Raw genomic sequence first — 144,179 nt, 5'->3', positions numbered from 1 at the left:
ACATACTATAAAAAAAGTTATAATCCCACTTACCTGAACGAGATCTCCGCTTCCGTCCTATCTTGACCGCGACGCTCCTCCGACTGAACACAGAAGACGTCAAACAACGTAAACATGGAAGAGCACTAAAAATAGAAAATGGACTATTTCACTCATAGACTATAATTGAGAAATTAAGAAAATAACACTAAAAATAGATAAAGAAATATAAATAAATAATTAAAAAATTTCTATAAATATGTAAATATCAAATAATACTTTAAAAAATGTTTTTGCATTTTTTAAACTTGCTTATGTTCCAGATAAAAAATATTTTTAAAAAAAGAATGTCATTATTTTTTTAAAAAAAATGTAATTTGCATGCAAAGAAACATTATTGCAAATGCAAAAATTTTTAACACCTAAAAAAAATAAAACAATTCTATATATAATCTACAAATAATTATTTAACTAATTAATTTTTAGAAATAATATTAACACAAATTATATATATAAAAAATTATACATCCTAAAAAATAATTAACAAATATGAAGAATATTAATTACATCACATCCCAAAAAATATAATCAAAATAAAAAATAAAAAACATTTTAACAAATTTTACAAATCACAAAAAACATTTAAATGTACTAAATATTAAAAATAAAAAAAAATCAAATTATTATATTCCAAAACCTACTATACCAACTACTATACTATTAAAAAATCAATTATAAATTTGTAAACATAACTATTTTAAAACTAATTTATTTTTACACCTTCAATAACAAAAAAAAAATACAAAACCTAAAAATTAAACACAAAAAAATAATTCACCCATAATAAAAAATTATAAACTATCAATACAGATCCAAATCATAATCCACCAATAAAGCAAATTGCATCCCCCCAAAAAAAAATAACATAAATAAAAAACAACTCAAACATAGAAAAAAATACGTATTCATCAAAACAATACCCCAACCATAAACCCTAAATCCTCTATATCCCACCCCTAATTCTAAATATACTTTCAATAAAAAAAATAAACAATTAATTAAATACAATAAATAATACCAAAATACTAATATACTGCCAACCCATAACTCCTAGATCCCATGTATCCCACCCCTAAACCCACAACATAAATGGCAAATTTTAATAAAATACAACTACTTAAATTAATACCCGAATATTAATACACTTCCCCACCCATAACCCCTACATCCCATATCCCACACCAAAATCCACAACAAAAATTACAACAAATAAAAAAACACAAGTACTTAAATTAATACCTGACTATTAATACACTTCCCCACCCATAACCCCTACAGCCCACATATCCCACCCCTGAACCCACAACATAAATTACAACATATAAAAAAACACAAGTACTTAAATTAATACCTGAGTATAAATACACTTCCCCACCCATTACTCCTACAACCCACATATCCCGCCCCTAAACCCACAACATATAAAAAAACACAAATACTTAAATTAAAACCTGAAAATTTATACACTTCCCCACCCATAACCCCTACATCCCATACATCCTGCCCCTAAACCCACAACATATATTATAACATATAAAAAAACACAAATACTTAAATTAATACCTAAATATTAAAACAGTCGCCCACCCATAAACCCAACATCCCATATATCCCGCCCCTAAACCCACAACATAAATTACAACATATAAAAAAACACAAGTACTTAAATGAATACCTGAATATTAAAACACTCACCCACCCATAAACCCAACATCCCATATATCCCACCCTAAACCCACAACATAAATTACAACATATAAAAAAACACAAGTACTTAAATTAATACCTGAGTATTAATACACTTACCCACCCATTACCCCAACCTCCCATATATCCAACCCCCAAACCCACAACATAAATTACAACATATAAAAAAACACAAGTACTTAAATTAATTCCTGAGTATTAATACACTTCCCCACCCATAACCCCTACATCCCACATATCCCCCCCCTAAACCCACAATATAAATTACAACATATAAAAAAACACAAGTACATAAATTAATACCTGAGTATTAATACACTTCCCCACCCATAACCCCTACATCCCCTATATCCCGCCCCTAAACCCACAACATAAATTACAACATAGAAAAAAACACAAATAGTTAAATTAATACCTGAGTACTAATACACTTCCCCACCCATAACCCCTACATCCCCTATATCCCGCCCCTAAACCCACAACATAAATTACAACATATAAAAAAACACAAGTACTTAAATTAATACCTGAGTATTAATACACTGCCACACCCATAACCCCTACATCCCCTATATCCCACCCCTAAACCCACAACATAAATTACAACATATAAAAAAACACAAGTACTTAAATTAATACCTGAGTATTAATACACTTCCCCACCCATAACCCCTACATCCCATATATCCCACACCTAAACCCAAAACATAAATTACAACATATAAAAAAACACAAGCACTTAAATTAATACCTGAGTATTAATACACTGCCCCACGCATAACCCCTACATCCCAAATATCCCATCCCTAAACCCACAACATAAATTACAATATATAAAAAAACACAAGTACTTAAATTAATACCTGAGTATTAATACACTTCCCCACCCATAACCCCTACATCCCATACATCCCGCCCCTAAACCTACAACATAAATTATAACATATAAAAAACACAAGTACTTAAATTAATACCTGAGTATTAATACACTTCCCCACCCATAACCCCTACATCCCATATATCCCACACCTAAACCCAAAACATAAATTACAACATATAAAAAAACACAAGCACTTAAATTAATACCTGAGTATTAATACACTGCCCCACCCATAACCCCTACATCCCAAATATCCCATCCCTAAACCCACAACATAAATTACAACATATAAAAAAATACAAGTACTTAAATTAATACCTTAGTATTAATATACTTCCCCACCCATAACCCCTACATCCCATATATCCCACCCCTAAACCCACAACATAAATTACAACATATAAAAAAACACCTGAGTATTAATAAAATACCCCACCCATAACATCCACAACCCATAGAATCCATTACTTAATCCACACAATATACTTAAAAAAATTAAACATATAATAATTAAACCCTAAACAAATAAAAAACAAAACACAAAACTCACTTTAAAATTCATCAAAAAATAATTCACTTACCTTAAAATTAGTTGTTCTGACATTAGTTGTTAAGGTAAAATCGTTGTTAAAACAGTAGTTGTTCAAAACTTCGTTGTTAAGACCCAGTAGTTCTTCAAGATTCGTTGTTAAAGCAAGTAGTAACTCAAACTTAGTTGTTCAGGTTGTTTCCCCTTTTCCACCGCTATCTACCACTTCCTGTGGTGCAATTATATCAAGGCCATCTACTTCTGCGGCAGACACAGAAAGGGAGGCCCTGCTAGAGGAAGAAACACTGACAGACACCCCTGCCTCTGCAGTAGCTTAACATCCCCCCTCCCTCACAAGCAGGGGCGTCCATGCAAATATCCAGGACGTACAGATAGCAGGACGTCCACCACTGCAAGCAAGAAACATTAACCTTTATGCCCTCCTTTGTCTGTCACATATTCACTGTGTGAACTAATTCAGGTCACCTTTCCATTCATGATGGAAGGAGTAATTTGGACTTTGGAATTCAGATGATTTGACATTTACATCTATGGTTTTATTCACCATGAATGACTCCTTCACTTTTAATTTATGTTTGTTTTGCGCCAAGTATGTCCATCTTTAACACTTAAATAAATTTGCAAGTCACAAACTCATTGTCTGCTGTAGTAAATCTAATATTTAGCAATGTTGATATGTAAGACCATGTGAACTATACAATGACAAAAGAAGCTACTTGTGTTAGCATGTCTATGTTGCATTTACATATTGTTTAGCTCAGGATCACAAACATGCCACACCAACACATATATACAAGTGTCTTGTCTAAGAAGATTGTTATGACATTGGATAAATCATAGGCTGGCAAGATGTCAGATACACAGAAAAACAAATATGATTGAATTGTACTGTGTAAATGATCTACTTAAAGGTACACACCCCAAGAATAGTAGTAGGAATGGATATATCAGAGATTGCCCTGTAGAATAGGCTAAAATAAATTTGGTTGTTTTCTTCAGCTGGAGCCATATCGCCTACCTCAGAAAAGTTTTCCAACTTCACAAAATGCAACATTCAGACAGATGGCAGTACAACAGTTCCTGGTCACAAGGTCATTACAATCCAGTGCTTCTGCATCTGGTGGTATGACACAAACAAATGTCAGTGACGTGCCACAGGCACTTTGGCCTACAATGATGAAACACAATTCAAACAAAAAGAGTGTTTAGCCAATGTGAAGTAAAACTAACATCGGTTTGGCCTACAACTACATAAGTACTGACCACATGATGGCACACATCATGCTCCATGGCCACCACACAACAATGAACAAGTCCATTGCTGTCTCCTGAACTTCCATCCATTCACTGTGCAAGCTTTCTTGGCATAGTTCTTATATACTCAAAGTCTGTGACATACATTCCCAGGAACAATCCATGTCCACTTTGTTTGTCCCGACAACACCAAATACCTGCCAATGTCACAATTCTGAAATGTCCAAATGAAGATGCCATGGTGAAGGTAACTAAACAAACATAAAAACAAAGACTATAGTTAGGAAACCATGCACATGACAGAATTCACATGGCAAACGTCTGGAGAACGCAGTCCATGACATAACTCTGACATATATAGAAAGCAACATTTACTAAAAGTGACTGTGTCAAAATCTTCCAAACCAAACACCCTTTGCCAGATTTTTCCAGAGCTTAAGCCTCCTGACAAGTTTCTAAATGCATACTCCTCCCATCATCACAACAAGACTTCATTGTACAGTCAAACTCAGGACATTTCATGACATACTTACACTTGTGAGAAGAAACCTCTTCACCACTTTCATCATCATTTGGAATTCCAGGATCCTCACCCGTTGGAACCTCAGGCTGTCGGTGATCTAACACACCTTCCTGGTTGAGTACAGGAGGGCTCCCCAGTCTTGTCAAGCCCAACAGCCTGCTCAACTACCCACCATGTTCTTCCATGGGCCTCATTGAAGCGGACTTCCCATGGCATAGTTGGATTCCTCAGCAGTGTTAACAACTAAGGATGGTTGAGATATGCTGAGTCTCCTGTTTTGTAATGAGACATAAAAGCTACACTGAGTCACACATTTCCTGATCATAGCATCTGACATTGAACACAAAGTTAGGACAGATGTTACTTACCAACAAGCCAGGCCCTCTCGGGTTGTGACATCAGCTGCGGTATGGTGCTGTTCCGCATTACAAAGGAATCATGGGATGAACTTGGGAACCGGGCACAAATGCTTGAACTGTACAGGTCTGGCAAGCAGACAGCTTGCACATTGATATAATGGAAGTGCTTCCTGTTCCGATATACTTGGTAACTTGCATGCCGTGGTACTAATGCATTATGGGTGCCATCAATGGCTCCCACCACATGTGGGAGGCTACCCAATCCATAAAAGCTGACTTACACATTGGCTAGATCCTCACAGCTAGAGAACCTGATGAAGCTATCAATGTATTTAATCATTGCTGATAGCACACCTTTTAAAGCACCACTAAACATAGGTTGTGAAATACCACCAGCTATGGCTACTGTGTACTGAAAGGACTCTGTGGCCAGAAAGTGAAATACTGCCATGAGTCTCACAATCGGTGGTATACATGTTGAATTTGTGTTTTGAGGCATGAGATCTGGCTCCAACTGACAACATAGATCTTGTATAGTTTGCCTATTCAGACACAATTGTTTTATCACATTCCTTTCTTCCATGGTCTGAAGGTCACATTGGAGGTTGTTGTCTCCTCCCTCTCCCAGGGTACCCGTGTGTGGAATCAAATAAATAGGTGTATCAGTCACAGTGTCCAGAGCTACTTATATGATGAGTAAGACAAAAGTGGTGTAACAAAACATTGCTGGCTGAAAAACCAATACACACATTTCACAGTTGAATTGTGTACTCCCCAAGATCCAGCTATAATTCCCATTGTTGTCTCCACATGTGTCTAGAGTGGGGTGGGCAGTTATATCCACGGCAGTCCCAGCCATAGGCTAACATTGATGTTGATGGTCATGGCCTATTGGCTTTGCCTGTCAATGGTGATGACTGTGTACATGGCATACATGTATGCCGTGGTTTGAAAAATAATTCACTTGCCTCCTGGCACAGCTGCCATCAACACCTCCACCACTTTAGCTGCTGTATGCCTCCTCTGGGAGCAATCATACCAGGCCAACCAGGAGAAAGGGCCCCTGTATTCTCTCCAGAGGAGCTGGAAAAATGTATTGATGAGGTCCTTCCCCTGTATGGTCAGCTCTATGGCTCACGAGAGGAACAGGTAACTATCTCACATATATTTTTGACTCTGTTCAACACCATCGTTTCCTTTCCCACAGGCTATAATGTGCCTTTGAGTTCCAAATATTGGTTTGGATCACTGCAGTTACATTTTGTGGTCCATACATAGGATGCAAATGTCATGGATTGTGGAGCCCTGCACTCTGATTTTCAAATGCCCACTGTGTTGTGTAAAAAGGCGTAGATCCTCCTTCTGTAGCATTCAAATGTCTATGCAAGTAACTTGTCAGGGTAACAATGATGTATATGATGAATAGATGATGGTAAATGAGAAAAAGAATGTATTTGCATTACAGCATGATCTGTGTATGTATGCTGTTAGAAGCAGTTGAATAGAACGTTAGCAATGTGAACAGTCCCACATATCACTCAGCCAAGATCAGGCCTTGGCAAACTGTTGTCTGAGAGTTAGTTAAGCCTCAATAACCCCTTCAGAGTGCCACAAAACCTTATGTCCACAGATAGGATGGCCACAAGATATACTGTTATGCATTGAAGTGATGGAAATGTGATATTCATGTAGGTTCAGTATGCTCAGGCGGCAGAGACCAAGGCCAGTCAAAGCTTTTCCCATTAGGGGTCATAGCCCAGGCAGGGGCAGAGGTACTGTGACTGTGCAACTGATGCAGAGATTAAACTCCCTGTAGACCTGCATATCCTTGGATGTTCCCAAAAGTAGTCTTCAGAACAAATAGTAGACCTGAATGCTTTTACATAGACTATGGCCCTCATTACAACCCTGGTGGTCGGTGTTAAAGAGGCGGTAAGCCCGCCAACAGGCCGTCGGTAAAAAAAAAGTGGAATCACGACCATGGCGGAAACCGCCAACATAGACAGCCATTTTAACAGTCCGACCACCACGGTGGCAGAAACAAACACTGCGGCGGTCACCGCCCACAGACAGGCGGAAGACAATGTACCGCCCACACTATTATGAGAGGCCAATCCGCCACCTTTTCCGGGGCAGAACCAACGCAAACAAAAACATGGCAGAAACAGGACTTGGAAGGGAAAACACTCACCTCACACACCCCACCAGGAACCAGAACTCCAAATACTCCCTGCAATGGTGTTCCTGCTCCTCCACCTGGAGCACAAAAGACGGCAATGACGACCACGGTGAGTACTGCACCTACAACACAGGGGATGGGGTGGGAAAAGAGAGTGACACACACACATGCAACACGCAACACCCCCACCCACACCATACACACAAATACATGCTGCAACATTACATTTACACCTCCCCACCCCCCCCTGGAAGAACGCAAGGACAAAACGAAATGAGTTGAACGATTGTAATAAATAAAAATCCATTAGTCAAAAATTGAAATACAGTATAAACAATTATGTACGCCAACTACACAAGTCCGGATAGTGCACCATTCATAGTCCGTGGACCACTGGGCCCAAAATGCATGGGTGAGGCCGTCACTCAATACCAGACTCCAAACGGAGAGAAAACTGCAGGAACATCAGATCGAAATGAAATAGGCACCTCAGCCGGATGAGTGCACGACGCCAGCTCCACGAGGGGGGCCCATGCCCACTGCTGTATCCTGGGGAGTGCAAAGCCACAGTCTCTCAAGTCTCTCAAGTGGGTGGGTTGCCCACTGCTTTATCCTGGGGAGTGCAACGCCACAGTCTCTCAAGTCTCTCAAGTGGGTGGGTTGCCCACTGCTCTATTCTGGGGAGTGCAAAGCCACAGTCTCTCAAATCTCTCAAGTGGGTGGGCTGGCCACTGCTTTATCCTGGGGAGTGCAAAGCCACAGTCTCTCAAGTGCGTGGGTTGCCCACTGCTCCATCCTGGGGAGTGCAAAGCCACAGTTTCTCAAGTGGATAACAGTCTCCACTGGTTCTGGAGGGGGTTTGGTGCCCAGAGTGCTTCATCCTGCCAAGGACTGAGGTAGTGGATGTGATATTCCACTGGTTCTGGAGGGGGCTTTGTGCCCAGAGTGTTTCATCCTGCCAAGGACTGAGGTAGTGGATGCCTTTCTCCACTGGTTCTGGAGGGGGCTTGGTGCCCAGAGTGCTTCATCCTGCCAAGGACTGAGGTAGTGGATGTGATACTCCACTGGTTCTGGTGGGGGCTTGGTGCCTCGAGTGCTTCATCCTGCCAAGGACTAAGATAGTGGATGTGTTACTCCAATGGTTCTGGAGGGGGCTTTGTGCCCAGAGTGCTTCATCCTGCCAAGGTCTGAGGTAGTGGATGCCTTTCTCGACTGGTTCTGGAGGGGGCTCTGTGCCCAGAGTGCTTCATCCTGCCAAGGACTGAGGTAGTGGATACCTTTCTCCACTGGTTTTGGAGGGGGCTTGGTGCCCAGAGTGCTTCATCCTGCCAAGGACTGAGGTAGTGGATGTGATACTCCACTGGTTCTGGTGGGGGCTTTGTGTCTAGAGTGCTTCATCCTGCCAAGGACTAAGATAGTGGATGTGATACTCCAATGGTTCTGGAGGGGGCTTTGTGCCCAGAGTGCTTCATCCTGCCAAGGACTGAGGTAGTGGATGCCTTTCTCCACTGGTTCTGGAGGGGGCTCTGTCCCCAGAGTGCTTCATCCTGCCAAGGTCTGAGGTAGTGGATGCCTTTCTCCACTGGTTCTGGAGTGGGCTTGGTGCCCAGAGTGCTTCATTCCGCAAAGGACTGAGGTAGAGGATGCCTTTCTCCACTGGTTCTGGAGGGGGCTCTGTGCCCAGAGTGCTTCATCCTGCCAAGGACTGAGGTAGTGGATGCCTTTCTCCAGTGGTTCTGGATGGGGCTTGGTGCCCAGAGTGCTTCATCCTGCCAAGGACTGAGGTAGTGGATGTGATACTCCACTGGTTCTGGAGGGGGCTTTGTGCCCAGAGTGCTTCATCCTGCCAAAGACTGAGGTAGTGGATGTGATACTCCACTGGTTCTGTAGGGGGCTTTGTGCCCAGAGTGCCTCATCCTGCCAAGAACCGAGGTAGTGGATGCCTTTCTCCACTAGTTCTGGAGGGGTCTCTGTGCCCAGAGTGCTTCATCCTGCCAAGGACTGAGGTAGGGGATGCCTTTCTCCACTGATTCTGGATGGGGCTTGGTGCCCAGAGTGCTTCATCCTTCCAAGGACTGAGGTAGTGGATGCCTTTCTCCACTGGTTCTGGAGGGGGCTCTGTGCCCAGAGTGCTTCATCCTGCCAAGGACTGAGGTGGTGGATGCCTTTCTCCACTGGTTCTGGAGGGGGCTTGGTGCCCAGAGTGCTTCATCCTGCCAAGGACTGAGGTAGTGGATGCCTTTCTCCACTGGTTCTGGAGGGGGCTCTGTGCCCAGAGTGTTTCATCCTGCCAAGTACAGAGGTAGTGGATGTGATACTCCACTGACGGTGGTGCAACATGCAAGCTCCTGGAACTGACCACCAGCCTCGTACAACTGACCACTGGGGATGACAGCCATGTCTGCGGTGGTGCCACTGGCTCAGGATGTCGCGGGGCCGCTGGCGGTGCTGGCGGCGGTGTCAGTGGCATCAGTGCTTGCGACGGACTCTGTGGCATCGGTGCTGGTGGCGGGCTCTGTGGCATCGGTGCTGGCGGCGGGCTCTGTGGCGGTGGTGCTGGCGGCGGTCTTTGTGGCGGTGGTGCTGGTGGTGGGCTCAGTGACTGCGGTGCTGGTGGCGGGCTCAGTAACTGCGGTGCTGGTGGCTGCCTCAGTGACTGCGGTGCTGGTGGCGGTGTAGGTGGCGGTGCTGGTGGCAGTGCTGGTGGCGGTCTTGTCCACAGTGCAGGTTGGCGTCGACGTGGACCTGCCCTTGATTTTCTGGCCCTTCCCCACCTAGGATGGTGGCGCAGCTGTCTTGCCACTATCTACTTTTGTTTTCCCTGAGCCCTTGGTGGCAGGTGTTTTCGCCTTCTCCCTCTGGGATGTGGGCAACTTTTTTACTTTTGGAGGTGGCGGAATGTCCTTGCCCTCGCTCCGTGGAACACTGGCAGCCCTGTTGCTTCGCGCACTACAAAAGCCTGCAGTTGCTGGCACCACTGTGCCCAGTGATGTGGTGGCTGAGGTGCTGGGTTGGGACCTGGAAACACGGGCCCTAGGGGAAGGATGGGGGGGAGGTGTAGGGAAGAGGTCAATATTAGACAGGAAAAGCTTTTTAGACACACTGGGACGGGTAGATTGAGGGGGTTTGGGAGTGGAGGAAGAGGTAGTGGTTGTAGGAGGTGTACGTTTGCTGACTTTGGGTAAAGGTGCATGGGCTGGTGGCTGTTGTGAGGTGGATTGCTGTTGGGTGGGTGTGTGGCTGCATTTGTGTAGTTTGGGACGAGGGCTCACAGACACACTGGTAGAGGACACAGGGGATGTGTGAATGGTAGTGGGGGTGGTGAGTGCACATGAGCGGTGTGTGGTGATGGGCGTGCTGGTGATGGAGGGAGTGGCTGAAGATGTAGTGCATGCAGGTGTGAGTGGAGACAAGACAGGGAGGGAGGAGGGAAACGTGGAGGAGGGGGACACAGTGGAGGCAGTGGATGTTGGTATGTGTGCATGGGTATGATGCTTGTGTGAGTGCCTGTGGGATGTGTGGTGCTTATGTTTGCCAGAGCCACCCTTGTGTGTTGAGGTGTGTGCATGCTGGTCTGACGGTGTGCTTGGGATAGGCTGAGGTACAGGGGATTGGGTCTGGGTGGAGGAAGTTGGAGGGGGGAGGCTGGACACAGGGACAATGGCAGCCATCAGTGCTGAGGCCAGAGCGCCTGAAATGCTCTCTGTTGGGCTGCCTGGCTAGAATGAATGGCTCCAGGTATGCATTTGTTTGTTGCAACTGCCTCTCTACACCCTGGATGGCATTCAGAATGGTAGACTGTCCAACAGTGAGGGATCTCAGGTCAATAGCCTTCTCACTGAGGGCAGCAGGGCTGACTTGGGCAGGGCCTGAGGTGCCTGGGGCGAAGGAGATGCCCACCCTCCTGGGTGAGCGGCCACGGGACACATGCTGAGGGGCTGCTGGGAGGGCGGTGCTGGTAGGGGGGTGGCGGTTGTACCTGTTGATGCGGGGGGAACCGAGGGGCCCTCCACCGCAAGGGAGCTCCCATCAGAGGAAGAGTCGCTGTCGCTGATGTCACCTCCTGTTCCCACCGTGGAGCTCTCCTCATCCTCCGTCCCACTGGTGACTTCAGACTCCGTTGTCTCGCCCTCCAGGGCCACATGGGATGCAGCTCCCTCCTGCTCCGGTGCCACTGCTCCTCCGCCTGTTGATGCTAATGCACACAAGAACAGGGAGACCACATAAAGAGGGTGGGGAAGACTGAAGAAAGACATGTTCAGTGCAAGCAATACCACTACCGTTGGCGGACACTACAGACACAACAGCCCTCTGCACTACGCCATACACTTAGAGTTCCCTAATCAATCACAGGGACATGGGGTACAAGGCCTATGCCCGATTGCTGCACACATGGAAGTTACAGGAGCCTGACTAGGTGTAGTTGGCTCTTACCACTGGTGGGTTTGGGGTGCCACATAGCCTGCCTCACAAAGGGTCCTTGCCTACAAAACTCGCCCTGGCCTAGGGGAACCCACAGCCCACCTCCCCACCCAGACACCTCATAATGCGCGCGTCAGATGGATGTGAATGTACTCACCCCCTTGTGACTGCTGTGATGCCCTCAAGCGCCCATCCAACTCCGGATAGGCCACCGCCAGGATCTGGAACATCGGGGGGTCATGGTGCGACGGGCACCCCTCCCACGTTGGGAGGCTATCCCCAGCTGGGCCTCCGCCATCTTCTTGCTCCAGCGGCAAATGTCCTCCCATCTTTTCCGGCAGTGGCTCCTCCATCTGTGGTGGACCCTCAGGGTCCAGACGTCCTTGACGACGAGACGCCAAATAGCCTTCTTCTGGTGGGCGCTGACCTAGAGGAATAGTACAGGGGAAAAAGAAAAACTTTAACCGTCCAGACCGTCACAGTCATTGACCACGTTCCCACCCTTGCCCTGACGCACATACACTCACTGTCCACTCATGCAGGCCTCAGTCCCCCCGTATCTTCCATCCACACCACTCCAAACAGGCATTGCCCATACAACATGCTCACAGTGTACTCACCTGTTTGTCTGGAGGACCGTAGAGTAGCATGTACTGGGGGAGGACCCCATCCACTAACTTCTCCAACTCCTCCGAATTGAAGGCAGGGGCCCTTTCCTCAGACACATGAGCCATCGTCGCTTCCAGACTGAGGTCACAGCAGCACTTGCAGTGTAGGTCCTCTCCTGTCGAAGGTCAGGTATCAAGTGAGTGAACAGACAGAAAATGGCGGTCACGTCCGCGGTGGTGCGTAACTTCACCGCTGGCATACATCGTCATTGGCTCCTGGGACCCATAGGGTCCAATGTTAACCAATGCAGGATTGCGGCGCGGTCTTTGACCGCCTACCGCTACGGTATAGAACACCAGTGCAGTTACCTCATATCCCCTTGCCCCACCTTACAGGTTAGGCAGCCGCCATTTCAGGGGGCCACATAGTTTAAATTATTTTAAATGCGTCACACCTATCTAGGCCTTGCATACACACAGTGACAGGCACATTGCGGATTGACAAATGTGTGCAATAATACATTTTTTAGTACCTCAGTGTTGCCTAACTCTCTGCTCGCTGTTCTCGTCCATAGGGCACGTCTGCTGGGGCAAGTGAGGAGATGGCGGCATCCTCCGGTGTACAGACCGCTGGTGAACCTGTCGATAATGGAAGAGAGACACGTAATAGTCACCTACAGACTTGATCGTGCAATAATCCATGAACTGTGTGCCCAGTTGGAGCCAGACCTGATGTCAGCTATCCAGCATCCCACAGGAATCCCCCCTCTAGTGCAGGTCTTGTAAGTACTCCATTTCCTGGCAAGTGGGTCTTTTCAAACTAAAGTGGCCATTGCATGAGGGATGTCCCAGCCTATGTTCTCAAGCGTGTTGTCCAGAGTGTTGTCTTCCCGGCTGAAACACATGCGCAGCTACATCGTTTTCCCTCAGGTGGAGGATTTGCCCACAATGAAAGGTGACCTCTATGCCCTGGGACATATCCCCATCATCATAGGTCCCATTGATGGGACACATGTGGCATTGGTACCCCCCGCAGGAGTGAACAGGTGTACAGAAACCGGAAGAGCTACCATTCAATGAATGTGCAGATGGTGTGTTTGGCCGACTAGTACATCTCCCATGTGAATGCCAAGTTTCCTGTCTCTGTGCATGACGCTTACATTCTGAGGAATAGCAGCATCCCTTATGTGATGGGGCAACTCCAGAGACACAGTGTGCGGCTATTAGGTGAGGACAAGGACCCTATACCGTGTGAATAGTTGTCTGGGGTTGTCCCTAAGGGTTAGTGTGTTTCTAACAGTTGTCCCTCGACATTTGCAGGTGACTCTGGGTACCCCAACCTGTGATGGCTACTGACCCCAGTGAGAAATCCCAGGACAAGGGCAGAGGAACGCTACAAGGAGGCACATGGGTGAAGTAGGAGAGTGATAGAAAGGACCTTCGGCCTCCTGAAGGCCAGTTTCCGGTGCCTCCATATGACAGGTGGTTCTCTCTACTACTCACCAAAGAAGGTGTGCCAGATCATTGTGGCCTGCTGTATGCTGCACAACCTATCTTTGCGACGACAGGTACCTTTTCTGCAGGGGGATGGTCCAGAAGGAGGTCTTGTGGCAGCTTTGGAGCCTGTGGACAGTGAAGAAGAGGAGGCAGAAGAAGAGGATATCGACAACAGAAACGTTATCCAGCAATACTTCCAGTGAGACACAGGTAAGAAGATGTCACTGGCTCACACATCTCATACAATTGTTAGACCTATCATATGTCTGTCACTTTCACCCAGTGTATGGACCCTGACTTGTCACTTTGCCTTTCCATTTCACAGATGTGGGTCCCACTGTGTGACCTCTGCTATATTACCTCATGGACTAGAGCTGTGTGATGTAGGTATGTTGACAATACAATCGACATTGCTATTTTCCGTTGTTATCGCAAACACACATTTGTGAAAGCACAGACTGACTCCAGATTGTTTTGTGATTCAAGGGTGTTTATTTCAGTGCAAATTAGTGAAGGAGGTTGTAAAATGGGCAGGGGTGATGGTGGAGGATTGTCCATGGCAGAGTCCAGTTATTTGTTTCACAGGTGCATTGTCCAAAGGAGCATAGGAAGTGGAGCTAGGGCAGTTGATGGATGGACAGGGTGACGAAGTGGGACAGAAGGATGACATTCAGGGTGGTCTCATTTCCTGGAGGGGGTCTTGGCATTGTTTTCTGTCTTTGTCCTGGATCTCAGGGACCGTTTGCGGGGTGGTTCTCCATCTGCAGGGGGTGGGGTGCTGGTGTCGTGGTCCTGTGGCGGTGCCTCCTGTCCACTAGCACCGGCGGAGGTGGTGGGCTGTTCATCATCCAGGCTAGTGTCAGGGGCCCCTTGTTGTGCCACAGTGTTCCTCCTGGTGTTCACAAGGTCCTTCAGCACCCCTACAATGGTGACCAGGTTGGTGTTGATGGACTTGAGTTCCTCCTTGATCCCCAAATACTGTTTCTCCTGCAGCCGATGGGCCTCCTGAAATTTGGCCAGTACTGTTGCCATAGCCTCCTGGGAATGATGGTACGCTCCCATGATGTTGGAGAGGGCCTTGTGGAGAGTGGGTTCCCTGGGCCTGTCCTCCCCCTGTCCCACAGCTGTCCTCCCAGTTCCCCTGTTTTCCTGTGCCTCTGTCCCCTGAACCGCATGCCCACTGCCACTGCCCCCGGTCCCTAATTTTCTTGGGGTGGGGGGTTTGCCTGGGTTCCCTGTAGTGGTGGACACACTGCTGCTTGACGTGTCCTGGGGACAGAGGGATGGGCCCGCTGGGTGGGTGCTGTGCTGGTGTTTCCAGAGGGGGGAGGCTCTGTGGTGGCATGTGCCAGTGTGAGGGGAACTGACTGTCCCGAGGTCCCAGATGGGCCGGGCTGGTCAGCTTGATCCAGTTGGACAGAGCTGCTGTCATCACTGTGGGCCTCTTCTGTGGGGGGAGTGGACATGTCTGGAACCTCCTGTCCGGTGACGTTGGGTAGGGGTCCTGCAGGGGTGTAAAGGCATGATTATTGCATCTGTGTGTGCCATCGTGCACAATGGGTGGGTGACCCTCTACTCCAATGCTTGCATCCTTGTGTAGGACCTTGTGTGATAGTTGGTTTGGGTATCTGTTTGGGTATCTGTAATGGACATGCTTTGGTGATGGGTGTCCATGCTTTGTTGTTGCATGCAGGGCTTGGTATTGGGATGTGTGAGATGTCATAGTGGGGCATATGTGAGGTGTTGGAGTGATAGGGGTGAGGGTGAGGTATGTGATAGCATGCAGGTAGGGTGGGAGATGTAATAGTTAGGATTTGACTTACCAGAGTCCATTCCTCCTGCTACTCCTGCAAGGCCCTCAGGATGCAGTACAGCCAAGACCTGCTCCTCCCATGTTGTTTGTTGTGGGGGAGGAGGTGAGGGTCCACCGCCAGTCCTCTGAACTGCACTCTGGTGTCTTGAGACCACTGAACACACCTTCCCCCGTAGGTCGTTCCACCTCTTCCTCATGTCATCCCGTGTTCTTGGATGCTGTCCCACTGCGTTGACCCTGTCTACAATTCTGCACCATAGCTCCATCTTCCTAGCTATGGAGGTGTGCTGCACCTGTGATCCGAATAGCTGTGGCTCTACCCGGACGATTTCCTCCACCATGACCCTGAGCTCCTCCTCGGAGAACCTGGGGTGTCTTTGCGGTGCCATGGTGTGGTGTGGGTGATATGTGGGGTGGTGTGTGTTGTGATGTGTGAGGGGATGTGTTTGTGTGTGTTGTCTGATGTGTGTGGATGTTGTGTGAGTGATGGTGTTGTGTGCCTGTGGATGTTAGCATTGTTGATGGTGGTGTCTCTCTGTGTGCTTCTTTCTCAATTTTTGTCGTAGGGGTTTGTGGGTGATGTTGGTGTGTGTTTTATATTGTATTGACTGTGTGGGAGTGGTGTGCGTATGTGTATCAGCTGTGTGTATTTCGATTTGTCCAATGTGGTTGTGTTTTTTAAAAATGTGTGTATTTTGAGCGCGGCGGTGTGTACCGCCAATGGAATACCGCGGTTGAAGACCGCCGCGTGGATTCGTGGGTCGTGATAGTGTGGGCGTGACAGTGGAGGTTTTGTTATCGCCAGTTTATCACTGACCTTTGGTGTTGCGGACTTGTGTGGGTGTCTGGATTTTGGTGGATTCCGACCTGTGGGTCCTAATAGCTGTAGCGGAATTCCGCCACTGCAGCGGTGTGTTGGTGGTCTTCTGCACGGCGGTAAGCGGGATTTACTGCCAATGTTGTAATGAGGGCCTATATTTGGAATGGTGACTGAGGTAAGCCCCTGACCTGCTACATCTTTCCATTGACCCACATTGTCAATGTGTCATATTTACTACTGACAGGCCTCTTACTCCCACAGGTCTGTTGGCACTTTTCCCTAATTTATGTTTGCACTGTACTGGCCTCTTACACGAGTGACAAACATACAGTGCAGATAGTTGGTTAATTCTGTAGAGATCTTTACTTGTGAATCACTTGCATTGTTAAATTGAACCACTCAGACTGAACATACCTTGGTATGTTGAATGTCATCTCTGTAAGAGTGCCACATATGGTAAAAGGTGTGTCCTGGGATACCAGTACATACCACACAAACTCACTTAGATGTAGCATTAGATTCCATTATATAGTCCACATGTTCACACATGCACACAGATGAAGCTCTCGGTGACATCCATGGTAGCCGTTTCATTGTGACCTAAGTCTTAGGGCCAGATGTATCAAACGTTTTTGCATTCGCAAACGGTGTGAATTGCAAAAATCGTCCGTTTGCGAGTGCAAAAACGTGGTTTGCGATGCTTGAAAGGCATTCGCAGACCAAAAATAAGAAATCGCAAAATTTGCGATTTTTTGGATTGCGACCTGGTTTTGCGAGTTGCATTTTGCGATTCGGTATTTCCAGTAGGAAATTGCGAAATGTAAAATGCGATTCGCAAAATCCAAGTCGCAAATAGATGCATAAAAAAATCGCAATTTGCGATTTTTCGCAGAATGGCATTTTGCACATGCAAAATACCACTAAGTGAAACCAGGTGGTAACCAGGTGCAACCTATATAAAGAGGCCCAGAATGCCTCAAGCTCTTTTCCACAATGGCTGCACTCTACGTCATGGCGAGGAGGATGAGGATCTTGGCAGGTTTGAGGAGAGGGAGGAGGAGACAGGAGCGCATTTTCAGAGTGCGCATTACACTTTTTGAGCTGACAGAGGAGGAAGTATATGAGAGGTATAGGTTGATCTCAGCCATGATACTTGATCTGATTGCTGAACTACAACCCATACTGCAGCGCAGAACACTAAGGACTCACAGCATACCCACCCATGTGCAGGTATTAAGCTCCCTACACCTACTTGCCTCAGGGAGCTATCAAGGGGTCATAGCAGCAGCTGGAGGGGTTTCACAGAGTACCCTCTCCGGATTTTTCAATGCATTTATCAACGCCATGCTAAGCAAACTCCAACAGTACATCAGATTCCCCCACGCCCCACAGAAAATACAGCAGACAAAAATAGAGTTTTACCAGATAGCACAGTTCCCCCACGTCCTAGGTGCCATAGATGGCACACATGTGGCAATCTGTCCACCATCAGCCACAGAGTATGTGTACCGAAACCGTACACCAACATTCCATGAATATTCAGGTGATATGCAATGCCTCCTATATCATAACTGATCTCGTGGCCAGGTACCCAGGGAGCACACATGATTCGTACATCTTTTGCCACAGCGGCATTCACACAAGACTGCTAGCTGGGGAGTTTGGTGAAGGATATCTACTAGGTAATGTCACTCTGTACACTGGTGCATAGATGGCGAACCCAGGTCAGATGGCTCAGTTACTCATCACACCCGCTGTCCCTTCCAGGAGACAGTGCCTACGCAGTGCGCACCTACATGATGACACCCTACCTCAAATCCACAACACCAGCAGAACGGCGATACAATGCAGCACACAGGGCAACCCACAACGTGGTGGAGCGCACATTTGGACTGCTGAAGAGTCGCTTCCGTTGCCTCCACAAAAGTGGAGGGGCACTACAGTACAGTCCAGAGACCACATGTATAATAGTGGCAACTTGTGCAATCTTGCACAATATAGCTACAACCAGGGGCATACCTATAGAAATCACTGACACTGAATCAGATGAGGATGACGATCCCATACCACCTCTACAGCCAGCAGACAGGGCCAGTGCAGCAGAGGGAAGGCAAAGGTGTGCCAACATCACACACAACCATTTCAGACGTGAGTATGAAAGACAAAAATCCACTGACAACGGTACCTGTAGTGATATAAATGTATTACCTTACGTCAGGTAACGAATGATTGAGAAATAAATGAAACAGGTGATGTCAAAAACGCAAAAAAACTAATGAACACAGTCACGCACTATTCCCTCATAGTGGCAACAGTAGTGTAATGGCATCAAGAGTTACTTTCTTCTCCCACGCACACCACTCGGGTGCCCAGTTAAGTCACTGGCACCTCGATTGTCACCTTCAGTGGCAGTGCTGTGCCTGGCACTGCGCCGTCTGGTGTCTGCTGCTGGTACGGCAACACTACTGAGGCTTGAACTGTCCTCAGTGTCCCCCAAGGCTACCTCACTGGGAGTGGCAGAACTCTGTCCCATTATGTGCTGAATCACATTTGTGATGTGAACTAGTCCCTGGACAACGTCCCTGCTGCTATGTGCAGCCTCCACTTGTGCCGCCACTGCGCGATGGGTGATTAGTGCAGTGGAATTCGCCATCCTGTTGGAGGACCTGCAGAAGCTGCCAAACATTGTCCGGAATCTGTGTTCCTGTCTGCGCTGGCTAACCCTTTCATGGCGCAGCTCCTGGCAGAGGTCACGGACAGCACTAGTTAGGTCCCTGGTGTCCTCTGAAGCCTGCATCTGTCCCTCACGCAGCTGTAAAATATTGCCATTTAGTGCATCCAGTTGGCGATGCAGGCCCATCATGTATTGGTTGTGTACTCACAGGTTCTGGTCTAAACTGGGAATCCGCTTATTTTGCAGACGCTGCTGCTGCAACATAGCAGCCTCAAGGCCGCCGCATAAGGACGGACCCTCACCTGCCTCATGATGTTGTTGCTTGGACTCTGTAGAATCTGGCTGCGCCTGCTGGTGCTGACGGTGTGCTTGGCCCTTCCAAGTGCTCATCAGAGTCGCCGCTGAACTCTGGCAGTGGTAGTGCCCTGGGCCTGCGGCGGACAGTGGACATGTGGAGGGACCCACTGGTGTTGGTATCCGAGGGCTGATGGGTGTCCGTCTCTCCTACACATGTACTTTGTGTGGCTGCTGGGCCTGGCCCACCTGCAACAACAATATGCAGCATGTCAGTTCTGTATGTTACATTATCTGTCAGAAAATGGCAATAAAGGTACAGGTACTGCTCTACACGGTGTTGTGTGTGTTGTGTTACCTTGGGTGTCACTATACTTCATTACATTGTTATGCTACTGTCTGTACTAGTTTGTGGACTGCCACTCCCATAATGCATTGTTGTGCTGCTTCTAAGATGTGGACTGGACTACTTCACACACTGCTTCACATTACATGCTAATTCCTAAGGGGCTTTTGTGCATACACATATAGGGTTCCCCAACATCATTGCACTTACCTTGGCTGGTACTCGGTGTGCCGGAGGTGTCGATGTCTGTGACCCCAGTCACAGCTTCAGGGAGGAGTGTGGATTCCACCAGGTCCTCCAATGGTGTGGATGGTGCTTCTGTTGGTGGTCCGCCACCTGTACCCCTGGCCTCCGCAAGTCTCCTTGCCACCCTCTCCTTTGCACGGGAGCGCAGGTCGTACCACCTTTTCTTTATTTCCTCGATGGAGCGCTGTGCCACTCCAATGGTGCAGATTTTGGATTGGATGTCCAGCCATAATCTTCTCTTTTCACTCTCAGGAACCTGGAGTGAACTTTTCCCGAACAGGCGGTCATGGCTCCTCAACACCTCCTCAGTCAGGACCTCAAGCTCCTGTTCACTAAATTTAAGCTTGCGCTTCCTTTCTGCCTTCTCCTGTGCTGGTCCTGGGGTCTCCATCCTGGCTCAGGTGTTTCTGCTCCTGCTGAGTGCTGTTCTGTGTGGCTGGGCTGCTCTCTCTCAGGATGCTGGTTTGGGTGTGGCACCTGAAACTGCCTGGGATGACTCATTTCCTGCTGGTGATGTCATCAGGCTCCTCCAGGTGTGCATGCTCGAACTTTCTCGCATTTTTCAATTTTTTACCGAATCGCCAAAAAATCGCAAATTGAGAGAATGCAAATTTTGTTACATGGCCAATTGCGACTCGGAAATAGCGATTTCTTAAAAATCGCTATTTGCGATTCGCAAGCTCATGTTTTCATACATATGGCCCTTAGTTCCTCCTTACGAGTTTGGCAGTCCCTGGACCGCCATGGTGGCAGCGATGGTGTGACTGCTAACAGGATGGCGGTCGGACCACCATAATATGAGTTATGCAGTATTACGCCGTATTATGCCGTACTACGAGTTATGCAGACCTGTAGAGCAAAGACTGCTATGGTCCTGCCAGCACCGCCAGGCAGCACAGATCTCCATGGACATGAGGTAGCACAAACAGGCCAAAGGAGAGTGTTTTCACTGGACACATTACGAGGTTGCACACCGCCAATGGACAGTATAAAAGGAGACACTCACGTGCAGGCAGCCTTACACGTTCCAGATCAGCCCTGGAATCCATCATCCACCTATTTCCGCTCCTGCTGCTCATCAAAGGACCACCAAATCAATGCTGTGGGGATGCTACCAACTGTAAGTACACACACCTACCTGTGTGTACTAAAAACAGATGGTAGTGATGTCATTCATATCATATGGGGGCACACCACAGGCATCAAGTACATGTTACATCCGGTACACAGTCTGAAACATACATTAATACGGACACATCCACAGTCACAATACACCCCCTTTGGTTTGTCTGCCCACACTGCATTGCAACACTACACAAAAACACATGACCACAAATCTCAGGCAAAGGGACAGTGAAGCCTACACAACTTTGTTTCACACATCACCAACAACACAAAAGCATCACATATACAAATACAACTCACACACTCACATTCCACTCTGGCCAGGGAGTGTCCTCACATACAACACACATATGTATCAATTTGGCATGAAACACAAACAACACTACAATTAAACAACCCTGTAATACGCACACACATCACAGCACAATGGAAGGACAATGGCATGCAAACACACAGAGGCAAATAGACAAGGAGCACTATGCTAACAATACCTGAACAATAGGGATGAAGCCATCAGGAACACACAGGGAAAGAAGCCGCACTGGGACACATATCACTTTGCACAGGTCCCACAAAGAACATGTGCATAGGAACTGGCCCTACATGTATCACAGGGACAAACAGTACTAGACCAAAATATCATGCCCGTCTGCACAATGTGGAAGTGCACGTCAATAAAGCATATACAGCTCCAACTGCATGGGACATACATCTACATAAGGTTGCTGCAAGGTACACACACCTGAGTGGACACATACACAGTCTATAGCAAACACGGATAGCACAACTGAACATACTCCATGTCTGCAGAAACAAAACTCAAGCTGACACACAAGATGAATACATAAGCCATATAAGGGGGACAAGTCTAACACCATACATGCTCACATTGGACAACACAGATGAAATACTAACCATAACAAACAGTACACAGTGCCATGACACCACCATTGCATTTACACCCACATATCCATACACTCAATGTATACCTTTCTCTTGGGGGACAACAGCACTGCCCACAAAGTCAGATACTGCAAGCAACAGCAAATGGATCAGCAAGCAGGCTGAAACACACATGGTTGTTGGCATGCAACACAAGTCACTAAGGAACAACATTAACGTAGAAAAGGAATTGCCCGAGAAATGTGTACACAAAACAAGACATCCCTTTGGATTTATTTCAAAACCAGAGGGGAAATGTCCAAGGCCATTGGCCAGTCCATAATAAATTGTCCATGCACATTCATGTGCTCACACTTGACTCCCAATACTGCCAAGGAACCAGGACAAGAAGGGGCATCAAGGGGGCAGGCAGGCACATCAAGGATTATCCGGGGGAGGTGGGTTAGATTTGGGAGGCGGGTTGGCCTTGGGAGAGGTGATCCTCGTTTTGGGAGGGGTAGGCTTCTTCTTTGGGTGGGGGAGCGGTATAGGTGTTTACAGGGGAGAAGGTGAGCCCTTGGAGGTGGAAAGGACAAGCTGGGGCCTGGGTGTGCGCCTCTTGGGTTTGGGACGAGGGATAGAGGCAACAGGGCAAAGGTCCAGGTCAAACAAAAAAACTTTCTTGGGTGGATGAGTGAGTGTGTTTGTGTGTCTTGTGGGTTCAGGAGGTGGAGGTGCCGGGGGGATGGAGTGGTGGATGTGTGTGTGTCTGTTGGGGTGGTGACTGCGGGTATGCTGGATATGGGGGATGTCTGTGTGTCTGTTGTTGTGGTGTCCGTGGGTTTGGTGCTTCTGGTGGATGTCTAGCGGTCTGCTGGGGTGGTGTCTGTGGGTATGATGAGTGTGGGGGGGGGTGTCACTGTTGGTGTGGTGCCTGTGGGTATGCTAGATGTTGTTTGTATTACGGTGGGGGTGTTGAGGGAAGTTGTGACTGTTGTGTATGTGGGTGGCTATTGTTTGTGTGCATGCTGGTGTGTTTTATGGTGCTTGTGTTTGTGTGTGCTCCTTTTGGCTGTGGATGTGGATGCCTGAGGATCTGTCAGTGTGCTTTGCATGGTAGGGAAGGGGGATCTGGATTGGGAAGAGGGAGTTAGAGGGGGGATGAAAGGTGGGGGTGACTAGCTGCCATGAGTGAGGAAGCTAGAGCCTGAAAATATCTCTGTAGGCCAGACATTGCACCATGAATGCCTTCCAGGAATACATTGGTTTGGTGTATTTTGGTAGCCAATCCCCAGATGGCATTTACAATGACACAAAGAGCTATTTCTCTGGAGGTCAATAGCCTCCTCACTGAGGCCAACAGGGGTAACGGGGGCTGGGGTGGAGGTACCTGCGCGAAGGAGATGCCCTCCCTCTTCAGTGAGTGGACACAGCCAACTGGGTGGGCAGCAACAGAGAGGGTGGTGATAGAACGGGGGTGGTGGACAAGAATGGTACAGGGGCTGCCCGATGGGGAAACAGCCTTTACTCCAAAGTTTTGACAACCTGGTTGTATGCATTTTTTACAACGGAATGACTGTTACCATGCTAATTTTTACATTGCAGTTCTTTACCGTGCAATTCTTTACCGTAGCTGGCGATGTTAACTGGTGGGTGAAACTGCAGTATTCCGATCATATTATTTTTTTAAATATGAGTGTTAATTTAATAATAATTATTTTTTTCACATTACAAATGTGACATATTGGTGATTGGATTACAAAAAATGTAAAATATAACATTTAAAGCATAAATTTCACTTTTAGTAATATATATAAAATAGAACATTACTATATTAATTATTATCATTATAATGCAATTATGATAAATATTACAATAATAATTATATATTATATATATATATATATATATAAAAATTATGCTAGACCTGACAGCCTTAGGGTGGTCACCCCTAACTTTTTTCCTGCCTCCCTCCACTTTTTAGATACTGTTTTTGCTGGTATTTAGACTCGGAGCACTTTACCACTGAGAACCAGTGCTAAAGGGCATATGCTCTCTCCTTTTAAACATGGTAACATTGGATCATACCCAATTGGACTATTTAATTTACTTATAAGTCCCTAGTAGAGTGCACTATATGTGCCCAGGGCCTGTAGATTGAATGCTACTAGTAGGCCTGCAACACTGGTTGTGCCACCCACTTAAGTAGCCCCTTCACCTTGTCTCAGGCCTGCCATTGCAAGGCCTGTGTGTGCAATTTCACTACCAATTTAACTTGCCATTTAAACGTACTTGCCAGGCCTAAAACTCCCCTTTTTCTACATATAGGTCTCCCGTAAGGTATGCCCTGGATAGCCCATAGGGCAGGGTGCTGTGTAGGCAAAAGGCAGAACATGTACCTGTGTAGTTTACATGTCCTGGTGGTGTAAAACTCCTAAATTCATTTTTGCACTGCTGGGAGGCCTGCTCCCTTCATAGGCTAACATTGGGGCTGCCCTCATACATTGTTTGAGTGGTAGCTGCTGATCTGAAAGGAGTAGGAAGGTCACATTTAGTATGGCCAGAATGGTGATACAAAATCCTGCTGCATGCTGAAGTTGGATTTAATATTACTATTTTAGAAATGCCACTTTCAGAAAGTGAGCATTTCTCTGCACTTAAATCCTTCTGTGCCTTACAGTCCACGTCTGGCTGGATTTAGTTGACAGCTCCCTTGTGCATTCACTCAGACACACCCGAAACACAGGATACTCAACCTCACTTGCATACATCTGCATTTTGAATGAGTCTTCCTGGGCTGGGAGGGTGGAGGGCCTGACACTTCCATGTCAGAGGGCAGTAGCCTGCCCTCACACAAGGTACTGCCGCACCCACTACTGGACCCTGGCAGACAGGTTTGAACGGAAAGGGGACCTTGTGCACTTCTAAGCCACTCTTTGAAGTCTCCCCCACTTCAAAGGCACATTTGGGTATTTAAACAGGGCCTCTGCCCCTACCAACTCAGACACTTCCTGGAGAAGTGAACCTGAAGCAGAACCTGCATCCTGCCGAGCAGACCTGCCTATCTGCCCAAAGGACTCACCTGTTTGCTTTCTGTGAAGGACTGCTGCCTTGCTGTTGCCCTGCTGCCTTGTTGCTCTCTGGCTGTGGTGAAGAAGGGCTCTCCGAGGGCTTGGATAGAGCTTGCCTCCTTTTCCCTGGTCTCAGGACCAAAAAGACTTCATCTCTACAAGAAGGACTCCCTGTGCGGCCAAATTTGATGCACAGCCTGCCAGAAACAACGCACAGCCGAATCGGAAAGACGCAGCCCGACTTCGCATTGAGAAGATCGACGCAGCACCAGCGAAGCAACTGGAAATTCGATGCACGACCCACCGGATCAATGCACAGCCGAGCCGGAATGACGTAGCCCGACTTCCAGAGAGGAATCGATGCAGTGCCTGCCGTGCGGTAGAAAATTTGACGCAACGCCCAGCAAATTGACGCAGTTCCTGTGACTTCATCCAGCCAGAGCAGGAAATCCACTCATCATCCCCAAGGCATCCGAAAGCCCCGCAACCCAAAGAGGATCCACGACCAAGCACCTGAAATCAACCCCTTTGTTTCCACGCATCTCCTCCTGTGCGGTTCTTTGCGGAGATTTGGCATGCGAACCAGGTACTTTGTGCTTGAAATAGACTTTGATTGCCTTTAAAAGACTTAAGACACTTTACATCACTTTTAGGCCCATATTTAAACTTTTTTAGTGCCGCATTTGATCATTTTTTGATGCAAAAGTGGCGCAAACTTACAAAATACAGTTGTATTTTGTAAGTTTGCGCCACTTTTGCATCAAAAAGCGGTGCAAATGCGGCACTAAAAAGTATAAATATGTGCCTTACAGTGATATCTCAACATATACTTATTGCACTTTCATTGTTTTGACCTGCATCTTATCAGATAAATATTATATATTTTTCTAAACACTGGGGGTGTATTTTTGTTATGCTATATGGTGTTATGTATGATTTATTGCACAGATACTTTACACATTGCCTTCTAAGTTAAGCCTGACTGCTCAGTGCCAGGGTGGGCACAGGATAATTTGGATTGTGTGTGACTTACCCTGACTAGAGGGAGGGTCCTTCCTTGGACAGGGGGTAACCTGACTGCCAACCAAAGACCCAATTTCTAACAAATTGTTATAATTTATCTATATATATATATATATATATATATATATATATATATATATAGAGAGAGAGAGAGAGAGAGAGAGAGAGACACACATTTAAGTGTTTAGAGGTGGATAGGTGTATTGGGTAGTAATGGTGGTTTTAAGGTTTATAGGTGGGAAAGGAAATTTGGTTGTAAGGGTGATTTTAATGGTTAAGGGTGGAAAGGGCTACATGGTGGTAAAGGTATTTTTAGGGTTTTGGGGCGGGTAGGGGTATTGAGTTGTAGAATTATTTTTAGGGTTGATGGGTAGGTAAGGGATGTGTGTAGTAAGGGTGATTTTGAGGTTTAGGGGTGGGTAACAGAACTGGGTAGCAAGGGAGCAAGGGAGTTTTTGGAGTATTAGGGAAGAATAAGGGTATTGGGTTGTAAGGGTGCTTTTAGGGTTTATTGGTTGGAAATGGCTATAGGGTGTAAAGTTTAATTTTAGGGTTTAGGAGTGGTATGGGGTGCAAATGGTGTTTTTAGGATTTGGGGCAATGGGTGAGTAAGTTTGGTAATACTTAAGTATTATTTGTAATACCTGAGTATCAATTTAATAGCAATTTATATGTTGCAGTAAACTATATTCCTGGGACGAGATGCAAAACCCCAGACTTTAGATTTCTTCAAGATTTGCTTCTGGAACCAAAAGGAACCTCTGCCGAGGAGAAGAGCTGAGGAGAAGTGCTGGCCCTGCCTGTGGCTGTGCTTTGTTGGGCTATCATGCAGTTGCTGCTTCTGCCTGTGAACGGGGATAAACACTGACTTTGTGGCATATTCCTGCTTGAGGAAAATCTCCAAGGGCTTGGACTGAGCTTGCCCCCTATTCTCAAGTCTCAGGACCATCTCTGCCAGCACCGGGACTCTCTGCTGAGACTCCTACCCTGCCACGTGGTGCCTAATCCAGGCCCTGGGTCATTGAAAGGAGAAGCTGGTGAAAAATCAAGAAGATCCAAGGAAACCGGCTTCGGAAGACTCCGGACTGACACCACTGCTGAATTCTGTGACACTGCCTGCAAACCAGCAGTAGAGTCAAGGAGGGAGTATTAATGCTACTCACAAAGGTCACATATGTGGCATTGAAATGAACCGTGTAGATATCAAGTCCAATATGCCAGGGAGAGATGTCCCCAAAATACAAAACACAATGAATCAGCAAGCCGCCGGGTAATCACCACTAATGTCTGGAACCCCTCACAATGACTTTCTCTGTGTGCTTCAGTAGTAGTCATCAGTCCTTTGCATGTTGGAGAGACACAGAAGTTACGAGGACATGAGGTCATGTAGAAGGCCCTCAACAGGCTGCCCAAAGGAAAGCTACATCGCTGTCCCCATCTTGGTCATGCAAACCCAGATGTCTGTCTGTGGATGGATGCCTGTACCCAAACATAACTGCAAGTCACTCCATGATGCATGCCAACAGTCGGGGCACATACCTCAACCATTACACACATGCAGTGTATTTTTCCAACTAATGCCACATCAAGGTCATAGCTATTCACATTTTACCTCCAAACTCTAGGCCTATGGGTCATGTCGCTCATTGCTCATGCAGTTGTACATGCCAAATAACATACTATGAGGCATGAGCGAATGTGTCAGACAATACACAATGGTGACACACTCCTGTGTGTGGCACAACCTGGAATGTAACCCCATTATAAATGTACTATTCCACAAACAGTGTGCCATGCACATATTTGTGAGGGAATACAGACATCATCCCATCTGCAGAGGCAGACCATGCATGAAACTGCAGCTTACAAATGTTTTCTAAAGAGAAAGGGACACATCCTGGTATGTAGGCACAAGGAATGTTGGCAACAGTGTTGGCACATAATTAATGTCAATGGACATTCCCCACTTACCAAGGGAAAGTAGTGATCTATAGCTGCATCCAAAGAAAAAGGTACGTCCTGTCACATGCATGTTGGACACCTTCACATTATAGACTGCAGTGAGACACCAGCACACATTATACACTGAAGAAAACAAGCTTCTGGTTGGCAGATGCCAACGTACACCTTTGTACAGACACATGGCTGAGGACAGTGATTCGTCACCTACTTACTTTGGCCTGGAGCACTGAGGAGTAGTGGTCTGTTGCATACAAAATTTACACACTACAACCACAAACAGTACATGATTGATAAATGTACACAGCCATATGTGGTCCTTTCAGAGCAAGTGGTTTGAGGATTCCACCCAGTTTTGTCCTAGGTCCCTGGTACAATAGGCAAGGCACATCAGTATAAAACACATGACATGTCAACACAAACAATTTGTCATCTACTTAGTGACACATGGCTTATTCCTAATTGTCAAGGGAAGCAGTCTGAACCTCATTCAATCACTTGGCAATCTGACAGGCAGGAATTTGCCCTGTACTCACCCACCTGTGGCTGCTGTGCTGCCCTCAAAAAACCATAAAGTTTTGGATAGGCCACCATAAGAATGTGGGCCATTGGAGCGGACATGGTCCGACAAGCACCCCGCCGACGTTGGGAGAACAGCCCCAGCTGGGCCTCTGCAATCTTCCGGGCCCAGTGTCTCAGGTCCTCCCACCTCTTTCTGCAGTGGGGGCTCTGCCGGCTGTACACCCCAAGGTCCACTCCTTCTTGGTGATTGCTCTCCATATCTCTTTCTTTTGATGGGCAATGATCGGCATGGATGCAAAAGACAAATCAAGAGATCATGATCCCAAGTTTCAACACAAATGGTTGAGTCACATAAATGTCAGTCACATCAAGCATGAACTTTCGAAATGTGCCAATATTCCCCACGTGTGACACATACAAGCCAATAAGTTCAGGGCCATGACTACAAACTCACATATCCTAATCTGCAGACCAACCCACCACCCTGCTGAAGCCCTACAATGACCAGGCATGCTTACTGACATCTTGTGGGACATGCTCCAGAAACCTGACTGAGATGTGGGCCACTATAAGACACATCACCCCTCTGTGGCTTCTGAAGGGTTGACTCCTTAGGCATGAATGGACCAACACATCAACACTCTGTGATAATGACTCCCTGCATACAATCCCTACAGGCTACTGTCAGAGTACAATCTCAAACATGAGTGACAATTAAGGGACTGGCATGGTGGGTATAGAAAGTGCCTACCCTGTCCATGTGTAGACATTTGCAATTACAAATGCAGACTCATGCCACTTCAGGGGGTGGGGTCCTGTGTTATGTATTTGTACCACAGAAGATGCTTTTGCACATATGTGTCCATCCTACAGAGATAGCATCAAACAACCAAAGGCACCCATTGTCCAGTTTCTGCTATGTGACCAAGCTACGGAGTCACAAATCATGGTCTCCCTGTAATCAACACACTGTCTGCATTGTAGAAATGTCAGTTATTCAGTGAGCCTGCGCAGGACAAATATGACCTGTATGAAGTTGACTACAGGGCTGTGGGAGTAAGGGTCCTGTCACGAGTCAGAGATATACATATTGACAATGATGCTTATTACTCATCTGTCACGGATCAGTAACCCACCCATGTACTCATTCCCAATCTGATCAAAGGCATTCTGGGCAGCATTTTACAACAGATACTCATATTAGCCACATGACAGGACCTGCAGGGGTACAGGGGGTGGGCCCAGTGCCACAGGTGCATAGCCACAGTGACTCCCCCCAGCCTAGACCAGGATCTATACTGGGAGATACATGTGACAGGCCCTGGCCTCTGCAGGCTGGGCAGACATATCCTACATGACCCCACATTCCCATCACTTCCATGTATTACAGTACATCATGTAGCCAAAAGCAAATTGGCATGTGGTTTGTGGTGTGTGTGCCAACCTGAAGAGCAGAGAGAGTGATGATATGCCTTACAACAATCTAGCAAGGGCAGATGTGTGAAGAAATCTCTGTGGCAAAATACACATAGCTTACATTACTCACAAAGGACATGCATACTCACCTCATGCTGTCTTGTACATACATGTTGTCTCACATATACAACATTCATGAGAAAGAGATGTCAGTGGAGGGCTGTAATGTTACTTCACCTAGTTCTGTGCATCAAACACAAGGTGGATCAGGGAACACAGAAAACATACACACACACCAGGATGTAAATGAACTCAACATAAGCCACTAGATACCAATACCTGCACATTGACTCTCCCATTGATGCCACTAAGAGTGCACGTACAGGCACATGCGTATTCAATCTGGCACAGATTAGCATAATCTAGCCTGTGTTGAGGGAAACGATGGGGAAGTACAGAAAAACTGTGCACATGAGGTACTTTCCTGCTCCTCTGCTGCACCATAGAGCTATTCATACAGGGGTAAGACCTCAGTCACGTCACTGGCGTCTTCAACTCTTCTGGTGAGAAGGCAGGGATCCTATCACCTGCTAGACGTGGCATGATTGCTCCCAGAGGTGGTACACAGCAGCTTGGTAGTGGAGGTGTTGCTTGCAGCAGTGTCAGAAGTCAAGTGAGGGATTTTGCAGAACATGGCAGTCAAGTCCCCCATGTATGCGCTCATGACTGCAGATGGACACAGACATTGGCCCACAACCGCCACTGGAAACACGGTTCACCGGTGGCTGTGTCCGCAGTGGTTGCAACCACCTATCGCCATGACGACTTCCGCCGGCGGTCGAGGACAGTTCCCAATGTCTAGTGGAGTAGGTCAGGCAGCCGCCATTTTAGAGGCCTGAAATGCAAAACTGGGCTTTAAAAACTGTGTCACACCTCAGAAAATGTTACTTTGGGCACAAAAACCTGCTTATCCTGTCTTGCCATTTTATTCCTACTACTCAAACCCAATTGTAACATGTTGTAGGGCACAGTTGACAATCTGCAGTGGGGCACAGTCCACCCACATCACATGTCATTGATACGCTCGGGACATCCAGGCACATTCCAAGTGGCATTTGTGATGCACAATTTTGATTTAGGTCCAGATACATGATGTGTACACAAGTGTAGAAATCCAAGGGGGTAGCATGTGACCCATGTGTCATTAGCAGCTGCGATGTGTACTGTTTGCCATGTCCATCCATTCTAAACTGTCTTGTCACATGTTATCATTGGCATGCATCATGTATGTTGCTGTGGCCACAATGACTAATGTCAGAACTCATTTCTTGTTATATACAGGTACCCAGGGAGAGGGAGGATGCGACAACCACCTGTCTACCGTCCACTGCCAGACCTTCAGACCATGAAAGAACGCTACATCATACTCTTTTATCGTCTGAATTGGTAAACAATAGTGGACTTATGTCATCAGTTGGAGGCAGATCTGATGCCAGCTAGAAGTTATCCAACCAGCATACCACCCATTGTACAAGTCATGTCAGTGTTGTACTTCCTAGCCACAGGGTCCTTCCAACATACAGTGGCCCAAACATGTGGTATGTCCCAACCTATGTGTAGTCTGGTGTTGAAGGATGTCCTCTCAGTGATGTTGAAACACCTGGACAGCTGTATCCAGTTTCTCCGATGTGAGGATTTACCCATGTGAAGGCTGACTTTTATGGTTTTACACGCATCCCACATATGGTGGGTGCTATTGATGGCACACAAGTTGGCTTGGTCCCACCGCATGCCAATGAACAAGTATACTGCAACAGAAAGAACTTTCATTCCACCAACATCAAACTTGTATGTTTGGTAGACCTATACATTTAACAGGTCTGAGCCTGTTATCCAGGTTCAGTCCATGTTACCTTCATTATGCGGAACAGCACTATCCCCCAGCTGATGACACAACTGTACCCAGAGAGGGCATGGCTGGTTGGTAAGTAACATCAGTATTGTTTGTGTGTGTGAAATGTCTGGTGCAACAATTCTGATAAGATGGACTCATAGATGCACATATGTCCAGGTTACCCTCTGTCCAAGCAAGGACCCTCACTCTAGTCAGGGCAAAAGAGAAACATGACTGGTTAACCCCCGCTCACCCCCTTGGTGGCTTCGCATGAGCAGAAAGGCTTAACACAGAAGCAGTGTGTAAAGTATTTGTACCATCTCACACAGTAGTATAGTGAAGACACCACAAACTGGACACCACACCAGTTTAGAAAAATAGGAAACATTTATCTAAATCAAACCAAAACAACAAAAATCCAACAAGTCAGAATATGAATTTCAAAAGACTAAGAATGAGTATTACTCCATAAAAAACAATGGAAAGTACCTGGTGTGCTTCAAAAATAAAGCTGCATGGGCGAGCATGCATCAGAAAAGTCAGCGATGCATCGATTCCTTACCCACAAGTGAGGCTGTGTGTCGTTTCTTCTCAGGTCGGATCGGCAATGCACACACAAGAGAGCAATGTTTTGATTTCAGGGTGGGCAACTCGGATCCGCACAGGTTCACAATGACTTTGACGCCCAGCGACAATGCGTGTGAAATCCGGTTAGAAAACCATGCTGCGTGGTGTTTGTGTCATTATCAGCAGCTGCAAGCGGGTGTTGCTTCGTTTCTCCAGCCGTGATGTGTTGTTCTCCCAGCCACGATACAGGTGGAGCATCAATTTCAGCCGTGAAGGAGGTGGCTTGTTGTTTATCAGCTGCGTTGCAGATGGTGCCTCAAAAACTTCCCTGCACGGCATTCTGTGCATGGATTTCAATCCTTGTTCTGCCAACTTCACCTTTCAAGGGCCCAGGGACTGGATAGGGCATCACTTGGCAGGGTAGGAGTCTCAGCAGAGAGTCCAGGTGCTGGCATAGAAAGTCTTTGATGGCCCTGAGACTTCAAAACAGGAGGCAAGCTCAGTTCAAGCCCTTGGAGGTCCTTCTCAAACAGGAAGGTACAACAAAATCCAGTCTTTGTCCCCTTTCACAGGCACTCACACTTTAGCACTGGTCAGCAGTGGTAAAGTGCCTAGAGTAACAAAAACAGCAAAAACAGAGTCCCCCACACAGTCAACAACCTGGGAAGCAGAGGGAAAAAGTTAGGGAAGACCACACCAAGGATGCCAGGTATAACGTGTCCCATTCCTTAACAGGAGACTCTGCATATCCAAACCATCATTGGTTGTTGACGCCAGTGTGAAATCCAACTATGCCAGGGAAAGTCCGTTTCAATGAGGCCCATGTAAGAACAAGTCAGGTCATGGACCGGGCTTTTGGGCTCCGGAAGGCCATTTTTAGGTGTCTGGTCCACACTGGTGGAGTCCTTCTCTACTTACCTGGTAAAGTGTGTCAGGTCATTGTGGCCTGCTGCATGCTCCACAATACTGCCCAGAGGAAGGGTAGCCTGCAGTGCCACCGGGTGAACTCCTGAAATGCCAAGTGATGATGACACAGGTGAAGAGGATGGAGCTGACTTGCAGGAAGATCTCATAAACAACTACTTTGTGTAAGTATATCGTGTGATGCAATGACTGTTACTGTACAAAGAACTGTAGTTGCCAGAATTTGTGGAGTAGAGTGTTTTGGCAATACTCAGCCAATACTTAGCCAAAGGGTGCTTGAAGAATTACTCTTTGACATATGACCTTGATGTACCTGGTTTGTTTGTGTCAGTCTCATTGCAATGCAACCACATTTCCAGATTCTTGCTATGTGATTTGTGTAATAGGAATGTTTTCAAATCTATACTCCTTGTTTTGTCGTTGTACAGGTACCTTCACCATGACATCCTCATGTGGGCATTCCAGAGTTGTAACATTGGCAGGTGTCAGATGCTGTTCTAATATAAGAAGTGGACATTGATTGCCCCAGCTAATGTAGGTCACAGATTTGGGGTGTATTAGACCTGTGCCAAGGCAGCTTGAACAGTGTTTGGGTGGAAGGTCTGAAGTGCACAATATACTTGTTTTTTGTGCTGGGTAGGACCAATTGCATCATGTGTCTGATTATGTGGGCATGAAATACGTTGTCATCAAGTGCAAGCCAGCCCGTCACCCTTCCCATAGGCTAAACACTCTTCTTGTCTGACCTGTATGTAGCTGTAGATATGTTTCATCATTGCAGGCCACAGTGCTTGTGCCACAACACTGACATATGTTTGTGTCATACCACCAGATGCACGGTCATTGGATTATAATGGACCTGTGATCAGGGACTGTTGTACTGCCCTCTCTCTGTATCTTGGTTTATGTGGTGATGGATAATTTGGTTTTGGTATGTGATAAGGCTCAAGCTGGTGACTCCATTCACTTCTCTGTTCATCTGTTCTACAGGACAATGTCTGACAAGGTCCTTCCTTCTGTGGTCTGGGGGACAGTATCTCCAAATATCTACCTTGACACAATATGAGTCAGCCATTCTTGGCTATGACAGTCCAGACATATGGACAGCGTATGTGCTGTACAGTGAAATAAAATGCTTGGTGTGACCAGACACTTGTACCAATATGTTTGTGTGTGTTGGTTGTAATCCTGAGCGGGTCACCGTACCTGTAACACATCCCTCCTTGCCCTAGTATCTTGTGTCTTCATCATTTGCTTCCCACGGCCTTTCATCTCTACATAGCAACAATTGAAACAGAAGCAGGCAGACACAAACTTTGTGATAGATGGTATGTATTGTGAATTTGTGCATAGAATTAAAATAAGGGACATCACAGAACAGATAAAGAAAAGGGTTCAGTCATGGTGGATGAAATCATTGTAGTAGATGCCACAGCATTGGAAGTCCAAAGTCCAGTGTACTATTCCCATAGGCAATGGAAGGTAGTTGAAGAACAGTCAACAGAGTGAATAAGTGGCACACAATTGAATTCCTACAAGAAGTGGTCAGTTGCTGGCAGTGGTCGGTGTCTGGCCATCTGCACCTCCTTGATTCTCAGCTGGACGTCCCTGCTTGCGTGGTGGGGGAGATGCTGCTACAAAGGCAGGGGTGTCTGGTGCTGGCTTTTCCCCTGACAGGGCCTCCCTTTGTAGTAAATCATATGTTGTTTTAAAAGGGAAGCAGGAGTTAGCTTAGCCTTCTGGCTTGCAGACCTGTGCCCCCGTCACCCAGTGACTTTTAACCTACTTGTATGTTTCCAAGATGGCTGCATTGTTTTAGTTAGGACAATTTTTTAGTTTCCTGCTATCAGTGGCATTCTGCAAAGGCGTCACTATCAGCACCAGAAGATAGATAAGATGTAGGTATTCATATTAGGTACTTTCCCACTTTGTGCTTTCGAGGAATTGTTTATGTAATTGCCATCCCAAGCATGTCTTGTTATCTATTGTTTGGGAACGGACCTACGTCAGGAGTCCAAGTAGATCTGTATAAATGCACCTCACATAGACATATAGTCAGAGGGATTCCTACCAGATGCAATCAACGCTATCCATACTGCACAACGCCTTGACGCTGAGCCGGTCTTCATGCCTCTATGGAGTCTGAGCTAGAGACTTCATTCCACGGTAACAAGGATTGTGGGGATCTTCTCGTGGACATGGCATTGGCAGATTAGGTTTAACACACTTAGCTCTCTCTAGGTTAGAGATTAGGTTCATCATGCTAGGCTATTAGGATGTATTTCATATCTTATGTAATTTTATGTTATTGCAAGATGGTGGGGGTCTTTGTATTCATGACTCTCGTGTTCGCAATTCTGTTTCTTGCATTGTTCATTATCCTTATCATTGCAGCCCATGCCTATCGTAGATTGCAGTTTTGTTAATAAAACCTATCACAAACATTACTGCATCTCCTTCATTGCCTGTGTTTGACTGAGACATGTTCATGTGAGAAAGGGGTAATCTCTGTTTAACCATGACAGTCCCTGAGATGTCGCACTCTTGAGACCATGCGTACAGGCTGCCACAAATCACCTTTTACTGTTTGGGTTTTTGGTGAGGTACTGCGTGTGAGCCAGAAGGGTTGGGACGACAGTTGTGACTTGTTGTAGGACTGGCATAGTCACCTACAAACATAAGTACTGCCATCCTTAAACCAGCAGTCTTGCCTAGAGCAAGCATCAAACCTTCCAGTGGCTGGCACCGATGAACAAGGGCTTGGTGTTGTTGTGCCAAAGGAAGGGATAGAGTGTTGCTGACAATGCCTGATCAGGGTACTGCTAATGTCCCACCACACCCCTGTTAGGGAAGCCAGGTAGTATTGGTGGCCTCCCATTTGTGAAGCATATTACTATGGATGTCCCTCTGCAGCTGCTTCATATCCTGGAGTTCAGCAAGCACCTGGCCCATCACACCTTGGAACTTCTGATAGACCCCCAAGACTTGCTGATGGTGATGTGGCCAGGAGCATGCCCAGTGACCTCACCCCGGTGCCTACAACATGCCTCCCACACACCCTACACCAGCCTGTGCCCTTTCCACAGGGTGCCTCATACTACTTGTTCCAGGACCATCATTGTCCAAAGTGTTGAGCTGTGACTCAGGATCCTGTTCTGGGGGGGCACAAGATGGTTGCCACTGCTTTAGGGACATAGGTTTGGGGGGGGGGGGGCGAATAGCTTCCTGTGAAGTGAAGGAAACTGGGCTGGGAGGTCTTGACGTGGCCACAGTGAGACTCACTGTAGGGGTCTGACCAGGTTGTCCAGATGGACCTGAACCTTCCTCCATGTCCATACATCCAGGAGTGTCATCATCACTGAAGGTTTCATTCACAGGGGTAGTGGCAGTCTCTTCTGTGGGCTATGGGTGGCCAGTAGCAGCTCAACCTGTTGATGTGAAAGATACATGTTACTGGTTTTATTGTGACATCTATCTCCTAAAGTTTAGAGTGACATTTTGCAAAGTCCTTGTACATAGTTGATTTGCGTCAAGCAGCCGCTGAATTTAGCAGTTCAGTAGCACTTGGGAGGATGGGCAGAAAAAAAAATCTTGCTACCAGATACCATTCTGGTAATGCATCTTGAGACCTTGTTGTTCATTTATATTGCACAATGGGTGAGCTGTCCTTCCTGTCCTCAATAGTTTTATCTTGGCTTAGCAGTTCAAGATTGAGCTAGGTGGCCAGCCACATTTCTGAGTTGAGCATGGTCTGTATCTTGGTCTCTCCCAGGACGGTAAATATCATTTAAAAGTGATTGGGCAAGGTTTTTGGACAAGTGACCACTGTTCTGTTATTTGGAGTCACTTGAACTGTGCCTAATGGGACTGCATTCAGGTCACTCCCCTAGTTCCCAACACCAACCAAATGTTATCCTTCCAGGTGAGTGAACTTCCTTTGTGAGTTCACCAACAGGTGCACTGTGGCAAGTGGAAGCTGGGCTGGTTATTGGAGTTAGCCAAACAGGGCCAATTGGGCTTTACAGTCAGGCTTCTCCCATTAGTTCCCAATACTAGACAAATGTGATGCTCCCAGGAGAGTTAGCTTCCATTGTGAGTTAATGAACAAGGGTAGTTGGACAAGTGAGCACTGGGCTTGTGTTTGGAATTGTCAAGACAGAGCTTCGTGGACTTAGCAGTCATGTCACTCCCTCTACTTCATACTCTTTGAAATGCCACCCCACCGGTGAGTACACTTCTTGTGTGATTTCCCAAACAGGAGTTTTTGGAGAAGAGGAGACGGGTTGGAGTGACAGTAAGGGACCCAACTGTGAATTACAGTCATGTAATTCCCTGTACTACACACACTGTACAAATGGTATCCTCACAGGTCAGCACATTTCAATTGAGGGCTAAGACACATGGGTCCTTGGACACTGTTGGTGTTTTGTATTCCAGGAACAGGGCATCCTGACATTAGCAGTCATATCACTCCTTCTACTACACACACATTAGAAATGATGTCCTCCCAGGTGAGTACACTTCAATAGAGAGTTAAGACACAGGGGTCTTTTGAGGAGAGAACACTGGTCTGGTGTTTGGAGTTGAAAGAACAGTGCCTGCTGGGAGTTACAGTCCTGTCACTCTCACTACTCCCCATTACTTGACAAATGTTATCCCCCCTGGTGAGTTAACTTCATTTTGTAATTAACAAACAGTGGTCTTTAAAGAAGAGGATACTGTGCTGGTGGTTTGAGTTCGAGATACAAGGCCTGCTGTGAGTTGCAGTCATGTCATTCACTCTTGTACACACACTTGTACAATGTTCTCCCCCTAGTGAGAGTTCACTAACAGATGTTTTTGAGCAAGTGACCACTGGTCTGGTGCTTGGAGTTACAGAAACAGTTCCTGCTGGGAGTTGTAGTCATGTCAGTCCCTGTACTGAACCCACTATACAAATGTTATCCTCCCAGGTGAGCACACTTCAATTGGAAGTTGACAAACATGGGTCTTTAGAGGACAATGGGGCTGGCTGGGTAGAGTAATAGTGACAGTGCATCCTCGCCGTAGCAGTCATGCCAGTCCCTGTACTACACTCACTATACAAATGTTATCCTCCCAGGTAAGTATACTTCAATTGGGAGTTGACAAACAGGGGTCTTTGGAGCAGTGGACACTGAGCTGGCTGAGTGGAGTAACAGTAACAGGAAAGGATTAACTTCAAACTCCTCGTATATATGCATACAAGGCCCTCCACAACCTAGGACCCACCGACCTCAACTACTGCATTACCTTCTACTCCCCCACCAAACATCTTCATTTCTCTCAACAAGCACTAGCCACCGTACCCCGCATACCAAAGACCTCGGCTGGGGGAAGATCCTTCGCCATCCTCACAGCACAAATCTGGAAAACCCTGCACCTGAACCTCAGGTAGTCTCCATCGCTGCATCAGTTCGGAAAGGACCTTATAACCTGGCTCTTCAAATGAAGCTCAGGGGACAAACCCCCTCAGCACCTTGAGACTCTTACGGGTGAGTAGCTGCACTTTATAAACATTGATTTGATTTGATTTGAATGTTATCCTCCCAGATGAGTACACTTCAATTAGGAGTTGACGAACAAGGGTCTTTGGAGCAGAGGACACTTGGCTGGCTGAGTGGAGTAACAGTAACAGTGCCTCCTGGCCTTAGCAGTCATGTCCGTCCTTGTACTGCACTCATTATACAAATGTTACGCTCCCACATGAGTACACTTCAATTGGAAGTTGACAAACAGGGGTCTTTGGAGCAGCGGACACAGGTCTGCTTTTTTGTAGTTATAGGCACAGTGCCTGCTGAGAGTTGTAGAAATGTCAGTTTCTGTACTACACACACTGTACACAGATGTTGTTTCCCCAAGTGAGTCTACTTCAATTGTGAAATGCCAGGCAGGGGTCTTTGGACAGGTGGACACTGGGCTGGTGAGTGGAGTGACAGTGAAGGTGGAAAAAGGAGTGCAGCGAGCATTCATGACATAACATTTTTGTGACATATTTTTGTGTTGTGTCTTAACAGACTCCACTCCCCCAGGTACTCCTGTCAAGCCCTCAGGATTAAGGATGTCCAAGACCTTCTCCTCCCAGGGATGGAGTTGTAAGGGAGGAGTGGGAGTGCCACCACCAGTCTTCTTGGCCTGAAGCGGGTGCCTGGGAACCAAGGAACAGGCCTGTCCCCTGAGGTCCTTTCATCTCTTCCTGATGTCCTCCGTTGTGCAGAAGGTACAGCCTACAGCATTCACTCTGTCGACTATCCTATCCCACATTTCAGTTTTCCTACTGAGAGTAGTATGCTGGACTTGGGATCTGAACAATCGTGACTCTACTCTTAAGATTTCATCCACCATGACTCAACTCTTCATCAGTGAAATGTGGATTTTTAATACGTGCAATGGTTGTAAAGAGACAAAAGTATATTAAAGGTGGCAGTGACTTACTAAAGAGGGGAAGTGCAAAAGGCTGTGACTGGACAAAAGTATGTGTAAGATGTGGTATGGGATGTTTAAAAAATATTGAAGGGGTGTCTATTTTACGGAGTTTAATTTTTTAAGCGCTCTGTCTTGCTGGCTCTTGCTGTGGAAATGCAGATAATTGTGATCTGTGAAGGGCTGTTTTTTATAGTGTCCTTTGCAGGTGTGTGCAGTTTGTCAATGTGTGTCAACTGTGTTGTTTTCAAATCCATCCACTGTGCAGTTGTGTATTACTTTGGTGACCACAGACCACCGTGGTTCAGACCGTCATTAGCTGACTGCGAAGGGTGCCCGCCACTGGGACTTTGGACTTGTAATATAGTCAGTGGTTGGTCATGGGGCTGTCAGGGCTGGAGTTTGAACCAACTATTTTCAGGCCTCCACTCCACTGCCGGTCTGCATTTTTGGTTGGTGGGCCTGCCTCTGTAACTCATAATAGGTCCGACTGGAGGACTGCCAACATGGCAGTCTTTTTGGGACCACCAACATGGCCAAACTTATGATGAGGCCCTTAGGGTGTTGTCTTGACCATGGTAGTAACTTGTATGGACCATATGTCAATGTGCCTCGATGTAAAGTTGTCAGTACAGTCATGTGCAAGTAATTTACCCTCCAGAAGGTCACAATGGTGTGACCTGTTTCATAGTGGCTCACATCACAGTAGATGTTGGTTAGCCCCGGGCTACATGATGCTGGTGGGCTTGTGGCAGGTTAGCAGATGACTACAAAAGCGTGTATGTATGTCCCTGTACTTGTCAGCATGTGCAATTTCCATATGTAGGGTGTTAACAAATCTGAGATGCTTGTGCTAGGTGTCTACACCAACCAGATATCCTAACCAACCAGATATATTAACCAACCAGATATCCTAAATTATTGAATTATGATGTCTTCATTTGTCTATTGTATCCATGCAGTCAATGCCCAACAGAAGCAAGCCATATGGAGAGCCATCGGCCAGAAGAGGAGGACCCTGGGAGTCTATAGCCGACATGGTGTCCATTGTCGAAAGAGGTGGGAGGACCCGAGACACTGGGCCCAGAAGATCATGGAGGTCCAGCTGGGGCTGTCCTCCCAATGTGGACATGGTGGACACTGCCCCCCAATGGCCTGCATACTGGTGGTGGCTTACCCAGAACTTGATGGGTGTTTGAGTGAATCACAGCCAGTACAAGGGGGTGAGTCCTGGACAGATTCATACATGTTACATTGTCACCTATATGTGTTAGAAACAGCCATCTCCCCCTGGATATTGGAAGTGGCCTACGTACAACTCATAAGAACAGTTGATGTTTGTGTAGGTTTGGTAGTAGGTGCATTCTGATTTGCCTTGCCTATTGTCCAAATGGCCAGGTACACAACAGAGTCCATGCCACTACCAATATGCTATATTGAGCAGATACATGACTGAGTACAGTCATCAATCAGCTCATGTTTGATGTTGTGGGTGACATTTGTACCCAACATGCCACTTGTCTTCGGTGTGTCATGAGTGTTGATACCTCACTACTGTGTCTCATGTGATGGCCCTCATTCATGTGACATGGCATATAGTACACTTTGGGTACAGTCACTAAGCAATAATTTCCATTAGTAAGTGGAAATGTACAGTTACATGAGGTGGCTAGTATCACTATTGCTGACAGTATTTGTGCATACATATTGGCATGTGCACCTTTCACTTTAGTAGTATCGTTTACACCACTGTTCATTGATCAACTTGTCTTCAGGGGATGATGTCTGATTCCATCAGATATGTGTTCACGCAAGATTTGATTTGAAAATAGTTGTATGTGCATGGTATACAGTACATGTTTTACCCAAGGCAGAAATATGTAAACATTGGTTTGAGGGTCACACATACCCTAATCCATTATTCAGTGAATTTTGTCATGTCAAATTGCTGAAGCGATGAAGGACATGACAGGTAGAACTACAGTACTAATTCACAATGTACATGTCCATGCCACTGATGTGGAATTGTTAGGCTTAGTGATTTGCACATGTTTATTAGTGAAGGATCATTACCTGACTGTTGACATGCATCAGGGAGTGACATGCAGAAATGTGTCAATCATATGTGAATGTGTACACTCAGTAATACATTTGAATTTGTTTTTGCATAATAATTAGGTACTCTGATGTGCCTTTCCATTGTGAAACAGGTTAACACACTTCTTCAGGTAATGATGTTTCTCTGAGCCTCAAAAACATTCAATGGACTATTGGCTTTTAGCAATGCAATGGAGTTCATACCAGTACTAATTGCACATGTTGATTTGCCCAGGCCTAACTGATTCATTGTGCTGTGGATATGTGTAGGCAAATCTCCCAGACATTTTTAGCAGATTGTCACCAGTGTATTTCCAGTGTGACGTGTTATGTTGCAAAGCTACATTTGTACTTCATTCATTACACTATTTAAACAATGGACATATTAGGGAGTTACCACTGGGAAGTTTCTACAGTGTGGCAAAACATTTTTCATGTCACCTTCTTCCAGCTACTGTACATCTTGCTGCAACATAGCTATATTAGTTAACTGTCATTGCATCATGACATGGTATATGAACATTTGCAGATTATAGGGCTCTGTGTGGAATCAGTAGGAGTAAATGTTGCCTTGACAACAGGTTATTGAAGTATGCTACAAGACCCAAACTATTCAAGGTGGCAATGTGTCCTATTTGATACATGGGTATTGTGATTGCACAACTTCACTATTGCAATTGGAGTTGTCTGTGATTTTGACTTTACAGTGGGCAACTCTTTACAGTTCATGTAGCATGCATGCATGTGGCCTGGCAAATGTTGAAGCCACTTTTGTGGACCTTGTAGCTGTGATCTTTACTGTTGGTCAAGTGTGTTCTGCCATATGCAATACACCTGACCTGACAGCTTTAGGGTGGTCACCCCCAACATTTTGCCTTTTTGACACTATTTGTGCTGGTTTTAGGGCTCTGTGCACCTTACCACTGCTAACCAGTGCTAAAGTGCATATGCTCTCTCCCTTAAAACATGGTGGCATTGGCTCATACCCAATTGGCATATTTGATTCACTTGTAAGCCCCTAGTAAAGTGCACTGCATGTGCCCAGGGCCTGTAAATTAAATGCTACTATTGGGCCTGCAGAACTGATGGTGCTACCCACATAAGTAGCCCCTTAGCCATGTCTCAGGCCTGCCATTGCAAGGCCTGTGGGTGCAGTTTCGCTGCTACTTCAACTTGGCATTTAAAAGTACTTGCCAAGCCTGCAACTCCCCTTTTTCTACATAGAAGTCACCCCTAAGGTAGGCCCTGGATAACCCACAGGCAGGGTGTTAAGTAAGTAAAAGAAGGACAAATACCTGTGTGTTTTATATGTCCTGTGAGTGGAATAACCCCTAAATTTGTTTTCCACTGCTGTGAGGTCTGCTCCTTTCATAGGCTAGCATTAGGGCTACCCTCATTTACTGTTTGAGTGGTAAGTTCTGATCAGAAAGGGGTAGTCAGGTCATATTTAGTATGGCCAGAATGGTAATATGAAATCCTCATGACCGGAGAGGTTGGATTTTTATATTACTACTTTAGAAGTGCCACTTTTAAAAAAGTGAGCATTTCTCTGCACTTAAAATCCCTCTGTGCCTTACAGCCTATCTCCAATCCACGTCTGGGCTGGGCTGGTTGACAGCTCCCTTATGAATTTCACCCAGACAACCAAAAACACAGGATGCTCAGTCAGACCTGCACACATCTTCATACTGAATGGGTCATCTAGGGCTGGAAGGGTGGAGGGCCTGACACCTACATTTCAAAGGACAGTGGCCAGCCCTCACACAATGGACTACCAAAACCCCTACTGGGACCCTGACAGACAGGGTTTTACTGACAAGGGACCTTGTGCACTTCAAAACCACTCTTTGAAGTCTCCCCCACCTCAAAGGCACTTTTAGGTACGTAAATTGGGTCCCTGACGCTACCAACTTAGACACTTCCTGGGACAGATACTCTGAACCAGATTCTGCAACCTGCCAAGAGGAGCTGCCAGGCTCCCCAAAGGACTCACCTGGACTGCTTTGCTGTGAAGGACTGCTGCCTTGCTGTTGCCCTGCTGCCTTGCTGACCTCTGGCTCGGCTGAGAAGTGCTCTCTAGGGGCTTGGATTGAGTTTGCCTCCTGTTCCTAAAGTCTTAGGGCCAAAAAGACTTAATCTTTCCAAAGGAACTCCTTGTGCAGCAAAAATTGGTGCACAGCCTGCCGGAATCAACAGACAGCCTGCCTAGCGGTGAAAGAATCATCACATTGCCAAACCTGAATGCCGTGCGACATAAACTCTGATGCATTGCCCACCGATCGATGCAGCACCTGTGACTTCATCCTGCACACCCAGGATTTCCATGCATCGTTCCTTGTTCTTGCAAGAGACAATTGTTGCTTTTTAAATACTTAAGACTCTTCTTATCATTACAAAAGTGATATTTCAACTTGTATTTATCAAATCTTGATCGTTTTTTACCTTAATTCATTCAGATAAATATCTTATATTTTTATAAACCTGTGTGGTGTAGTTTGGTAGTGGTTTCACTGGGTTATTGCATGATTTATTGCACAAATACTTTACACATTGCCTTCTAAGTTAAGCCTGACTGCTCAGTGCCAAGCCACCAGAGGGTGGGCACAGGATACTTTGGATTGTGTGTGACTTACCCTGACTAGGTTTGTGGTCCCTACTTGGACAAGGGTGTATACCTGTGCTAACTAGAGACCCCATTTCTAACAAAACCTATTTCTATTTGTTTTTTCAGCATCAACCCAGGCAAGCGGAGGAGACAGGGTCAACATCAGTGGGGAAGTAGCTGGCCATAGTACCTCCAGTCAGGACACCACAGACATGGAGGGATCCAGTGGTCCAGAGGGTGGGAGGAGTGCCATGGAGGAGACCGACTCAACATCATCATCATCTGACTCCAGCTCCAGTGTACACTACCTAGTGGTGTAGGGACATTCAGGAACAGTTCCTGAACCATCCCTATCTGCCACCCCCACTACCATCTTCACCCTCCTTGTTGCTCCCCACTCACCTGCCCACGCCCGGTCACCCAAGAGGGGAGCCATCGCCTTTGCTCCAGGCACCTCACCTCCTAACCCTGTTCCCCGCTGCTCTGAGTGAGGAGACTATTGACCTCTTGAGGAACATCTCTGTGGGTCACACAGAACTACTGAATGCCATCTAGGGGAAGGGCAGCAATCTTCAACAGATGGTGGCCTACCTGGAAGGCATCCACAGTTCCATGTCTGCCCAACAGAGATCTTTTCAGGTTCTGGCCTCTTCCCTCACTGCAGCCGACCACCCATCCGATACTTCCACCCACCATCCACCCACCATCTTCCTCTTCCTAATCCAATTTCCCTATTTCCATACCCGTCCCAAGCACACTCACGCATATGCATGCACACACCTCAACAGTTCCAAACAGCACATGTAAACAAAAACACCATGAAACACATAAGCACACAACCACTCAATAAACACTCACCCTACTCACAACCACTACCACTCCACCATACCCCCAGATACCACAGCCACACCCACAGACCCATCCATCACCCTACCATTCCCCCAGACACTACACCCACACCAAAAGACACATTCACAACTCCAACCATACCCCTAGACACCACATCCATATGAACAGACCCAGGCACTACTCTCACCACACCCGCAGACACCACACCCACAGACACATCCACCACTTTCACCATACCCCCAGACACCACACCCACACCAACAGATGCATCCCCAACTCCCATCATACCCAATACATCCACATCACACACCACAAAGAAACACAAATGCCCACACAACAGACACCTACAAAACACAAACATCAGACATAAGACACACAGACATCAGCACCAACAACACACACACTCCCAAGCCCTGATCCCTCCTGGACACCCTACCCATTTCCCTAAAGAAAGTCTATTACATGTCCTTGCCTTTACCCCTGTCAAAACCACCTCCCTCCCAAAGCCAAAGGGACCGTGTCCACCCCAACCCATCCCTTCCTCTTCCAAGCCCTCCCCTGTGACCCATGATTCCCCACCACTGAACCCAGCCATGCCCCTAAGAAAGCCAAAAAAGATCCCCCTCTTAACCCAGGCCAACCCCTCTTAAAACCAAACTCGCCCATCCCAAAACCACCCCCCCAAGAACATCATTGAGGTGCCTGGACTATCCAACAGATGCCCCTTCCTGGTGAAATTCCCCTGGAAGTGTTCTAGGAGGCCTGTTAAGTGGCGGCACAGTAGTGTGCTGGACAGCCAAAATTGCTGTTGGACTAGCTATTGGCCTCACATACATTTGCTTATTTGTCAATATGAAAAAAAATGGTTGCTAGTTTTCTTACGCATTAGTCCTGCCATTACTTTGTGAGCATTTTGATGTTCCTAGATACTTTGGGATGTGTGACTACAGTTGTGTTTGTTTCACCCTGATTGGTGATCCATTTGATGTGGTTTTGTATGATCTGACCATGGAAACAGTTCTGGCATCACCCAGGACAAGGGGAAATGTACAATAAATGTTTATGTGGGATGTAATCTTATTGGGGATGACATTGCATTGGGTGATATTTCATATGGTAAGTATTTCATCTTGGCTTGGTCAATGTCAACATCAATTGGGTTCCCTTTCTCCCCATGATGTAGGTTGGACATTTGTTTAATGTGTGCAAGCTAGAGATTTGTTTTTTACACACTTGAAGGGTGTTCAAGTGCCATACCTTTGGATGCATTTTAATAGACATGTCCATTTATATGTGTGTACCTTACACCTACTTTAACTACATGTGTGACCCATGCTGTTACTGCTGTATTTGCTTTTATGACTGGCACTTATACATTTCTCACATATGCATGGCACGTAGTTATACATCAAGCCAGAATTACAATGCAGATAGTGGTTTTGAGGGATGTGTAAAGTGGTATGTGGCCCAGGGCACCAGTCTTCCAGGTATGCCCCTGGTAGAGGTATTCCTATTCTGAATGGATTCTTTACATTGTGACCTTTGAATGTTTCTCACACTGAGTATTTGGCATCCCGTTGTCCTTTCATTATCATGACATGTAAGTGATATGTGGAAGTCCATAACAGAGGTTTAGCAGAGAAGGTGGGATTCAGTTTCATGACACATCCATACAAATGCATTTTTGATATCACAACAGGCAATGACATGTGAACAATGTGAGGGTGTCACTTAGATTTATAGGTGTGATACTGATGATGAGTTGCTGTTGTGTGTCACAATGTTATGAACACATCACTTTCCCAGAATATTGGTTGTGCACATATTTAAAATTTGGAAGAGTGTGCCTGTGCAGTGTAAGTGACCTGGCCAAAGGGGGCATCATAGGGCAGTGATGGGGTCATAAGTTGTGAAGTACTTCAAACAGGGGCACACAAAATATGTTTGGCCCAGGGATCACAGACACAATGGCAGGTCCATAGTGGGGCATCGATTTGCTGTACAGTAGTTGGTGATGGGTAAGTGCCTACTGTCTGTTGCGTCCACGATGGTGGCGGTTTTGGGCATCATCTAGCAGCAAAAGCAGCGAAAGTGCTTGTATTATTGGCTTCCTGGTGACACTGGATGTATGAAGCTGAGTACAGGTGAGTTTCTGCCTTATATGCCTCCCTTTCCGCCTGCTCAGATATGGTGGTTGGATTGCCACAATCACTTCAGTGGAACTCCACATCATAATTGGACTGACAGTTGCCCTGGCAGTCTGCCCACCGACAGGCACATTGGCCAATCTCGCCACGGTCTGGATTTGCTGGCAGTGTCAGCCTGACCACAGTGGTTTTTGATCTATGTAACCACATGCAACATATGACAGTCCGACCACCAACACTGCTGCAGGGGGACTTTCTCTGCCACCATGGTAGTCCCAGGACCGCCAAAGACGTAGTCACATGCTTTATCTTGGAGTGGAAATAGTACATTTAACCCTTTAAGTGTCCAAAACGTTCCCTGAGATAAGTTGTATTGCAGTGGGAATAGTTGATGTTGCCTCTTTAGTGTCTAACACCATCCCTGAGTTATTTTATCATGGAGTGGGAATAGTATATTTAATCCCTTTAGGCCCATATTTATACTTCTTGACACAAACCTGCGTTATCGCAGGTTGGCGTCAAAAAGTATAGCGCCGGCTATCGTCATTCCTGGATGCCAGCCTGGCGTCATCTTTAAGCTATGATGCTTGCTGGCTCTAAGGCCCCAATGGCATCAAAAGTGTTTACGCTAACCTGATAGGGGAGGCTTAGGGAAAACTGGAGGTTGTGCAGGAAAGAATGGTGCTAGTCAGATTAGAGTCAAAAAAATTACTCTAACCTGACTAGCGTCATTTTTTTGACGCACAACCCCCATGGACATGACTCCTGTCTGATGTCCCCCAGCCCAGTGGCCATGCCCAGGGGACCTGTGTCACCTGGGCATTGGGCACAGTGCCATGTAGGGGGGCCCAAGTTAGGCACCCCTTTGGCACTTAAAAAAAAAAAATACTTACCTGGACTTACCTGGGATGGGTCCCCCTATCCTTAGGTGTCCTCCAGGTGTGGTGTGGCGGGGGTGGGGGTGTCCTTGGGGACAGGGATGGACACCTGTGTCTCTGACCATTGAAATGAGCCCACAGGTCCCCTAACGTTGGCCCTGTCCCAGGCGTTAAGTAATGGTGCTAAGCAGGCTTAGCGCCATTATTTAAGGCCCTCCTCCTCCCGTGTGTGATTTTTGCACGGGAGGATAAATAAGGCGCTAGGGCCTTTGAGTCATTTTTTGCCCGGGAACGCCTACCTTGCATCTCATTGACGCAGGGTAGGTTTTTACTATAAAACAATGACACTAACTCCATAACTTTGACGATAGACAGGTCTAGCCCCAAAGTATATTTATGGAGTTAGGTTTGTGTCGAATAAATGATGCTAATTCGACACAAACAAAGTATAAATATGGGCCTTAGTGTCCAAAGTATAACCGGGGGTGAGTTATATTGTAGTGGAAATAGTTGATTTTGCCTCTTTTGTCCACTACCTTTCCCTGTGTAAGTTAGATTGGAATAGGAATAGTAATTGTGGCCCTTTTAGTGTCCAACACGTTCCCTGAGTTATTTTATCTTGGAATAAGAATATTATACTTAACCCTTTTAGTTTCTAAAACCTTCCCTGACATAAGTTTTACTTAAGTGGGACTGGACAATTTTGTTGTTTTAGTGTACAGCATCTTTCATGAGCTAAGTTAGACTGGAGTGGGAATAGTAATTGTTGCCCCTTTAGTGTCCAAAAACTTCCCTGACTTATTTTATCTTGGAGTGGGAATACTATAAACTTTTTAAGGCCATTTACAAGCCCCTAGCTCCACCGGAGCGTCACTTTTTGTGATGCTCCTGTGGAGATGTGTACTGCGCCATAATTACTTTTTGCGGCTTAACGCCACCATGTAAATATGGCCCCTTCACACGCAGGACTTTGTGTGGAAGGGACGTGCAATGGGTATTGTTGTGTGCGATCCACAGCAACATCCATTGCATTTTGACGTTACCACAGATTTATGATATTTCATAAATCTGAGGCACGCCAAAAACTAACGCCACCCCAGTGGTCATGTTAGTATGTCGCAATGAGGAGAAATGCTTTCATTTCTCCTATTTTTTTGCTCTTTTAATGTGCGCTACAATCTGCAGCATACATAGAAATAGCAAATCAACAATAAGGATTGTTTTTGTGGAGGAAGGTGTAACTTCCTGCACAAAAACAATCTACCCCGCAACGCAGCCATCTTTGCACCATGACGCAAGGGTGGCTGTGTTGGCGCTAGGCAGCAAATTTAGTGCAGGGACAGGGATAAACACAGGGGTGCGCAGTATTCTTGATAATACTGTGCATCCATGCGTTTCCAAACTGGTGCAGCACTGCTCATTTTTGCACAGCATTGTGCTGCGCCAGTTAATTGTAAATCTGGCCCTTAGTGTCTGAAACCTTCTTCAAGATAAGTTGTATTGCAATGGTAATGGAGATTTTAATTTATTTATTGGTATAGCTATGTGTTTATTTTTTTGTAGTGTGAGTAGTATGTGTTATGCTTGAGTGTTTAATAATTCTTACGAATATTTTTTGCATTTTATGGTAAAAAAAGCTTAACTATTGCAATTTATTATTTTATTAACATTAATAGGGATTAAAAGAACACAATACACATATAATATTTTATTCTTTTTATTTTGAAGAAAAACGCTTATTTTAACTTTTGCATTTTTTAATATATTTATTAGAAAGTAAATGTGTCACTTTTTCAATCAAATATTTGACATATTTATAGATAGTATTTAAAGAAAAACAAAAGGAATGTTTTTGTATACATTTTCAGTAATATGCATTTTCATATTTTCTTGTATATTTTGAAATGTTTTGAAGCATATGTTACATACATCTTTATAGTGTTATTTAACATAAATATTTTTTAATATATATTAAATATTTGTAGAGGTTATAAAGTTATTTAGCATACAATACATTTTTCATACTTGTTAAACAAATATAGAACAAATGTTTCTGAATATATTTTCAGTAAAATAGATTTTAATTTTTTTACAATGTATAGTTTTAGAAACATATTTTACATATATTTTTATACTGCATTTAACATACATATTTTAATATATTTAAATAATATTATATATGTTGCAAAATTGTTGTACCTGGCTTATATTTGTAAACAATCTTAAACATTTTAATAACATTTTATTAATATTTCTGCTATTTTTCCCTTTGATTCCTACTGGGAGATATATTTTTAAAATCTTTTACTAGGCAGCCATTTTGTTTTACTTCTAACTACATTTTGTAAAATAGATGAAAACAAAGTGAGATCATATACATACTAAACATCATTTAAAATGTATACAATTTACCATGTTGAATATTTACATCAGAAAATCGAGCCAGGATTGAAGTCTAGCCAGAACCTGCCTCCAATAGATCTTCTGTGTAGTGGTAAATAGGCTTATGGGCCTATAATTAGCCGGCTCATATCTCTCTCTCCGTTTTTATACAGTGGGATTATGACCGCCCCTTGCCACGAAGAAGGAATGCCCTCACCCCTCAAGATAGCATTACTGAGGGAGTTGAGATAAGGAATCCATACATCAGGTTGAGAATGGTACATATCACACGGGATACCATCAAGACGTGGGGCCTTTTCTCTTTTCATTTGGTTTAGGGCAATGGCTGTTTCATTGAGGGTAAACCTCATAGCCTCTCTCGCTCTGTCTCCTATGTAAACTATGCATGAAGGATCACTGCACTTATTTACTAAACACCAGTCATTTCAGGGGAAATTACTGTCTGTAGATGGCTATCCGCAGTATGTGCTCCATCTGAAATGCATTTCCAGAAGGTTTTCACTTCACCTTGTTTAAGGGCATCTGCTAGTTCATCCCACTGTGCAATTTTCCATTGTTTCTTTGCCTCCATCAGCGTAACTTTGTAGGCCTTCCTGGCTATAACTATCTGCACCTGGCAGTCTGTCTTGACAGCTTCCAGGAGACTATGCTTAGCAGTCCGCCACTTTCTAGTAAACCAACAAGGTGGCAATTTAGGACAAATACCTCTCTTCACTGTATTCATAAATAGTTTACTTATTTCTCTCATCAATTGAGTATGCAGGTCGGGAAGATTTGTGCTTCCTTTATTTCCATACACTAGTGGGGAAGGCTTTGCCTGGAAGAGGCTATAAATTTGCGTCAGAATCTTACTATTATTCATAACAGCTGGACACTCTAAATTCCTCCAGTCCATAGTAACCTGGACTATGTCAATGTTGCTAGTTGATTTCAAATTTGCGCATTTAAAAATAAAAAAATCCATCATATCGCTTAATGCATGGTGGTCACTATCTGCTCTTACAATTATCTCCATATCCATTACAAAAGGCCACAGGTTTTTATCCAGGTATTGCCCCTCTTCTGAAGGTTGGGCGCAGGGGGAAATCAGATCTTGTATTTCCATTTACTATTTTCATGCCATATGCTATAGCCAAATCCATTAATTGTATAGCAACAGTTGATGTCTTTTTCCCAGAAACATTTGAAAGCCCAAGTCTGGACATTGAATTATTAGACTCGGTCTTGGCCATCCACAAAGCTATTTGTGTGTTACAGTCCCCTGCTATAATTTTTGCCACTCCCCTATGTAGTTTGCCAAGCATGTCAGAAAGTTGGTCAAATGTTGTGGAAGAGCAACTTGATGGAACAGATCTTACATATATGTTTATTATAGCCACATATTTAGGCCCATATTTATACTTTTTTAGCGCCGCATTTGAGTCATTTTTGACAATTGTATTCTGTAAGTTTGCGTCACTTTTGCGTCAAAAAGCGGCACAAATGAGGTGCTAAAAAAGTATAAATATGGGCCTTAATGCCTTGTTTAGTGGGTATGCTGTTTTCGATGCCCATGTGATCGCTACTCTCCAAGCGGACAACATTTACTCTGGGAGAAAGGTCCAACCGATGCCAGATCAGGAGACCCCCTGAGGCCCTTCCTGCAGTTGAGGGGATGGCATTTTTAGTTAAAGTCATAAAACCCGGCCTATGAACTTGTACAGTGGCCCTTGTGTCCTGCAGGAGTATTATATGATGAGAATCTATGTAGCTTCCCCATTCAGGATCTGCAAGCTAAGCCTTTCTCCCAGCAACGTTCCATGGCAGGAGTCTTAAGCAATTAGCTTCTGCCATGGATGTTCCCATTATGTCAGCAGCTTTGACTTTGTTCTGATTTTCCAAGTGTATTTGACAATGCCAATCTGCTCGAAGATTGTGGATAACCTCTGTGGGGATTTCATCCTGGCTTATGGTCTTCATACTTGCCGTACTTTCCCGCTCTCTTTCCAGGATCATCCTAAGCGTGGGCCCGCATTACTTATATTTACCTCTTGCCAATCAACTTCCTGTTGTCCATCAATCCAGCCTTGTGCAAGATTGGTGGCATCTAGGGGCACTAAGTTTTAATCTTATGTGTGACATTTTAGGGGGGCAAAATCTCAGTTTGAGCGCTGTTAGTCCCTCCACCAAGAACTGGAATCTTAGTTTTAGCCCTACTGTATCATGGGCACTATTAGTATTATTAAGGCACCTTACGTAAAGAATATCTTCTCGGATAACAGACCTGCAGCCTCAAGTATGTCTTATCCAATCAAGTACTTTATTGGTAAGCGCTTCTTGTGATTCCCTCCCATCCAGTGACAATTTGGTAACATTAATCATATGGATAACGTATTGGTCTTTAAGTTTGTTATTCTTCCTCAAGCCTCTGTTGTCTATGCAGATGTTTTCCGGGTGAGTTTTCCTCTGATCATACTGTGGGTTACCTTTTCTCATTTCACTGTATGTATTATCTTGCCGCTTAGATAATTTGCCCCTTATAGTCCTAGTTTCCATCAAATCTTCTTTAACTATGTTACTGTAGTCAACACGAAAGGCCAGATTCTCATGTTGGTAAGATTTAGTGTGTGGGGTTGGTTTATAGATATTGATCCAGTCTTATCACATAAATCTTCCCTTGTCTTGTTCAAGTCCATGACCAATGTTGTTAATTTATTCAATTTCCAGTTTAAATTATCAGCCAAACGACTTATGTAGCCCCGTAACTGCATGATTTCTCCCTTTAGGGATTGGATCTGTTCAATTAGTGGGATATTCTCTCTACTGGGGGTATGAGTAAGCATGGTAGCATCTACCTCGATGGGCTCTGCGGTATTCTATACCGCGTATCTATTGGAGCATTCAACAGTGTTAATTATAAATGTTAAAGTTGTATGATGCTCAGACACGTAATCAGATGCTAACATTTCATGGAATGTCAAGTTGGGCTGTAGGCGGGACATGTTCCTGCTTGGTGGGAACTTGCTGCTAGAGTTAGGGGACACCACCTTTTTGGTTTGTTGAAGAAAGGGCCTAATGCCCTTATTGGGTAGCCCCTTAATTTCAGCCTTAGAAGCAGTCCCATTACCTAGCTTCCCATAGTGTTTATCTTTATTAACAAATAGCCTCTCCACATCCTCAAATAACTCATCAACCTCAGCCAAAGTACAATTATCTGCCGCATGTCTAGGGATTTTCTTCACTCTACCACGTCCCGAGGGACCATCCACCTCTTTCCTCTTTACCATGGTAATTCCTTTTCCTTTTAGTCACTACACTCTGGTTAACAATGTAGCATACGTGATTGGGTACAGATAGACTCTTAGTTTTATCTATATAAACTTATACAATAATATTCTAAATATTAGTGCAAATTCTAAATGAGCGCACCGGACTATAGTATTATCTTGTTTTGGTTGTACTGGACACTCCAGGCCAGTGGTAGGGACTTTAAGTCATATGTCAGGCCGGATATATACTTCAGTTATGGAAAAGACAATAGGATTGGTTAGCATGTGAATAGGCACCCTAGGTCATAAGGCTCCTGATACCCCAGGTATAGCCTTCGGTCAGGGGGCCCAACTAACGAAGGGGGGGTGGCCCTGCCCTGGCTCTTCCTGGCACAGACAGGTGCAGGACAGGCCCGCCCTTGGCCTGGGTTTTACCCGGGCACGCCCACGATCGTCCCATGCTGCGGGAGTGAAGAGCATGCTATGTAGCTCAAGAACACGGCACAGGTGAGTTGAAGCTTTGGGCCGCCTCTAGGGACAAAAGCAGAATGCTGGGACCTGTAGTCACCCTGCTGCCTCCGGATGTCTCGCTGTCCCATGTTGTGGGAGTGAAGAGTGCGCTATGTAATGCCAGCAACACAGCACAGGTGAATTGAAGCCTTGGGCCGCATCTAGGGACCCAAGAAGAAAGCTGGGACCTGTAGTCCCCCTCCTGCCTCCCGATGTCTGGCTGTCCCACGCTGCAGGAGTGAAGAGAGCACTATGTAGCACCATCAACATTGCACAGTTGAGTTGAAGGCTTGGGCTACCTCCAGGGACCTAAGAAGAGTGCTGATACCTGTAGTCCCCCTGCTGCCTCCCAATGTCTCGCTGTATATGTTGTTGTAATTAAAGTGTTTTTTTTTGTGTTAGTTATGTGTAGTGTATGTATTCCTGACTAGTTTTGTGTACAGTAATATTGTGTATGCACATATGTGGGTCTGTAGTGTTTTGCGCAGGAGGATGTTTTATCTCTTTGTTTCAGGTTTATTTTCCCGGTTATTTCTAAGGGCAGTCGGGGTTCCCATGTTTTTTTAAGGAAATCTGAATTAGTTTTTTATAAACTAAGGGCCATATTTATACTTTTTGACACAAAACTGCGCTAACGCAGTTTTGCGTCAAAAAAATTAGCGCCGGCTAACGGCATTCTGAAGCGCCATGCGGGCGCCGTATTTATTCAATGACGTTAGCCGCCGGCGCTGCCTGGTGTGCGTGAAAAAAAATGACGTACACCAGGCAGCGCCGCCGTAGGGGAATATGGAGCTTGGGCGCCAAAAAATGGGGCAAGTCAGGCTGAGGCAAATTTTTCACCTCAACCCGATTTGCGCCATTTTTTTCGACTCCCAACCCCCATTGAAATGACTCCTGTCTTAGCAAAGACAGGAGTCATGCCCCCTTGCCCAATGGCCATGCCCAGGGGACTTCTGTCCCCTGGGCATGGTCATTGGGCATAGTGGCATGTAGGGGGGCACAAATCAGGCCCCCCATGCCACAATTTATTTTTAAAAAAAATACTTACCTGAACTTACCTTAATGTCCCTGGGATGGGTCCCTCCAGCCTTGGGTGTCCTCCTGGGGTGGGCAAGGGTGGCAGGGGGTGTCCCTGGGGGCATGGGAGGGCACCTCTGGGCTCCTTCCGAGCCCACAGGTCCCTCAACGCCTGCCCTGACCAGGCGCTAAAAAACGGCACAAAAGCATCTGGACGTCATTTTTTTTTACCCGCCCACTCCCGGGCATGAATTTTGCCCGGGAGTGTAAATACGGCGCACATGCCTCGGAGTTGATTTTTTTAGACGGGAACGCCTACCTTGCATATCATTAACGCAAAGTAGGTGTCCACGCTAAAAAATGAAGCAAACTCCATGGACTTTGGCGCTAGACGCGTCTAACGCCAAAGTATAAATATGGAGTTAGTTTGCGTCGGAATTGCTTTAAAAAAAACGACGCAATTCCGGCGCAAACAGAGTATAAATATGCCCCTAATTTTTTTTAAATAGATTTCCTTGTTTTTCGGGTTTCCTGGAGTGGTTCTTTTTTCATAACAATTTTTTGTATTTTTTTGTATAGAAGCCACAGACAGTGGATTGCATCAAGGGTTTGGATTTTTTTAAACTGCATATTTGTGGGCATTTTAATATGTTTTTTACAACTTTTTGGTGGATTACTTTTTGGAAGTATGCAGTTTGAAGAGAGATCTGCTGCAACAAAATTGTACGTTAATTTTATTAATTTAATGTGGGTGGGAAATGTTAAATATTGATAGTTATGTTCTGTTGATATAGTTTTTATCTAATATATTTACTATGTGATGTATTTTTAAAATTACTTGTAGGTAGGCTGTTAGATTGCTTTATATATTAAATAATTTAAAGTATTTTTTAAATAATAGTATTCATATTTTGTATTTCTCAGTGAGGAATGCTAATTCTAGTGTTTTGTTTACTGATATAATAATAATATTTTACTAGTTTTTACAAAATATGTTTAAATTATTATGGTGTGTTATGTAGTAGTTTGGTAGATGCCTGGTTGATTTTATATGTGGTTTAGAGGATAGATTTGGATAATATTCTAGGTAGTCTAGTCCTTTGTTGTTAACAAATACTCTTACTTTGAATTGTAGCATTTCATAAATGTTTCTTGTTTGTTTGGTTAGTTTAGGACAGATATCTGTAACAGATTGTTCTAAGTTCTTGGTAGCTTTGATTTTTTGGTATGGGCTCTAGACGTGTGTAGTGTAGGTTTAATTCTGCCTAATGTGGCTTGGAAGGCATAATGCCATGCTTCCACTGCTTTGTTTGTTTTTGTCTCCTATGCCAAGGTGCTGTTGTAGACATTCCACCATGGTATATGGAATTTTGGCTGGCATCTATGTCTTGACCTATGTAGTATCCCAATCCAGGTGTCCCCGAAATAGTCTGTTAAGGGAGCTAGTTTGTCTTCATTATTATGGTAATAGGGACGTTTTATCAGCATGTTGTAATAGTTGGCTACGTCTGCCACAGGGACATAGGCTTGTGCAATTAGTTTTTTGATTTCAATGGCAAGTTGTTTTTGTGATAGTGTATTTCACACTTAGGGGGTCATTACGAGTTTGATGGTCAGAATCATTTGACTGGCAAACTCCCAATGAGGAGACTGCCACAGTGCTGGCGGTCTCCTCACCGGCCCCATTACAACTTTTCCACTGGCCTGACAGGCGGAACCAAGGTTCCTGCCCATCAGCCCAGCGTGAAAGGTGCGGCAGCATTTGTCCCAGTGCATAATTGTGCCGGCGATGATGCCGCCGCATGCAGATTGCATAAGCACCCTTGAAACGTGCACTGTCTGCACAGCAGACAGTGCGCATTTCAAGGGTGCTGGGCAGAGGGATCCCTGCACTGCCCATGCCATGGTCATGGGCAGTGCATGGGGCCTCTTGTAGCCCCTGTGCTTGCTCTCCGACAAATTTTTCATGGCGGTCAGATGCCTTGAAAAGGCTAGCTGACTTCAGCGCCACCCTGGCTGATTACAACCAAGATTACTGTCAGCCCGTCTGGATCTTGGTCTCGTAGGTGGGTCCGCTCCCTAACCTCGTCATGTGGCGTTTGGATGGCCACAGCCATGATGGTCCGACTGCCACCGCAAGGCTGGCGGTCTTCAGACCACTAGACCTGTAATCTGGGCCTTAGAGCAGATCTTTGTAGGTAACACCATATACTTTGATTAACATGATAGTAACGTCCCTATACGGCTGTGTGGGGGTATATTCTAAGTATAGATTGTATCATGGCTTGCTGAAAATCAATAATGCTTTTTGGGGATAGTAGTTGTTTGTCTGTTGTTTAATGTGTTTAGCAGTTCTACATAGGTACTGCCTTGTTTGTTTGGGAGTAATACATACATGAAACGTATATTAGTTTTTTTAAATTCATCATGTATCGTGTATAGTTGATGGAATGGCTTGGGACACATTTTAAATGTGCCATCTGTCATCCATCTATCATCCATCTATCATCCATGTTTGACATTAGATTAGTTTTAGTAAGTTTGTAGGGGTAGCAAATATACATATATGCTTGTCAGGGCTTTTATTGTCATATAATAGGAATTCTTCCTCTCTGTGCATTATTGTAAGCTGTGGGGGGTGTCTATTTTTCTGAATGTTTTAGACACAGGTGGGGTTTCGCTGGTGGCTCTTTTAGTTTGTGTTATAAGGCATTGTAAGGTGGGTATTGATGGTAACTGTCCTGTTATATGTTCTGGTACATGAGGTAGTACGTCTTTAAGTATTGGTGCTGTGTGTTATTAGGAACTGGTATTTGTGTCCCTTATGTTTTCTAATACTTTTTTCATTTCTATTTCGGTTACTTTGGGAGGGTGGTTATGCTCTTTAATATTAATTACTACAGTTTCTTTAGTAGTTGCCCTTCCATAACATGTTTTACAATCATATTTGGTACATTTCTAATAAATATGTTGCGAAGAAACATGTATCCCATGTCACAGAGTAAAACCTTCCCTTTCTGTGATGTAAATATTTCACCTTCTGTCTTTATGTTCCAATGTACTGAAATAATATAAATATAAACAATTTTTTATTAATAAATGTTTTAATTAATATGTATTTAAGTAGAATTATTGTAGTTTTTTTAAACTTACTTATATCTTGTTTAGGCATGTTTCTTCTTGAAACAGGTGTTTTTTTCTGTGGAAAGAGAAAAGGTAGTTTTATTTTTTAAACATATTATACTTTTGGTGTTTAAGGACATGTAGTTATTCAGAATTTTAAATGTTGTTGTTTTAGATACTTATTTTTTTGTGGTATTTTAGGTATACTCGCCAACGGAGTGTAGTTTAGGTTGAGTAATCTGTAGAAAGGATAAAACAGTGTTACTAATTGCCTATTAATAAGTGATTTTTAAAGGTAAAAATAATTCATTTGTTATTTTATCTATAACAGTTACTTACTTCAACAAGTGGATGTATGGTTCTATATGTTATAGGCTTCTCTTTTGCAGGGAAAAGTTTCCTCCTCTTCAAAGGTTTTGTGTTTTTGGAGCTATTTATTGGTTAAATTATTGTGGCTTTTATGTTCTTTGTTTGATTGGTTAAGTAACTTTATTGGTTGTATTATTTATGCTTTTATATTATTTGTTGTTTTAGCTTCCTTTTAATGATGTTTTCAGCCATATCCTTATTTGGAAAATGCCAATTCAAATTTTTTTATGTTCGTATTCGAGATAATTTATTTAATATTATATGAATTTATTTTCAGTAAATACATTTTGTTTATAAAAATAAATATGGGTTGTATGTAAGTGGGATGTAAATATGTGTAATATATATTTCAGAGGAGTTTTATGCTCATATATTTGTGTAATGTTTTATTTTGGTTAAGTAAAATATTAGTTTTGTTGAGTTGTTATTGTGGGATCTATTTTTGTTTGTTTGTTTAAATATTGGGATTTCCAGCTCCCAGTAATGACTCAGTGGAGGGTCTCTGGATTCTAATAATGATTCAATGGTTCCAGTGATGATGAAGTGGGAGTCCACAGAAGTCATAAGGTTAGGAACTACTGATCCAGCTTCATTGAATGTGTATGTTTTTTAGTAGAGTGCTGTGGAATGGAGTGGTTTCGAGTGGAGTGGCGTAGAGTAGAGTGGCGTAGAGTACAGTGCCAAAGCATGGAATGGTGTAGAGCGCAGTGGTGTAGAGAGGAGTGGCGTAGAGCAGAAAGACCTACAGTGCAGTGGAGTTCCATGGAGCGGTGTACAATGGAATAGCGTGTAGGTGCATATAGTGGGGTGATATACAGTGTAGTGGCGTTGAGTGATGTTGAGTGGGGTAGAGTCAAGTGGTGTACAGAGGAGTGGCGCAGAGTGGAGTGGTATTGCATGGAGTGGCATAGAGTTCAGTGGCGAAGCATGGAATGACGTTCAGTGTAGTAGAGTTACATGGAGTGGCGTGGAGTAACATCCAATGGAGTAGTCTACAATAGAGTGGTGTAGAATGCAGTGACGTTGAATGGAATAGCATCAAGTGGAGTGGCATAGATTGCTGTGGTATAGAGTGGAGTGGCATACAGTGGAGTGCTGCAGAGTCAAGTGGCATAGGGTTGAGTGAGATAGAGACGAGTGGCATGTAAAGTAGTGGCATAAAGTGGAGTGGCAGAGTGCAGGTGCATGTAGTGGCTTAGACTGGAGCGTAGTACAGTGTAATAGTGTACAGTAGAGTGGCATGGAGTGGCATAGACTGGAGTGGAGTATAGTGTCAGGGCATACAATGATGTGACAGAGTTGAGTGGCATAGAGTGGAATGGAGTAGAGAGTGTTGTTGTGTATAGTGTTGTTGCATAGAGTGGAGAGATGTAGAATGGAGTGGCAGGAGTGAAGTGGTGTTGAGTTGTGTGGTGTGGAGTAGAGTGGCATACAGTAGAGTAGCGTACAATAGAGTGGCACAGAGTAGAGTTGCATACAGTAAATTGGCATTGAGTAGAGGGGCATAGAGTGGGGTAGAGCGTTGTTGCATAGAGTGGAGAGATGTAGAATGGAGTGGCAGGAGTGGAGTGGTGTTGAGTGGTGTGGTGTGGAGTAGAGTGGCATACAGTAGAGTAGCGTACAATAGAGTGGCACAGAGTAGAGTTGCATACAGTACATTGGCATTGAGTAGAGTGGCATAGAGTGGGGTAGAGTGGCGTACAGTGAAGTGGATTAGAGTGGAGAGGCATAGTATGAAGTGGCATAGAGTGCAGTGGTGTAGAGTGGAATGAGGTAGAGAGGAGTGGTGTAGAGTGGAAAGTGGAGTGGCTCAGGATGGAGTTTCATAGAGTGGAGGAGTGTAGAGTGGGGTGGTGTACAGCAGTGTGCCATAGAATGGAATGGTATTGAGTAAAATAGCATAGTGTGGAGTGGTGTAGAGTAGAGTTGCAAAGATTAGAGTAATGTAGACTGGAGTGGCATGTTTTAGAATAGAATGGTGTGGCATGGAGTGGTGTGGAGTTGCATGTTGCACCGGAAAGTGGAATATCATGTCAAAGAGTGGCGTGTTTGGCAGAGTGTTACAGTGGAGGGGCATAAACTGGAGTGCAGTAATGTGGAGTGGTGTAGAGTAGAACAATGAAGAGTGCAGTGGCTTGGATTGGTTTAAAGTGGAGTGGCATAGAATCAAATAGATTGGAGTGGAATAGCCTAGGATGGAGTACAGTGGCATAGAGCAGAGTGGCATAAAGTGGACTGACATAGAGTTCAGTGGCATAGAGTGGTGTGGTATAGAGTGGATTGGCATAGAGTTGAGTGGTACATAGTCAAGTGAGGGAGGGTGGAATGTACATGGAGTGGCGTAGAGCAGTGTGTGTTGGAGGAGTGTACAGTAGAGAGTTGTACAGTGCAGTGGCATAAAGTGCCATGGCATAGAGTGGAGTAGCATTGTATGGAATAGCGTCAAGTGGAGTGGCGTGGAGTAGCATACAGTGGAGTTCTGTAGAGTGGAGTGGCATGGAGTGAGGTAGAGACGAGTGGCATATAATGTAGTGATATACAGTGCAGCTGCATGGAGTCACGTAGAGTTGAGTGGAGTACAGTGGAATAGTGTAGAGTAGAGTGGCATAGGCTGGAGTGATGTACAGTTTCATGGCATACAGTGATGTGGCCTTGAGTGGAGCGACTCACTGCAGAGTGCCGTAGAGTGAAATAGTGTAGAGTGGAGTGGTGTGGAATGGAGGGGCGTGAAGTGGGGTAGGGTGCATCGGCAGAGAGTACATTAGCATAGAGCGGAGTGGCATAGAGTGAAATAGCATAGAGTGTGTGAGAGAACGGTTCTGATTATCTGGTCTGCACTGATTTTTCATGTTTGGATCACCTGGTTTTTGGCCTTTTACCATGAGGTAGCCTCATAATTTGGACATGCCCGCAGTAAACTTATGGTAAAATGTACTGCACTTGTTTGCCTCCAGTGCCACCTTGCTAAGTAAAGGATGTTGTGAGGTAGCAAGGTTAGGAGGCCCAAGGCTGGTTACACCTGATCACGTGTGCACATGCCTGTGCACCCGTGTGAGCCTCAATCAGTCAGCTGTCATTCCGTGCCAGGAACCAGGCCTCAAAGGCCCTGGAAGGAATGTCAGGGAGGAGGGGCTGAGTCTTTCAGAGCACATGTGGCAACTAACTCGTGGACCATTTTGTGCTATTCCAGAAGACTGTTCAGGAAGGGTGGGGCAGGGGCTGAGAAGTGATGTGGCACATCTTGATAGGCCAGAGGTGCAGCCCTACTGGACACTTTTGCCCCCACTTAAAATGTCTTGCACAGGGGAGGGCTCTCCCTCTAGGAATGTGCTTTAGCTGAAAGACCCTGGGACTGGAGGCTGATGCCATGGACATTTGGAGGGAGGAGCCCCCTGACTGCCCTCAGGACCAAGGTCTCTGACTTTGCTTGCCCCCAGGACCGGTGGGGAGAGACTGGGCTCTGCGCCAAGAGGTGAGTGGCCCAGGGGAAGAGCAGGGTGGAATGTGGCGCAGGGAACTTGCTAAATTAGCTCCTTGCCAAATGCATCATCCTTCCAGGCTAGCAGGCCTGATGAAAGTGCTCCTGGTGGCTAGGCCTCATTGAAAGTGGCCCAACAGGGCCTGAGATATTCTCATTTAAAGTTTGACGAACTTTGACCTTTGTTCGGACGGCGACAAAGCACATGTGGCTCTGCCGTTGACCAACAACTTGCCCCCAGGGTGGGTCAGGGCCCCGGTGCTGCACCCAAGGAAAGTGGGGCAGTGGAGCACATCCACGTGAAAATGACTGGCATGAGGGAGCCCCGTAGCACTCCCTCAAAGGTGTGTACGGGGGCCCAGACCCCATCCCTGGCCCCCACAATTAAATGACGCTGGAGGACATTCGGATGTCTTCCCGGTTTCTGGGATGCTGTCCCACAGCGTTGACCCTGTTGACGATCCTTTGCCATAGCTCCGCCTTCCTGGCTATTGTGGTGTGTTGCACCTGTGTGCCGAAGAGCTGGGGCTCTACCCTTATTATTTCCTCCACCATGACCCTGAGTTCTTGGTCCGAAAACCTGGGGTGTCTTTGGGGTGCCATTGGGTGGTGTGGATGAGGTGTGGAGTGGTGTTTGTGGTGATGTGAGTGGTGGTGTGTGGTGATGTGTGCGTAGATGTGGTGTGGTTGATGATGTTGGGTTCCTGTGTGTGTTGTGGTTTGCGTTCCCTGTGCTCTCTATCTGTGTATTGCGCCTTCTCTCAGAATTTCGATATGTGGGGCTTTGTGGGTGATGTGGGTGTGTGTTTTATATTGTAATGGGTGTGTGGGAGTGGTGTGTGTATGTGTATCAGGTGTGTGTATTTCGAATTGTCCAATGTGGCTGTGTTTTGGAGATGTGTGTGTATTTTGAGCGCGGCGGTGTGTACCGCCAATGGAATACCGCGGTTGAAAGACCGCCGCGTGGATTCGTGGGTCGTAATGGCATGGGCGTGTTTGTGTTGGCGTGGCGGTGGAGGTTTAGTCATCTCCAGTTTTTCGCTGCCCGCTGATGAGGCGGCCTTCCTTGGATGTCGGGTTTTCGGCGGTTTGGCAGTTGGAGGTCAGAATGACCGTGGCGGTTTACCGCGGCCGCGGCGGTATGATGGCGGTCTTCTGACTGGCGGTAAGGGCCTTTTACCGCCGAGGTCAGAATGACCCCCAATGTGTTTGTGACTTGTGAATGTATTAAAGTGTTAAAGGTGAAGACAAACATAAATAAAATGTGAATGTCAGTCATGGTGAATGTGACCATAAATTCCAATGCCAAATCATCTGACTTCCAAAGGCCAAATTACTCCTCCCATCTGGAATAGAAAAGTGTCCAAATTAGTCCACAGAGTGAATGTGTGACACACAAAGAAGGACATCAAGGTTGATGTTTCTTTCTGGCAGTGGTGGGTGGGTGTCTTGGTGTGTGTCTTGCAATCTGCACATTCTGGATATTTCCATGAACATCTGTGCTTGCTCGGGAGGAAAGGTTGAGCTGCTGCACAGGGAGGGTTGTATGACAGTGTTTTTTCCTCTGGCAGGGTCTCCCTTCCTGTGTCTGCTGCAGATGTAGATGACCTTGATGTACTTGCACCACAGGAAGGGGGTAGATGGTGGTGGAAAAGTCCTGCTCAGGGGTAAATGGGTGCCCATCAGCAACCCTGTTAGGGTGCCCATGTTGGAATTGTGGGCCTCCATCTGTTGGTACATGTCTCTCTGCAACTGCTTGATTTTCCAAAGTTCAGTAACTACTAACCCATCACACCTTGGGACTCCTGATAGACCCTCAAGACTTGGTTCATAGTGTCCTGGTCACGAGTGGCCCCAGTGGCCTTACTCTGCCGGCCCGCAGCACCCCTCCCACAGACCCTACCCCCACGAGCCTATGCCCAGAACCAGGGTGCCCTCTCCAATTAGGTCCTGTGCTAGGTACACAGGAGGGGGGGTATGTTGCTATCTGAGTCATTGTAGCAGCGGGGGTGGGAGGAGTTGATGTGAACACATACCACCTAGCACACCCATACATTCTCCGATACATCCAGAGAACTACTCATACACTCACTCACAGAGCCACACAGGCACACACATGCCCACTCAAACACCTTTACAGTCACTGATGCATCCACTGAGAGACCCAGAGAACCACTCACACACCCACTCACAGGCCCACACAGGTACTCACACACCTACTCACACACTCAGACACCCACTTATACATCCACACAACCACTCACACATCTACTCACACACCCATACAGACACACTCACTCAGCGACCCAGTAAACACTCCCACACCATACAGTCACTAACACACCCATTGAGAGAGCCAGAAAACCACTGTATTGCTACATACACTACGTGCATGCGGCAGCACTACGTGCAAGGTAAACAGTGGTGCAGAGTGTGGACCATTGGCCTCTGCTTTCATTGGCCTTCGCTTCCATTTTGGTTCACGACTCCATTTTGTCGAGTCTGGTTCGGTGCGTAAGGCACTGTTCTGTGTTTTTCCACAAGCTTCGGCAAGCTGAAGGGTGGGGTGTTTTTCTGCTCAACTTCGCTCCATCTGCCTGGTACGAAGGGAGCTATTTACATTCCACGAGCTATCAGTTAGAACAACAGGGGGATGCGCCTGTACACAAGGAGGAATGCAAGCTTCACCTTGGAGTCCTCTCCTGGGAACTTGGCCCGTTCTGAGGAGACGTCTCGAAGGGTGAACAAGGTACCGCCGATTGCACAATTTGTAAAGGAGGGGGTCTTTTTCTAGAAAAGACTCCTGGGCGTTAGTAAATACTATAAAAGTTGGGGGCCTGGATGGGCTGGTTTAGGAACTCTCTTCTGGGTTGGACGCAGCGCCAGGAGGACTGATTGTCCCGAACAGAGGCTCCCTGTGTCAGCTGATTTGGGTTCCCCAGCTTTGTGTACGGCGAAGGGATGCAGACGCTCTTTTCGGTGAAGCTTTTCAATTTATTAAGTGTATTGTGTGTGCGCGCGTAATGTGTACTTATTCTTGCAGTCATTTTCATGCTATTGAGCATTGAAGTATATTGTATGTGCGCGCGTAATATGCACTTATTCTTGCAGTCATTTTCATGCTATTGAGCATTGATGTATATTGTGTGTGCTTGTATTATATGCACTTACTCTTGCAATTATTCACAGAGTGCTTATATCTTTATCATTATTCTCATGTTATTCTCCTGATGTATATATATATATATATTAGTGTGGTTTAGTTTTGCTAGCTGAGAACTTGCCCCTTAAATAAACTTGATTATTCTACTTACGAAGGTGTTTGAGAGTGATTGCTTTACATTGTGCCTTAAAATATCCTGAAGTGCATACTTTTGATATTCTGAAGAGTAAAGCAGCACAAATTGGCGTAGTCGTTTGCAGGATTCGAAAAAAAAAAGGGGAAAATGCTTAATAAGATCAAAGCGAGCTCAAAAGCAGGTTCTCATGTAGCAAATCCAGACATAGAAATACTGGGGTGGGAAACCGCTCCATATAAACTTTTAGCTCAGGAATGGTCACGTTGTGCTGGTTTGTGTGAAAATTGGAATGCGTGTATGTTAAATGTGGAACCTGAAGATCTTCTCATATGTTTACGGAAAGTTTCAATTGACAAGGGAAGGGAAGTTTGTGCATTGGGGAGGCGAGGCTGGATCTTGCTTTCTGTGTACCGAAAGTTGTATGAAAAATGTTTACAGTTACAAAAAGACCACGAGCAGCTGGAGAAGGAGTTAGTGGAAGCCCGAAATTCCTCTACCATGCTAGCTTGTCAAAATAAATTATTAAGTGATAAGTTGGAAATGTACCAACTGGTTGCGGAGAGAACGGCTGTTAGCGTAGCTAAATATAAACACAAGAAACGAAGAGGGAAAGTTAATAAAAAGAAGGTGCATTTAGCTATCTCTCAGGCAGGATTAGCCTTTGACCCTGAATTTTGGGATGGAAACATCTGGGATACATCTGATTTTTCAGATGGGTCCGGGGGCGATGACTGCCAAGATGTTAGACAGGAGAAGACAGAGCGCAGGAATGTTGTCCGTGCGCAGCCCATATATCGGCGAAAGTTACAGCATAGCCCAGCTAATCCTGGAGGGGTGATGTTGGATGCCCTGGAGGATTATACACAGCAAGAACTAAGTGATGTGATAGACAGATTTCGACAGAGGTCTGGGGAAACATTGCTTACGTGGTTGGTGCGGGTGCACGATATGGGGGGGCAGGGGGTCCAATTGGATCACGGCGACGCCCCGAGGCTTTGTATGTTAAGTACAGACCCGGTTATTCAAAATGAGTTTAGAACCTATCCAGGGAATGGTCCCATGACCAATTTGTTAGAGCTAGCGGCGCAAGGGTGTGCTCAGAAGTATCCGACAGAGTCAGACTGGCCGCCTAATGATAAACCTTGGTATACTTTGAGAGATGCAGTACAGAGATTGAAGGAAGAAGGGATGAAAACAGCTATCTTTATGGGTAATGCCCATGATTTGATGAATGGAATTTTAAGTGTGTCTGTGCGAAACCGGCTGATTAGGGCCGCTCCTCCTGCATATAAGCATGTCATCATGACTTTGTTAATTAATCAGACAGGTAACCCATTGTCTCAGGTGGTAGAAGCGGTGCGTGAGTTAAGTGATTTAGGAGAATGGGCTAAGCCAGAGCGGAATTCACGGTCTGAGAATCGTACTGATAACAACAGGGTGACAAGGCGAGACATGTTTCAGGCCTTGATGCGAGATGGGGTGACCAGGAATGAAATTGATGGGATAAGCACCAAGGACATGTGGGAAATGTACCGCAAACGCGGTTTGGATAAAAAGGAGGGGAGTAGGAAAGGGAACAAGAAGGATAACAAAGTGGTGAACCAGAGAAAGGCAGGAGGGGAGGAGCGTGAGGGTGAAAAGGGAGAGAGAGGGAGAAAACCCCACAGTAGAGAGAGATCCCCAGAGGACGGAAATTGGGAGGAAGAGCACCGAAGCGCAGAGGGAACCCGGAGCAGGGAGAGAGACCGGGAACTGACAGGTTCTGGGAAAACTCGAGGAAGAGAGTGGGAGAGGGAGCTGGTAAGCTCAGAAAGGTTGCGAAGCAGAGACAGGGAGGAGGAGTTCCCTGAGAATTACCGCAAACTGTATCCAGATTTGACTTGGGCAGACTCTGATGTGCGCAGAGTGAAAATAGATTAGGAAACAGGCCAAACTCCGGTGCAGGGATGGGCTCGCAAAGATAACAGACCTCATGTCAAAGTAGAAATTTATTGGAAACGTGGAAATGTTCAAAAAGTTCGAGCCCTCGTTGACACCGGAGCGGAGGCCACTTTGATTCATGGCAATCCAAGAAAATTCAGGGGACAGTACTTTACCATTACGGGATTGGGCGGAAAAGAAACCCCGGCAGTGCAGATAGTGGTTCCCATGAAAATAGGGGCACTTCCAAAGAGAGAATACACTGTCCTGATTGTGCCCATTCCCGAATACATTATTGGAATTGACATTTTGAAAGGGATGACCCTACATTTGGAAGATGGATGTTATCAATTTGGTTCCAAAAGATTTATATCAATAGCCGCCGCAAGGGTGGGGCTGTTGAAGATTCCTCCGGTAACACTTCCCCAAGCTACTAAGGTGATTCAAATGAAACAGTACAGAATACCGGGAGGACATGAGGAGATTAGCCAGACTATACATGATTTACTAGAGGCCGGGGTAATAGTTCCCATCACCACTGCGTGGAATAATGCCCTCTGGCCTGTTCGTAAAAGTGATAACAGTTGGAGGATTTGCATTGATTATCGCCAATTGAATAAACATACACCTCCTCTGACTGCAGCGGTCCCAGACACCATTACCTTGATTGAGAACATACAGAAACACAGTGGGACTTGGTATGCAACCATTGACATTGCCAATGCCTTCTTTACGATACCAATAGCTACTGAGAGCCAGCCTCAGCTGGCATTCCAATGGGCGGGGCGTCAGTACACCTTCTGTAGATTACCCATGGGGTATTTACATAGCCCCACTATCTGCCACCGGCTGGTGGCAGAGCATTTGGATGAAGTACCAGTGGTTCCTGGAGTGCAAATTTCCCACTATATAGATGACGTGATGATGCAGGGAGAGACGCAAGAACAGGTGCAAATTCAGCTAGACAGGGTGGTGGAACATTTGCAGAATCAAGGGTGGGAGATTAACCCCGAGAAAGTGCAGGGACCGTCTCAGAGCGTGAAATTTTTGGGCATTCAGTGGAATCAGGGACACAGAGAAGTGTTGCCAAAAGTGAAACAAAAGATTAAGGAATTTGCAGTACCGCGAAATCGGAAGGAAGCCCAGAGTTTTATTGGACTATTCGGGTATTGGAGACAACATATACCTCATCTGTCTCAGATTTTGGCCCCATTGTACAAAGTTACACGAAAGAAAAATGCGTTTGAATGGGGAGAGCAGGAGCAGCGCGCGTTTGAATTGGCGAAAGACGCCATTCAGCATGCTTTGGATTTGTGGCCGATTCGAGAGGGAGACATTGAGTTGAATGTGACAGTCCAGGGGCAGTATGCCAATTGGAGTTTATGGCAAAAACAAGGAAGAAAGAGGGTGCCCCTGGGATTCTGGACAAAGAAGTTACCTGAGGCAGGAGAGCGGTATACTCCCTTTGAGAAGCAGCTGCTGGCCTGCTATTGGGCCCTGGTTGATACTGAGCAAATTACACTGGGACACAATGTGATTTTAAGGCCTGAAATTCCCATCATGCAGTGGGTGATGAGTTCCCCAAAAACTCATAGAATTGGACATGCGCAAGAAGCCAGCATTATAAAATGGAAATGGTATGTCCAGGACAGGGCACGAGCGGGTCCAAAAGGGACCGCCGTTTTGCATGAGCAGGTAGCGCAGGCTCCAGTGGAGAATTCCGAAATGTTGCATGATGTACCTTCAGTGTATGAATCCCCAGTAGGGTGGGGTCAGCCGTTCGCAGACTTGTCTGCAGATGACAAAAAACATGTGTGGTTCACAGATGGTTCAGCAAAATATGTTGGAGCGAAAAGGCACTGGAAGGCAGTGTCCTATAATCCTGTTACCAAGAAGCTTTTGACAACTACAGGACAGGGAAAAAGTAGCCAGTATGCAGAGCTTTATGCCGTGTATCAGGCTTTAAAACAGGAGCTACCCGGAAAATGTCACATTTATACAGATTCCTGGTCTACCGCCAATGGGTTAGCTACTTGGCTTCCCACGTGGCATGCACATCAGTACAAAATCCATAACAAAGAGGTATGGGGGAAGGAGTTATGGCAGGAGATCTGGGAAATGTTACCTCAAAGCACCGTGACTGTCTATCATGTGGACGCTCACTGTCCAACTGATTCATTAGACCGATGGTTCAATTGTCTTGCAGACGATCGAGCCAAGATTCAAGAGGCTGAAGTGGAGGCGCAGAGTTCTGATTTGGTGGGAATGGCTAAATGGGCACACCAGAAATGCGGACATCTTGGAGAAAAGGCTACTCACAGGTGGGCTGAGATTAGAGGGATGTATCTTCCCCTAGATTTGATTAAAACAGCGATCATTGAATGTCCCATTTGTCAGCATGCACAGCACAGACCGGTCCCACAGGTGGTGAGAGGCCAGCTAGGTAGAGGTAAATTGCCAGGACAGATTTGGCAGATTGATTACATTGGACCAATGCCAGTGAGCAGAGGGTGTCAGTATGCCTGCACTGTGGTAGACACTTACTCTGGTTATCTCATAGCCTTTCCCTGCAAGCGCGCAACTCAGCAGAGCACCCTGAAAACACTAGGGCCCTCATTCTGACCTTGGCGGTCTTTTCGCAAGACCGCCGAGTTACCGCCGCGGTAAAGACCGCCGACCGCGGCGGTATGCCGCTGCGCGTATTCCGACCGCTGGGAGCGTTCCGCCGGAATACCGCCAGCAGCCACACTGGCGGTCGGCGGGAAAGTGGAGACTGGTCAACCTCCACCGCCACGCCAGCAGTACACCGCCCCCAGAATTACGACCCACATTTCTGTGTGGCGGTCTTCTGTTGGCGGTCTTCTGTTGGCGGTCACGTCCCTATGGCTCCCGTCGCCTCCCGGAGGACCAACGCACAAGGTAAGTTGATCGTCCGTGAGGGGAGGGGGCGGGGGGGTGTTGTGTGATGTGTGCGTGCATGGGGGTGTGCGTGTGAGTGTGTAGAGGGGGTGTGTGAGTGCGTGCATGCGGGCGGGGATTGCTGCTGTGCCTATGGGCAATGTGTGTAGTTCGGCGGGTGCGCATGTCGGCATGTATGTGTGCGGGTATGTGTCCCCGTTGTGTATGTGTGTGTGTAGGGGTGTGTATATGTGCATGTTGGGGGTGTGTGCATGTCGGGGTGCGTGTATGTGCATGTCGGGGTGGGGGTGGGGAGGGGGTTCGTACCACCTCTGGGGGGTGGCAGGGGGGTGGAGGGTGTGGGGGGAGGACTCAGGGGGGCAGTGGGGGGTGGGGGAGACCCCTATCAGTGCCAGGGAAGGAATTCCCTGGCCCCGATAGTGCCTACCGCCATGGTTCGCATGGCGGTTCCCGAACGCAAGAAACCGCGGCGGTAAGCAGGGTCATGATAGCGTTGGCGGTCTTGGGTCGACCGCCGGACCGGAGTGCGCAGACTCCAGCCCGTCGGTCATGACCGCCGTGGCTGTCGGAGTGGGGAAGTGGCGGTCGGTCGCGGCGGGGACCGCCGCGGTCACAATGCCATTTTTAATACCGCCGGTCTGTTCGCGGTCCGACCGCCGCCTCTCCGCCGACCGCCAAGGTCAGAATGAGGGCCTAGATCTGTTGATTCTGTACTATGGAGTGCCACTCCAGATTCAAAGTGATAACGCCAGCCACTTCAAGGGCAGACTAGTGCAGGACTATTGTGCACAACGCAATATTGAGTGGATTTTTCACATACCTTACTACCCACAAGCAGCGGGACTGATTGAGAGAATGAATGGGTTGCTGAAAGAACAATTGCGTAAACTGAATGATGGGACACTGAAGGGGTGGAGGGATAATTTGTATGATGCTTTGCAAATTTTGAACAACCGACCCCTAACAAATGCCGAGACACCTCTCATGAGAATGCTGACACCTGCTTTACAGATTAATCCGTTTACAACGAGCAATACCATTGTGTATTGGGAAACAGCTCCAGGAGCTTTGGCCCCATATCGAGCTACACCAGAATCTGCAGGACTTGACTTACATGCTTTACACATGCATCGATTGAAACCTAGAGACATCACTCTGATTGAAACTGGGGTGGGAATTCAGATTCCCCCTGAGCATTACGGTCTGATCGCCCCTCGATCTGGGCTTGCCTTGAGGGGCATCCAAGTTTTAGGAGGCGTGATAGATGCAGACTACCAAGGCGAGTTGAAAGTCATTCTCTTGAACAGTGGTGACACAGACCTAGTGGTGCAACCTGGTGATCGCGTTGCCCAAATTGTCATTATGCCGGTTTATGGAGGTGTTGTTAAGAAGGGGAGCGCCCCAGCTCTTCTCACTGTGAGAGGCAAAGGAGGGTTCGGATCTACTGACAAGAACCCAGGGGCCAAAGTGTGGATTGAATCCCCAAATAACCCTCCTCAACCCGCTGATGTCATCGCCACTGGACCAGACAATGTCCTGGTAGTTATGCGACCTGGTCAAGACAAATGGGAACATGTTCCCGCTGACAAATGCTATCTGCGAGAATGATAATACGTGTTTTGTCCTTTGTTCTTTTCAGATCATCCTGTGGAGTGCCTGTGCCATGAGTGTGGTGTATGGAGCCCGTTCGGGAGACTCCACCGGGGAGCGGGAGGGGCTCATAGCCCAAAAATTCAACCGTCAGCCGCAGATGCCAACGTTGCTGCATCAACCGAACAATGTTTGGATTCATCTAGCGCAGGAAGTGCTGAATATATCTCACTTCTGTATGAGTAACATGCAAAGCGTTCAAGATTTGATTACCACTTGTCTAGTGGCAGTGCCCACTCCTGCTGCTGTATTATTACACATCTTTAACAATACAAACCAGGATGGAATGGTGGATGTGAGTGACGTTCGCTCCCATCTGTCACTCTATGAGTACTGCCGTCATTGCCCGGAGGTGGGCAGGCGGTTGTGGAGGAACATGACATCTATACTCACGTTTAACATCTCAAGTGGGGATGTGTGCTATTCATTGACCTGTGATCCTATGAAAATAGGTAAATGTGCTCAGCTCAAATTGGAGAAAAGAGACAAAAACTTAACTGCTGCACAACGGACGTTGTGCCACTCACGGACTGACCTAACCTGTTTGAATGTAAATAATTCAATGTTTTGCCAACATGTGGTGCCTGCTGCCAGCCACATTCAAAATGTTAAGTTGCCTAAAGGTTGGCTCTTTTCTTGTGGTAATCTTTCTTTTACTTATATTCCAGCCAATCTAACCGGAGGGCCTTGTGCCTGGTCACGCTTAGGCTTTCTCATGTTTCCTATGGATACTGCTCTACACCCTCGCTATACCAGAGACACTATTCAATTACCTACGGACTGTGATTCTGAAATTTCATTGCTGTCCAAAACAGAATATGTTAGTTTAGCTGGTTCTATCGTAGGGGTGCCAGGACTTGCAGTATATAATACCAGAGTTATTAATAAACTTGCATGTTTAGTAGTCAAGAATATTAACTATACATCAGCTGCCTTAGCTGAGCTGTTATTAGATGTACAGGGAATTAGAAGAGCTGCTTTGCAGAATCGCGCTGCTATTGATTATTTACTGCTTAAACACAACCATGGCTGCAGTGATTTTGAAGGATTATGTTGCTTCAATTTATCCGACCACTCCATATCAATCAACTCCCACATAGAGGCCCTGCATAAGTTGGTGAAGGGGGTGCAGCAGGATGTTGACAAGGGGTGGTGGGATTGGGCTTTTGGATGGCTGCCTAATTTAGGCCAACTGCGTTATATCTTTGGTGTAATCATTATCATAACAGTTATTTTAATTTCATTATGTTGTTGTATTCAGTGTGTGCCTAACCTTCTATCTCAGTTTCGCCCAAGAGCATTGCCATTTCAGCTTATAGGATATACTTAGTTGTAAGTTGGCCAAATGGTCCAAGGGTGGAAATGTATTGCTACATACACTACGTGCATGCGGCAGCACTACGTGCAAGGTAAACAGTGGTGCAGAGTGTGGACCATTGGCCTCTGCTTTCATTGGCCTTCGCTTCCATTTTGGTTCACGACTCCATTTTGTCGAGTCTGTTTCGGTGCGTAAGGCACTGTTCTGTGTTTTTCCACAAGCTTCGGCAAGCTGAAGGGTGGGGTGTTTTTCTGCTCAACTTCGCTCCATCTGCCTGGTACGAAGGGCGCTATTTACATTCCACGAGCTATCAGTTAGAACAACAGGGGGATGCGCCTGTACACAAGGAGGAATGCAAGCTTCACCTTGGAGTCCTCTCCTGGGAACTTGGCCCGTTCTGAGGAGACGTCTCGAAGGGTGAACAAGGTACCGCCGATTGCACAATTTGTAAAGGAGGGGGTCTTTTTCTAGAAAAGACTCCTGGGCGTTAGTAAATACTATAAAAGTTGGGGGCCTGGATGGGCTGGTTTAGGAACTCTCTTCTGGGTTGGACGCAACGCCAGGAGGACTGATTGTCCCGAACAGAGGCTCCCTGTGTCAGCTGATTTGGGTTCCCCAGCTTTGTGTACGGCGGAGGGATGCAGACGCTCTTTTCGGTGAAGCTTTTCAATTTATTAAGTGTATTGTGTGTGCGCGCGTAATGTGTACTTATTCTTGCAGTCATTTTCATGCCATTGAGCAGTGAAGTATATTGTGTGTGCGCGCGTAATATGCACTTATTCTTGCAGTCATTTTCATGCTATTGAGCATTGAGGTATATTGTGTGTGCTTGTATTATATGCACTTACTCTTGCAATTATTCACAGAGTGCTTATATCTTTATCATTATTCTCATGTTATTCTCCTGATGTATATATATATATATATTAGTGTGGTTTAGTTTTGCTAGCTGAGAACTTGCCCCTTAAATAAACTTGATTATTCTACTTACGAAGGTGTTTGAGAGTGATTGCTTTACATTGTGCCTTAAAATATCCTGAAGTGCAAAGTTTTGATATTCTGAAGAGTAAAGCAGCACAACCACTCACACACCCATTTACACACTGATACAGCCACTCACACAGCCACTTAAAGACCTCAAGAAGAACCACTCACACGTCCACTCAAAGACCCACACTGGCACTCCCACTCCCACTCACACACACGTACAACCATTCACACAGCCACTCATGCACCCACTTACACATTGTAGTACAATTTTTATTTTGAAAAACTGTGAAATGCACTAAAAAAACAAAGGATACAGAGACGTTTAAGTTAGCAAGTTGAATTTAAAAAACCCTAGAAATTCACTGAAAAAAATAAAGCATATTGGAACAATATAGTTAGGTTCCAATTTTATAAACACAAAACCATAGAAATTCACCTGTTATATTTATGGCTATCTCTATAACAATAATTTGTGGCCTAAGGTACTTATAACTCATGTCCTCACCATGCACTGCTAATTACCTTACATACTACATCACTCATGACATCTTCTATGACATCACTGATAATATCAATGCAATATTTGCAGTGAAATGTTGACGAGAAAACTGTGCATGGTGGGGGAGCGTATATATATTTAAACGTTGGATCTGCAGACTTTCTGACGTTTTAAAAAATAATTGTTTAATTCTGTTCATTGGTTCAGGCTGTTGTCATGTTCAAAAATTGGAAAAATCCCATGGACGTAAAATGGGGAAAAAGTGTTTTGGGCTCCCCCTTTTTCTCAGCCCCTGCTTGATGGATCACCCCAAACCTTTCAACACAGCAGCTGAACCAATCAAAATATAAGGTTTGACAATTTGGTGAAGATTCGTCAAGTGGCGCTAAAGTTATTGGCAAAACAAAAAATGCTCTGTCTATGGAAAATATAGTAATATACACACATATATATATGTACACATATATATATATGAGTGGTTGCTGTCACAGCCACACTTTCAGTTGAAAAGGCATTTATGAATTTTCTAGACCTTTTGACCCAAGAACAAAATATTGTGAAGCACCAGTCACCTAAAATCTGGAATGCCAATTTTCACAAAGCTCTGTGCGGCACAGGGGAAAGTAATGAAGTAGTCAAAAAAGTTTAATGTTCCCATTTCATCCCTGTTAAAAATGGGGTCTCTAGTTGGCAGTAGCTTGCACCCTGTCCAAGTAGGGACCCTCACTCTAGTCAGTGTGAGGGAGTCACATGGCTAAGATAACCCCTGCTCACCCCCTTTGGAGCTTTTGCTCAAGCAGCCAGGCTTATCTCAGAGATAATTTGTAAAGTATTTGTACACACACACACACACACAGTGAAAACACAGCAAAAGTACTACACACCAGTTTAGATCAATAGCCAATATTTATCTGAGTAAAACCAGACCAAAAAACAAAAATCCAACATACACAAGTAAAGATGTGAATTTTTAAAGATTAAGGGGGTCATTACAACATTGGCGGTAAATGCCGCTTTCCGCCGTGCAGAAGACAGCCAACACACCGTCGTTGCCGCGGAATTCTGCCACAGCTATTATGACCCACAGGCCGGAATCCGCCAAAATCTAGACACCCACACAAGTCCGCCACACCAAAGGTCAGTGATAAACTGGCGATAACAAATCTGACACCGTCACACCAACAGGAATAAGCCCACACTATCACAACCAACGAATCCACGTGGCGGTCTTTCAACCGCGGTATTCCATTGGCGGTACACATTGCTGCGCTCAAAATACACACACATTTACAAAACACTACCACATTGGACAAATCGAAATACACACACCTGATACACATACACACACCACTCCCACACATCCAATACAATATAAAACACCAACCCACATTACCCACAAACGCTTAAGACCACAATTGCGAATGAAGGCCAGAGAGAGACACCACCATCTACAAACTAGCATCCACAGGCACTCAACACCATCACTCACACAACATCCACGAACAAAACACCACACACCACTAAACATTACCCCACACATCACAACACACACCACCCCACACATCAACCACACCACCCCATGGCACCGCAAAGACACCCCAGGTTTTCTGAGGAGGAGCTCAGGGTCATGGTGGGGGAAATCATCCGGGTAGAGCCACAGCTATTTGGAGCCCAGGTGCAGGACACCACCATAGCTAGGAAGATGGAACTATGGCGCAGAATCGTGGACTGGGTCAACGCAGTGGGACAGCACCCAAGAACACGGGATGACATCAGGAAGAGGTGGAACGACCTACGGGGGAAGGTACCTTCCGTGGTCTCAAGACACCATATTGCAGTTCAGAGGACTGGCAGCGGACCCCCACCTCCTCCCCCAGAACTAACAACATGGGAGGAGCAGTTCTTGGCTATAATGCATCCTGAGGCCCTCGCAGGAGTAGCTGGAGGAATGGACTCTGGTAAGGCAAAGCTTTCACTACTTCATCCCCCACCCTACCTGCATGCTATCACGTACCCCCACCCTCGCCCTCACCCCATCACTCCAACTCCTCACATATGTCCCACTATCACAAACCACACATCCCAACACCAAGCCCTGCATGCAACAACAGAGCATGGACACCCATCACCAATGCATGGCCACTGCACATACCCACCCACACCCCTAAACATTTAGCACACAAGGTCCTAGACAAGAATGAAAGCCCTGGGGTAGAGGGTCACCCACCCATTGCACACGAAGGCACACACAGATGCAATAATCATGCCTTTACACCCCTGCAGGACCCTTACCCAACGCCACCGGACAGGAGGTTCCAGACATGTCCACTCCCCCCACAGAAGAGGCCCACAGTGATGACAGTAGCTCTGTCCAACTGGTTCTAGATGACCAGCCCGGCCCATCTGGGACCTCGGGACAGTTGGTTCCCCATACACTGGAACATGCCACCACAGAGCCTCCCCCCTCGGGAACCACCAGCACAGCACCCAACCAGCGAGCCCATACCTCTGTCCCCAGGACACATCTAGCAGCAGTGTGTCCACCACTACAGGGAACCAAGGCAAACCCACAAACCCAAGAACATCAGGGACCTGGGGGCAGTGGCAGTGGCAGTGGCAGTAGGCACACGGTTCAGGGGACAGAGGAACAGGAAAACAGGGGAACTGGGAGGACTGCTTTGTGACAGGGGGAGGACAGGCCCAGGGAACCCACACTCCACAAGGCCCTCTCAAACATCATGGGAGTGTACCATCATTCCCAGGAGACTATGGCAACGGTACTGGCCAAGTTTCAGGAGACCCAGCGGCTGCAGGAGGAACAGTATTTGGGGATCAGGGAGGAACTCAAGTCCATCAACACCACCCTGGTCACCATTGTAGGGGTGCTGAAGGACCTTGTGAATGCCAGGAGGGACACTGTGACACAACAAGGGGCCCCTGACACTAGCCTCGATGATGAACTGCCCACCACCTCCGCTGGCGCAAGTGGACAGGAGGCACCGCCACAGGACCATGACACCAGCACCCCACCCCCTGCAGATGGAGAACCACCCCGCAAATGGTCCCTGAGATCCAGGACAAAGACAGAGAACAATGCCAAGACCCCCGCCAAGAAATAAGACCACCCTGAATGTCATCCTTCTGTTCCACTTCGTCACCCTGTCCATCCTTAAAGTTCCCTAGCTCCACTTCCTATGCCCCTTTGGACAATGCACCTGTGAGACAAATGACTGGACTCTGCCATGGACATTCCTCCACCATCACCCCTGACCATTTTCCAACCCCCTCCACTAATTTGCACTTAAATAAACACCCTTGAATCACAAAACAATCTGGAGTCAGTCTGTCCTTTCACAAATGTGTTTTTGCTATAACTAAGGAAAATAGCAATGTCCATTGTATTGTCAACATACCTATGTCACACAGCTCTAGTCCATGAGGTAACATAGCAGAGGTCACACAGTGGGACCCACATCTGTGAAATGGAAAGGCAAAGTGACAGGTCAGGGTCCATACACTGGGTGAAAGTGACAGACATATGATAGGTCTAACAATTGTATGAGATGTAGGAGGCAGTGATGTCTTCTTACCTGTGTCTCACTGGAAGTACCGCTGGATCACGTTGTTTCTGTTGTCGATATCCTCTTCTTCTGCCTCCTCTTCTTCACTGTCCACAGGCTCCACAGTTGCCACAAGACCTCCTTCTGGACCATTCTCCTGCAGAAAAGGCACCTGTCGTCGCAAAGCCAGGTTGTGCAGCATGCAGCAGGCCACGATAATCTGGCACACCTTCTTTGGTGAGTAGTAGAGAGAACCACCTGTCATATGGAGGCAACGGAACCTGGCCTTCAGGAGGCCGAAGGTCCTTTTGATCACTCTCCTAGTTCCCCCATGTGCCTCATTGTAGTTCTCCTCTGCCCTTGTCCTGGGATTTCTCCCTGGGGTCAGTAGCCATGACATGTTGGGGTACGCAGAGTCACCTGCAAATGTCAAGGGACAACTGTTAAACAAACAACCCCAGACAACTATTCACAGGGTATAGGGCCCTTATCCTTACCTATTAGCCACACACGGTGCCTCTGGAGTTGCCCCATCACATAAGGGATGCTGCTATTCCTCAAAATGTAAGCGTCATGCACTGAGCCTGGAAACTTGGTGTTCACATGGGAGATGTACTGGTCGGCCAAACACACCATCTGCACATTCATTGAATGGTAGCTCTTCCTGTTTCTGTACACCTGTTCACTCCTGCGGGGGGTACCAAGGCCACATGTGTCCCATCAATGGCACCTCTGATGTAGGGGATATGTCCCAGGGCATAGAAGTCACCTTTCACTGTGGGCAAATCCTCCGCCTGAGGGAAAACGATGTAGCTGCGCATGTGTTTCAGCAGGGCAGATAACACTCTGGACAACACGTTTGAGAACATAGGCTGGGACATCCCTGATGCAATGGCCACTGTTGTTTGAAAAGACCCACTTGCCAGGAAATGGAGTACTGACAGGACCTGCACTAGAGGGGGGATTCCCGTGGGATGGCGGATAGCTGAAATCAGGTCTGGCACCAACTGGACACACAGATCCTGGATTGTGGCACGATCAAGTCTGTAAGTGATAATGACCGCAGTCAGTGCGCCCACCACCAGCACCACCGCCACAAAGACCGCCTCCAGCACCGTTTCCACAGAGCCCGCCGCCAGCACCAATGCCACAGAGCCCGCCGCCAGCACCGATGCCACAGAGCCCGCCACCAGCACCAATGCCACAGAGTCCGCCACAAGCCCCGCCGCTACTGACACCGCCGCCAGCACTGCCGCTACTGACACCGCCGCCAGCACCGTCAGCGGGCCCGCGACATCCTGAGCCAGTGGCACCACCGCAGACATGGCTGCCATCCCCAGTGATCAGTCGTACGAGGCTGGTGGTCAGTTCCAGGAGCCTGGGCAGCTTGCATGTAGCACCACAGTCAGTGGAGTGTCACATCCACAACCTCAGTCCTTGGCAGGCTGAAGCACTCTGGGCACAAAGCCCCCTCCAGAACCAGTGGAGAAAGGCTTCCACTACCTCAGTCCTTGGCAGGATGAAGCACTCTGGGCACAAAGCCCCCATCAGAACCAGTGGAGAAAGGCATCCAATACCTCAGTCCTTGGTAGGTTGAAGCACTCTGGGCACAAAGCCCCCTCCAGAACCAGTGGAGAAAGGCATCCACTACCTCAGTCCTTGGCAGGATGAAGCACTCTGGACACAAAGCCCCCTTCAGAACCAGTGGAGTATCACATCCACTACCTCAGTCCTTGGCAGGATGAAGCACTCTGGGCACAAAGCCCCCTCCAGAACCAGTCAAGTATCACATCCACTACCTCAGTCCTTGGCAGGATGAAGCACTCTGGACACAAAGCCCCCTCCAGAACCAGTGGAAAAAAGGCATATACTACCTCAGTACTTGGCAGGATGAAGCACTCTGGGCACAAAGCTCCCTCCAGAACCAGTGGAGAAAGGCATCCACTTGAGAGACTGTGGCTTTGTACTCCCCAGGATAAAGCAGTGGGCAAACCACCCACTGGAGAGACTTGAGAGACTGTGGCTTTGCACTCCCCAGGATGCAGCAGTGGGCACACCACCCACTGAAAATACTTGATAGACTGTGGCTTTCCACTCCCCAGGATGCAGCATTGGGCAAACTACCCACTGAAAAGACTTGATAGACTGTGGCTTTGCACTCCCCAGGATAAAGCAGTGGGCAACCCACCCACTGAAAAGACTTGAGAGACTGTGGCGTTGCACTCCCCAGGATAAAGCAGTGAGCAAACCACCCACTGGTGAGACTTGAGAGACTGTGGCTTTGCACTCACCAGGATAAAGCAGTGGGCAAACCACCCACTGAAAACACTTGAGAGACTGTGGCTTTGCACTCCCCAGGATAAAGCAGTGGGCAAATCACACACTGGAGATACTTGAGAGACTGTGGCTTTGCACTCCCCAGGATAAAGCAGTGGGCATGGAACCCCCTCGTGGAGCTGGCGTCGTGCACTCATCCAGCTGAGGTGCCCCCTTTCCCTTCCCCCTGAGGTGCCTGTTTCATTTCGATCTGATGCCCCAGCAGTTTTCTCTCCGTTTGCAGTCTGGTATCGAGTCTGGGCCTTGCCCATGCATTTTGGGCCCAGTGGTCCACGGACTTTGAATGGTGCACTATCTGGACTTCTATAGTTGGTGTACATAATTGTTAATAATGTATTTAAAGTTTTGACTAATAGATTTGTATTGATTACAATCGTTACAATCATTTCCTTTTGTCATTGCGTTCTTCCAGGGGGAGATGGGTGGTGTAAATCTATTGTTGCAGCATGTATTGGTGTGTGTGTTGTTGTGGGTGTCGGTGGGGGTGTTGCATGTGTGTGTGTCACTGTCTATTCCCTCCTCCCTCCCCTGTGTTGTAGGTGCAGTAGTCACCGTGGTCGTCCCCGTCCATCGTTCATGCTCCTGGTAGAGGAGCAGGATAACTATCGCAGGGAGGATTTGGAGTTCTGGCTCCTCGTGGGTTGTGTAGATGTGAGTATTTCCCCTTTCAAGTCCTGTTTCCGCCATGTTTTTGTTCGCGTTGAATCCGCCCTGGAAAAGGTGGCGGATTGGCCTCTCATAGTAGTGTGGGCGGTACATTGTCTTCCGCCTGTCTGTTGGCGGTGACCGCCATGCTGTTTGTTTGTACCGCCGTGGCGGTCGGAGTGTGATGGTGGCTGTCTATTTTGGCGGTTTCCACCATGGTCGTGATTCCCTTTTTTTTACCGCCGGCCTGTTGGCGGTCTTACCACCGCTTTAACACTGACCGCCAGGGTTGTAATGAGGGCCTAAGTGTGTCCAAGATACCCCACCCAAAGACCCTGAAAAGTAGGAGTAAAATGACCCTACTTCCCCAGAAACACACTAAAGTCGTGATAGGAGATTCTGAAAAAACCATAACTAACTGCAAAGCACTGAAGATGGATTCCTGGGCCTAAGGACCTGTAAAGGAAGTAGACCAAGTCCAAAAGTCACGAAAGTGTCCAGGGGGGGCAGGGGCCCACTAAAACCCGAGTGAAGGTGCAAAATGGCTGCCTCCGGGTGGAAGAAGCTGAAGATTCTGCAACAACAGAAAATGCCAAGAACTTCTCCTTTGCCCAGAAGATGTCACATGGAATGCTGGAGGATGCAAAGTTGTTTCTAATCAGAAAGACCGCAAACAAGCCTTGCTAGCTGCAGATGTCACGGTTGAAGAAAATGGGTGCTACCCGGGTCCAGGAAGGACCAGGAGGTCGCCACTTGGAAGAGGAGACAGAGGGGGCCCTCAGCAACACAGAGAGCCCATGCAGAAGAAGGCAGCACCTGCAGAAGTACTTGAACATGGGTTCTAGAAAACTGAGCATGGCGGTCATCTCAACACTACAAAGGAGGGTCCCCACGAAGCTGGTGGTCAACCCAGAGAGTTGAGCAATACAGGGCGGAGTGCTGGGGACCTGGGCTGTGCTGTGCATGAAGGATTCCTTGTAAAAGTGCACAGAAGCCCTAGCAGTTGCAGTTCACGCAGTACATAGGAATACTTTCTGGCGTGGGGAGGAAAGGACTTACCCCTACCAAATTTGGACAGATGGACTACTGGACTGTAGGCGTCACTTGGATCCAGCTCCTGTGCTCCAGGGACCACACTCGTCAAAATGAGAGGGGACCCAGAGGACCGGTGATGCAGAAGTTTGGTGCCTGCCTGCGTTAGCAGGGGGAAGATTCCGTCGCCCCCGGGAGATTTCTTCTTGGTTCCAGTGCAGGGTGAAGGCAGACAGCCCTCAGAGCATGCACCACCAGGAAACAGTCGAGAAAGCCGGCAGGATTAGGCGCTATAATGTTGCTGGTAGTCTTCTTGCTACTTTGTTGCGGTTTTGCAGGCGTCCTGAAACAGTCAGCGATCGATCCTTGGCAGACGTCAAAGAGAGAGATGCAGAGGAACTCTGGTGAGCTCTTGCATTCGTTATCTGAGGAGGGGGTCTCTGACGTCACCTGCTGGCACTGGCCACTCAGAGGCCTCCACTGTGCCCTCACACCTCTGCTTTCAAGATGGCAGAGGTCTGGGGCACACTGGAGGAGCTCTGTGCACCACCCCTGAGGTGGTGATGGACACGGGAGTGGTCACTCCCCTTTCTTTTGTCCAGTTTCAGGCCAGAGCAGGGGCTGGGGGATCCCTGAACCGCTGTAGACTGCTTTATGCAAGGAGGGCATCATCTGTGCCCTTCAAAGCATTCCCAGAGGCCAGGAGAGGCTACTCCCCTCAGGCCCTTAACACCTATTTCCAAAGGGAGAGGGTGTAACACCCTCTCTCAGAGAAAATCCTTTGTTCGGCCTTCCTGGGACTGGGCTGCCCAGAACCCAGGAGGGCAGAAGCCTGTCTGTGGGTTGGCAGCAGCGGTAGCTGCAGTGAAAACCCCAGAGAGCTAGTTTGGCAGTACCCGGGGTCCATGCTGGAGCCCCGGGGATGCATGGGATTGCCCCAATACCCCAATACCAGATTTGGCATGGGGGGGACAATTCCATGATCTTAGACATGTTACATGGCCATATTCGGAGTTAGCACTGTGAAGCTACATATAGGTATTGACCTATATGTCGTGCACGCGTGTAATGGTGTTCCTGCACTCACAAAGTCTGGGGAAATTGCCCTGTACTATGTGGGGGAACCTTGGCTAGTGCCAGGGTGCCCTCACACTTAGTAACTTTGCAACTAACCTTCAATAAGTGAGGGTTAGACATATAGGTGACTTATAAGTTACTTAATTGTAGTGTAAAATGGCTGTGAAATAACGTGGACGTTATTTCACTTAGACTGCAGTGGCAGTCCTGTGTAATATTGGTCTGAGCTCCTTATGGGTGGCAAAAGAAATGCTGCAGCCCATAGGGATCTCCTGGAACCCCAATACCCTGGGTACCTAAGTACCATATACTAGGGAATTATAAGGGTGTTCCAGTGTGAAAATCAGAATTGGTAAAAATGATCACTAGCCTGCAGTGACAATTTGTAAAGCAGAGAGAGCATAAGCACTGAGGTTCTGGTTAGTAGAGCCTCAGTGATACAGTTAGGCACTACACAGGGAACACATTTAGGCCACAAACTATGAGCACTGGGGTCCTGGCTAGCAGTATCCCAGTGAGACAGGCAAAAACAAACTGACACACAAGTAAAAATGGGGGTAACATGCCAGGCAAGATGGTACTTTCCTACACATGGGGGCTGCCTTTAAATATGATTAAAGCGTAGATTCCTTTTTGGAGTGGATAGACATGTGGAGTTTGGGGTCTCTGAGCTCACAATTTAAAAATACATCTTTTAGTAAAGTTGATTTTGAGATTGTGTGTTTGAAAATGCCACTTTTGGAAAGTGAGCATTTTCTTGCTTAAACCATTCTGTGACTCTACCTGTTTGTGGATTCCCTGTCTGGGTCAGTTTCACAGTTCGGCTGTTTGCACCTCTCTCTAGACAGTGACACAAAGGGAGCTGGGGTGTAGCCTGCATATCCTAATGAGCCATCTGTGCTAGGAGGGAGGGAGGAGTGGTCACTCACACCTGAAAGGGCTGTGCCTGCCCTCTCAAAATGCAGTCTCCAACCTCCCTGGTGTGTGTCTATGGCCTGGCCTGGGCAAGGCAGGATTTCACAAACAAGAAAGACATTCCTTTGAAGTAAGCCTACTTCAAAGGGCAAAATGGGTATAAGAAGGGCACCCAAACCACAGACTTTAGATCACTTCTGGACATCAAGAGGAACGTCTGCCTGGACAAGAGCTGAAGAGCTGAGGAGAAGTGCTGCCCTGCCTGAGACTGTGCTTTGTGGAGCTATCCTGCAGTTGCTGCTTCTGCCTGTGCAAGAGGACAAAGACTGGACTTTGTGTGCCTTTCTGCTTGTAAAGAAATCTCCAAAGGCTTGTCCTGAGCTTGACTCCTGTTGTTGAAGTCTCAGGGCCTTCAAAGACTTCCCTGCCAGCACCTGGACTCTCTGGTGAGACTCCTGCCCTACCAAGTGGTGCCTTATCCAGTTCCTGACAAGTGAAGCTGGCAGGCCAAGCCTGAAAATCCATTCACAGACTGCTGTGCAGAGAAATTTCCGAAGCAACCTCTGAGAGTGGCTGAAGAAGCAACGCGCCGCCGGCTCTGTGGCTGAAATCAACGCAGCGCTTGCAGCGTGGCTGGGACATTGGCGCATGCGGCTGGAGAAATGACGTGCCGCATTGCTGACGGAGGCTGGTATCGTCGCAACCCACACAGCACGGTTTAGCTATCGCCATGCGGCAGGATTTTCGCCGCAAACCTTGCTGGCCGTGGAAAAACGATGCAACGACTGCCCGGAACCGAGTGCTGCCCGGATCGACTCATCGTTCATCTGCGGGGAGGAAAAACGACGCACGCCAGTCCAGCTGGAGAAGGAGAAATGACGCACGAGCTCGCTTGCGGGTGAGAATTCGACGCACCGCTTACCTTTTTCAATACACAAGTGCCCGTGCGTCTTATTTTAATGTGACTCAGGTACTTTTCAACGCTAACAGTGTTTTATCTGTTTACCAAAGGATTTAGGACTCTTTTTGCTTTTTAATTAATAACTTGACTTGTGTATGTTGGATTTTTGTTGTTTTGGCCTTGTTTTGTTCAGAGAAATATTTTCTATTTTTCTAAACCTATGTTGTGTCATTGTGTAGTGTTTTCATTAAGTTACTCTGTGTGTTGGTACAAATACTTTACACCAAGCACTCTGAAGTTAAGCCTACCTGCTCATGCCAAGCTACCAAGGGGGTGAGTGGGTGTTAGCTGAGGGTGATTCTCCTTTACCCTGACTAGAGTGAGGGTCCTTGCTTGGACAGGGGGTAACCTGACTTCCAACCAAAGACCCCATTTCTAACAACCAAATACTCTGAAAACCACCAGAGCCTGTGAAAGAACACGTGTTACATGACTAAAGTAGCAGCGGGTGCCGCAAATCTCAAGGGGAGGGGCGGGCAGGGAGGAGGGACAGGAAATAAAAAATAATAATGAAAAGAAATGTACCTCTTCCGTCGCCGCCACCTGCACCCACGATCCTCTTCCGGTGCCCAAGCATTCACTGGGACACCAGCACAGGCTCCCCAGCAATCCCAGCACTGCTTTCATGCTAAACCTAGCATGAAAGCAGCATCAGGATTGGTCTGAGCAGCTTTGACTACAGCTCAGACACAACCCTGTAATCTGTGCAGTTTCTCCAGCCCGGCTGTTCAACACAACTGAGCTGGATAAACCTAGGACACATGGGTGTTTGGCCAGCCTGAGATGGCCGGCCAAACACACATGTGCACTTAGGTGCACTCTCTCCTCCTCACCCCTGCGACCACCCATGGCCCAGCCCACCCCTCCCTTCATATGCTGCTGACTGAGCCAGCAGCTTAAAGATGAAACAATGAAGAAATATCATATTATCTTTCAGCTCCTGGCTTAGCCGGGGGGGCAACACTCCTTCGCCATTGATAAAGAGCTGCCCCTGGACTAAAGGCTACCCCGTGACCAAAACAGAAAATTATATTGTGTTTGATATACAATGTACTCAAGAAAATGTTGTTCATGAGCCCAAATACATATTTACACAGTATCTAACTTCAAATGATGCCTGGGAGTTTGCAGGGCCTTAATGTGTGAATGCTTTCCTTAACACTTTCATGCAAACAAAATTCAAGGGGTATATGCTTGTAAGAAAACAGGGCTGATTGCAGAGGCCCCCTAACTTTTTGCCCCCATTTTTCACTTTTTGCTGGTGTTTTCCTGACTCTGATGGTGCCCTGGGTACTGCTAACTAATCCCAGGCCTGTGCTCTGTGTAAAATCAATATGCAAATTAGGCTAATTATAATTGGCTAAGTTACCCTACCTATAAGCCCCTAGTATATGGTAGGGCATGTAGGTTTAGGGACCACAGCATTGGTAGTACACCCATAGGTGCACTGCTGAGGTGCCCAGTGTCATTTTAAAGGCAGACCTGCCTTGCTTGGCTGCTTTTAAATTAAAGTTATATGCAAATTCGACTTTGGAATTAAAAGTAGTTCCAAAGTCTTACACTACCTTATTTTTACATATAAGTCACCCGTAAGGTGTGCCCTTTGTGCCCCTAGGGCTGGGTGCCATGTAACTATAAGCAGGGGCCTTATAAAAATAGTTTTATAAGCCCTGGTGAGGTAAAAACAGCCAAATTCATTTTTCCCTCATTGTAGTAAATGGCCTTCATAGACTAGAATGTGGAGACTTTAATTTATCAGACCAGATGTAACCTCCAAAAATCAGATTCAGCCATTATGGATTTTTGGAGAATGTTGCCTCCTGGGATTGATTTTTGCCACTCTTCCCAGGAAGTGGTCATCGCAGGGGAAGGACCCTGCACCTGATTGGAGAACCAGGACCCCCCTGCTTTTCACCCAGGAGCAAGGATAAAACTGGCAGACCTGCACCCACACCTCAGATCCCCATCAGATTCGAACAAGGAAGAACCAAAGGAGAAGAAGGACTGCCCTGCTGGACCCCTGGCCTGCACCTGGAACCTGCACTCAGAAGGACTGCACCAGCTGCATACTTGGGCTTCACCACAAGAAGGACTTTGCCTGGCTTCAACTGGTTCAAGAAGGGACTCCCTGTTTGCTACAGGTGAAAAATTGCTAACCAGAGTCCCCTGCACCAACTCCTGAAGAAATCAACCAGCTGGACACTGCACAGTGGCCAAAAAGGAGTTTGCGCCAGGTGCATTCTGGGAGTTGTAGTCTGCACCTCCAAGGACCATCTCAGAACTTCTGGACCCTTGGGGAGAGCTGTGGACCTCAAAACAACCTTAAAAGGACATCTGGGAGAAGCCCCAGAAGTTTGGAGAAGTTTGGACAACTTTTGAAAAAAAGCTCCCTAGAGGGACCGACCCGCCGCAGCAACTCCAGCCGGCTTGCCTCAACCGCGACCCGGCCTGATTTGCTGGTTCGTCCCTGTAAAGAAAATCTCCGAAAAAGAGACTAAGGCCCGTATTTATACTTTTTTTAGCGCCGCATTTGCGCCGCTTTTTGACGCAAAACGGCGCAAACCTACAAAATACAATGGCATTTTGCAAGTTTGCGCCGTTTTTGCGTCAGAAAACGGCGCAAATGCGGCGCAAAAAAAGTATAAATACGGGCCTAAGTCCGAAGGTAAAAAGTTGACCGGGACCTCCCAGCCAGCGTATCTGAGGAGGGCTCCAGGGACGTTGGATCAAAATCCAGGTTTACCCCGGTCGAAGGATTTTCACCTCGAAAAAACGACTAAGTCCGAAGGTAAAAATCTCCACCGAGGATTCCCGCATCGCGTATCCGGAGAAGTGTAAAGCATAGCACCGTCTGGTCCAAAAATCTGTCAAAATTACAACCGCTCCTTTCCACAAAATCTTGTGTGTTGTGTTTATAAAAGGGTCCTGATTGATGACTACAAAACCCAGCCAAACGGGTACTGAGAGGCATAAACTCCTACATCCTGCTATGGATACCAGACCACTCAAATTGCAGCAAAAGCTATTTTATAAAGAGGCTTTTAGAAAATGCTCCCAGTAACATTCCAGTCTAGACCTTATAGTAAATGGTGTCAACCATGTCAACACATCAGCATTGAAATGTGGACCTTCTAAAAATGCTAGTCACAGTTGGCCCCCAACAAAGAAAGGACATCCTGTGTCCTGTTTCGGATATATTAGTGGCTACAATTTCAGAGTTCACCTTAAACAACCTAAAAGACAACATCCCTATATTAGAGCATCAGTTCCAAGTTTTAAACAAGCATTTGCAATGCAATGGGTCTCCCGTTTGCTCGAGTTAGAGCTATTAGAGCCTGATTACAACTTCGAAAGAGGGGATTACTCCGTCCCAAATGTGACGGATATCCCGTCCGCCATATTACGAGTTCCATAGGATATAATGGACTCGTAATTCGGCGGGCGGGATATCCGTCACATTTGGGATGGAGTAATCCCCTCCGCCGAAGTCATAATCAGGCCCTTAGTGTTTTAAACGCCTAACCGGACTTTTCTTGTCACAAAAACTGAAAAGTAAAACAGTTTCATATAAGTGTGCCGACGACCGCATTGAGCTCAAAGCAGACACACAAAAGGAAACAAAAGTTCACTTGCATTGAAAGGTATGTGCAAAAATGCAATTATCCATGGAACCAGCAAAAGTGCAATTCTCCATGTAGCTGGGTTGATGTCATGCAAAGGCTTGATTACTGCCTAGCGAGATCTCGCTGCCTATGAAAAAAAAAGAAAAAGTAGTCCAGAAACCATACGGAAAACATCAAACCTCGTATGTTTTCAGTAGTTGACTAGTGCGCTAGAGGAGGGCAACTACCGGAAAAGGCATGACTTGTACATGCCTTTCACTAATGAAATCAAGCGACTTTGAAAAGGCAAGCCCACGAACCAACCAAACTGATGGCTGTGCGATGGGTGTGGTTAAACGGCCATAGAGAGATTACACCAGGGACAGAGCGCTTTGCGCACTCAACCCTAAAAGGGATCAGGGTAAATAGAGCGCTTGCTTAGGATAGAGAAGAAGGGACACCTAAATGCTAAAGGAAGCAGAAGCTGGAGACAAGGGAGAAAAAAAACGAACTATATAATAGCAAGAAATCACACAATGGGGAACCAAATGGATTCACTGGAGAAGGAAAAGGTATTTGAGGGATGGCCTCAGCAAATTCAAACCAAGATCAGAACCCACAACCTACAAAGATGACAACGTAGGACCTCTGGAAGAGGAGATTAGTTCCAAAAAAACATAGATGCCGAGGAAGAGCCAGAAGAATGTACATGTATGAACGTACATGACCTCTATCTGCTAAGAGAAAACACGAAGGAATAAAAACATCTAATTACCGTTGGAGAAAATTACTTGACTTGGTGCTATTGTTATTACTATTTTTATTGCCTAACCCATACTTACAACTTTGAACTGTACTTTTAAAGTAAGTTTAGGCCCATTTACAAATTGCAAAAGAAAATGGTCTCCTTGGCTATCAGGGACTAGAGCGACAGATATTTAGATTTTTTACCATCCTGTGCATTTTGTTGACTCGCTTGCAACATGCAGGCAGTTAATAAACTCTGGTGAAGTAAATAGTAGATACCCATAAATTGTAAATCTGCTAATATGGAGAAATAAAGCTTGACTTGTTTTACGCTTCTCATTGAGGGCATGCTAGTGGAATAGCTACAAATCACAAGCATTTGCAATGCAACGTGTCTTGCATTTGCTCGAGTTATAGCTATTAGCGTTGTAAACTCCTAACCAGACTTTTCTTGTCACACAAATTACAAGAATAAAACACAGCGCGATCGCGCTATATAAAATGCAGTGCGAAATTGAAAACAGAAAAACCGAGCGCAATTGCACTATGTAAACCCCAGCGCGATCACGCTGCGTGGAAAATAAAAATAGAAAGTAGTCCGGAAACCATACTGAAAACATTGAGCCTTAAATGGTTTCAGTAGTTAACCGGTGTTGTGTAGGTGGGCTAAACACCGGAAAAGGCTGGACGTATGCATGCCTTTCACAAATGAAAGCAAGCGGATTTTAAAAGGCAAGCCCACGAACCAATGAAAATGACTGATGTGACATGGGCATGGTTAGAAGCCCAAAGAGAGATTACAGCATGGGACGGAGTGCTTTGCGCTCGCTCATAAAAAGACTAGAAACTTGATCAAGAAGCTCAGTAATAAATGAACATCACTAATTTCTAAAAAGACATTGGTGAGACAGTCACGAGGGTTTACAGGATCATTGATGGGCATAGCAATTCCTTTAATCACCAGCCTATTAGATTCAAAATAACTGATGTAGTATGCCCAAAAGATATACTTGGTACTCGAATGCCACCTAGAAGAGTTGGGGACACCCACGACAGACAAATGGGACATTAGGAAAAATGAAACACAGCACCTGGATTTCGAGATTGAAGACATTTTGAACCACACAGACTTAAAACCTCACAAAAAGCCAACCTGCACTCAAACGCTCTTCAAAAATGTTTTAATTGTTACCGGCAAGGTCTGGATGAAAGAAACTGTTTGACTGTATACACCACTGTTAGACCTGACAGCCTTAGGGTGGTCACCCCTAACTTTTTGCCTTCCTCCCTCCACTTTGTGGACCCTGTTTTTGCTGGTTTTAGGACTCTTCGCACTTTACCACTTCTAATCAGTGCTAAAGTGCATATGCTCTCTCCCTTAAAACATGGTGACATTGGATCATACCCAATTGGCTTATTTAATTTACTTATAAGACCCTAGTAAAGTGCACAATATGTGCCCAGTGCCTGTGATTAAATGCTACTAATGGGCCTGCAGCACTGATTGTGCCACGCACTTAACTTCCTGCAAGAAGAACTCTTGTGCAGCAAAAATCGCCGCACAGCCTGCAAAAAATGACACACAGCCTGCATCGTGGTGAGAAAATCACCGCACACCAAACTGGAACAACACAGCCCGACTTCGCAACAAGAAGATCGATGCAGCACCAGCGCTGTGACCAGAAATTTGACTCACGGACCACCGGATCGACGCACAGCCGAGCCGGCACGACACAGCCCGACTTCCTCAGAGGAAACAACGCAGCGCCTGCCATGCAGTAGAAATTTCCACAATTCGCCCACTGGATCGATGCAGCCCCTGTGACTTCGTCCAGCAAGTGCCAGATTTCAACGCATCGTCCCCTGAGCGTCCGAAAACCCCACAACCCAACGAGGTTCCAAGTCTGCGTGCCGGAAATCGACGCTAAGCCTTCTCGGCGTGAAAAATAACGACGATGCACACCTTCCTGTTTTCCACGCATCTCCTCCTCTGCGGTTCCTTGCGGAGATTTGAAACCCAAACCAGGTACTTTGTGCTTGCAAGAGACATTTGTTGCTTTTAAGAGACTAAAGACACTTCATATCAGTTTTACAGTGATATTTCAACATATACTTATTGCATCTTAATCATTTTGACCTGCGTCTTATTTTTCTAAATAGTGTGTGGTGTATTTTGGTGGTGTTCTACTGTGTTACTGCATAATTTATTGAACACATACTTTACACATTGCCTTCTAAGTTAAGCCTGACTGCTCAGTGCCAAGCTCCCAGAGGGTGGGCACAGGATAATTTGGATTGTGTGTGACTTACCCTGACTAGAGTGAGGGTCCTTGCTTGGACAAGGGGTAACCTGACTGCCAACCAAAGACCCCATTTCTAACAACCACATACTCTGAAAACCACCAGAGCCTTAAGAACCACGTCCGATCACAGACCCATTTGTTTCAGATCTTTTAAAAACTATAGGTCAAAGGTACAGAAGCGCCACCAAAATTTTGCTAAGTAAAATGACCACCTCTAAAGATATTACCTCCTGGAACAAGAAAGGTGACTTCCTCTACAGAGGTCGACCGGTTGAGGTGTCCCAAATGTATGACCTAGTCAAAGGCAGAAACCACCTCGAACATGGGAGCAGTTTCTGCTTGCTTCTGCAGAACTCAACACTCCTTATATGAGTGTAGGTAATGCTGCACTTGAAAGCTTAAAAGATCCAGGTTATTCGCCTCCAGGGATCCCACTATCTGTTGTTGTTCACCCGACTCACAGACTCTTTCATCACCTTTCTTTCCCCAGCTGTGCCCTGAAAGGAGCGCTGAGATGTGGCTACTTGTCTAATACGTCTTTGAAATCTGTCTCTCACAACTGTTTATTAAACACCTGTGTTTGTAGAAATATGTTACTTACCGTTTCACATTTTTTATTTGTAGAGTAAATGCTAAGTGCCCTTGTAGTACATAAACTGGTTTGTTAGTAAAACTCCTTTTAACTTTTTACAGCTTCTTTGATATCTTTTTAAAAACATGTTATTTTTTAAGTTTCAATATGCATGTTTAAATGGGAATAAACAAACCATATCAGGTATTCAGATTTAAAATGTGATTATTTTACCCTTTTCACAAAATGTGAATGCTGATTTAGCCCTGCTTGTATAGACCTTATGTCTTCTTTCACAAATTTCAAAATAAGACGTTCATGCTTAGCGAGGTCAGTTGAATATAGATTTAAAAATTGTCAAAACCTAACATCATCTGACATTTTACTAATAAAATATATACAATGCTTACCGCAAGTAATAGAAAGAGTATGCTGTACCTGTATTTTGTTATATTCTGCCTTCTAAGCAGCATTTTTAGATACATAAATATAGGTTTGAGATAGATGCTTTGTGTGTGGAAAGTGACGCAGCTGTCAAACACCGTAACTGTGTCTGTATCTAAAAACAGAGCCCCCAATGAGTTCCTTCCTTATGGTGTGAAACTGTATTAAACACTAGAGTGATAAGCATTTCTATCCCAATTTCAGTAAGTAATGTATCAATTGAAAATACTCCTAAAAAGTATTTCTTTGCATAGTTATGTTTGCCTAAGAAAACACAAATTTGAAACGTGTCTGTTTTACACTAGTTTAAAGATGATCAAGCAAAATCTAGCAGGTGTGGTTGATTTGGATGACATTGTCAAACACGGAAAATACAACCATATTCACGTTCTATGCCATGGGTTGCTTAAAACGTACTTCAGCTTTGAGAGTTCCATTCTTGATCAGGTTGTAGTGGTCCCCTTCTTCCATATCAGGGCTCAAATTGAATGCAAACAGTGTGTAACCCTTCCCATAGCCTTCTCGTGACACAAAGACTCTAGAGTACCCAAGGAGTTTTCATGTTCTTGAAAGCAGTACTATATATTCCCTAACAAAATTATTGTCTTCAAATCTCGCTGTGTACAATTTTGCAGGAATCACAGCACTCTCATGGTGCAGCGCCATGTAGGTGATCTTGTAGTTTTTTTAATTGAAAGGGTTTGAGGAATACAGACTGCTAAAAGCCTTGTCATCAACAAACCCTATGATAATGAGTTTTGGTGGTTGTTAAAAAAAAAAAATTGTTGTTGTTGGGTTAACCTTGCCCCTCTGGATATGCTGAATATCTTCAAATCTAGTTTTTCAACCATGTACTTGACATTTGGTAGCTGTAAAGCTTTGGTGTGTGCCAATCTGACGAGGGGAGACACTTTCACTCTCTTTACAAATAAACTAGCGGCCAATATGACAAGTTTATACAGCTTCACATCGCCGCTCATGAGACAGAACGAGTCTTTGTTTCCTGTAAGTTAGATTTTTAAATTGATACCATTGATGAGTAGCTTATCTTGGAAAAAGAGGTTGGACGTATACGACCAAGGAGGTCAAACTGTTGACCTCCGGATACAAAGTTAGCTCTCTTTACAAAGCCTTTATTGGGTAGTTCAGCTCCCTGTCTTCAAAATGTACATATGTGTCCTTGTAAAGAGCCCGGCAAAAAGCTTGGTGTCCACGGCATTGATGCTGTAGTTGAAAATACTCTTGATGTAGGCTCTGCAGGCATAAATGTTATTACTTTGCATCAAGGTTAATGTCTACTTGGTTAAACATGGTTGCTACAGGGTAAGCGATCGGTATGTTGGTACCATTGGCTTTTGTCACTTTACAGAGCGGATGCAGTAGAGTATTGTTGAGATCCAGCTACATGTCAGTAGACCCTGACACACAACAAATTTATCGGAGCGAGTTGAGTTAAAGACTTCCATAAAAAAGCTACTTTCGATGCTAGTCTGCGTTGGATTAAGAGAAAACGGGTCTAGCTCAGATTTGGTGCATTCTCCGGAGGAATAATGCACGAAAGACATGGCTGCTGTTGTTGAATTTTAAAACATATTTACTCTGGCTGTTGTTTTCTTGCAGCCTCCAATGAAGTTTTACAATCACATTCCCATATTTAAAGGACATCGGTTCAGGCTGGTCATTGAATATATTGATGGAGGTAATGTCAATGTGTTTTCGAGAAATGGGTACGTAGGCTGGTTTGATATATTGAATGTTTACCATTGTGCTGTTTTCCCCCTTCACCTGTACCCACCTTAACAAGGGGTGATAACTATCTCCCACCCTCTGCGACTATATAATATCTGTATGTGCAACGAGCAGATAGAACACTCTGTTAATATCATAGGGTCTGGCTCCACTGTGCGTTTTATATGTTGTACAGTCCCTAAAACCCTGCTTCATTTTTCTGGGCAGATAAACTCTATTTTGAGTCTGGGCATTCTAATAAACATCTTCCTTCTGACGTTATCTAGATATAACTGAGTATCTGAATGGGCGTCAATGCTGGCTATGGATTTGTTGATGGTCTCGACCACCGCGGTGACGTTAGGGTAGTTTCCTGAAGGAAACCCTACATGGATATATACGCCCTTCTAAGCACACTTTATAGTAAACTTGGGCTCTGCCCAGCTAAAAGTATTCCATGTTCAGGGGTATTGGATTTCAGTTAGGGCTGTCTCCCAGTCCCCTTTTAGGCCCACCGGTTTGGACAGTTTCACTGTAAAATTAGAAATTTTATTATTGGGGAACATGTCCTTCAATGCTTTGACAGGTAAGGTGATATAAAATGACTCTCTATATTTTTGTTTCACCTTCTTGTGCAGAGAGCATTGTACTCACATGGCCTTTAGAGAGTTAGCCTGTAACAGATTAAATTTCTCAGGCCAACCCCTCCATTTGACTAAGGTTTGCTTCTTGGCCCCTCTACTTTTCCATTTCATAACGTTTTCAACCCATAGACCCACTGTGGATCATCTGGCACCTTTTGTAACTCTTCGATGTAAAAGCTGCCCTAAACCTCTTCGCCATCATAATCTTACAAACTGTAAAAATACATACCTTCCCTAAGTTGTACATGAGACACTATAAGTATTTCATCGCTGAATTTCTGTTGGAAGCCTTTTGTAAAGATCCCTTTCAGCTTAGACACCCTAACATGATCACCTTCTTTTAGAAGAGTTTTCTTTACTTTGATTTGAAACCGATTCCCCTCCATGGTCCTCCACACTGCTAAAGAATTTTGCGGCAATACTGCTATTGGTGCTGTTTTGATGGTTCTGTGGTGGCTGACATTGGAAAATATCTATAAACACCTGTAATATGTCCACATAACAGCATGTGTTGTATGCCATGAAATACCTCTACATCTTAGATTTAAAGTTCTGTTAAAATGTTCTATCACCACAGCTTTGACATCCATGTGTGTTGTAAAATGATGGATTGAGTGTTGTTTTAGTTCTGAAATGTTTTTTTCAAAAATTATTTCCCCCCATCCGTCTGCAGTTTCTGAGTGGTTGTGTCTTTGCTGAATATGGCTTTAATAACACCCTATTATGCTAGGTACTGTCTTATTGCATAGCGCTTCTGCAAAGGTGTACTTGAACAATACATCTTTGACAATTAATACGTATTGTGCTATGTTATTGTGTCTGAATAGATCTTGAAGACAGATGATGTCTGCCTGCCATTGATAATCTATTAACGCATTAACAATTGACAGTCTCCTCTAGAAACGCTTCCTAGCGGTCTTATGGAGTGAATTTGTCTCTTCCCCAAACAGTCACTCCTTCACCAGTTTTCTATTTACCAGCTTCTTTTCAACTTGCACCCTTTAAACAAAGCTTCTGCACTTCCAAAACATCTGAAGCACTTTTATCATGATAAATTTTCCTTAACACATCATCAGCCATGTTATCGGCCTCTGTAGCCCGTGAAATGAAAGACGCGCGTATTGCAAAAGGTCCTTTTGTTAAAAAGAGAGAGCGAAGAACGTGCTGAACACGAAACCATTCACATAATTTACAGCGTATTGATACAAGTACTGTGAATGTTGTTGTAGAGAATGAGTTTATTCACTGTATATATCAATAATATGACATACATTAAAAACATTACTTGGGTGAAGGCCGAAATGTTGTCACAGAGTCATACGTTTTGATATTTTTACAGCTACAAAGTCAACTGCTCTAAATACGACTTCTCTGTCACCCCTCCTATAACTTTGTACACATAGGATGCTAGCAGCATTCAAAATATCATACAATACACCATCATACAGTACATAACTTTTATTACGGAAAAAATCTTTGGTCAGAAAATCAAAGGTGCTTTGCAAGCTGACCTTCGGCGGTAGTACTTGTACACGGTCCAATATTCATCCGCAGTAGGTAACCACGCTTTGATACACCATCCAGCTTTACTCATAGGACTATCACACTTTGGTGCCTCTGGTGGAACACAGACCTTCAATGAGCACAGAATTGCTGGATGCATTTTGGCTAGTTTTTCTTTAAGCAGCATGTATATCAATTCAGTGATGCATATGTATCCATGTCTTATAAAAAATGCCAACCTGCTGATGGTCATTTGGTAATTTGTCCAAGAAGTAAGTATGTATATATGGTAACTAACATGATAGTACCTCGATAATGAGGTCTCAAACATTTTAGAACAATTTGCGCTGGACTAAAGAACATCCCAGCTGCCTATTTTTAAAGATATACTTCACACACGTGTTCTTTCACAGCTCTTTCGACCATCGTTCTGACAAATGTCAGACACTGACCTTGCATGTGCTCAAGTTTTGTGCATGCCTCGCTTACGCATTGGATCTCTCTCAATGCACTCAACAAGACCCTGATCATATCTGGATGGACACTTTTTTACCTGTCAAATGATACCACAGCAGCTTTATCAGATTACATAAATTGTAACAGTCCAACAAAAAACGAATTTGACGGATAGTTCTTGACATGTACGATGCTTGTAGACACTTGTGAGCCTCTTGCTGCGGGTCATTGATTTTATGCCTGTGACTGAGTATAAAAGTCATGTAGGAGACAAACGTTCACAAAGTCTTTAACAAGCCATATCTCCTTGAAGGCAATGGCCGGGGCTTCCTTTTCAAAGTCAGCAATATTATGGACAGATCCACATTTCTTACATGGTTCTCCACTTTGAATTGTGGAACTTGCAATCTGTTTTGAACAGCATTAGCAGTAAAAATGACGGCATTAACCAGTCGCAATGACGTACCCTGTACCCATTTTCTGTTTGATGATGCCTTCTGGGGTTCAAAAAGAAAGAAAGACAATCTATTAGTTAACATTAAATATGTGTGTGCATACAATTTAAAAATGCATAATAAAAAGCTTTTTTTCACTTCAAAGCAAAATGCTTGTTTAAAAACACCGCCTTGCTCTTGAGAGTTATTCAGATACATCTATGTATAGCCACATTAGGAGCTTACCCCACCCCCCCCCGGCTCTCACACGATGACACCGTGACTACGGGCCAGAGACCCCCATATCTTAATACACAGGTGAGTTAGAGGTGGTTATCGATCCTTCTACTTCGTCCATCTAGGCGAATTAGCTTTGTGCCGATGTCTTGTTACTGGAGGTCATGCTGCTGTTGGATCAGGGGATATCAGCAGCTGTAATTTGTTGAAGCTAAGATCTGCAAACTCCAGCACAACTCCTCATTAAAACCTATGACATTGTGACCCACATCTTTAGAACCACTCTTTTGCAACACCTAGGCCATCGGTGTAGATGTCATGCTGCGGTAATATTTATCAATGGTGTTCACCCTGTTTGTATAGGATATCTTTTTGGCAATGCAGTTGTGCCGCTTCATAATGGTGATGGGATCTTTTTCCAGGAGGAGAATAGGGGTCTGGTGGCCGCTGCGCAGGGGACTCCTTATATGTTTTTCCTACTCTTAAAGGCGACGTACTCCTCCACATCTCATCCTAGTCACATGGTCTTCAGGGGTCGAGGTCACAATAAGCCAGGGCTTGTTTAGACACCCAAAGGGGCGTATACCTTTACATCAAATTCTTGGTACAGGGTCTTCAGTGGTCACATGACTATGGTGGCGTCACACCCATGGTCACATGCTCTTCTGGGTCAGGGTTCACTCGTAACATCACTGTCATCACGTGATCAGTTGCTTTACTAAGGGGATGTCACAGCCCAGCAGCCACGGGACCGGTCACCTGAGTAAGGTGATGTCACACCCCACAGGCCATATGAGAAAGGTGATGTCACAACCCACATGACCACACCACAAGTCACATGCCCAACATGGTCATGTGACCCGGATGTGATGTCAAATCCAGGGTGGGCCCAGGGGCCCAGAATCCCAGCCACAGCAGTGACATCACTTCTGGGGTGGGAAAACTGTAAAGTTTAGTTTGATGGAGGGTATGGAGGGTACTACTTTATTCTACTCCTGCAAACCCCATACATTTTTTAAAAGATGAATTTGATTGGAAAACCTATTGTTCTGAGTCTTTTGAAGCAGGTTTGATAAAAATACAAACACACAATTCTAGTAATTTTAAGCCCTGCAAGTTTTGCGGCCCTACAAATAACTATTCATGTTTTTGTCAGGTTCGCTAAACCTTGTAGACCATTGCAGAAGGTTGATTGGTCAATGACAATGTATTATTTAACATTCAAATAGCTATTGAGTATCTGACCAGTTCTTTGGTTTTTTTTCCATTGCTCATTCCTGCAAAAAAGGAGACTGATCATTTTTTGTTCCTGCAATTTTTTTTTGTTGGGGCTAGTATTACAACAGTATCTGGAAAAGATTATTGGGAGAAAAAAAAACAGAAGAATAAGGGGAAGAAGAAAGTGTAGAACTGAAAGGTGTTAACATAGTTTGTTCCACGTCTACACCAAAATCCATTGTGTAGAAATTGTTTATCATTCCACTTAATGAAAACAAAATAACATTAAAATATGCGATTCGCATCTTGCAGAAGAAGCAGAGCAGGGGCCAGGGAAGCAAATATGCTATTGGAGAAAGAGGAGGTGGCGCTCATCGGGTTAGCATCCTCCCCATAGCAAACATCAAATAGGACTCTAGGCTATCTAGGTGAGAGGTTATCACCCAAGAGAATTTCCCACTAGTAGGTTCCAGTGATGAACCCAGAAGGTGTTAAGTCTTATAAAAATTATTGAGTAGCCCAAACACAGAGCGTACAGTATATCACACAAAGCCAGATCTACTAAAATAACATGACCTGACTTTGCTTGAAATCCTAATACCACATGAAAATATTGCATTGTAGTCCTATGGGTAATATGTGTAATTACTGTGAAATTACTCATTTTATGTGGTTTACCTGTTCGTTTGTCAGTGCAGTAAGACTCGTTTTACAGCACACCTGCATAATACATGTTTTAAATAATCTCAGTTGCCTTGCACCAAGGCAACCTTCACATGTGCCTGGACACTAAAGTGAGTGACCTTCCTACTAGTTCATTGTTGTGTAAATTACTTCTGTAGTGACTGAAGTAAATCGAAGGGCAGCAGTGGCGATTGATTACCCTTTCACATATGAAATGCGCATATTTCCTTGACACATATCTGGAATCTGCAATTATGTCACAAAGAACAAACAGCGCAGAACAACGTTTAGATGCTTCCACGTGTTAGAATTCAAGTTCTTCCTCTCACTTCACCTCGTCGAAAATTAACACAGATGAAAAACAAAAATCTTTTTGCTCCCTTCACGCAGCACTCGAGATTTTTTCGGTAATGAATGTTTCTATCGGATCCTCTCTTAGTAGATATTTAGGTGCCACTGCTGCCCTATGCATGTCAGACTTTCTGCAGAAACCAAGAGCTGCAGGGAGCGGGTTCTGCTTCTCTTCAATGTTCTTTCCGGGAAATGCCATGTCCCTCATTTACAAGAGGAATGAAGCGCTCGAGAGAAGGTGGTTAGAAGTTTATTAAAAAGTGACATATCCTAGAGCGTTACTCGCCTGCTGCTATTTGAATACTTTTTAAAGAAGCGCAGAAAAGGCTCATTTGAGGTGTCACTGCTTTCTATTATAGATGGGTCATGAATATTTATTTCCATATGCCAAGCGACTGACCTCCCCACCAGAAGAGAGATCTGTAAAGAAAAGCATTTTCATTGGGGCATGCTTCCTTGCTGTTTATTGGAAAAAGTTGATTTGTGGTAATATTATGGGCTTTCCCTTCATGTAGCCTCTGGTAAATTGATACAATGTTCATGTCGTTTTAATCTGGTTGATTTGTATGTCAGTTTCATCCTGGCTGCCCCATCTGCCCGCCATGTGCACAGGGCCGAGAAACAACCCATCAGTACTGTCTCAACAATAATTTCCTACACCCAACTCGTCCTTTCATTCACCGATGACCCCTCCACCACCAAAACCCACTTCCACAGACACATTACAAGCATCGCGGACTGGATGAAGAACAACTGCCTGCAGCTGAACACAGACAAGATGGAAGTACTGATCTTTGCAAAAGCAGCAACAAATGGATCGACTCCTGGTGGCAATCAGACCTAGGACTGCACCCACTCCCTCTGACCACACCAGAAACCTCAGAATCATCATCGACAACAAGCTCACCACAGATCAACAGTGCCTCCTCTGCCTGCTTCCTCATTTTGTGCATGCTACGTAAGATCTTCATGTGGCTACCACTACACATGAGACGCACCCTGCCACAGGACCTCATCACCTGCCGACTGGACTATGGCAACGCCCTCCACATAGGAATCGCCAAACACCTCCTACAGAGACTTCAACCATACAGAACGCTGCAGCCAGACTCATCCTCGGCCTTCCTCGATGAACCCACATCATACCCCACCTTAGGCAACTCCACTGGTTGACCTGGTCAGTGCACTGCTCTGCCTCCTGTGGCTCCACCTTGTAAGTAGAGCCCTTTCCCTGGCTCCTCTGAACTCCTGACCCCAGTCAGGAGTTCGAGGCCCTCCTCCACCCGCAGGCTTTTGCCGGCGCCTCATCCCTGGTGTCTAGTGGGAGAGCTCTGCTTTCCTACTAGGCTACCTTCTGCCTCTCTCCTCCTTTTCTCAGCTTTGCTCTCTGTTCTGCTTCACTTTTGTCCCTTTGTGCTCCTTTTGCTTCGCGCTACACTCTTTCTCGTTTTCTCTCACTCTGCTCTCTCTCTCTCTTACTTTCGCTTTCCCCCTTCTCCCTCTCCCCCACCGCAGCCGCCCCTGCGGCTCACCCCCCTCCTATTTCTCTCGCGCTGCACTCCCGTAGCTCCTGCCCCCTTTTTTGCAGCCACGCCCCCTTTTTCACGCTGTTTTTCACCCCCACTCCCGCCTCCCAGCTGTCCTCCCCCCCCCACCTCCCTACTTAATGGCGGCAACTGAGCGGCCACACCGCTGCCCATCAGCGTCTGGACTGCGCCCACCGGCAGAACCTCTGGATCGCGTCCCCCCCACTGCCGCTACGCACATTTTCACTACAACGCCACCACCCTCTGCGCCCTCAACACCGGCTGCTCTCCCGCCTTCTTTCAAGCCTCCCCGCAGACCACCCATGGACCCTTCTCCTGCCGGAATTGCACCTTCACCAGCCTCCACGCCAATGACCCACCCACCAAGGCATGATGCAACCATCTCAGATGTATCCTCCTCAACACCTGCTAAGTCCACAAGCACGCAGTAGAGCTATGGAATCTACTCAACTCAGCCTCCCCTGACGTCGCCTTCCTGACCGAGGCCTGGATGAACCCCTCATGAGCACCTGACATCGCCATAGTTATCCCGGACAGCTACACGATCACCTGCAGGGACCGCTCCAACAAACCAGGAGGAGACATCACCATCATCCACAAGAACATCCTCAGGATCACGTCCTGCACTGAAGCCTCCCTCAGCACTGCCGAATACCTGCACTTCCAGATCCACACTGAACCAAACACCACCCTCCGAGGGACCCTCGTCTACAGAACCCCCAGCCCCCGACAGCAGTTCAGTGACTCCATCACCGACATCATCAGCACGCACGCTCTTGCATCTCAGAGACTTAAACTTCGACCTCGAGAACACCAATGACAAAAACACCGCCACTCTGCTCGACAACCTGTCCAACCTCCGCCTGAAACAGCTCGTTTCAACACCGACTCACTCCGCAGGACACACACTTGACCCTATTTTCTCCGCCAGCAATCACGTATCCTTCAGCCACACACCAATCTCCACTGGACAGATCATCGCTGCATCCACTTCTCCTTCAAGAAACCCACAACACCACCCACAATGGATCCCCCACCGCAGCTGGAACAAGGTCACCGATTACCAACTTACTGTGACCCTCTCCTGGAACCCACCCATCAACACCACCAACACTGATGCAGCTGCCCCCAACTTCAGGCAATGGGTCAACACCTGTGCCAATACTCTTGCCCCAATCAAGAATCTCTCCAACAGACGCATCGACCGACCTCCATGAATCTAAGCAAACCTGCAGAAGACTGGAAAGAAAGTGGCCCCAATATCAGACTCTGGACAACCACACAGCCTTCAAAAACACCATCCTCAGACACCACCAACTCATCCAAGCCGCCAAGGGAACCGCCTTCAAGACCGAATCATCAATAACACACACAGCCACAAAGAGCTCTTCAATGTTGTGAAGGAACTCTTTAACCCCAGCTCCAATGGCAGCGACATCCCGCCATCCCAAGACCTCTGTGACTCCCTCACCTCCTACTTCCACCACAAGACTGCAGACATCGACGACAGCTTCAGCACCCAGAACCCCCCCGGCAACCACAAACACTACAGATTCACCTCCGACCAATCTCCTGCTCTCCTGGCCCCCGTCAACAACAACAACACTATCGAAATCATGAACAACATCCACTCCGGCTCTCCATCTGACCCCTGCCCTCACCGCATCCTCATCAAAGCAAGCTCCGTCTTCGCACCCCAGCTACAGAAGATCATTAACAGCTCCTTCGAGTCCACCACCTTCCCGAAGAGCTGGAAATACGTTGAGATCAACCCCCTACTCAAAATACCCAAGGCAGACCAAAAGGACCTCAAGAACTTCCAGCATTTCTCCCTGCTCCCCTTCCCGGCAAAAGTCATCAAGAAGGCTGTCAGCAGACAACTAACCCACTTCCTCAAGGAGAACTGCACCCTGGACCCTTCCCAATCCAGATTCCGCAGCAACCACAGAACCGAAACCACCCTCATTGCCGCCACCGCCGACATCAGAACCATACTGGACAACGGCAAAACCACGGGCCTCATCCTCCTGGACCTCTCGGCCGCGTTCGACACCATCTCCCACCATACCCTACTCTCATGCCTCAGCAATGTAGGAATCCGCGACAGAGTCCTGGACTGGGTCACCTCCTTTCTCACCGGCAGAACCCAGAGAGTCCGCCTCCCCCCATTCCGCTGGGAGGCCATGGAAATCATCTGCGGCCTACCCCAGAGCTTGCCCCTCAGCCCGACCCTATTCCACGTCTACATGGCCCCGCTCGCTAACATCACCCGATCCCACAACCTCAACATCATCTCATACACCAACGATACCCAGCCGATCCTCTCCCTCACCAAGGACTCCGCCAAGACCAACCTCCACGAAGGAATGAAGGCCATCGACGAATGGATGAAGAGCAGCTGCCTCAAACTCTATTCCTACAAGATGGAAGTCCTCATCTTTGGCTCCACCCCCTCCACATGGGATGACTGCTGGTGGCCTGCCACTCTGGAACCGCTCCGACTCCCACCGACCATGCACGCAACCTAGGATTCATCTTGGACTCCTCATTATCCATGACACAGCAAGTCAACGCCATCTCCTCTTCCTGCCTGAACACCCTCCACATGCTCCAAAAGATCTACAAATGGATACCAACTGAAACCAGAAGAACAGTCAACCAAGCCCTCGTAAGCAGCAAACTGGACTACGGCAATGCCCTCTACGCAGGAACCACGGCCAAACTCCAGAAGAGGCTGTAAAGCATCCAGAACGCCTCTGCACTCCTCATCCTCGACATCCCCTGCCACTGCCACATCACAGACCACCGAAGAAATCTGAACCTTTACAAAAGTTTGAAAATTATTAAGATAAATATAGTGTAAGCATGTAATATAACATGCTTAGATTCAGCAAGTCCATGCTTGTGGTTTAGATATTAAATAAACGGAAAAAGCAAGTAAAATAAAGGAATGACTAAAAACTCCTATATACTTAAGGTGTAAAAGATAAGTGATCTTTGGAAAAAGAAAAATATCAGAAGCAGAAAAAGAAGAAAAAGATGCTAAGAAATCTGCACTGGCTCCCAGTCATCAAGACAATCACCTTCAAACTCCTCACCCACGCTCGCAAAGGACTGCACAGCACTGGACCAGAATACCGCCGACCTCGCAACCATCCCTCGCATCCACAGAACTTCAACGGGCAGTAGATCATTCTCACACCTCGCCGCCAAAACATGGAACACTCTTCCAACCCACCTGCACCAGACCAAAGACCTCCTTACCTTCAGGAAACTTCTCAAGACCTGGCTGTTCGAGCAGTAGCACCACCTCCCCTCCTTCTCCACCCCCCTCAGCGCCTTGAGACCCTCACGGGTGAGTAGTGCGCTTTGCAAATTCCTGATTGATTGATTGATTGACTGGCTTTCCGTACAGAAGAGACGCCAATTCAAGCTGCTGACCCATTCACACAAGGTTCTGCACAACCAAGGACCCACTTACATTAACCACCACCTGAACTTCCACCAACCATCAAGAAGACTACACACTACCTCCCTGTCACTTGCCCTTCCTCCCTGCATCTAGTGAAGCAGAATTGGAGGATGCTTTCTCGCATCGCAACAAAAACCTGGCACAGCCTCCGCACGTACCTCTGAACCATCATTCTACTTCCGGAATTCCGAATGGCCCTCAAGACCTGGTTACTCGAATAGGCCTCTGGGACCTGTAAGCTCCTGGATACCCTGTTTGGTGGTTAGCCGCTCTTCATAAATCCTGATTCATTGATTGAATGGTGCTCAAGGGTATATTGGTCACATTTATGTTGATGTCAACGAATTCAGTTTTAGTTACGTCTCACATTAAGGTGCCCTCGCTATTAGAGTAAATGGGGAGTTCTGGTAAAGATAGTGTTAGATGAAAAGCTCACAGTAAAACAGTCACCATCCTTGTAGCCAACTCACATGCATCTTACCGCCTCACCTCTAACCTGCCTTCCAGGTTGAAAGGGACAGCAATACAGTGTTTGAACACAATTCTACCTCCTTGTAAGACTGTAAGGAATAGGCTGCAGGCCACCATGCATGCCTACATAAACATCAATAAATATGCTTCTGTATCTAAGGTGAAACCATATAGAAATAAACAGATAATTTTTCACAAGAAAGCTTTTTTGCCATCTTAAAGCAAACTGATTTTAAAAAAAATCTGAAATAATGGTTTATACTTCACTTATACACCATAGGTCGTTAGTATGCTGTTTATTCTCCCCATTTTTAGGTCTTGTTACAGAAAGCTTTAGAGTTTGTGAGAACACATGTTATAAATGCTTTAAAACTAGAATAAGAAGTGTAGAGAGAAAACTGAGTTTGAGCCAGGACCCTTCCACTCTTGCCTGTTTGGTGCTTTTCCACTTCACTTTCCCTTTCTGTATCTCTCCCTCTCACTCCTGGTATTCCTCTCCACACTGCATTCCTCACTTTCCTTCTCCTCATCAATGATTTCACATTGCCCAATCCCTTTACCCTCCGGTCATCTCTCTCTTCAACCCATTGGAGTGTTCTCAAGACATGTGACCATGAATTGTTATCTTTTACACATGACTGTAATTTGAAGGATCATACTGTGAGGGCCTGTAAGATCACCCAAAATGACAGACTTCTTAGGACCTGTTGGGCTCTGACCCCATAAAGGGCCATTTCAAAAGTGGCAATTGTGTGGCCTATAATCACACCATCAACTCTAAACGTACAAACACTCTAATACCATTTTCAAACTCAAATACTTTTCCAGTTGCAACACCTCGAATGTTATATATTGTATCAGATGTCCATGTGGGCGAAAATGTATAAGTCAGACATCAGAAAAGAGAAAGGCATGTATCAGCTAGTACACAAGCAGGATGTGGTTCAAGGTCCCTAATGTCCCTTTAGTTGAGTATGTTTCAATTGGCAAGTTATTGAAAAAGGCCAACACGAGCTGGTGACTTGGAGGTTAGCCTCTTGAAACTGGAACACAAGTGGATTTTTCGTTGTGATTTCACTGCCACAGGACTTAATGCCATGGAAACAGAGCATACAATCTTGAGCTCTTGACTTTACTGGACCCTACACTGTAGAGCAGCCAAAATACCAGGTCTAAATCCCCTCATCTTTAAGATTGAACTGCACCAAATGGTGGCAGTATATACTGATGGATCTATATAGCTATGTGTCCAGGTATCCGGTGCCATTTAGGTCTTTTTAGAGAATATGCCTGGTGTGCTTGATATTTTTTTTTAAAAGAGCCTTTTCACTTTTTTGTGAATAATATGCCTATATTACTTAATTGATTTTATAACATTAGTGTCTGTGTCAATCTACTAACCAAATTAATTTTGGTTGGCTTGTACACAATATTTTTTATTGCTCTTGTCTTGTGATTCATTTGTTGTCTGGGTACGTGGCAATTACATAATAATATTTTACCGCTCTATTCTTAGGACTATTTGCATTTTGTTTCTGGGGGCCGTGTCACCACACCCTTTTTCCTTCCACTCACTACATTAATTATTTTTATTATGGGCGGATCTACTTGTGGTCAGCACATCACATGTAGCTCTCTACAACTTCTTTGGAAGTATCAGTACAACATAGCACACAGGCAATGTTATTATGCTGTGTGTGACGTGCCTACATCACTGTTTTCCTTTCTTGTCAGTCCCCCCTTCCTTCCCTTGGAACTAACAAACAAGCTGTAAGAAAGTAAATTATAACTTGTGGCGGAAGGTAGTCCACAAGTAATAAAGGGAACGATTTAGATTTTGACGGACGGGTTACTCAGTCACAATGGTGATGGACATCCCACCCGCTAAATATAAATCCTATTATTTCCTACGGGATTTATATTTTGGTGGATGGAATATCAGTGAGTGTTTGTTTTGCTTCAAACAATCCCACTGTGTAACTTATCACCAACATCAAGACGGGGAAACCCTTCTCCCCTTGTGCAGAGCCTGTATGGCCAGGGCAATGAGCAGTTCTCCTTTCTGTGGTCATTGTAAAATCAGTACTTGTGGTAGCTTCCCTCTGCCTGGGTTTGGTGCCAGCATGCTATGGAGACAAAGGGCCTGACTCACCGTGGCGGTTGGACCAACACAGGTGTGAAAGTCCGACTACCACACTATGACCTTGGCAGTCGGATGCCAGGGGACCGCCATCCATGCCAGGATTTCTGATCCCGAAGGGCTGATGGGGGTCTTGGCTGTGATCAGCCAGGGCGGTGCTGATGTCAGGACTGCCCTGCTGATTACAACTATGTTCTCCGTCAGCCTTTTCATGGTCATTCAACTGCCATCAAAAGGCTAGCGGAGAACAAGCGCTGGGTGTCTCAGGGGGACCCCTGCAGTGCCCACAACATTGTCGTGGCCAGTGCAGGGGTCCCCCTCCCCAGATGTTCACTGTCTGCTCAGCAGAAAGTGTGCATACCGAGGATGCTGGTCGGCCCCCCTGTGCTACGGCATTGGACCCAGCTCCATGTAGAGCTGAGTACAATGCCACCGCATGTTTTCCACTGGGCTGACCAGTGGAAATCTTGGTTTCCACCATGTCAGAGCAGTGGAAAACACATAAGAGGGCAGGTGGGGAGACCGCCAGCTCCGCGGAGATCTCCTCACCACAAGTCTGACGGTTGGGTTTTCCAACCGCCAAACTCATAGTCAGGACCAAAGTCTGCGCCTTTACAGGTGTCACCTAACATATACTAGTGACAGGAAAGGCCCATTAAAGTTAATCAAATTTTTGGGCACACCCCAACGGGTTGTAGTGCCAGGGGAAGTGAACAGAAGGGTCACCAGAAACTTTTTGCCTTTTACTCTCCACTTTTTGCTGAATCTTTTTGTTGGTCTTAGGACCCTGAGCATTATACCACTGCTTACTGGTGCTAAAGTGCATGTGCTTTGCCCCTAAACATGCTAACATTTGTGTATCCACAATTGGCATATTTAGTTTACTTGTAAATCCCCTGTAAAGTGATGTACCATATAGCCATGGCCTGTAAATTAAATGCTACTAGTGGGCCTGCAGCACTGATTGTGCTGCCCACTTAAGTAGCCCTTTGAACATGGCCTGTCACTGAAGAGCCTGTGTGTGCAGTTTCACTGCCACTTCCACTTGGAATTTGAAACCCCTTCCAAGCCTTAAATTCCCCTTTTATTACATATATGTCACCTCTAGGTTAGGCCTTGGGTAGCCCATATGGCAGGGTGCTGTGTAACTAAAAGGCACGACATGTACTTTTGAGTTTTACATGTCCTGGTGGTGAAAAACTCCCAAAGTCATTTTCCAGTACTGTGAGGCCTACTCCACTCATAGACCAGCATTGGGAATTTCCTTAAAATATACCTTTAAGCAGTCAGAAAGGAGTAGCTGCACCGTGTTTCATACCATTTGAATGTGAATTATAAATCCTCTTCACTGGTAAAGTCGGATTTAAAGTTATTATTTTAGAAATTCCACTTATAGAAAGTGAGCATTTCTCTGCTCTTACAGCTCTGCGTGCCTGCAGCCTGTCTCCAATACACTTCTGGGGTGGGTGAAAGCTCTACTTTGTGCATTCCCTCTAGACAGCCACAAACACAGGAAGGCCAGGTGTGTCTGAGCACTGATCTGGATTCATCTGCATTCTAAAGGCTCTTCCTGGGCAGGAAAGTAAGAGTGACTCGAAGGGCTTGCTGAATTGCCCTCTGCTCTCCTGCAGTCTCAGGGACATCAAAGACTGCCTGCAACTCTGCTTTTGCTGCTGGACTCTGCCATATGTGAGTCCTCCCCTTGCCTGAGGTGCCAATCCGGTCCTTGGTCTTGAATGTGGGTTTGCAGCTGCCTTTTCTGCAAGAACTGACACATCCGAGCCTTTGCATGACTCAGAACCAATGCAGTGCCATCAGACCCATTGCCGATTCCACAATGATGCAAGACCCGACTGCATTCATCTCAACTTCCATCATTCCAAGTTGGATACAGGGGTGGATATGTCCCAGTCAACATTATGTAAGTCTTATTTTTAAAGTTTCTTTAATTTTGTTATCTCTCATTTTTACCTGTGATTTGTTACAAAATATGTTTGCTATTATATTTATTAGGATTTTTATTATTGTGCCTAATAAAAGTGATATATTTACCATTTATTTTTGCTAAATGGATTTTTCCCAATGTTTATATTTTTTGTTTTCCCAGTGATTTCTAAGTAAATGGGGTTGATATTATTTATCTTCAATGAAGTGTTTGATTTCCACTAACTTGCATTTCAATATTGTCATTCCTTTACTAATTTTGATTTTTCTCTTGATTTTTGACATGCCATTGTTAACATACATATTTGTTGCATTCATTTTTTATTCAATGTTTTGCTGCAATGCTGAATATTTAATTGATATATATTGTTTCTCTTTCCTATACTCTCTTAACCCAGATGCTTAACTTGAATTTTTAATTGTATTTTTTAGTCAGTTTTAGTTGAACTGGTTGAGGGTATTGAAGGTCTTTATTGTTTACTGTGCTGTTATGGCATTGGTTTATAACCCACTGCTTCCAGCCCAGACATTAAAGTTTGCCTTGGTGCTTGCTCCAGCTACTACAGATGGGCAAATGCTACTCTTGTTGAAACTGCTTATATCTTTTGACTGGTCATGGATCATTATCCGACACTCTGTTGCAAAATAGCCACTTTCTGATATTTACATTATATATGAGGAACAAAATGTTGAGTTTGAGGAACAAAACTATAAAATGGTTTGTTTGAAATGGCATGTGTTTTGGATTCAGAGTTAGAACACTGCCACAGAAATGTCATTGGAGAAAATTACAAAGTAATTGGAGTATTGATTCCTTGTGTCTGAAATAAAATTTAAATTTAAGAAAAAAAGAACTAAAAGCTACTCCACACAGATAAATGAACAAAAACAAGAATGCGTTCGCAAATCTGATGACCACACTTTGAGTGTGGGCTTTTGCAGGAAATCCCATCTGTTCTACCATAAGTCCTTAAATGTGCTGCCTTTCTTGTACTTTAGGTTGTGGTCACCGATGTGGTTTGAGACCTTTGCATCAGCCTCAGGTCTCATGAACCTGCAAGAGTACATGCATTGGATATACCAAGGTGATTCATCTAGTTTAAATATTTTACCTTCCGACTAAGTCTCAGAAATGGAATTTGAAATCCTCAAACTGGGCAAGGTTGCAGGCTGTATCTGTGGACATCCTGTCAGTGTCAGATAGCTGCTGGATGAGGTACAGCAGAAACCATTGTTTTGGCCTCATAAGCTCCAAGCAGGAGAAATTCTAATTTTGAAGCTGACAAAGTCCTCGCTTCAGGCTGATACCTATTGCAAATTCCCCCGGTCTAGATTTCTACCTTCATCTGTTTTTATGGAGCTCAGAGTTCAGCAAATTTGCATCACAGTTAGAAACCTTTGCCACAAAGTCCTGCTGACTCTTCAGAGGTCTTCAAAGCCCAAAATGTTTCAAAGTTCAAACTTTTCAGAATTTCTTGAGCAGCCCCTCTTGGTCACTTCTAAAGTTCCTAGGACCATAGTGGCCCTCAGCCTGGTCCAGTCCATTTCCATTGTCTATTGGTCATCTGGGCACATCAGTAAAAAGGATTCTTTCAGCTTGTTGCATCCATGTAGTCGCACAGAAGGTCAGTCTATTGATCTTTGACGTCCACTTCATACTCCTGAGTACAGGTGGGAGCAGGTCCAGCCTTTCAGGCTTCCTCTTAGCTCTCAAAAGCAGGTGCAGTGCTTCTTCTGTCTTCCACTAGTCTATTAGAGTTCTGAAGATAGTGTCCAACGGTGCCACATATATGACTGGCACTAGCCTGTGGATGGGGCAATGCCTCGCCCCACTCTTGGCCTAAAGTCCGACTCTATTCCAGTCAGGCCCCAAACTCCATCTCGGACAACAATCCTCCCCAATTCTGTCAACTCCCTGTTGTATATGTTATCAACAATAATAAACATGAATGTTGTCCGCCCTTATAATTCATAGAACTGAGAGAGTGTCAAGTCATTTTGAGAATGGGCAAGATTTAACACTGGATAAGACACTCAAGCCCTCATTACAACCCTGGCAGTCTTAAGACCGTCAGGGTTGCTGTGGCGGTCGGATCGCCACCAATGTGGCAGTCCAACAGCCACATTATGACCACGGCGGTACTGCCGCGGTCGGACTGCCAGCACCACCGCTTTTCCATCACTAGACAGACTGGCGATGCTGGCAATCTTAATACACCTGGGCAGCACTGCAAGCAGTGCTTCCCTGGAGATTGCCACTCCCCTCTCCACCAGAGGTTTCATGGCCATAGCACCGCAAGCAGTGCTGCCCTGGGGATTGCCACTCCCCTCTCCACCAGAGGTTTCATGGCCATAGCACCGCCATGAAACGGCTGGCAGAGATGGGGTCCAAGAGCATGTGCAGACAGTGAACATCGCAACGGGTGCTGGTGCTACAGCATTGCCGCTGGCTCTATTATGAGCCGGAGACAATGCTGTAGGCCGTTTCCCACTGGGCCAGTAGGCAGAAACTCAGTTTCCACCCGCTGAGCCTCAGGGAAACTTTTAATAGGGTCCACAGGGATGTGACCGCACTAGCGGAAAAGCCTGTCCGCCAAAGACATAATCTACCCCTCAGTCTGGAACAATCCCCAGAAAAATCATCAAAGAAGTGTACTTTGACTTGACATCCCATTCTCTTACATTTTCTCAAAGATGTATTTAAGTTTAAGGCCCTTTCTCTGGCACCCGTAATCTGTGTGCCACATTCTTGAAATTATGTCAGAGGTATTCATCCTTGATAATGTTTAGTATTTAAGGACCACCACATGACCCCTTAGGTAGAGAGGCCCTTTGCCCCAGATTATTGTACAGGATATCTTGGTTATTGCCGGCACTCAGAGAAGATGATGCATCTTGCCTGACACTGGTAAGAGCTGTAAACAAGGAATGCAGTGTGCCACTAGTTCCTGAGAAACTCTAGACAGCAAGTTACTCTACTATGTGCTCTCCTAGGGTAGCGCATGAAAGTAGATTTTAGGGTGTTGGGCTTTTGGATGACATTTTAACTATGGAAGAAATGTCCATTTTATTCTCATTGTTTACAGTATGCTTCTTGCTGTTTTTATGAGTTATGCAGAACCAGCTCTCGACTTAGGCATGAACTAATGGGAAACCTTTCCATGGTTTCCATTATAATCCTAAGTAACATTAAGAGAAAAGCTTTAGCTCTAGCTATACGTCAGAAGCTGGAAGCTGTTCCAGTTTGAGATCACAAACAGGAACTACATAAAATAATTGAAACAGGAAAGTTGGACTAGATTACACGCATCTCGGGAATCCGGTATGGATGGTTACACCTTGAGGGACTGTGAAAAAACGTCAAAACACTAACAGGTATAAGCATTCTGATAGCTGCTCCTCACATTCTTTTAAGGACACTGACAGTAAACAAACAAACCTTGAGAGGGCCCCAATCTAAGTCTCAATGAAAGTAGGAGCATTGCTTGAATGTTGAAGCTGCATCAGAGTCTGACTTCAGCATAAAATTAGAGGAGAAAGGATCGAAGCACAAAAGTCCAACAAAAAGGAGAAAGTAGCAGAACTTTCTAAAAGACATGCTGATACAGATACAAGTCCTCCTGTGGACCAGGACGTGGCCAAGAGCGCATCTAGGCAGCTCAGCACAATAGTGCATTAGATGCTTTAGAAATTTCTGGTTGCAAATCCAACTGATGAATATATGAGTTGAAACTCCATACAAAAACGTAAGTCTGACTAATAGGGTTTATGTTTTAAATGAACAGATTGAGGGGGACTTACTGCGCACCACTAAAGCAATTTTCTGGTCACATCTATTGAATGATTATGATATCATACTGGCTGAAGAAGACTGGCCTCAAGTCTTTGTTAGGGAAGTCATCAATGCAGCCTTCTCTCCCATAGCACCTAAAGATACCAGGGAAATTTACAACAGTAAATGTACTATAAATCAGGCACAGAAATCAAGTGGAGTGGAATAGAGAATCCATTCCACATGTTATTCCTTTACGTAGTGAACCGCAAGTGCAGACTCAATACCCTTTGGAGCCAGAAGGCACAGCATTAAAATAATACTAGATCATCTACAGTAGTAAGGCATATTAATGCCTTGCCTCTTCTCCATGAACAACCCTCTTTTCCCATCTCCAAACTTGACAGCTCCTTTCGGATAGTCTTAGACTATAGGAATTTGAATTTACATATGCAAACTCATGCTGTGTGTTGGAAAATGGGTTATTGGTAAGGGCAGGTAGGTACCTACACTTAGCAATAGGCCACTAACCCCCACTTAGGTCCAGTTAGGTCTCAGTAAATTAAACCCAGTTCAGCCCTTGGTAGCTTGGTAACGAGCGACAAGGCTTAACTTAGGAGACAGAGTGTAAAGCATTCAAATATCACAAAACAGTAATTAAATAAAACACAGAAAACAGTTTAAAAATACAAAACCAATTTATAAAAATAGATTATATTTTTATCTTTAAAATGACACAAAAACGAATTAAATCGGATAAGGGGAACCTAACGCCTAGAAACAAAAAGCGCCAATTGGGTCATCTGGTTGCACCTCGACCGGGGCAAAGTCAAAGTTTAAGGCCGACCACGATGGAGCCCTGCTCGGCTACAGCTCGCGGGAGGCCTCGGTCAAAAGTTTACCTTCGGACCTGGTCTCTTTTCTGAAGATTTTCTTCAGCGCGACGAACCTGCCGGTCCAATCCGACCTCCTGGAACTCTTCTCTGGATACACGTTGCGGGAACCCTCAGTGGAGATTTTTACCTTCGGACTTACCCGTTTTTTTCGGGGTGAGAATCCTTCGACCGGGGCAAACCTGGATCTTGATCCGACGTCCCTGGAGCCCTCCTCGGATGCGCTGGCTGGGATGTCCCGGTCAACTTTTTACCTTCAGACTTAGTCTCTTTTTTGGAGATTTTCTTTACTGGGACGAACCTGCAAATCAGGCCGGGTTACGGTTGAGGCAAGCCGGCTAGAGTTACTGTGGCGGGTCGGTCCCTCTATGGAGCTTTTTTTCAAAAGTACTCCAAACTTCTGGGGCTTCTCCCAGATGTTCTTTTAGGGTTCTTTTGGGGTCCACAGCTCACCCCAAGGGTCCAGAAGCTCTGAGATGATCCTTGGGGGGTGCGGACTACAACTCCCAGAATGCACCTGACACAAACTCCTTTTTAGCCACTGGGCAGTGGTCAGCTGGTTGCTTTCTGCAGGAGTTGGTGCAGGGGACTCTGGTTAGCAATTTTTCACCTGTAGCAAACAGGGAGTCCCTCCTTGAACCAGCTGAAGCCAGGCAAAGTCTATCTTGTGGTGAAGCCCAAGTGTGCAGCTGGTGCAGTCCTTCTGAGTGCAGGTTCCAGGTGCAAGCCAGGGGTCCAGCAGGGCAGTCCTTCTTCTTCTGTAGTTCTTCCTGGTGGGGATGTGGTAGGGAACTGAGGTGTGGGGGCAGGTCTGCCAGTTTTATCCTTCCTCCTGGGTAAAAAACAGGGGGGTCCCGATTCTCCAATCAGGTGCAGGGTCCTTCCCCCTGTGATGACCACTTCCTGGGAAGTGTGGCAAAAATCAATCCCAGGAGGCAACATTCGTCAAAAATCCATAATGGCTGAATCTGATTTTTGAGGTTACATTGGCTGAGCCCACCCATTGGTGTGGCTAAAAATCATAAACACACCCCTCTCCTGCCCTCTCCTAATCTATTCAAGGGGGCACCTAGTTTTCTGGGGTTGCAGGATGTGGGGGTGTTGCTGGGTTGCTCCAAATGTCCTTCTCTGCCTTTGAAGACCAGTTTGGCAGCCCTCCCCCTTCCTGCCTCCCCATCTGCTGAGGGGAAATTCCCTCCCACAGGCACATCTCTTTGTGTGAAGCCAGGCCACTTCACACCTCATCAAGGCAGCCTGGCCAGCCTGCCAGAGTCTGGCCAATCAGGGCGCAGCAGCAAAAACAATGCAGGGCTGAAATTGGCAACTTTTCAGGTAACGTTTAAAACTCTTTACCTGAACAAGTTATTTTAAATTTAAATCCAACAACTGGAAGTGGTGGGATTTATTATAACAATTAAACTCTTGGTATCCATTACTTAAGGGGACTTTTAAAATTAAAATAAAGTCTCCCCATTCTAGCCTATGGAGGCCATTCACTACAATGAGGGAAAAACGAAGTTGGCTGTTTTTACCTCACCAGGGCGTCTAAAACTATTTTTGGAAAGTCCCTGCTTATAGTTACATGGCACCCAGCCCTAGGGGCACTTAGGGCACTCCTTAGGGGTGACTTATATGTAAAAATAAGGTAGTTTAAGACCATGGAACTGCTTTTAATTCCAAAGTCGAATTTGCATATAACTTTAATTTAAATGCAGCCAACAAGGCAGGCCTGCCTTTAAAACGGCACTGGGCACCTCAGCAGTGCATCTATGGGTGCACTACCTATTCTGTGGTCCCTAAACCTACATGCCCTACCATATACTAGGGACGTATAGGTAGGTTGACTTAGCCAATTATAATTATCCTAAGTTGCATATTGATTTTACACAGAGCACAGGCCCTGGGACTGGTTAGCAGTACCCAGGGCACCATCGGAGTCAGGAAAACACCAGCAAAAAGTGGAAAATGGGGGCAAAAAGTTAGGGGGCCTCTGCATTCAGCCTTGTTTTCTCACACTGTGCAAAAACATGTGTAGCACTGGTTTAATGAATAGCCTGATGAGGAGAAAATGTAAATGACCCAAAATATTTCCAATGGGTTTTTTAGTTAAAATATAGTTCCTGAAAGTGAATGTCTAACTGAATTTAGTTTCAACAGGGTACAATTTTCATTTTGAGGTTTGCTTATGGACTATAAGAACAGACCTGGTTTATTTTCAGCACACATTATGGAAATCTTACAACCAGATCATGAGATATTATCATATATTGATGACATCTATCTCACAGATGATGATTAGACTTACACCTGACCAGAGTGGGCCGGGTTGTAACCTTGTTAACTGTCAGGGAGACGAGATCCTCGGGGCCTGCGCACGTTCCCAACATGTCCACCACTAGACAGCTCCAAAGCTCCGATAGAAATACCACAGAGCCTGAGAGAGTCCAAGTGGGGGAGAAGAGGATTAGGTAGGGAACAGCTGGGAAGGAGACCTGTAGGAAGCAAGAGGTTAAACAACACAATATCAAGATATAATCACATTGACTTTCAATAGACTATGGTTCTATGAGTTCTCTTACTGTAACCATGGATAATCTAACTAATGACTATAACTAGACCTCATAAAATCTAGGTACCTGGAAAAAATCAAGAATGGGTTAATACAATGTTTCATATGAGCTTTTCATGAAATATCACATACTGTCTAGAATACAAGAACCTTCTAGAATAATGTTTCAGAACAAACTTTGCATTTTTACATGAGGACAAAGGCTATCTGAAACATTCCCTGGAAACAACAGGAATTGTACTAGGGACTTAATATGCACAAAGAATGTCGCACTTTGAATTAAGCCTCTTCACAGGAAATCCAATAGCTCGGGATAAATGTGTGCACCTCAACAAACACAAACACACCAAAGTTTTCAATGCCATGAAATGATCGTGCACACTGCTGCCGATCTGAAAGTCAAGGTGTACATGCTAGGAATGAATCGCGCACACTGCCGATTCGAGCAAGAATATGCAAATGGCATGAAATGATCACGCACACTGTTGCCGATCTGAATCCCAAGGTTTACTTGAGAGAAATGAATCGCGCAGTCTGCCGATTCGAACAAGAATATGCAAATGCCATGAAATGAGCACGCACACTGCTGCCATTCTGAACGTCAATGTTTACATGCTAGGAATGAATTGCGCACACTGCCGGTTCGAGCAAGAATATGCAAATGCCATGAAATGATCGCGCACACTGCTGCCGATCTGAACGTCAAGGTTTACATGCTAGGAATGAATTGCGCACACTGCCAATTCGAACAAGAATATGCAAATGCCATGAAATTATCACCCACACTATTGCTGATCTGAACGTCAAGGTTTACATGCTAGGAATGAATCACGCACGCTGCTGATTCGAACAACAATATGCAAATGCCATGAAATGATCGCGCACACTGTTGCCGATCTGAACGTCACAGTTTACATGCCAGAAATGAGTTGCGCACACTGCCGATTCGAACAAGAATGTGCAAATGTCATGAAACGATTGCGCACACTGAAAGTTTCACAGCTCAGCCCAAAACTCGAAACTCTTTGAGAACGGGGTCGGGGGCCCAGCCCGACCTCCGCCTTACCGCCCTGCTCAAGGATCACCCATATAATGAGGGCAGGCCTGGAACATCAAGGTAGGCCTCCGGAACAGGAGCTCAGGAAGTTGCTGCTGCTCTGCACCGGGACCTCTGAATAGTGAGCACGTGGAGCTGGGCTGCCTCCCTTATATAGAGTCTGGCCCAGCCCACAAACCACATCCAGTCATGCTGCAGGGAAAGCTTCTAGAAGGTCCTAGAAAGGGACCACACCCTAACACACTCAGTAAGCCTGCAGCAATAACTTGCAAATGAACAGTTATTGCAAACATCATTAATAGTGTTTTTCAAGGTTAAATTCTGCAATCCAAAAGGTTAACATACTGCATATAGACACAATGCATGAATTATGCTCTTGCATAAAGACTGGGTTTTTTCGTTTTTGTCACCCATAGAGCGCGCACCGTCCTCATGTTGACATTAACCTTACATGGTTAGATAATTAATTTTTACAAAATCGAACATCGCCTACCCTATGGTGACCTCCCTAGGATACAAATTATCAGGAGCGGGCAAGAGTTTGGCTTCTGATTTTGTTTTGCAGAAGTGTGCTACCTTGCAGGCTCACGACACACAGAAGAAATTGAGTATTGTATTCTAAATGGATGGCTCTGCACAACCTGCAGTAAAAACGAAATGCAGCCTGTGCAGTGGTGCAAGATGTCATGAAAGATGGTAAGTTCCATCCACAGCTCACCCACACTAAAATATTATGCGAGAAAGCTGCACAACATGCAGAAGGTCATGCCCTGGTACTTGCATTACAGAAGGCTGACTCAGTTCCCACACATCCTTGTGTGTGCAAGGTTATGATGTTTACTGCAACACTGGTGTTTGAATGGTTTCAATAATTCAAACAGGAAACCTTTTAAGAATAAGCAGCTTTGGGGGAAGGTAGCTGTCGTACAAGATGAGCTGCCATCAGTCTATGTGAGGCACACCACTCTGGGCCATCAGGCAATGGTATATTGATGCCAAAGGGAACTCTGCAGCTGACCTAGCTGTGAAGGTTTAAATCAGACTGTTTGAACAGCATCTTAAACCAGATCTCAGATAAAGAGCTCTTAATGGTAATAGTCACAACCAAACAAGGTGGGAAGCCTACCACAGTCTTTCCCCTTAAATACTCCTCCAGTCTTTGTTCAGACACTTTTCCTCTAGTTACTCTTCCTAGACTAGGAGACCGGATAATATTTAACAATTTATCTTGCATAGATTTAATTAGGGAGCCCCATGAGGGCCTAGCATCTGCTCGTGAAGGGGGTCAATGCAACTGTAGCAGTGCTACAGCAGTGCTACTGGTGGCCTGGCTTATATAAACAGACTAGAGATTACATTAGGCAGTGTGACATTTGCCAAGAGATTAAGCATCCCCTGTAAAACAACCCTCGCCAGTCCCTCTTTCAGTCTCTAACATCCCCTTCCAGGTGTTTTAATTTGACCATATTAGTCCAATCCACTCCGTCAACCAATATCAATACATATTGTTTACAATTTGTTCATGTTCTGAATTCCAGTGAGTGTGGCCACAGAGAAATGCATGTGCTTCAACAGTAGTAAAAGATTAGCAGGGTATGGTGGTGATTGGGGCAGTTCATTCATTTAATTCAGATAAAAGTCCTGATTTGTCTCCAAGGTTTACAGGGATTCAATGTCTGGGCTGTGAGTTTGTCTTCAATTTAGCAACCTATTTAAAGCCAAGTCTAATGGAGTTGTTGAATGAGCCAACAGCATGATTAAACAAGCCTTGACTGCTAGGGCGTTAAGTTCAGGTCTTCTTTGGTACCTTAACCTGTAAGGGGTCCAGAGACCATCAAATAACTTGCCTAGATTAATATTGGGAAGACGCACTCCAAATGAGGTTCTCTTCGGGGTTCCTATGTATGTGCCTGACTTAGATAATCCTGGGAAGATAGTGGATGAAGATAAATTTGACTTAGAGAAACATTTGAATATTTTTCAGCATATCCAAGAAGTCAAAGGCAAGCTGTCCAACATAAACCACTCTGATTCCACGACCTGTGAAGAGAAGGTTAGAACTGCTGCTGACGGGTGGGTTCCCAAAGCCTGGGACCTAGTCCAGGAGACAATCCACGACAAACAAGCCTTTGAAACATCCTACAGAACACCTGTGACTGTTCTTGGGTTACAATATGTTAGAAATTGTGCCTCTAGTTGGCAGAGGCATGCACCCTATCCAAGTAGGGACCACAATCCTAATCAGGGTAAGTCCCAACACAACTCAAATTATCCATGCTCACCCTCGGGTAGCTTGGCACAGAACAGGCAGGCCTAACTTAAAAGGCAATGTGTAAAGTATTTATGCTCATACAGTAATACAGTAAAAACACCACAAAATTACTCCACACCGATTTAGAAACAAAGACAATATTTGTCTGAATAAAATAAGACCAAAACAACAAAAATCATTTAATCATCATTCTACTGCTACTAAATGGACATTATGGCCCCAGAAGAACTCTTGCATCCTCTGTGGTTCATGAACTACTGCTGCATTCTTCCTCCTAGATAGCTCGTAGGGAGCTCTACACTGCTAACATCACAGCTTATTCTGTGCCCAAAGGCATTGCATGAGAGAAGGTTTCATATCAGATTATGGGTCCCACTACGACATTGCAATTATCATATGTAATTACAATTTAAATGAATTACATTTTGATTCCTGGTTCCTTTTCAGATGACTGAGATACTGAGTCTGTTGAATGAATGGTATGAGGTTTATACTCTGCGGACAACCAGAACTGCTGCAGAAATAGTGAGGCTGTTATGCATGCAATTCCCCACTAACATTTCTGATATCTTACAAACAATAATCAGATTCTCTGTGACCACTGATGCCTTGACTCTTTTTAAGAAAACCGGATCTAGTCTGGTGACTAGGTTCAAGGCAGTATTTGAACTGATTCCATCATTTTCCCCTCTCTCTTCTCCAGAATTTGTGGAGGAGTCCGGACCATTCTCCTGCTAATCGGCTGTGGTATCATCTCCCTCTGTCTATTTCGACAAGGAAACCCACATCATGACGCACATGTATCCAACTGAACACAGAAACAGGGAAATTCTTGCTCGCTACTTCAGGCTTGCTTGGCTATCTGAACTTAGTGAAAACTGGATGTTAACCATCCAGAAAATAGACATACTACGAGTGAGACCTGTGTTCTTATGAATACATTGTCTGAATCACATCATCCTGGATTTACCACTGGAACAAATACCTGAACAGCCTGTGGCTTGTTTTCCTGCAGTGGCCATGATTCATCCATTGCATGATCACTAGAGGCAATGCCAAGCACTGCTTCTGTCTCCCCAACAGCAAGTGATGTATAACAGAGCATGTTCACCTGTGGCCCTCTCTGATGCCTCTCTCTCCCAATTACTTGATGCTTTGTTGGCATATCAGCACCCCAAAGTCAAGGTTTCATCATCAACAAGTGCCTCCTGTGATCCAATGAGTGCTGAACCATCAAATGTGTAGTCTTGTGTATATAGCCTGCACATTGCCTGGCCTCTATTATGACTATACCTATCCCACAAATGAACTAAGGGACATCAACATGCCATCCGAGGAGAATGAACTATGACTTTTTGATCTGCAGCTTCCATCTCGATACCACAGTGATTATGGATCATGGACTGGGGAAATAGCTCTTCCCTTTCCAGTTTTTCTTTTCATCATGCATATTTTTAATCAGACGCATTCCATTCTATCACTGTTATTTTTGGCAGCCAACATGCATCTCTCCATAGCAAATATATATCAAAGACTTGAATGATTTGAGTGCAATACTCAAATCATTCATGCTTTGCTTCCCCTAAAAGCAGATGTTATTTTATTTAATTCCATTGTACTTTCTTTAGGTAGAAATAGATATTCCCTATAGAATGATATAGCTTGAAATGGAGAGCATGAATTTCTGTACACACTGATCATCTCCCCAGCCACACCCTTGTGACATCATATTCAAATTAACGTGCCTGGGAAAATGTAAAGTTAAAGTCCATAAGGTCAGACTCCATTCCCATCAGGAGCCCAGCTCCATCTCAGACAACGATCCTCCCAAATTCTGTTAACTCACTGTTGTACATGTTATGAACAATAATAACATGCATATATCACCTACCCTTTATCATTCATTGAGCTGAGAGAGTTTAAAGTCATTCCGATAATGACCCAGATACAACACCAAATGAGGCACCCAGTCTGGAACAAGTGTTTCCTTATCAATATGTCAGGGCCATCAAGAAACATCCTTAGATAATTCAACAAATGTAGATCGAATTGACGTCCTCTCCTTTCCCATCTTGTTAAAGATATGGATAGAACCCTTTCTCTGGCACCTGTAACCTATGTACCACATTCCTCAAAGTAAGTCAAATGTTTTCACCCCTGATATTTAAGGACCACCACTCAACCCCTTAGGTACAGATTAGGAGTGGACGGAAGTGGCAGAATTTTATTCTGCAGAATTCTGTGGAATTACATTAAAATTCAGTGAGATTCTTCAGAAGTCCAAGACAGAGCAGAGTGGGCATTTGGTACTATTTTCTATGTGTAAATGCAGTCTCACATCCAAAAATGCATGTGAGGATTTTGTGCTAAGAAAGTAGCACAACCAAACACCACTCCGTGCCCTTACATACTTTACAGTGATTACCGGAGAGTATGTAAGCGTACCGCTGCTGAGTGGTATACAGTGTGGTCTAAACTAAACTAGAAACCGCTGCCTATCACTCTGCAGTATGTAGCCTATAAGCCCTTACATACTCTGCAGTAATCACTGCAGGGTATGTAAGGTCAAAGTATGTGAGATCGCCGAGGGGTATGCACTGCTGTGCTGTGTAATGTTTTTTAAACAGGTCCAGAAAAGGGAGCAGTCTCTCTCTGTGAAAAACACTGCAGATTAAAGTTTAAACTGCTGTGTTATTTAAACATAGCGAAAATGCTCCTTCTTCCCTCCCTGTATAAGCACTGCAATGCATACTTCTTGGTGCCCTTACATACTCTGTAGTAATCATAGCTGAGTATGTAAGGGTGCAGAGATGTATGCACTGCAGTGGTTTCTAATCAGCACTGCAAGAGGGAGCAGTCCCTCTATGTTTAAAAAACACTGCACATTAAACTTTAATCTCCAGTGATTTTTAAACATAGAGGGACTGCTCCCTCTTCCTGCACACTTTAGAAATAATGAATTTACTGCAGATTAATTCCACTGGTGGAGCGGCGGAATGTGTAAGTAATATCATGTTACAAGAGTAATGCGGAATGACCAAATTCATCCGATTCCCCTGGCAGAATAAATAATTCAACCCAGGCCTAGTAAAGAGGTCCTTCGCCCCAGAATATCTTACAAGATACTGTCTGAAGACAATCTTGTTTATTGTCACACTCAGAGAAGATGAGGCATCTTGTCTGACCCTGATAACAGCTGAGTACATGAGGAAGGCTGCTACCACAGTGCTTATTTACCTCTCACAGGGAACACTTCCTCCATGGCTCTTCCGATAATGACAGCCTGAGCTGTCAACAAGGTATGCAGTGCACCGCTTCTCCCTGAGAAACTCCAAACTGCAAATTACTCTAATATGTGCTCTCCTAGGGTAGCACATAGAAGTAGGTTTTAGGGTGTAGATTATATTTTTGCCTATGTTAAAAATGTTCATTCAATTCCTGTTGTTTACAACATGCCTTCTTGCTGTTTTTAGGTTATTCTTTGTGATTATTTTAGATATACTGAGAAACAGGTTTGCCCAGTTGCAACAAATACTTTAGTTAAAAAGTGTCTGTTTTTCTTAGTACTGTGTGTGATACTGTGAAGAGTGAAATAGGTCTGCTGTTACCAGGGTGCCCCTGATCGCTTTTCAGGGATTGTTAGTAACCCAAAAGCAATGACTCCACTTTAACTATGTATTGAGTGGGGTTCTGCGGTACTACAATAACCTGTCTTTCACATTCAGTGCCAGTGCATTGAACTAAGCACACTTGGGTCACCTGTGGATGGAAAAGCATATATAAAGTAGAACTTAGTCGTAGTTTACGCAACAAACAGGGAATAGGTTCACAAGGGTAAACCTACGCACTTTCACTGACGTTCCTGTGTGCCATACTGCAAACAAAACCAGGTGCCCCCTCTAACTAAATCCAACATGGCAGAACCTTTCCAGAGGTCCTGTTCTAATGAGCTGTCGGTGAGGTGCCAGCTTCGTATGTTTCACTAGCTATTGGGTGGAAGTGACTTCTGAACACTCACTAACCACTGGATACAAAATCCCAGAGGCAACCATTCCCACGGTTGCAGCATATCCTGTTTGCCTTACTGCAAGGAACTGCACTATTCTAATCATAGCATTGTGAAACTGAAACGCTCCTCGGTGGGATAAACCCAAGAACAAGTAGAAAAGCCATCAAATCTGAAGCAAACAACTGAGATAGACAATAAAATCATTCATTAATTTGCAAGGGTTGACATAAAGTCCACTCTAAGTATATGTTATGCATTGGAAACACTTTGGGCCTTATCACAACATTGGCGGGCGGCAAGCGCCACCCGCCAAGTTGTAACCACCGGGCGGCCGCCAATGCAGCCGCACTCCTGCTGTGCCCATTTTGACATCCCGAATTTCCACCTGCCTGCCCAGCGGGGATGCGGCCCGCAACATTGGAGCCGGAGGTGTTGCACCCGTTGCGCTTTTCACTGTCTGCATAGCAGACAGTGAAATGCCGCATGGGGCCCCCAGGGGCCCCTCGACTCCCCGTACCGCCATCCTTTTCCTGACGGTTCAAACCGCCAGGAAAAGGCTGGCGGTCGGGGACTCGTAATCCCCTGGGCAGTGCTGCAAGCAGCGCTGCCCTGGCTGATTACCACCGCCGGGGCCATTGTGGCGGAAAACAGCCGCCCTGGCGGTGCAACCGTGGCGCTTCTGCCGCGGTCGTAATCCCCCAGGAAGCACCGCCAGCCTGTTGGCGGTGCTTCTGTCATTTTAGCCCTGGCGGTCTCGTACCGCCAGGGTCAAAATTACCCCCCAAATCTGATGTTTAAAAACATTGGTCCACAAGATGATTCCATTCATTATTGAATGACCTTCTTTTACAGTTGACATATGTGGAATGTGAAGAAAAATACATCTTTAAAGCAGTAAAGTACAGAAGCGCACATTAACATTACAAAATTGCTGGTAACACTAAATACATTTTAAATTATATATAGCCCATTTCCCATAATAAAAGCCAGTGTGAGCCCATTACACTCACACATTTCCAAAACGCAAGCAAAATCAATAGTCGAAATATAACTATAAAAGTTCAGTGCAGCTCTCTTGACAGGCGAGACCACAGGGCTTCTATAGTATACATCATCGCACCCTTCGTAAAGAAAGCTAGAGCTGCTCTCACACTCATTGGCAAATGCTGTCCTATTCCAAATATCCAAGCACATGTTTTTAAAAGTAACTTAGCAGATAAAGTCAGCAGCACATGCAATATCCTTAAATTGGACATCGAATTTCTGACCCACAATAGGAACGTACAGTGCACTTGCAAACTTCAGAATACATCACCTTATCTCCTCAGATGAAGAAAAGCGCGCAGCTCTGGTAACTCGTGAAACCTAGGCAGTTTTTGATAATGAAGATAACACAATCGTGGCCAATCAGCTAACAGTGAAAAGAAATCACAAGGTTCATCACCGATTGGATATAAACATGTTTCACATATTGCGACCAAATCAGATCCCACATGGTAAGGGTTTTATGTAGTACTTCTCAGGCTTCACCACATTACGCTTTTTTATAAGCATCAAAAAGTGTCCACTGCCACGTTATGTAACACTAACGGATGCAATGTCAGCTGTACACCCAGTACACCCCAACACACAATACTAAAAAACACAAAACGAAGAGCCAGGGTGATATTATACATTCTCCGAACCAGTTTTACTACTTGAAAAAGTAAAACTATCCCTGAATAGAGATTATGGTACAGGATGACACCGGTCATGAGGAGATGTCAATCAAGTAAGTATCAGTCGCCAAGAGAACTTCAGGACTAATGCAGAAAAAAGGTCCCCGATCTATGTATTACCCTGCAAAGGAAGCCAGTGGCCAAGGGTACGATCTTCCTTCAGTGACACAAAGGATGAAATCATCCTGTTACAAGTTCTTTCATCACAAAATAAAGCACAATCCATGTAGGCTCAGGTTGATTTATTGTTCTTAAGCCGAATAAAATAGACCACGGACCAGAGCAGCTCACACTCAACTGTCAAGCCTGGAATCCACATCGTAAATAGATTCTAGAACACCCTTAACATTCCGATGAGAGGAGGATGCCATTCCTGGTGTTAGATGAACGAAGAGAAAAGTCTGCCAGAATGAACAACCACAACACATTCCCACAGTGCACACAGTGGGATTCTTCAAAATTCTAGTCAGAGCACCCTTGTACTATAGCAATGTAGTACATATCCGCCTCTGCAACTGAATAATGGGGCAGAATGGTATAAATACAAGCTGCTGGATTGACCCTCAGTATGAAAAGGCAAACACCTATGATATCTGGAACATGGCTTAATCATGCTGACCTGAAACCATGCTGACCGGAAACATGCTGAGCCACTCACAGATCAGGATTAAATTCGAAGTCTTCAGTATCTTGGATAAAAGCTTCTAAAGAAAGTTGTCAGGATAAGAACAGAAGGGCCCCTTCCTAATGCAAACTAACTAGGAATTTAATTCAGGCTACATTCCATGCGACAAACAGTTAAGTACCAGAGCGGGTACTTATTTGGTTATGAATGTTTTGAATCATGTCCTTTTGTCTACGTCATTTTTTATTTTGTATGTCAATGCATAGTGCAAATGTACGGTGCCTCCAGTGACTAGAGTACCAGGTTCAGAGCTTGTTTATAGAAACTGTGAAATAAACTTTCTTTATGATTAACAACTTCATTATACCGGTGACTAATTCAAGTCTTCGAGTCTTCACCTAGGTGATTTTTAAATGTTGATTAGTCCCTACGTTGCCTTCTTCAATTGCTTTGTTGTATGTGTTGCTCAGGTTATGTGGAGTGAGGTGGGCATACCCTATGCATGGTTTCCGCCAACTCAGCACTGCACCCTCCCTAGGGGACTTAAGAAAGAAACTCATGACCTGGCTCTTAGACAGAGACCTTGCACCCCAGAGCACAGATACCCCCAAGAGTGATACTGCTAGGGTCTGCAAAAGAACTGATAGATTGTTTTAAAGTGTCTGCAAAGGCCTGGACATGATACTAAATAGGACTATACATAATATTGAATGTATTCAATAATAACATGCCTTTTTAAGTCTGTATTTACTTTATTAGTCAGGGATCATTGATGCAGCTCTAGAACACATATAAAAGTGTTTTTTATTTATATTTGTTATCTAAAGCATCTACAGATAAGGGCTAAAAGTACTGGCGTTTGGGTGGGTTTGCTTATGTTTGTACCACCTGGGATATTATAATACCTTTGGCGCTGGTAGAAAACCGGCCAGGTGGCAACCCTAGCTGGGTGCAAAGAATAAACACATATTATACATCTATGTAGAAGAGGCATTCGTGCACAGTGCTGCCAGATTACAAGATCTGTCGTAGGGACAACCATACATGTTAGCTTTCATGACAAAAAATGAAGTGTTGAAAAAGACAGTAGGTTTCAGTTGTGAAACGTAATCTTTGTCAATGAGTTTTGCTTTTTCAGAGAGGCAAAATCCAATTCAAAGATGGAAGAAGTGGGTGTGCGTGCATCTGGGCAGCCATTTTTAAGTGGGATATTTTAAAATCAAATAAAACCTACTTAAAGATGCCTGCCGTGCCTGCATGCAGCCACCTTGGTATAGCATTTTTAACATAACCTTCCCCCAATCATGTGGGTAGCAGAAAGTTTTTAAAAAACAGAGAGGGAGCAAAAGGACGCATGGCTGGAAACGGTGGGGGTAAAAGGGCAAGGACGAGGAGAAAGAAGTGAGAGGGAGAGAAACTTAGGGCCAGATTTACAAGGCCCCTAGCGCCTCCTTGCGCCATACTAGCATCATTTTGTTTTCTCTAGTGTGGGTGAAGGAGGCAATTTTCACCACGCCATATTTACAAAGTGGCACAATGCTGGCATTGCACCACTTTGCGACCCTTTGCACCACATTATACCTACGTCAGGCAGAATGTATGAAGAGGGGCGTTCCAGCATTAAGAGGCCCGCAAAGATGGTGCAGTGAAATCTGCAGGATTTCACTGCGCCATTTTTTGGCATCATCTTTAACACCTGTTCAAAGCAGGCGTTAAAGTGACTCACCCATTTTAATCAATGTGTCTCCTTGCACTTTGTTGCACTAGCATCAACATTTTTGACGCTAGTGCAGCAAAGCACCGCAATAGCGTCAAAAATGTTAACACTATTGGACTAACGTGCATCATGGTGCGCCGTATTGGTGTTGTTATGTGGGGCAGGGCCAACGCAAGAAAACTGCTGCATCAGCACTGATGCACCAGTTTCTTGTAAATATTCCTCTTAGTCTCTCTTACACTTCAAAGCAAAGTCTGACATCTGCAGTTTGAGGATACATCATCCGCTCAGTGAGATCGATATTCTCCTGGCCGACACAAACACGAGAACAGGGAGGAAAGTCACTAAATCAGTAGCAGGGAAGTAAGATGGACAACAAAGCCATGAGCAAGGGGCTGACCCAAAACCCACGCTATCTAACGTATTGGAAACAATCTGTTTTGCCAGCAGATGGATACAGCTGTCTGCTTCTGAGACCTAAAAAGTATTGCTTTGTGTATACATTTGGCCTGGGTGAAATGTTCATTACACTGCCATGAGCTAACATAATTTCGCTGTACTCTTGTTATGCAAAATTCTCAAAATTATGCTGTTTTGCCATGTAACATAATTACATGTAATTTTGCAAACTTTTCTGAAATTTCATGCAATTGCACTAATGCAAATTATGTGAATTTAGCACACCCCTTGTGTACGGTGCAACAAAGAGATAAAGAATTAAGGCCCATATTTATACTTTTTTGCGCCGCAAACTTACAAAATACTTACAAAATACAATTGTCTTTTGTAAGTTTGTGCCGCTTTTGCGTAGAAAAACAACACTAATGGGGCGCAAAAAAGTATAAATCAGGGCCTAAATGAGGAGTGACAGAGTGTTCTTTTCAAATGTAAAAGAAATCCCCTGTGCATTCTAATGAATGATGAAGAATTATTGCAACAAAAAATATAAAGAAAGCAAGCCTTTTGTCGGCTAATCCACTATGTGTTTGAGATTTTTTGAAGGTTTCTAGGCCAAATAGTCCAATTGCTGATGGAGGCTATACCAACGCCACTTAGAGTATGTATAGAATACAATATGTTTGCCATGATTTAAACAAGCTCCATTACATGTCAAACTGAACAAGCATTGGCAAAGCCAATAGGTCTCGCCTATGAGAGGTATTGGCTTTGGCAATATTTTAGAGCCATAACCCACCTCCTACCTCAGTGCCTTGAGACCCTCACGGGTGAGTAGTGCGCTTTACAAATTCCTGATTGATTTATTGAGCCATGCTGTACAGCAGCACAGATGCTGTGTAGTGTAGCTAACACTAATTTAAAAAAGCACTATGATGCAGGCAGAGGTAATGTGATTATTTTTAAGTTCATTAGCACTGGATGCGTCATAGTCCTTTTTTATTATCATTTTTAGCCATGCTGCACAGCAGCCACACCTCTATACAGCTGAACACAGTAGAGAGGCAACAAACAACAAAATATGCAAATAGAAATTTGTACAGAAAGTAAAAACAAGACGAGCAAGTCCTCCGTATTTGTCTTTTATTGAAATTCTTCATCAGCATATACAAACAAGCGCAGCCATTGCAGTTCACCTTATCACTGGATTCCTCTAGGCTGCAAACATGCAAAGAATACAGATGTAAGTATATACAAACTTACTAAAAAACACAAATAATCACATGTTGTAGCCAAACATACAGATGTAGGTATATCCAAACTTACTTCAAAATCACATATTATAGTCAAACATATAGTGCAAATACCAACACCAAGTATGATGCCCATCATGTTAGACAAAAAGGGGGGGGCATACAAAATGTGAGAAGGAAACCAAAAATGATTTTTGGATACAATCCTACAAAAACAATTTATATTCTAGAACGTCAGACTCAAGTCTGTTGGTTTAGCAGCTTAAAAATAACATATATGTAATGTATAAAAGAAACATAATCAATGTACACATATATTCTGAAACAACACTGTTATCTAACAGTGAACAAATTATATAATTCAAACCTTTGTGGATATGTACAAAAAGAAAAGAGAATAAGAAAACAAAAACAAAAAATGGGGTGGGGGTAGGGAAGGCGGTATGCTTAAAGACTAATAATTGGGAAGCTTGTAAAATATATAGTATGCAGTTGTGTACCATAGACCTTGGAATCTCTTTGGACATAGAAGCAGATTAAATGAAACACAGCAGTGAAGTGCAAGATGAACGACAGCCACACATGTGTACACTGTGTTCAAGAACTTACCAGAATTGTAAAAAAAAGAGTATGGAATCAATTGGGACAACAGCATCAGAGAAGATGACCAGACATCTAGGGTACACTATAAGGTAAGATATGATCACCATTAATAATTTGAATTCTTTTGGAAATTCTTAGTTGTAAGAGAGAATGCAAAAAGTAAGAAAAAAGGCTAGGGTTAAGTGAATAGAGAACAAAAAGTGAAAAAGGACTCAAGTTTACAGGTGCCAAAGAGACTGAAGTTCTCACCATGTAACCAAAAAAGGTGCTCCCACTAAAAAACATGTTTTAGAAATTTCTCTGGACTCAGGCTATGGTTGAAGGTGACTATACATTAGATTAAGTGGTTTTGCTTGAGTCATCCCATCAGTATTAGCTGGCATATGGTAGCGCTCAGTCAAATACAAAAACACCAGTGTGTAAAATTCATACAGCTAGAAACTGGGCTTTTATACTGACACCAGCTTATAACCTTCGAAATCTCTGTAAATAGGTGCCAAGAATCGCATGCGCAGTAAGGCGCACACTCAGTCAAATACAAAAATACCAGTGTGTACCGTTCATGCAGCTATAGACTCGTCTGACTCATTGTGAGGTAATGAGCTTTCGAAGTGTGGCCGCAACTGTCCCATGCCTGATGCTAAATACGTAATCCACATTCATCTGACCAACTGTCCATATATAGCATTATCGTACTCAGTTTCCAGCTATAATAAGTCTCTGTACACAGCTTGGTGTTAATGCAAAGATGTAAACTTGTAACATAGTTGTAAGCATCCAAAATATTGCCACAACAGCATAACAGCACAAGGAATTATCCACATTAAAAAATACCTTCACTCAATTGCATGTTTTATAGTGTGTTGAGCCACTCCCCCATGTGTTTGGCAAAGGGACCATGCCTGGCAATTAAGTGTATGATGTGCAGTAAGCTGAGCTGTAAGTTATCGGCACCTTAAGTACTGATAGGCCACGCCCCCATGGGTAAATAAACAATGAATGTCAAAAGGTAAAAACACAATAAAAAAGAACACAGAAATCTAACAGTATGCTCTCAGTCAGACAATATACAAACAGGGAGGTCTCATCAGACATAGCTAATCTGCACCACACTATTGCCAACAAACAAAAAGAGTACACCTGAATCGTTTGCATTAATAGCACAAAAAGGAGCCATAATAGGAGGTCATTCCGACCCTGGCGGTCCAAGACCGCCAGGGCCGGGGACCACGGAAGCACCGCCAACAGGCTGGCGGTGCTTCCCAGCCCATTCTGTACCGCTGCGGTCAGAAAAGGGGATCCGGCGGTTTCCCGCTGGATTTCCCCTGCATGGGCTGAATCTCCATGGCGGCTCTGCAAGCAGCGCCGCCATGGAGATTCCGACCCCCTTCCCGCCATCCTGTTTCTGGCGGTTTTACAGGATGGCGGGAACGGGTGTCGTGGGGCCCCTGGGGGCCCCTGCACTGCCCATGCCATTGGCATGGGCAGTGCAGGGGCCCCCTAACAGGGCCCCATAAAGATTTTCACTGTCTGCTTAGCAGACAGTGAAAATCACGACGGGTGCAACTGCACCCGTCGCACCGCTGCAACTCCGCCGGCTCCATTCGGAGCCGGCTTCCTTGTTGCAGGGCCTTTCCCGCTGGGCCGGCGGGCGCTCTTTTGGCGGTCGCCCGCCGGCCCAGCGGGAAAGCCAGAATGGCATCCACGGTCTTCTGACCGCGGAGCGGCCATTTGGCGGTTCCCGCCAGGCGGGCGGCTCCCGCCGCCCGCCAGGGTCAGAATGACCCTCATAGTGTTCACAAGCCAATGGAGTAGCCATAACACATAAAACTACCCTAAAGAGAGTACCTTGGAATCAAAAAACAAAGGGAGAAGGAAAATCAGACAGGGAGCAATTAACAAGCCATGTCTGATCCGAACAGCAGCAGAACCAACACAAAATATTTTTAATAAATGAAGTGTTCATAGTCATTGTACACCATACCAGGTCAAGAAAAAAAACAGGCAGATGCAAATACAGTTAGCCAAGGAAAGTTAGATATAGGCAGGGAGTTCATTGTCTGAATTGAGTCCTTTATTCACAAATCTTAGCCTACATATCCACTTGGCTTCTAGTTGTCACAAATGCAGTTTCCTATTTCCTCCCCTCCACTTAGGTAAGGCTAACTCTATACCATGAAACCTGACATTAGCTCTATTGGCCTCACTAGAGCAGTGGCGTGAGACCAAGGAGTAGGAGGCATTTAGAGTAATGCAAGCTCTGCAACGTTCTTGAATGCGGGATCTCAACTGGTGTGTACTGCTTCCTGTGTATATGTTTTTTTTAAAAGACTTTATTTATGAATATAGAATGACAACACATACAACTTCACTGTTCATAGGATATATCGCAGCACCTCAGCTTTACATTACAGTAATTATAAGTTTGCATCACATCTTCCGCAGGGTCACCGGAAATACAGGAGTACAAGCCATACAGACAATGATAAACTGAACTAACCAATATGGCTGCAAGATCAATAGCTGCTTCACAAGCGATACAAGGGCTACGGAACGATATATCTCATGCACCAAATGCGCAACAATGTGGAGCATTTTACAGACGAACCGAGTTCCCGTAGTACATCTGAATCAGGGGGGAAACTGCAGATACGAGCTAGACCGGCCCCACCAACAGAACATACCATGGAGGGAAACCTCAGTACCACAACAGCTCCGCACCCCGCAGTCAGAGTCTACCATGAAGGCAGAAGGAGAGGCGAACATCCACTCCTCAATGACAATCCCTTAGCGGGAGGAGGGCGGGAAGGCGGGGACGGACAGCGGGTGGGGGGGACCCCTCTCACACAATTATCGCAAAATATTCAAACAATCTACACACACGTTGCCAGCCATGAATGGCATCATCCCATCTCAGCAAGTAGCAGCCACATCCGAGGAATCCCGGTAATCTCCACAGGGATCCCCAATAGGGTATCAATCATACCCTGCTATCTTTCCAGGTCTCACTCAGCATGCTCATGCATACGCACTTTTTGAAGTCGACACTCCTCCGCAGTCACCCACTCAACAAGATCCACCAACCAAGCATCATGTAGAGGAGGAGATGGGCTCGCCCAATGTATTGCGATGCGCCGCTTGGCGAGGATGAGTCCCAGTTGTGCAAATCTGTAACTGATTTTACGACCTTTTTTTGGGGCGAGGAATTAAACTAAGGAGGCAGTGTTTCCTAGTCGCCTCTACGTTAATCACTGACACTTCTGTCGGTGTCTGCACTATTTGAAGCCAAAGGGGTTGAATCACACTGCATACCCATGTCATATGGTCAAAATTAGCCGAAGCCCCACCACAGCAAGCACACATGTTTGGGCGGGTTGGAAATATTCTATGGAGGCAGTGTGGTGTCAGGTAAGCCAGGTGAATGTAATAAAAGAGTGTCAGTTTAAATCTCACATTACTAGTGGCATCCCACACCAAGGAACAAGTTCTAGACCATTCACTATCTGTAAGCGGACCATCCAGATCAGCATCCCAACTGTCTCTAGCCCCCGTGAGGCTTATCTGTCTGTCTTGTTTGAGAGCCCTGTAGAGCCGGGAAATGAGACCACGGACACAACCTGGGTCAACAAGAGTTGCTGCAAGGCTGGATTCAGTCGGTTCAGTAGGAAAAGAGGTCCAAATCTCACTTGCTGTCTGCGAGAGGCTAGCGTATTGCAGAAACTGACCTTGGTCAATTCCAAAAAGGGATTGCGCTTCTTGCCAAGTAATAAACACATTATTTTGGTAAAGATCACCAGCAGTATCACAACCGCCGTCTCGCCACTTCCCAAAGTTTAGTGTTGCTGCAGCATTGGCGAAGGGGCGTAGCCACCACAGCCGAAGCAAGCGTGCATATGGCGCTTTACGCAACACCTTCACAACGACCTGCTCCCAGACCCGCAATACCTGCGCAACTAGGAAGGGGATCCCCGTGACAACCGAGATCCCTTCATCAGCAAGCATGGTAAGCGTGACAGACAAACAGAGCCATCCAACAGTTCTTTCTCCCAGTTAGAGCCGTCATCACACCACATGGCCGCATATTGCAGCCAGCATGCCGCATAGTATAAATACAAATCGGGCAGGCCCAGTCCTCCATCAACCAGATCCAGCTTCAGCACCCCCAAGCAAACTCTAGGCCGCTTACCCACCCAAACTAGGGACAGAAGCAACTTATCGAGCTGACGAAAAAGAGGTGATGGCATTACACAGAATGAATTCTGCAACATGTACAGGCATCTCAGGAGGATAATCATCTTGCAGAGTGCAACTCTGCCCATAACTGACAGTGGGAGGGATGTCCAAAATTGGACCAAGGCACGGAGGCCATCTAACCCTCTGCCTATATTAAAGTCATATTGCAGTTGGGAACAGTGTGTCACCCGCATGCCCAGATACTGAAACAACTCTGTCTCCCACTCGAAATCCATCCACAGTAACTCTGAAGTAGCCACTGCAGAGAGCCCCACCAGAGGGAACAATACTGTCTTCCCTCGGTTTATTCGGAGTCCCGATACCCTACCAAAATCGTCCATCAACGTCAATAAGAGAGGGACTGAGCTCTCCAGGTCCGTAACATACACCAGGGCATCATCAGCATACAGTGATATGGTGTGTGTCGTTGCCCCAATCTGAATGCCCCAATTCCGTAGGCATGTTTGCAGTTGTATAGCAAGGGGTTCCATGGCTAGAACAAACAGTAGCGGGGATAGGGGGCAGCCCTGTCGGGTGCCTCGCTTTATTTCAAACATCTCAGACACATGCGCCCCAGTGCGGACCCGGGCCTGCGGAGACGAGTAGAGCAGATGCACCCATGACAAAAAGTAAGGACCCAAGCCCATCCTATACAGGACGGCCCATAAGTATTCCCAGGACATGGTGTCAAACGCCTTTTCTAAGTCCAGGGCGACCAGTGCGGCGCGGTCAGGGAGGCCATGTGTCTCGTGCATAACATGTGATAGTCTCCGCAGGTTCATGTGGGTCCCTCTTCCAGGGATGAACCCACACTGATCCTTCCCCACCAGCGAGGTCACCACCCAGCTTAATCTCATTGCAAGGACCTTAGCGAGGAGTTTCACATCTACATTTAACATCAACAGCAGTCTATAGAAGCTCGGGTCAGCGGGATCCCTCCGAACCTTAGGTAGCATAACGATCAATGCTTCTCTCATCTGCTGCAGCAGCAGGCCCCTCTTGCGTGCCTCTTGAAGCATTTCCAGTAGTTTAGGAAGCATTGTTGCAGAGTATGCGCAGTAAAACTCAACTGGGAGGCTGTCAGGCCCCGGTGCCTTCCCAGAGGCCATGCCACATAGGGCCCCCTGAAGGTCTTACAGGGACAGCTCAGCCTCCAATTCCGTCGCCTGAGCGTCTGTGAGCCTGGGCAATCAAAGGCCATCCAGGTATTCTCGTATCCGGGAACTCACGTCACACCACAGAGAAGAATAAATGGCCTCGAGGTGCTCCCGTAAATGTGCGTTCACACATGTTTGACCCAGAATCCCATCACCGGTGGGACCCCGGAGAGATAAGATCATGGGAATGGGGCGTTCACGTCAAAGCAGCCAGGTGAGCAAACGCCCAGACCGATCACCCTCACGGTGCAATCGCTGTCTGAAATCTTTACGAACATAACTATCTAGTCTACTCCACAGGGTACCTATGCGACCACGCACCACTTGACTATAGGCCTCCAGAGCGCTAATTGTCAATTTGACGCTGCAGAATACCCAGGGCATCCTCCTGCTGTGCTAATTTCTGGTCTTCTTTCTTCCGAATGACGTATGTCTTAGTGAGGCTTTTGCCCCATATAACGACTTTAAGGGCCTCCCATTCTATGCCGTGGCTCTGGCCTGTGGTCCAATTTCCACCAAAATAACCATTCAATGTGTCCTGAATGTCACATCTATACTCAAGGTCACCCAATAATTCCGGCCTCATGCACCAGAGGAGGATCGCTAGTCTAGGCGTGTGGGTATCGCATTCTAACAGAAGAGGGGCATGATCTGACAGAAATCTGACCTGATAATCAGCCTGACGAATATCCAGGGTCCCGTCATTTGCAAGGAGAAATCTGTCTAAGCGGCTATATGCTCCATGCGTGAGGGTGTAACAAGAAAAGGCTGTGAAAGTGGGATGCATCTCCCTACATATATCCACCAAATGTAGATTCTCCATTACACTGCGGAGCATGGTGGTCATATGAAGTTTAGTGCCCACCATGGGGAGACTTCTATCCAAGATCCCGTCCAAAACACAATTAAAGTCACCTGCCCAAATGATGGGCATCCCTGCATAGGGCACCAAGTCACACTGGAGCTTGTGGAAGAACTCCACATCGTCTGTGTTGGGAGCATATATATTTAGGATGCAGAGCTCAAGGCCATCTAACTCCCCATGCAGAAAGACATAGCAGCCTTGGATATCAGCGATATAGCTCCTTAACTGAAAAGGGGTTCCGGGGGCCACCCAAACTGACACACCCATGACATAAGATGAGAATGTTGCTGAGTACAGCTGACCCAGCCACTTCCTCTGTAATTTTTGCGCTTCATTTCCTAGCAAGTGTGTCTCCTGCACGAGAGTAACATGAACCGCCAATCACCTAAGATACGTGTGCACCTTATAACATTTTACAAAGGAGTTCAGTCCCCGCACATTCCATGTGACCATTCTAATCAATGTACCTGCCATGCTCTATACCAAGTCGTCATCGCCACTCCCAGTCTCCCTCAACCCCACCAAGACTCATCATCCCACTGGTCTGGTTCCACAATCAGACGCTTTGTCAACAAGAAAGGTGCGGATCACCCCATCATCACCGGAAATACAGTGCAGTCAGTGCATGACACAAAACTCCAGTAACAACTAAAATTAAAGTCCATAACCAACAACCTCAACCCACCCCGGGTAAACACTACCCACAACTAGTGTCTGCCCACTCCGTGCGTGCACCCTGCAATCTACCCTAGAGTACAGAAGGTAGTGGCAGCACTAAACTGTACTGCTGTGGGGAACTGGCCTGGACAGAGTCAGGTTACACTCTCACTCCTCTCACCTAACTACCCAGACCATGCACACACTGTACCCAAACTCAACAGAACTTCTCTGCAAGTAGTCAGTAAGCCACAACAGGTGACACTCCCCGCTACAAGACGGGGTGAAGGAATAAAACAATATTTAGCCTAGGTCAAGCTAAGGGAGGGAAACTGAAGGGGGGTGAGAGATAGCACACAGCACCCCATTAACCCCGCCCCATAACTTGTAGCCGCCCAAGTCTCCACCACCCCGCAATAGAAGAGCCTAACAGAAAGGAGGAGGAAAGGGGGGAGAGGCGAAAAGACGGGGGCAGCGGGAAAAAAGGAGGCGGGTGGGAGAGCAGATAGCGGGGGCAAAGTCCCCAGTCTGGAAACAGCCACTGCTTCTCACATCCAGTTCAGGTATACATTCTAACAGCTCGTCAGGTGTTGGTGCTGTCAGAGTCTTGCGTTAATCCATCATCCACGCGGGGGGAACCAGATCGAGAGGATACCTCTGCAGTGACGGTTTGCACCAACTGTCTCGCCTCCACCCGCTCCCGATGCCTCCTGTCCATGCTCAAGGTGCCATCTGAGTGCACTATCACCCTGGCAATGCGGGTAGCATGGCGTCGCCCACTGGGCCGGCGCACGATGGGCTGCACTCCACCCATTTTGGTAGGCCTCTCACGGGTTCCTCCACTCCAGGACCCAGGCGCACTGCCACCATCACCAAGCTCCAACTAGTCCCATACCGCCTCGGGTGACTGATAAAAATGAGATCGGCCCGCATGGAGAACCTTCAGTTTAGCGGGGAATAGTAACATATAAGTATACCTAAGTTCTTTCAATTTGCGTTTAACACCCATGAAGGACTGTCGTTGGAGCTGCACCTCCCGAGTGTAATCCGGAAAAAAGCAGATTGTGTGATTCTCGTAAGAGGGGTCCCCATGTTTGCGCACTTTCTGGAGGATTGTGTCCTGGTCTCTGTAGTTGAAGATCTTGGCGATGAGCGCTCGAGGAGGTGCACCTGGCGGCAGCTGAGGGGCCAGGGCCCTATGTGCACGTTCCACAAAAACACGGCTGACAAGGGGGCATTATGCAATTCTTTTTTAATTCAGTCCTCCAAGAAGGTCTCTTGGTTCGTTCCCTCTGCACCCTCAGGGAAACCCACCACACGGAGGTTGGACCTACGCGCTCTTCCCTCCGCATCCTCAACTCTCAATTCCAGTTTGCGTGTTTTAACCTTCAGGGCAGCCACAGAGGTCTTTAGGGTGTCAATGTCAGTCTGCATGGAGGTCAACTGTCGTTCAGTCGCCACCAAACGCTCGGCAACCACTCTCAAATCAGCTCTCAGCAGGTTCACATCAACCGTAATGGCGACAATTTGCGACTTTACCGCCTGACCCGAGGCCTCAATGGCAGCCAGGCTGTGCGCCCTTGTGGGTTCACTTCCTTTGTTCTAGGGACCCGGGGGTTCTTGTGGCAGAGTCCCACCCATAGTCTGCGCTGTATATTGGTCCATCCGGGTTTGTTGTGTTCCCTTCTCAGCTTTGTCCTTTCCCATGGTCTAACTGCGTCCTACAGTCGCTTCCACCACACACCACAGCACTGAGGGTCCCAGCGCGCAAGGCAAGGTGAACCTACAACCCCACGCACCTATGGGCCACAGAAGCACGTGGAGAACGTTACAGTACCACCTATTCCTCGCAGGCCAGCATCTCGCATAGGCCACGGCAGTACCTCACTACCGTGCGTTAAGTCCACACCGCAGACAGTTGGCCCGTCGCACAGGAAGTCCACAATGTCCAGTGTTCTACTGTTCCGGGGGGCACCAGGTCAAACATCCCAACATCCGCTCTGTCCACCACACGCGCAGAGACCCAGTGGGGGGGGGAATCTGTACCCCACTGGCGCCGATCTGGTGAGGCAAGTTGTCACTCTCTGGGCAACCATCTCACTGAGCCCCCTGGGTGGCACCCCTCGGCATCTCCATCCACGAGATTAATGGCTGGCTGCCCCGGTGGCTGCCATGTTAAGAACAGGCAGTGATTTAAGCCAACTGGGGGGTCAGCACACCACATAGACCCCCAGCGGCGCAAAACCGCCAAGCGCCACTGCCTCCTCATTGGCGGCCGATCTGCGCTGCAGGGGTTCCACCACAAATGGAGCTGCGCCCATTTCAGGTGGCCTACCAGACCCAAGCCAGCTGCAGGCCCACCCCACTCCCTGCAGCAGAGTTGGACAAAAAGGAGATGGGGGGTCCGCTCCCCTCTCAGACTGACTGCTGCAGGATTAAGTTGCCAACTCTGGAAGGGACCCCGTACCTCCAAAATCACAGGGCGGTGCTCTGCAATTCACCAGCATCTGGTTTTCAGCTGACCCGCCTGGCGGCCGCCAAGTTCAACTCAGGCAATCCCCGCAGGGGCCCGGCAGCACGGCCCGCCACAACATGATTCTCGCCTCTCAAGCCGTACCTCCATTCACCAAACCCCCATGGCTAATCTGCGGGGTCCACGGAGCCTCGGGTAGGCAGGATGCTACAGGATCTTAGATGCGGGGCCGCGAGCACTCTACAAGTGCGTCCATGTGGTCATCTTGCCGGCCGAGCCCCCCTTCCTATGTATATGTTATTGCAAATACAAATAGCAGGGTCAAAAATACAATGACAGAGCCAATAGTCTCAAAGGCAAGACTTATCGGCTTTGACACTGCTTGTTAGGTCTCGTCACAACACCCATGTAAATCTCAGTAAATCAGTTAATCTTCACAAGCATGAAAAAAATTGTAATTTGGCCCCAAAAAAATCACATAAAGGCATTATTTGCACCCATCTTAATGAAAGTACTCATGGAAACAGATAACATGTTATCACAATAAAATCAGATAACATCTGTTGCACAATAAAAATCTATTTCAAATGAGAAAAGGGCTTCTTTAAAGTGCATGCGGCATAGTAGAACCTAACTACAAATGGCAAGCAGTTCAACAAAGGTGACAGGAAAGAAGGAAAAAAAGTAGTATCTCAATCACAGCGCAATCAGCGGAAGTACAGCAATCAAGCTGAAGCAATCAGTACTTGGTCCATGCTCCAGCAAGAGAAGAAAGAGAAGGCAGAATGTGCTAGCTGGTTAGAAGACAGCAAATATGAGTGGCAGTGATATGGTAGCAGTGATGCAACAAATGACACTCCTCCCCTAAAGTAGAAAGTGCAATTACAGCTTGGTAAAGTTAAAGTTGCTCCACTGGTGAAAGAACTATGCTACCAACTTAGTGCTAGAGGTTTTGAGAAATACTCTCATATAAATATCAACAAAACAGCACCCAGAGCAGAACCATGTCAATCATCAAGTCAATGAAAGAGAAAACAGTAAATCCAGTCCAGACTTCAGAAACAGTGGACAAATACGATCTTTAATCTATAATGAAAAGGCAGCCGACATGTGTTTCGTGCTTTAATGACTTTTTCAAGGCTGTAGAGATACAATATTTTATGGCAAGTATAAACAAAAAGATCCCAAAACTAAAGTAGCAGGATAGACCCGGAAACCAAAATAAGTAAAACCTTATGCAACCTCCTTTGTCCTAGATTTCTAAAACCAGAAAAAGCTGAACCATCGGCTGGATGGTGAAAACCTTTACCCCCATGTTTTTACAAATGTGTCCACTATAATATGTGTCCCTACACACAAGACAAATTAAACCAATTACAGTACAATACATCGGTGACACACACCATTAATGTTTTTAGCAACCGTAACTCTAAGTTTGTGATCTACTGCATTGTGTGTAGATGTCAACAGATCTATGTAGGGAGCACAATAAGACCATTAACGGAGCGAAAACTGGAACATATTTGTGCCATTAGGAATCGAATCAAAACTACCTCCTTGCAGTGCACTTCAGTACACAACATAAAATCTGTGAACTGGTGAATTTGAAATTCCACGCCATTAAAGTAGCAATGGAAAATCCCAGAGGAGGTAACAGAACACTGGCACTAGGCAGGAGGGAAACGATCTGAATTACGAAACTGAGAGCTGTGGACAAGGGACTTAATGTAGATCTGAACTGCACACCTTCTTGGATAATCGCTGTTAGAAATTGGGTGTCTACTTGGCAGTCAGTTTGCACCCTGTCCAAGTAGGAATCCTCACTTTAGTCAGGATAAGGGGGTTACCCGCTCAGATAACCCCTGCTCGCCCCCTTGGTAGCTTGGCACAAGCAGTCAAGCTTATCTCAGAAGCATTGTGTAAAGCATTTGCACATAACACACAGCAATAAGTGAAAACACTACCACAGGACACCACACCAGTTTTAGAAAAATAGCCAATATTTATCTATATAAAACAAGACCAAATACATTACAAATCCAACATACAGTAATACAAATATGAATTTTGCAAGATTTACTCAAAAATTGAGTTCTTTGAAATCGATAGCTCCACCTGGGGATATCACGGCGTCGTGATCAGCAAACCCAACAGTTCAGGCCAGCCACGGCGTTGCGGCCCAGCTACGGTGTCGGGAAGACCCGCAAACAGTACCTTGGATTTGCAGGGCGTCGTGATCCTCACGGAGAGGTTCGGAGAGCGGCGTCGCTGACGTTGGTTCCGGAGTTGGTGCAGGAGTCGTCGGGTCTTTGAGGTCACACGCGTTGCAGATCAAACTCCAGGCAAATTAAGTCATGTGTGGAAGGCATCGGGGCTGCGGTGCGAAGCAGGACGATGCGACGTGCAGTGCCCACAGGTCACGGTGCAGGCAGCGGCTCAGTGGCGGCGTCCAGCGGCATAGATGGGACCAGGGCTGCGATGTGAAGCGGGGTGGTGCGATGTGCGGTGTCCACAAGTCACGGTGCAGGCAGTGGCATTGTTGTTGCTGAAGTGCTGTTGTTGGCAGGCCCAGGCCAGCGGTGCGGGACGGGACGGTGCTTTGTGACCCTCACTAGCAGTGTCCACAGGCCACGGTGCAGGCAGGATACCTGGTGACGACACAGGAGTCGATGATGCTGGCGCCGGTGGACTGGGACTGCGGTGTGGGATGGGACGGTGCTTCTTGTACCTCACGAGCGGTGTCCACAGGCCACGGTGCAGGCAGCGGCGCCGATGTCAGCAGGAGCATCGTCGTCGGGGATGCCCATTCTGCTGTGTGAGCAGGCGATGCTGGAGTACGGGGCACACAGGTCGTGGTGCGAGCAGCGCCTATGTGAAGTCGTCCGATGATGGCGTTGGTGAGACCAGGGTCGTGGTGCGAAGCGGGGCAATGCGACTTCGTGCGGCGACAGCAGGTCAGGGTGCAGGCCAGCGGCATCGTTGGCGGCATTGCAGTGGTTTCTCCTCACACAAAATACACAGTTCCCAGTGCTGTAGGTCGAGGAAACTTAAGTATTTGGTGTCCCTGAGACTTCCAACAGGAGGCAAGCTCTACTCCAAGCCCTTGGAGAACTTTTGCAAACAGGGCACACAACAAAGTTCACCCTTGCACTCTTTTCAGGCAGAAGCAGCAAATGCAGGCCAGTCCAGCAAAGCAACACAGCAAAGGGACAGTCCTCTTCCTACAGCTCTTCAGCTCTTCCCCTGGGCAGAGGTTCCTCTTGATTTCAGAAAGATTCTAAAAGTCTGGGGTTTTGGGGCTTCTTCTTATACCCAGTTCTGCCTTTGAAGTTGGCAAACTTCAAAGCAAAGTCTCAAGTGTTTGCAAGATCCTTCCTTGTCCAGGCCAGGCCCCAGACGCACACCAGGGGGTCGGAGGCTGCATTGTGTAAGGGCAGGCACAGTCCTTTCAGGTGTGAACGACCACTCCTCCCTCCTCCCTAGCTCAGATGGATCATCGGGATATGCAGGTTACACCCCGCCCCCTTTTGTGT

This window comes from Pleurodeles waltl, chromosome 3_1 (assembly GCF_031143425.1).
Source record: "Pleurodeles waltl isolate 20211129_DDA chromosome 3_1, aPleWal1.hap1.20221129, whole genome shotgun sequence".
Classification (NCBI taxonomy): Eukaryota; Metazoa; Chordata; class Amphibia; order Caudata; family Salamandridae; genus Pleurodeles; species Pleurodeles waltl.
The sequence above is the reverse complement of the archived record's forward strand: the minus strand, read 5'-3'. Positions refer to the sequence as shown.